Source organism: Scardinius erythrophthalmus (genome assembly GCF_964197995.2).
Source record: "Scardinius erythrophthalmus genome assembly, chromosome: 1".
Lineage (NCBI taxonomy): Eukaryota > Metazoa > Chordata > Actinopteri > Cypriniformes > Leuciscidae > Scardinius > Scardinius erythrophthalmus.
In genome coordinates, this window is record NC_138221.1 from 24,214,673 (window position 1) to 24,358,851 (window position 144,179).

At 39.6% G+C, this 144,179-nt stretch overlaps 4 protein-coding genes across 4 annotated transcripts; 2 read left to right on the forward strand and 2 right to left on the reverse strand.

The window, feature by feature from the left end:
* The first annotated feature begins 7,361 nt into the window (after window positions 1-7,361).
* On the forward strand, window positions 7,362-37,532 carry LOC308695387 (uncharacterized protein). Its single transcript, XM_081373507.1, has 68 exons — window positions 7,362-7,553; window positions 8,084-8,264; window positions 9,392-9,548; window positions 9,666-9,718; window positions 9,845-9,865; window positions 9,965-10,130; window positions 10,202-10,286; window positions 10,358-10,472; window positions 10,553-10,673; window positions 10,805-10,914; window positions 10,989-11,159; window positions 11,239-11,463; window positions 11,542-11,754; window positions 11,833-11,982; window positions 13,505-13,654; window positions 13,741-13,816; window positions 15,122-15,284; window positions 15,357-15,582; window positions 15,666-15,789; window positions 15,860-15,981; window positions 16,062-16,113; window positions 16,208-16,291; window positions 16,379-16,555; window positions 16,662-16,737; window positions 16,823-16,979; window positions 17,054-17,128; window positions 17,309-17,471; window positions 17,549-17,733; window positions 17,803-18,024; window positions 18,108-18,229; window positions 18,336-18,417; window positions 18,503-18,586; window positions 18,658-18,763; window positions 18,844-18,876; window positions 22,194-22,254; window positions 24,201-24,384; window positions 24,472-24,628; window positions 24,717-24,769; window positions 24,940-24,960; window positions 25,070-25,235; window positions 25,317-25,401; window positions 25,473-25,587; window positions 25,669-25,789; window positions 25,875-25,984; window positions 26,058-26,228; window positions 26,308-26,535; window positions 26,618-26,830; window positions 26,909-27,058; window positions 27,602-27,727; window positions 27,800-27,893; window positions 32,896-33,043; window positions 33,137-33,362; window positions 33,450-33,573; window positions 33,644-33,765; window positions 33,846-33,897; window positions 33,988-34,071; window positions 34,162-34,338; window positions 34,479-34,554; window positions 34,633-34,789; window positions 34,861-34,935; window positions 35,021-35,183; window positions 35,260-35,444; window positions 35,513-35,734; window positions 35,805-35,926; window positions 36,046-36,127; window positions 36,218-36,301; window positions 37,012-37,117; window positions 37,198-37,532. The coding sequence occupies exons 1-68, from the start codon at window positions 7,474-7,476 to the stop codon at window positions 37,236-37,238; spliced, it is 8,628 nt and encodes a 2,875-aa protein (XP_081229633.1). The 5' UTR covers window positions 7,362-7,473; the 3' UTR covers window positions 37,239-37,532.
* A 30,679-nt stretch (window positions 37,533-68,211) lies between these two features.
* LOC308695396 (alpha-2-macroglobulin-like protein 1) lies at window positions 68,212-83,075 on the reverse strand (the record flags this gene model as incomplete). Its single annotated transcript, XM_081373519.1, has 34 exons — window positions 68,212-68,279; window positions 68,366-68,471; window positions 68,549-68,632; window positions 68,724-68,805; window positions 68,917-69,038; window positions 69,118-69,339; window positions 69,409-69,599; window positions 70,559-70,721; window positions 70,803-70,877; window positions 70,951-71,107; window positions 71,196-71,271; window positions 71,410-71,586; window positions 71,670-71,753; window positions 71,849-71,900; window positions 71,978-72,099; window positions 72,176-72,299; window positions 72,376-72,601; window positions 73,460-73,637; window positions 74,405-74,495; window positions 74,568-74,693; window positions 79,388-79,537; window positions 79,616-79,828; window positions 80,615-80,842; window positions 80,928-81,098; window positions 81,174-81,283; window positions 81,350-81,479; window positions 81,559-81,673; window positions 81,745-81,829; window positions 81,895-82,060; window positions 82,165-82,185; window positions 82,344-82,396; window positions 82,516-82,672; window positions 82,746-82,929; window positions 83,023-83,075. 34 exons carry the CDS (start codon window positions 83,073-83,075, stop codon window positions 68,212-68,214), a joined length of 4,362 nt encoding a protein of 1,453 aa, XP_081229645.1.
* Window positions 83,076-87,945: 4,870 nt separating this feature from the next.
* LOC308697612 (caspase recruitment domain-containing protein 10) lies at window positions 87,946-118,228 on the reverse strand. Its single transcript, XM_081376966.1, has 24 exons — window positions 118,135-118,228; window positions 113,641-113,862; window positions 106,173-106,310; window positions 105,563-105,749; window positions 104,138-104,276; window positions 103,384-103,554; window positions 103,192-103,311; window positions 99,696-99,821; window positions 99,411-99,578; window positions 98,709-98,801; window positions 98,589-98,625; window positions 97,191-97,231; window positions 97,016-97,104; window positions 96,894-96,940; window positions 95,052-95,172; window positions 94,763-94,919; window positions 93,270-93,393; window positions 92,041-92,281; window positions 90,609-90,675; window positions 90,418-90,520; window positions 90,157-90,315; window positions 89,377-89,483; window positions 89,163-89,278; window positions 87,946-88,256 (listed from the first exon to the last, which is right to left on the reverse strand). Exons 1-24 carry the CDS (start codon window positions 118,139-118,141, stop codon window positions 88,052-88,054), a joined length of 2,985 nt encoding a protein of 994 aa, XP_081233092.1. The 5' UTR covers window positions 118,142-118,228; the 3' UTR covers window positions 87,946-88,051.
* A 7,629-nt stretch (window positions 118,229-125,857) lies between these two features.
* cdc42ep1b (CDC42 effector protein (Rho GTPase binding) 1b) lies at window positions 125,858-140,988 on the forward strand. Its single transcript, XM_081376857.1, has 3 exons — window positions 125,858-125,935; window positions 127,482-129,502; window positions 140,222-140,988. Exons 2-3 carry the CDS (start codon window positions 129,052-129,054, stop codon window positions 140,725-140,727), a joined length of 957 nt encoding a protein of 318 aa, XP_081232983.1. The 5' UTR covers window positions 125,858-125,935; window positions 127,482-129,051; the 3' UTR covers window positions 140,728-140,988.
* Window positions 140,989-144,179: the final 3,191 nt, after the last annotated feature.

Sequence of the window (144,179 nt, forward strand, 5' to 3'; positions counted from 1 at the left end):
ATCAGACAAACGGCAACATCTCTTACCTCTGCTCCATCTGTTTTCCTGAAGCCAAAATACTTCCACAATCCACACCCATGACTTGACGCCGACTGGAGTGTTTAACATTTCACTTTCATTGCCAGCTCGCTCTGACGGTTCCATCGCTCTTGAAAGTCAGACTCAACAATGTGTGTGAACATACACTGTGAAACGTAAGTAACGCGTGTGAAGCGGTGTGAAGTAGAAGACAATAATGAGGTTAGCAGCACCACCCGCAGCTTTGTACGCATATGTCGGAGCGGATGCTGAAAATGCCGACAGGCGGCAAAATAAACACATTAATCGATACTCTTGGGGACGATTAGCATTTCTTGGGGACCCTTGGCATTTCTGATGGTGAGATTTACCAGCCTCTTGATGTTGATTCATCAGGTTCTTTGGCATCAACTTTCTCTCCTCCATGTCATCCTAAGGCTCTAAGGTTCATTGGTCTCAGACGACATCTGGTGATATTCTGGCAGTGGAGATCAGCTCTTACGTGCTTCTAGCGGTTCTCGCTGTTCAGCCTCTCACAACAGCTAATCTGGGTTATGCTAACCGCATTGTCAACTGGCTCGTGGCCCTGCAGAATCTCTATGGAGTGTTGAAGGTGACTGAAGACTGCCAACCGCTTGGAGACAATCTTATGTTGAACTTCATGGTGAAGTACTAAAAACAGCTCAGTCCTAAAACAGCTCATTTTACATCTTCCAAAAGGAAGCTGCTCTTGATCCTTTTGACTAAACCTCCCTTATTCCCCCATCAACTCATTCAGATATGACGGAGTAAAAGCAAGCACTAACATGGTTCTAGTGGACATTAAGCTCCTGTCGGGCTTCACAGCAGATACGTCAATGGTTCGTTTATTTAATATTTAGAAAGTCCCAAAATGCTTGAAGCTCCTTCATATGTACTTGTCTGTAAACGATTGTCTTTTCCTCAGCTCGGTTCTTCACCCCAATCATTCGCCCCACTAGTGGAGAGGGTTGATGCTGAAGATGATCATGTCCTAGTGTATCTGAAAGAGGTGAGACTGGGTATATTATTAGCTGCCATCTTGAGTGCTGTGTATGTGCTGCTGTTCATCCTTTCTGTCTTGCAGGTTCCCAAAGGCGTCCCCATGAGTTACACTCTGCAGCTGAAACAGGTTCTTAAAGTGGAAAATCTCAAGCCAGCAGTCATAAATGTTTATGACTACTATCAGCCAAGTACGCTTTCATCCTAATCATGCTTTGCTCTGGCTGAATTCACTGTTAAACATGATCCAGCTCATTTTCTCTTCCTATTTCAGATGATTCGTTTGAAACCACCTACACGTCCCCCTGTCCATGATTTGATTCAGTACTGGCTGTAGGACACGTGATTTAAATAAAACTGCTTTTACACAATCAGTCCTTTTGTTGCCTGTTTTGTCATCTGACATTAGTTTGAAGCAGGAAGTTGCAGTGTTCTTCTATTTGTCCTTTTCAGTCATCTAACATCTAGTCAATGTAGTTCACTCAGGCAGTGGCAGTTAACTTGTTTGAGCTTGAACTTGACATTTTCTGGAAAGATTAGCCTGTGTAAAAGGTATGTTAAAATCAGAGTTGAAGTTTTTTGCATTTAAAACTGATGTATTTTGCTTGTAAGCTTCCATTCATCAAGGACGACCTATGGATGAAAAAAAAAAAAAAAACTTTTACAACCATGGCAATTAGTTTTGTTTTTAAATTTATGAAGGTATTCACTAATATCCAGTGTAGCCAGTATTACTATAACAAACCCAAAAGCAGTAAACAAACAATACTGGAATGTATAGAAGTCATTATTCAATGAGCCTCTCAGTAAAGCAGTTGTATATTCTTTTATATGAATATATAAATGTATTTAACAGTGGTGGATATGTGCAGCCCTTAACATGACAGTAGCCTAATAACTCTATACTCTAAGGATTAAGGATGAATCTATATTTAACTTGTACAGATACTACGCTGTTATTTTACATTTACTTTATCTGTGCCTGAAAATTGGGGTTGGGGGTTCACTGTTAGACACTTTTGCATTTGAAAAAAATATATATTAATGAACTAAATGTTTATAATAAACTCCTATAATGACATCGTTCCTAAGTAATATAATTTAAACTAATATTAAATGAGTTAATTAAAAGGGAGGGTTATATAAAAAGGTAGTTTTCATGGTGACCACATTTGTGGACAGTTAATTTAACTCCATTTAGGGTTCATTTATCAAGGTAATTTTCTCCAAACCACTTGAGGGCAGTGTCAGTAGATTGACAGCAATATTGTAACAGTGGCTGCTGTCTTGCATTCCAAATATTCATTGCCTGATGACAGCAATCCAAGATGCCTGACAGCGATAGCCATGTGCCAAATTCCCCAGGCATATCTGTGAAAAACTTTTATAAAAGGTCAATTGAGGTAAAAAAAAATAATATTAGTGTGTGCAGTAAATTATGATAAATATGTTACTATTTTAGAAACTAAAATTGAGTAAAATGTATTTTTTATACACCAAAAACCTAACTGTCCACGTATCTGGACGTCATGCAACAGTGGATTCAAATTGCATAAAGTCTGATTTCTATAACCTGCTAGTATATCTGTTCTATTTTTGCAAAGATGATATGGATTGTCTTAAACTGTGATAAAAAAGACATTTAACAAATATCAGCATAACCATTCAAAATGACATATTACGGCATTAAATGGCAACTTTACACATACATACTGAGACAAATTTGCATTTTGTCTTCCATACAGGGACTGCATGGGTCAAGCAGACAATAAGAATATAAGAATATAATCAGCAACAATTACAGTTACAATCAGTTACAATCAGCAGTGAATTTTTCCATGACTTGCCTATATTGCTACTAGGTTTCTGCATATAACTACTGTTAGTTCCTATAATATGTGTTCTATTGTTATTATATTGTAATATTGTTTATTCTTATTTAATTACTGAGCTGATATGCATATCATTACCATATTGTCATCTGTGGCTTTATGTCCCTTTTTACATCTTTGTTGCATGATGTCCATGTGGACAGTTAAATCATTTTTAAATAAAATTTATATTTTAGAAATGATAATGGATTTCAATTTTAGCATCATATTAAAGTAATAAAAATAATCTTTTAAAAATCTAGAAATCTAAAAATCTAAAATTTCCATAATTCATTCATGAAAGGGTTTATAATAATATGTATTCCTTTATTTTATAGAATAATCTATAAAAAAGATTTTTATTTTTAAGTATTTTTTTTTATTTATTTTTTAGGATACTATGCATCCTGATAAAGTTCCCTTGAGAGATTGGCATGGGGTACTTTCCATAACATCATCTCTCAATCCAAATCAAACTAGCTATTAGGCTAACTGAAATAAAACCATGCCAATCTCTAGGTATGGTGAAGGCTTTGTGATGATGTGGAGCTATTTTAATTCCAAAGGCCAAGGGAACTTTATCAGGATGCATAGTATCCTAAAAAAAAAAAAAAAAAAAAAAAAAAATACTTAAAAATAAAAATCTGCCTGCCTCTATGTGAATTTAACATAGGGGTGTCCAAACTTATGCACCCTGTATTTTAAGGAAGAACATTTATTTATTTACGATACATTATTCATTCACAAAGAAAATTGGTGTCCTTAAAGGTTGGATTTTTCCTAATTTTTTAAATTAAGGCATTAAGTTCAATTTCCAAAAGATGATTTTTTTATTCCTCTTTTTAGTCAACTTTTAGTATGGGTGTCTAAACTTATGCATAGCACTGTATAACATGCTTTCATGTCTGAAAACATTATTTTTGTCTTACATTTCACAATTAACTCACACAAGCTCTGAGTTTTTTTCATCCTCTCTAATTTAATTTCATCCGTTTATTTTGGTGAATTGGAATGTGTGCAAAGGATTGTGGGTGATTTAAGGTGACATCCGATGCATCCTTCAAAACAGGCAGAATGAAGGACGTGGAGAAAAAAGGCTGACTTCCAAGTATCCTTCAAATTGAGATGGCCTTCAGCATCGCTTGATGACGTGGCAGCTGATGCCACCTTCTGTTTGAGAAACACCCTAACAGCTAATATTGACCACAACCCATTGCACTTTGGAGGAGCATCCTGTTCAGAACTACAAACTAATTTAATAAAAACTTAAAAGAATTCAGAAAACTACAAAACATGGCGGATGTCCGTGGCCGACGGTTAAGTAGAGAGGTTATATAAAGGGAGGAGTGTTAAGCTTGCTGCATATCTCCACACATAGTGAGGGCAGTGAAACTGGACACGTGACAGGATGCGTGTAACTAAGCGAAAGAGAGCAACGCTATTTTATGATGTGATAGTATGTCCCAAAGCTTGTCTACTATTCTGCTACACACTCAAAAGTACGTACTTTTCTTCATAAAAAGAGTACATACTTTTAGGGCGTAGTATTAGGCTAGTAGGTGAATTGAGATGCAGCACTAGACTACACAAACCTGGATCAAATTAGTGGGATTGCGTGAACTTCAATGACCTTTTATGAAACCACTACAGTCCTAACTTTATTTGTTAGGTTCATTAAAGTCTGGTGTTGGAGTTTAATTCCTGCTCTTCTTAGCATCTTTAATGAAACATTTAATGCCCCTGGGTCCTGTTTCAGAAAGGAGTTTAAGTGAAAACTCTGAGTATGTTAACACTGAAATAAGGAGGGAATCTCTGGGTTTTCCGTTTCAGAATGGGAGGGTTTGTTAAACCCGAGAAAGCAGGGTTTCATATCATCAGATTAGCCTCAGTTAAACCGATTTCTACACCTTTGACCTGCAACTGTGTAAAACTCCTCTTTGATGGCTCTCACGGGTTTGTGTCCAGAAAACGACACAAAAACTCTCAGAACGAGTGCGAGAGCGAGGCACATTTTCCTTCCCGCTCTGCATACAGTGGCCTTAGTGATGTGCTCTGCATCCCTGATATTATGTAGAAAAATGTGCAATGAATGAATGAACTGCACTGCAAAAAAAAATTGTTTCCAGTCAAAATATCTAAAGATAGATGCATTTTTTTTTTTTTCATTAGAAAAATGGCATGAGGTATTTAGTCTTTCCCGGGGGAAATTTAGCTTTTTTTTTAATTATCTGCCAGTGGGGTAATGCATCCCTTTGTATTAAAGGAATAGTTTACCCAAAAATGAAAATTAGCCCATGATTTACTCATCCTTAAGCTATCCTAAGTGTATAGACATGACATTCTTCTTTCAGGCGAATACAGTAGAGTTATATAAAAAAAAGTCTTAACTCTTCCAAGCTTTATAATGGCAGTGAATGGCCGTATATGTTTTGAAGTCCCTAAAAGCACATCCATCATGATAAAAGTGCATCTATCTATCCATTATAAAATTGCATCTATTCATCATAAAAGGGCTTCACATGGCTCATGGGGGGCTAATAAAGGCCTTCTGAAGAGAAGCGATGTACTCGTGTAAGAAAAATATCCACATATAAAACTTTATCGTCTTGTGGTTAAAAACTGAAAAAAGTAACAGTGCTTCAATTTGACGCCCAAAGGAATGAATGGAATGTGAAGAATGCTTCAATACAAATAGAAAAACCTAATAAAAAAAATAAAGAGCGACAAATTTAAACTAAAAATGCTAAAAATTTACCAAAAAATAATGAATGTCTATATGTGTAACTGAATGCTTACTGAAGAAAAACTGACTTTAGGGCCCAACGGAAACTGTTCATTTGTTCCATATAGACCTATAAAGCCATCTAGTGGCAAGAGTCATGAAATGCTATGTTATATAATTTTTTCCCCCACATGAGTTCGGCAAAGACACACAATCTGTGATTTTTTGAGCTGAATTAAAAGGTTTATGCATTAAATTGTGAGTTATTTTGAATTTAAGTTGAAATAATGTGATGAATGTGCAATTACTATTTATTTATTATTTATTGATAAAATCTAGTAATTTAAAGGTAAATAAAAAATAAATAAAATGAAATAAACGTGCTCAGATGGCTGTTAAAATATGGCAAAATGGCTGTTAAAAATAAATCTGCATCGTTTATCCTTTTGATCTTTCAATTATTCATACCCTTTTATTAAATACCTTTTTGCAATCTCCTTTTGCCAAGATAACAGATAACAAGATAATCTCCCTTCAGATTCCCAGATCCATGATCCATGCGCTTCTTCTGTTCAGTTCACTTCACTCATCAGCTCAGGGAACTGGGACGCTCATGGCAGAAGCTTCATTTTGTGCTCCCTATAGCACATTTTTGTGTTGATTGTTATGTTTGTTTTGGATCGTTGTCCTGATGGAAGACCCAACCACGGCCCGTTATAAGATTTCTAGCAGAAGGCGTCAGGTTTTGATTTTTTATCTGTTGATATTTGATAGAATCCACGATGCCATGTATCTGAATTAGAAGTCCAGGACCTCCAGCAGAAAAAATAGGCCCATAACATTAAAGTCCAATGGTAAATTAAATTGTACACACGGGGTACTTTTCATACTTGTGTGCACCAAACCCATCTAGTGTGTTTGCTGCCAAAAAGCTATTTTTTTGGGAGAAAGCTGCCCCCCAAGACTCAACTAATCTCTGCAATTCTCCATCTATGATTCTTGAAGAGTCTTTGGCCACTCAAACGTTCATCCTCACCGTCCATTAAGACAATATAGACACACATCCTCTTCCTGGCAGATTCGTAACATCTTTACTTGATTATAACTTCTTAATTATTGCCCTGATGGTCAAAATGGGGATTTTCAATTGTTTAGCTATTTTCTTACAGCCACTCTCTATTTTGTGATGCTCAACAATCTTTTGCTGCACATCAGAACTGTATTATTTGGTTTTACTCATTGTGATGGATGATTAAGGGAATTTGGCCTTTGTGTTTCCTCATATTTAAACTAATGGGAATATACTTCAGAGATATTTTATTCATAAAAAATTCTAGGGGTACCAATGATTGTGTCTAACGTGTTTTGGAGAAACACTATTTTAAATAATTTTACTTCAATGACAGGTTAGATTTTTTTGAATTGAAGTTCAAAAGGATACACGATGCAGATTTATTTTTTACAGCCATTTTTGATCATATTTACCAGGGTATGATTAATTCTGAGCATATATATTATATAAATATTAGGGTTTTGGTCATTTTGACCCACGAGGGAAAGATTTGTTACCAAACGCAAGGGAGAAAACGAACCTGACTGTAAAGCGTGTTTCAGAGTTGGCAACCCTGTGATTAATTACCGGGGCTCCGCCCTAAAGATGTCCAGATTGCCTGTGAGTGCTAAATCAAGCTGTTCTGAATTATTAAGAGCGTTTAAATAACGCCGGCATCAGTGCAGCTGATATAGAGTTAAGCTGTAGAGCAGTGTGGATCTTAACAGCAGTGCTGCAGGGTTTCTGAAAGAGACTCTTGATTTCTGTCTAGTCTTGGATGATTGCTCTTCATGGCTGTGAGGGAGATTTGTGTTTGGAAAGGGCTCATTTTAGCCCTTTTCCTCTTTGCTGTTAATGGACAGAAAAGGCCGTAAGTACATGGGCTTTGAAGAGAAAAGTGGCCTAATGTCTAATCTGTGCTGAATGATGCAGTTGTAAAGATGGCAAAATGAAGCACCAAAGCATTAACTGTTAAGTTCACTAATCATGTTGCACTTTTTCCCATCTAGTGGTCAAAGGATGAATGGGACCCACCAAACTTTATTCATTAACACTTGTTTTTTTTATTTATTATTATTTCTTATGAGTCACTGTTGGACCGAGTTTGTGCTATTGGAGTTCTTGTTCCTCAAATATATTTCTGAACAAAAATGGCTGTCTGTCTTTTTTGACCATGGCACAGTTTTGCTAAATCAGCCTTTCCACTTTATTTATTTACTTTTTTCTTCACATAGGCTACTTCAACCCACTAGCTGATGGAGATCACCACTTTGGCTTATTTTGATGCACAGACTTGGCAACCCTGTGGCATCCACTTTCTGTGAATGTTCAGCCAACATGTAAATGTTCTGACCTGATTCCCTTTGGTTCCTGAACCTAAACTTAATGCTGTTTACACAGGTTATTCATGGTGACGTTCCCTGCAGTGATTGAAACTGGATCTAATGCCAAATTGTGTGCAAGTCTTCTGAAACCCCAAGAGAGACTCACAATGACAGTTTCTCTGCTTGATGACAAAAGGATGACTCAACTTGTGCAGCAAGTTTCTTCAAAGCCATTTCACCGATGCTTTAGTTTCCAGGTCTGTTGTCATGAGACATGATTTTTATTTATTTTTGTCTGGTTTGAGTTAAAGGCACAATATGTATTTTTTTTTGCTTTAAAAATATAAAAAAAATCACTATATCTATGTTATATATTTTTTAAAGTTGTGTATTTACATTATCCTGACAGTTCCAATTAACTTCTAAATCCAGAGAAATTAATATTTTAATTCGAAGACACGGACCGTGTCTTTATTTCCGTTATGTCGCAGTCAATGGCGTCATATCCGTGTTGTCCCTGGTTTCTGCCTATGATTTCCGCTCGTACTGCCATGGTAACCAGAGCTATGAGCAGAGCCCTCTGATTAACCAAAACGACAGACGCAGACAACTGTGGAGTTCGCAATGTCTATCTGCACGCTGTTGTCGTTTCGTTCAAACATTATGGACCATGAAAAGCAGACTTTGGATAAAAAAGAACTAAAACGAGAATCAATATCAGCGCGGTGTTTTCGAGATGCCTAGAGCTCCCATAGACCGTATATAAACGAGAGCTCCACGTCCGAGACTTCGACCGCTTCTACATGTACTTTATTAAACAGGTGAGCACATTTACATAAAACTAATCAATTTTATATAGTTCAACAATGATTAAATGTTAGAATATTATCTGTATGTTATTCTAATGCTGATCTAGCTTAGGCCTACTGCTAGTCTCAAACAGACAAACTAACACATAATTTCAACACATTCAAATGCAGTTTAGTGTGCTAAATGTAATGTTAGACCAAGTGAAACAGCACTGCGTTACCTCACAAGTTTAATTTGTCTAATAAACTGACCTGTGAGTTGTAATTCTGCGTGTAGTTCGGTAGAATGAAATGCCCATATTCCTTTTATATCCGCGGGACTCGCGTCGCGTGTGGAGCTGATAGCTGTCTCTTAGCAATCCCGAACTGCTTCATATCACAGTCATGATAAAAACATCGATGTATTCAGTCATCCATAACCATTATTAGATCGCTCGGCTTGGCGTTGACGACAAGTTCCATAATTCTTAGCAAATGGTGCGTCATCAAACTACGCCTTTGTTATTGTAAATAGGTTAGCGACCCCTAGAGGAGAAAAAATCCCATATTGTGCCTTTAACTGAGCTTCTTTACAGGCTCCTCGAGTAGATGGAGAATCTGTGCAGACGCTGAAGGTAGAAGTCCAAGGGAAGGTCTTCAGAGCGACTGAAGAGAGGAAAGTCATGTTCAGACGTTACCAGCCTTTGACCTTCATCCAGACAGACAAACCCATCTACAATCCTGGACAAACCGGTGAGCTGTGAATGTCCCTTGGTTTAATATTAGAGGTGTAGATGATCCAATATGCTACAAGTTCTGATGGTCTTCAAGTGCATTGTGCAATTAATGTGAGTTTATCTGTCTTTGCAGTGAATTTCAGAGTTGTCACCATGGATGCCAAATTTGTGGCACTTGATCAGATGGTAAGGTCTGGCCATGAACATATTGCAAATTTATTGCAGGTTATTTTTACTTGCAGTTTTGCAGGTCTCTTCAATAACTGCTGCAATAGTGCCTATTTTAAATGCTTAATATTCTTTGTCTTTCAGTACAATCTGGTGGTGGTGGAGGTGAGAATTTGTTCTGGTCCAAGTCTTTGAATGGAGCCACTGCCACTTTTTCTGTACATTTTGTTTGCTGTTTTTATGAGCTGTTCATTGTTTTAATAGGACAATAACGATAACCGCATTGGTCAGTGGACAAACGTTTCCTCAACGGGGTGGATATTGCAGCTTTCTCACCAGCTAAACCCAGAGGCTCAGATAGGGATGTACACACTAAAGGCTTTTATTGGTGACCAAATGATCTCCCACGTTTTTGAAGTGAGAAAATACGGTAAGTTATTGTGACTGTGCAACAATTCAACGACAGATCTGCGGTCTTAGTGTTTTTTATTTCTGGCTTAGTTTTGCCCAAGTTTGACGTGACTGTAAACACACCACAGACGTACAGTGTTGCAGATGTGGGACTGAAAGTTGAGGCTTGTGCCAAGTGAGTGAAACGTACAGATCTTGTCTTGTGGTTGGTCAGTTCTTGATCTTGTTCCTTGTGATGTTTCTCAGATACACATATGGCCAAACTGTACCCGGTCTAGCCTTGGTGGAAGTGTGCCGTGAGCCATTTCCATATGCTGTGGTTCCTGATGTGACCCGTCGTTGCCTGACTAAAACTGCAAAGGTTTGACTCCTGTCTTACAGTGGAGGGTTTTTTCTTCTGCTCATTCTTGACTTTAATGTGACTCTTTGTTCTGCTACCAGATGAATGCCACAGGCTGTGCCTCCCTTATTGTCGATACATCAGTGTTTTTCAACCCCAAATTTGAAAATAATATGCAAGACACTTTTCTTGTAAATGTGAATGTCACTGAGGAGGGAACAGGTGAGCTATTGGCTGATTCAGACCAATGGTACTTGCTTTAAAGTTTGTTCACTGTTCACTTTTTAATTTTTTTTTTTTTTTTTTTTTTTTTTTTTTTTTTTTTTTTTTGCATCTCTCCACCCTGCCCCCAGATGTATTGATGTCAAAGTCTGCAACCGTGTCCATTACATTTGAAGTCGGCAAAGTCACGTTTTTGGACATCCCGGAATATTTTGAACCTGGATCAACGATTAATGGGAAGGCAAGTAAAATGAATTCCTTGTTGCAGAAGCCTTCACATTGGTTCCCTTTCCTAACCTTGATCATTCCCAACAGATCTCAGTGTCTCGTTTTGATGATACTCCAATCGCAAACAAAGTGGTTTATCTCCTGGATCGTAACAGCTGGCCCAACAAACTGCTACAGAAACTGACCACAAACCAGAAAGGATTGGCAGTGTTCTCCCTCAGCACTGCTAGTCTTCCTAAAGCTGCTCTCAATCTCGCGGTATGATTTGTTCTGTTTTGTGACATGTTGACTTCTCCCAATCTCTCAGATGAAACCAATGCCATTCGTTGTTCCCCAGGCAAGTGCGACTCCAGAGATTGTTTATGGTTACAAATCACCACACTTCACTACAGATACAAGAGTTGTTCAGCTTCTCCAACCTGATTCTCCTGACAATCCATCTAGTGAACTGACTATAGTGAAGCTCGAGCAGCCGCTCAAATGTGGTGCTGCGTTTCCAGTGACGGTCAAGTATTCTTTTGTTGGAGAGACTGGCGACTACAGTGTTGACATAATCTATATGGTGAGTGGATATCAGGGTTTTTTTTAATAAACATTGCTCTTGCCTGTTTTATGCACCCACTTGTTTTGTTTTTGTCAGGTCTTGTCCAGAGGATTGATCGTCCTCCATGGATTTCAGACGGTCAAAGCGAGGGCTTCTAATATCGCCACGAGCGGCTCTGTGTCATTCCAGCTGTCTGTCCGTGTCAATATGGCTCCAGTAGTGCAGATTCTGGTCTACTGTGTTCTGCCCAGTGAGAATGTTGTTGTTGGTAGTGCATCGTTTGACACAGAAACATGTTTCCAAAACCAGGTATGATGCGCACTAGAATCTTTTGGCTTCAAGTGGGGTATAATGACATGTCCTACAGTATGTGGGTCCTTGTTCCAGGTGTCTCTACAGTTCTCTCCTGCTACGGCCGTTCCTGCTGAGGAAAATGTTCTGACTGTCTCTGCTCAAGCAGGATCTCTGTGTGGCATCAGTGCTGTAGATCAGAGCGTCTGGATCTTGGAGCCAGGAAGACGTCTGAGTGCTAAAATGGTATCCATGAGAAGATTTAAAATTCTTGTTGGTCTTGAATAGGGTTGGGTACCGAAACTCGGTTCCAATAGGGAACCGGTTCCGACGTAAACGGTAGTAACCAGACCGAATAAGAACGAAACTTTCGGTGCCTGATTTCGGTGCCTGACGTTTTTTACCGCCCCCTATAAAACATCTCGCGGCACGAATGATCCAATAATAAAACATCTCCAGTTAACCAGCAGAGCATTCATTTAGTTCGTTTGTTAATAAGAGATCTAGCGCTGAAATGTGTTTTTTAAATCAAGTGATCAAAGTGCTCGTTGCAGCTGCGATCAGTGGCGCGGATACAGTGTTTTCTCTTGGCTCGCGCACACACTTGGCTTCACTCGGACGCGCGCTTCAATACGTTGCGGAGATCGATCTATTTATGAGGCGCCGTCTATATGATTATGTGCGCGGAGAGTTTGTGTGTGTGTGTGTGTGTGTGTGCTCGCGTCTCAGATGAGTATGTGCGCGGAGACTTCCGCGCGTCTCGTGTGTGTAGTTTGCGTGTGTGTGCGTGAGCGACTTTAGAAGTTGTGCATTTCATATGTATTAGTTTGAGCATTCAGTAGCTATGTATGTGTGACTACCTAGTACATGTGTATGCAAGGGTTTCATATGTGCGTGAATGAAGTTTGATTTAAGCCCTAGACGGCGCCTCATATCTATTCGTTCTGGTGAAATCTCAAAATATGGACAAAGTGTCCCTGCTTGATATACAACCACTGATGAGCATAATCGGTTTAAATAAATAAATAAATAAACTATGAATGCGGATTAGAACCCAAAACCTCTGACACGCTTGAGTAAAGTTCAAGTTCAGCTGCCACCAGTGTTCCTCTTCGGGTAAGTCTAGTATTTTAATGCCAATTGCAAATCTTGAATATCAAGTATGAAGTATATCAATATCAAGTATATTTATATGGCTATACTGTGTGTTAAATATTTCTGCTCAGTGTCAGATATTTCTCTGTTTTGTAAAAGTCATAATATGAGGACAAAATTTTGATCTTAACTCGAGTGTTTTGTGCTACATCAGTAGCCTTTTAAAGGGCACAATTTTTCATTTAATCAGATCACACACACACACACACACACACACACACACACACACACACACACACACACACACACACACACACACACACACACACACACACACACACACGTATTATTTTTTGATAAAGTGTGTGCGGTTTAGTTTAAGTACCGTTTCAAGAACCGTTTAAGCACCGGAACCGTTTGAAAAATACCGAGTATGTACTGGTATCGGATAAAACCTACCCAACCCTAGTCTTGACTGATATTCAGGTTCGGCTTTAGAATTTGAGTAATGCTGAGAGAAATTGAACAAACCCATTGTTATGATTATAGCAGTTTTAGTGTACATCTTAACATACACTTATGTACTCTTTGACCTAACATTCCAAACAGTAATGAATTTTGTTCAACATTTTTCAAGTGACTTACCAAATGTTACCTTTTTTCATGGTTTTAGGTGTTTGACTTGCTCCCGGTGCGATCGCTATCAGGTTACCCAGACAGCGTTCAGGATGAACCAGAGTGTCTAGGTTTTCGGCCCTTTCTAGCTTTTGATCTAGATCGTGCCTACCCTGCTCCTACAAATCAAGCCTACACAACCTTCAAGGTAGAAAACTGTATTTTGTGACTACATGTTCACAAACTGAGTCATTGACTTAATCTGTCTTGTGTTTTAACTTGTCTCTCTGACAGAGTCTGGGAATGAAGACCGTAACAAATCTTGCTGTACAAGCCCCTCCGTGCCCGCTGTATCCTAGTTTCCCAGATAGTAGGTCTATGCAGAGGCCATTCTTTCAGTGAAAAATTCTGCATGACTTTGTGAACTTGCATTCAGTTATGTGAAGTTACCCTTATGAAAAAGTATACTTGAGTGATGTTCAATTGTATTTAAGTATACATTATTTAGTACATATACTGTCAATATGTACTAGTAGTAAACTTGTAAGTGTACTTTTTTTTTTATTTATTTTTTTTTAATTCCACTTGGGACTAAATTGGCCCACTTTTAGTAGAAATATGTTTAAGTGTAACAGTAGTAAACTAAGTGCACAACTATAATTGCGTTTCATTTGCACTGCAAGTGAACTTATGGGTATACTAGTAGTTTACTATTTTAATACATGTAGCAATTTTTTAGTTTAGCAAAGTACACTTTGAAGTATACTCGGTAAACTAGTTTTATACAAGTTCTTTAAGTGAACTTAACAACATGCTTGTAGTTTAGTAATTTTATATCTTTGCTCTCTAGTGTACTCTCAGTAACTAGATTATTAGTTTTATACTGCAAATTTTCTCTAAGTGAACTTAAAATTATACTTGTAGTTTACTATTTATATATTATCTTTGCACTTGCAGTAGGCTTAAACCACTTCAAATATTTTTTTATACTTGAAAAATACCTTTAAAGGGATGTTCACCCCAAAATGAAAATTCTATCATTTACTCGCCCTCAAGTTGTTCCAAACCTGTATGAGATTCTTTGTTCTGTAGAACATTTTATTTTGTAATATTAAGCAGTTTTGATTTGCATGCTGTTTAATGTTTGATCACATTATCTTCCATTTGCGTGAGCAATCTTCTATCACTTGTTTCAGCTTCTATGTTTTGATCTGGAGATTCTGTATTGGTGTCATAGCGTCCCCTACTGTAAGTGGAAACATGGATAGCTGGAGTTCAGTCAATGGTGGGGAAAGAGTAAAGTAGAAGTTAATTCCTATACACTACCAGTGGACTAAAAAAAATCAGATGCACAGAATTGGAAACGTGTGATTTCAGATGCAAAAGCCTATGAAATTCTTTATATATATATATATATATATATATATATATATATATATATATATATATATATATATATATATATATATATATATATATATATATATATATATATATATATATAAAAATATATAATATTTTTTTTTTGTAAGGGTACTCCTTGTGGATCAACAAATTGTGTGGTGTTGGGTGTTTTAATAATTTCCATAAATGCAATAAGAGGGGCCGTAACAGTATGAACCTGTTTATTCTGCAGATACTAAGACAGTTTGGTGTAAAATTGCTTGTCTTTCAGTGAATCTTGAGGAACTGGCTCTTCCAGCAGAGGGAGTGCCTCGTCCATCAGCAGAAGTGGCTCTTTCAGCAGCAGAAAGTACTGGACGTGACACTTCCTCTTTTGAAGTGACTGTCAGGACTTACTTTCCAGAAACATGGCTCTGGCAGCTTGTTCAAGTGGGGTTAGTAATTCCTTCTAAAGCTACTTACCCAGTTTTTCTCCTGGATCCGCTTATTTTTCTCCTGTCTTTCAGAAACACTGGATCCACACGAGTTCCCCTCACTGTTCCTGACACCATCACCACATGGGAGACTGAGGCGTTCTGTCTGTCCTCAAAAGGTTTCGGTCTGGCTCCTCCTGCTCTGCTGACGGTCTTCCAGCCCTTCTTCCTGGAGCTCTCCCTGCCGTACTCCATCGTCCGTGGGGAGTCTTTTGAGCTGAAGGCCACAGTCTTCAGCTATCTGTCCAATTGCATCATGGTCTGTCATGGTTTTTCTTTTATAATTCATCTGTATATAGAAGGTCATGTGTCTTTGCTCCATGTTTTCCGTTTCATTGGCAGGTTAAAGTAACTCCAGCTTCATCCACGGCCTTCACTCTTAAAACATTTACTGAACCGTATTCATCCTGTCTTTGTGCCAATGGGAGAAAGACCTTCAAATGGGTTCTCTCAGCTTCAGTTCTCGGTCAGTTTTGCATCATCTCTAAATTAAGTGTATATTAAGGGTGTTGCTCACTTCCGGTCTTGCACTGCAGGAACTGTCAATGTGACTGTCAGTGCTTCAGCTGAAGCATCCCGGTCTCGATGTGGCACTGAAGTTGTGACTGTGCCTACGAGAGGACGCATCGACGTAGTCACACGAAGTCTACTTGTCCTGGTGAGTGTTAACCAGCCTTCTGGAGTCTGGTCATGGAGATCATGCTGCTTTACTGATGTGGTGTTGTATTGCTTTTATAGCCTGAAGGGGTTGAAAGGACAAACACCCAGAGTTGGTTACTGTGTCCAAAGGGTTTGTTTGCACTCAATGAGTCTCAAATACATTCTCCCTGTATAGCCAAACATTAGCTTAGCACTAAAATGCTGATCCCTTCTCTTGTCTGCAGGAAAAGATCTTTCTGAAGATGTGACTCTGACATTTCCAAAAAATGTGGTTCAAGGATCAGCCAGATGCTCAGTTTCAGTCCTTGGTAAAGCATTTAATTGAGTAGAAACTGACATGTGAAGTTTGGTAGAATACTGTTTCTGATGTGGGTTTTATGTTTGACCTCTAATAGGGGACATAATGGGTCGTGCGCTGAAGAATCTGGATCGGTTATTGCAGATGCCGTATGGCTGTGGAGAACAGAATATGATTGTTCTTGCTCCCAATATTTACATCCTACTGTACCTGGAAGTCACAGGGCAACTCACCGCAGCCATCCGGGAGACCGCCACAGGCTTCCTTCAGAGTGGTATGGATGACCAAATCCACTTTATATAGGAGACTCAATTTCAAGGACGCTTTGTCCTGCTCTTCCCATTGGACTGTCACTTACATGTGCTTTATGATCCAATCAGGATACCAAAGACAACTGAACTATAGACATGGTGATGGTTCATACAGCACATTTGGTTATGATGAATCGAATACATGGTGAGTTTCACGCTGTTCTACTGCTTTGTGTAATCTGTCGTGGCACAAACAGTTTGTTTAGTTTGTCAACCTTTTTCACGACCAGGTTGACCGCCTTTGTCATGAGGTCTTTTGGTCTAGCGAGACAGTTCGTCTTCATTGATCCACATGTCCTGCAGAGTGCAAAGGATTGGTTGATCAGCAAACAGGGTTCAGACGGCTGTTTCATGCAGCAGGGAACTCTGCACCACATCGACATGAAGGTGCAATACATGTTTCTCAATGCACTGGAACAATGGATTGTTCTTCTAAATCAGGTTTTTTGTTTTTTTTTTAGGGTGGAGTTGGTGACAGTGTGACCATGACTGCCTACATTGTTGCATCACTGCTTGAACTTGGTGTCCCCACCATGGTAAAACCAATCCAGTAGTTGTATTGAGCTCCTTGCATATAGCCTTGTTCTGGTTGTTATATATATATATATATATATATATATATATATATATATATATATATATATATATATATATATATATATATATATATATATATATATATATATATATATATAAATAAAAAATTTTTTTTTTAGGATCCTGTCATTACCAACGCTCTGTCATGCTTGAGGCCTGTCGTTGGGAACCTTGGAAACACTTACGCCACGGCTCTGCTGACCTACACCTTCAGTCTGGCCGGAGATATCACCACTCGATCACAGCTTTTAACTGCCTTGGACAACCTTGCTATTTCTGAAGGTAAGATTTACCAGCCTCTTGATGTTGATTTATCAGGGTCTTTGTCATCAACTTTCTCTCCTCCATGTCATCCTAAGGCACTAAGGTCCATTGGTCTCAGACGACATCTGGTGATATTCTGGCAGTGGAGATCAGCTCTTACGTGCTGCTAGCGGTTCTCGCTGTTCAGCCTCTCACAACAGCTAATCTGGACTATGCTAACCGCATTGTCAACTGGCTTGTGCCCCAGCAGAATCCCTACGGAGGCTTCTCCTCCACCCAGGTGCCTCTGACTACCAAACATGAGTGCAATCATTTATGAAGAGGTTTTTAATCTGGTACTTGTTTTTAGGACACAGTGGTGGCTCTTCATGCCCTGTCGGTGTACGCTGCTCAAGTGTTCAGTTTGGATGGCACCAGCACTGTTACCGTACAGTCCTCAGTAGTAGGAGGAGACTCTTATAGCTTCAAGGTGAATCGGGACAACAGGCTGCTGTATCAGGAGAAGCCGCTGAAGAACGTTCCCGGCAAATATAGTGTTAAAGCATCAGGATCCTCTTGTGTGTCTGTGCAGGTCTGTATCTTTATCTTCTATCTATATTTGTTGTGCACAGCCAAATCTAAATGTGTTTTTGTTTTTTTCTACTCGTACTTTAGGTTGCATGTTTCTACAACATCCCAACACCCGTTAAAGTCTCCATGACGCTGAGTGTTGAAGCGAAGGTTACTGGAGACTGCCAACCACTTGGAGCCAATCTCATGTTGAAGTTCACTGTGAAGTAAGAACAGCTTTGTGTCCTGAAACCAACTGATGTTTGACTCTTACAAAAGGGGAAGCTGTATTCTTGATCTTGTTGACTAAACCTCTTTTTCACCCTCATTTAGATACAATGGTGTGAAAGCAAGCACTAACATGGTTCTAGTGGACATTAAGCTCCTGTCAGGCTTCACGGCAGATACATCACTGGTTTGTATAAGATAATTTAGAAAGTCCTAAGATGCTTGAAGCTCCTTCAATTGTAATTGTGTAAATGATGGTCTCTTCCCCTCAGCTTGGTTCTTCATCCCAATCATTCGCCCCGCTAGTGGAGAGGGTTGATGCTGAAGATGATCATGTCATAGTGTATCTGAAAGAGGTGAGACTGGGTATATTATTAGCTGCCATCTTGAGTTCTATGTGCTGCTGTTCATCCTTTCTGTCTTGTAGGTTCCCAAAGGTGTCCCCATGAGTTACACTCTGCAGCTGAAACAGGTTCTTAAAGTGGAAAATCTCAAGCTAGCAGTCATCAATGTTTATGACTACTATCAGCCAAGTACGCTTTCATCCTAATCATGATTTGCTCTGGCTGAATTCACTGTTAAATGATCAGGTCGTTTTCCGTTCCTATTTCAGGTGATTCATTTGAGACCACCTACACGTCCCCCTGTCCATGATTTGATTCAGTACTGGCTGTAGGACATGTGACTTGAATAAAACCACTATACAACCAGTTCTGTTGCCTCTTGTTCCTAACTGCACTTTTGCACTGCACTCTCCTTGATCTTTTGACAGTTAAGAGTTCACTACACTATAAAATTACCATGCAAGTTTTTAATACTTCCTTATTCCAAAAACTGCCTTTATTGAAACTAAGGCCAGAAAATGACAGGATCTTAAGTGGAGACTTGTGACCTCACAGGGCAGTTGTAGACTGCCTTTGCTTAAGAATATCAACATCTAGGTCTACATCACCACATCTTTGGCCATGCACACTGGAGTGTCACATGATCAGAACCATTACCTTCCAAATTATCCTTTTTTTTAACATTGAGAACGTCTCAGCAGTACATTGGTATTTGGTACATTTCACTGGATTATTTGGTAATTCAGTCAAGTTTCTACACAGGCTTTGCAAACAGACTTTTACGATATGGATCTGTCAGCAAATCCACAAACATGGGAAGTAATCATTTATTCCAATCTATAGTATAGTGGTTTATTTCTGATGTGTAATCAAGTTCAGACAATCTTTTCTCAATGTTCAATACTGTTTATGCATCTGTGTATCAAGCCAGTGACTTAAAATATCAACTTCACATTGTTTTTCTTAGGATGAGTATAATCTTATTTAAACTGATTAAAATGTATAAAGAAAGTATCAAAGAATGCTCCCTTTCCATTTGCTCAAGCTGTCAATCACAGTTTTTCTGGACACTTACCAACACTTGTTATCAATGATGCGTTACGCTGCACCATGAAGCTCTTACTGTATTTATATCGTGTTTGCGTTGTTATTTGGTGAAAACATTTGTGAGTGCAGAAATTGCATTCCAATAAGATCATGCAATCAAGACTGTCATCTGCTCAAACCCTTGAAACAGTGTTCAAATCAGGATGGGAAAAATGCCTTTTATTTCAAAATTATGATGTTTTTTGATAAAATAATAAAATAGTCCATTTCATGCCCCCTTTAACACAGCTTTTAAGCCTGGGTAAAGAAGCATTTCACACTTGTAATTTAAAAACGGGGTTCAATCACACCGCTTTTTACCCGGGGTTATGAATCCCTTCTCTGGAGCAGGATTAGCTCTGATTTTATTGTGTTATCTCCACATTGCGGTGCCAAACTTGTCCAGTGTGAAGTGATGCGGTGTTAGAATGTTACAACTAGATGCTTAGTGTAACAGAGTAAAGAAAGGAAAAACAGAAACTAAGTGTAAATAGTGTCAAAATGCTTGTTTTCATTATAAAATATTTGTTCTTGTTAAATTAACCATTCATTGGTTATTTATATAATGCATCTTGGAAAAAGGGAGAGACCTACAGGCAAGAAGAGTGTACAATGAGTTGAATCAGTCATCTTCTCAGTTCACACGAGCTGTTGAGAAGGATGTTTTATGGCCATACCAGCAGTATTTATTGTCTGTTTGGTGCTCTTCGTGTCTTTTCCAGATTTCTTCAGTTGCAGTAAACACTAAAGTGAATGGGCTCAGCAAAATTGCTTTTGCGTGGTCATTATTGAAATGAAAGAACACACGAACCAAGAGGGGTTACATTAGTAAGTGACAACTAATCGTGAGCCTTCTATTCACACACTTTGGGCAGTCACTGAAACACTGAGTTTTGTGGGCCTATATAAACAGTCATTTCAGCATATGATAGGAAAAATGTCAAACGGTGATGAAAAATGTCATTCATTCCGTCATTCTTGCTTTCAAAAAGTTCAGTCAGCAATGTGTAATGAGGACACGCAATGTTAGAGCCTTTATGTAAACAGGTCACGTGCGGTGTTTGTGCAGGCAATAACATTGACACCGCAAATAAAGACTTTAGCCAGGGATGTAGGAATGTGCAGTGTGAAACGGCAGCTTATGAATAACCAGAATGGGTTTGTACAGAAGTGATGCTTTAGCTTTTGACATCGTATAAATCCAAATGCCCCATTCATCCATTTCTAAGATACATATTAAATTGTGCAGGAATGAAAGAGACATATTTGGTTGTCATAGAATACAGTTGCAGTTCAATCTTATCTTCGTGAAAATCTATTCTTATGGGATGACTTTTAAAAACATTTAGGCTAATCCAAGAGCAAAGAGAATTCAATTTCAGCGCAAGAGCACAGAGATATTTGCGAGTGTGAACGGAGGTCGTTTTTCTAATGTTATCATCTATACAAAGAAAAAAAAAACTTCTCAGTTTTAAGGATTCAAGGATTGAATAAGTGCATTCAATAACATCCACTATGGTTTCTAACACTACAAATGGCTGTCGACCGAAATACTGCCCTATTTGAGGGTATAGGGGGTGATTTTGGATTCAGCCGTTGTCGTGTAAACATACCTTTAGTAATCCTGAAGATATTGATTAGCTTATTCAGATGTGTTTTATTAGGGATGGAGCTAAACTCCAGTAGGTCAGTGAATAAGTATATGTATGAATCCTTACCCCTCATTTACACTGCAAACGTCTGCGGTGCATTACGTCTGCGACAAGGTTTTATTCCGTCCTCCACGCGGTGCCAACTCACACCAGGAGCATTACAGAAGCGGAGCGACTGGATGCGCGAGACCACGTGATTTGCCTGTCCGACGTGTTTTTTCTTGATGTTGGGGTTTCTATCATTTAGTCTATGGTTTCTACCAAGGATATTGGTGTGTAATACGTTTGGGAGTTTGCACAGGGTGTTTATTTTGAATTTGACAATGTTTTTTTTACTTTTATTTTGTATTCCCGGTGCGACTTGGACGCGCGTCCGTCAAAAATAGACTAGGCGCCTATATTTAGCGAAGCGGCGCGAAGAGCCGCTTCTGGGAAGCTTCTGAAACGCGCCGCGTCGCGGCCGGTGTAAACACAAGCATTGACTAGAATGGGCGCGATCAGCTCCGGTAGCCGTGTCGCAGCCGTAATGCGCCGCAGACGTGTGCGGTGTAAATGAGGGGTTACGGTGCGTTCACACGGGGCGTCCGCGTCAACGCTTCCCATTGACTTTGAATGGGTGACGTCAAGCGTTGCCGAAAAGAATTGTGGATCCGTCGGCGGTGCTTCACTGGCGTTGCTCGCGGCAAAAGTTGAGAATTTTTCAACTTCTGCCGCGAGCAACGCCAGTGAAGCGCCGCAGACGGAAGCGTCAGCCAATAGGATCGCTCTATGCAAATACAGTAGCCAGGCGGCAGCTAATCACGTTCATCCTGTTCAAGAGCAGCAAACTGAGGATACATTTTAAATTTCATTGGCTGACGCTGCTATGACCATGGCGTCAGTGCCAAACTTCAGCCACGCCTTCCGTCAAGCGTTGACGCGGACGCCCCGTGTGAACGCACCGTCAGTATTCATAAAAGAGTAAGCGAGAAGTTCCCGGATGGCCTAATGTTTCTGCCCAGATTCTGAAGCGCTCAGTGATGGATACTTTTCTATCCCAGGAGGCCACGGGAGAGGATACATCATAATCGAACATCGCGTAGATCAGCGACAAGTATACCAGTTTGAGTGAGTATACTCAGAGCCCGTCTACGGAGAGCATTGGCACTTCCTATTAGCCCCATTGTATCAATCAGTTCCATTAGAATTCCACTGGGGGTGATCGCGGGCGAGTGCAGAATGAATGGGAGTCTATGGGGCTAGACGGCTAAATGTGTCTCTTTCACCCGATTGCCGTTGAGAAATCTCAGATTTTATTGTAGGTTTTGCAAGTTCAACATGGGTTATAGGTCGAAAGTTGAATGAACGAGTACTTATTTCTTTTCGATTTCTTACAGGTTGAGTTGTTTTTGCCCATAACACGCTAGCATTCTGCTAATGACGTCAGCATTCTGACGTCATTGACATTTTAAAAGACTTTTTAAACCAAATAAGTGACTCTAAAAAATCTAACACCCAGCAATGTGTAATTTCTTTGCATCTCCTTTCGAATACAACATTCAAATTACTAGACAAAAAATTATATCCTGAGAAAAGTGGATTTTGAGGGTTTTTCGCCATAGACCTCCATTCATTCTGCACTCGACTGTGAGCGCCCCCACATGGACAGAGACGTGTTACTGCAGCCAGTCCAGAAACCGGAAGTAAGCAGAGAGTGACATTCTCTGGTATACTACAGAAATTAATTAAAAAAAAAATAATTTAAATCTTAAGTTGTAGTTTATTTTAATTATTGTAATTTCACACAGAGTTATTACACCACTTTTCTGATTCTTGATTTCTGTGCATTTGTGATATTTTGTGGTGGAGCAGGACCTCCAAGGCAGGGTGATGGCGGCGTTTGTGGGGGGGGAAGGAAAACCTGAAACAAAAATAAAAAGTAAGATCTTTTTTTTTTTTTTTTTTTGCTTCTAATACAGAAATCAAATGACATTGTGCTGTTAAAATAAGCTGTATTATGTTTTGTGCATTTTTGTAGGATCTGAAATGTCTTTAGACTGATGTGAGCAGTGAGGATGAGGAGCCCAGAGCTGAATACTGGAAACGATGCTATGGATGAAATCATCCATCACTCCACCTGGCCTTATTGACTCAGATTGTGAAGCACAGCACGGCACAGCAACAACCTCAGGCACAATGGCATGGCTATGAAGAATATAGAGCATCAGTGTGTTTTCAACACGTCAAAGGCTTGCTCTACTATGCTTCGCTCACAGGAGTGTTTACTGTTGAAATGAGTCTCACAGGTCCAGTACAGGCTCTCTGTGAAACCGGGCCTACATGTGTCACTGGCAGTATTTAGATGTGTTTTAAATCAATACCAGATAGAAATCCTAATTAACAGACTAAATTAATTCCAGGAGGTGGTTAATCAATTAAATTAACAAAATTAGTGTGTTCCCTGACAATTAAGAGTGTTTAAATATCCCTGCCTTCAGTACGAATGATTGAGAGAAGCAGCGGTAGAGTATCTTAAGACCTCTGAGAACTTTTTAAAAAGATTCTTGATCTTGGGTTGGTTTTGGATGATTTTCCCTCATGGCTGTGAGGGAGACTAGTTTTTGGAAAGGGCTCATTTTAGCCTTTTTTCTCATTGCTGTTGATGGACAGAAACCAGGGCCGTAAGTACTGTTAAATGTGCTTTGAAGTGAACATGCATTCTGTTGTCTGATTTATTTTGGGATTAACTAAACTTTTTATAGATGGTGAAAATGAGTTTTGTGAACCAATTGAAGCTTTTTTTTTTTTCAATCCCATTGTTAAAGATCACCACTCTTCATTTATTGCAATCCAGTAATACAATAGATGTCATGTGGCTTCTAAAACTAAACCTCTGTATTTTTCCACAGGTTATTCATGGTGACGTTCCCTGCGGTGATTGAGTCTGGATCTGATGCCAAAATATGTATAACTCTTCTGAAACCCCAAGAGAGCCTCACAATGACAGTTTCTCTGCTTGATGAGAAAAACAGGTCAACTCAACTTGTGCAGCAGGTTTCTTCAACATCGTTTCATCGCTCTTTCAGTTTCCAGGTCTGTCATAAGATGCATGTGCTTTTTTTTTTTTTTTTTTTTTTCTTCTTTTTTTCTGGTTTGTATGTTAACGGAGTTCCTCCACAGGCTCCTCGAGTAGATGGAGATTTGGTGCAGAAGCTGAAGGTGGACGTTCAAGGGAGGGTCTTCAGAGCGACTGAAGAGAGGAAAGTCATGTTCAGACCTTACCTGCCTCTGACCTTCATCCAGACAGACAAACCCATCTACAATCCAGGACAAACAGGTGAGCTGTGGATGTCCCTTGGTTTAACATTAAAAGTGTAGAAAGTTCAATGCGCTACAAGTATTGATAATCTTCAGCGTCTTTGCAGTGAATTTCAGAGTCGTCACTATGGATACCAGATTTGTTCCTTTTGATCAAATGGTAAGATCAGATGTTTCACCATATTGATTGTTCTAGCCACAAAAGACTGCAAAATAGTGCACGTAAAAATAACCTGCATTAAATGTGTACTTTTATTTTTCAATGATTTTTGCAGCATCAGCGTGTTTGTGCTTTTTAAATGTTTAATTTTCCTGTCTTTTGTCTTGCAGTACAATCTGGTGGTGGTAGAGGTGAGAATTTGCTCTGGTGCAAGTCTTTGAATGGAGCAAACACCGCTTTTTGTACATTTTCTTTGTTTGCTGTTTTTCCTCTGAGCTGTTAATTGTTTTTGTATTTTAGGACAATAATAATAACCGAATTGGTCAGTGGACAAACGTTTCCTCAACGGGGTGGATATTGCAGCTTTCTCATGAGCTAAACCCAGAGGCTCAGATAGGGATGTACACACTAAAGGCTTTTATTGGTGATCGAACAATCTTCCAGGTTTTTGAAGTGAAAAAATATGGTAAGTTGTTGTGTATAAATTGTGCAGCAGTTCAATGACCGATCTGAGGTCTTGATCCAAGTCCTCTGGTTTCTGGTTAAGTTTTGCCCAAGTTTGACGTGACTGTAAACACACCACAGACGTACAGCGTTGCAGATGTGGGATTGAAAGTTGAGGCTTGTGCCAAGTGAGTGAAACGTACAGATCTTGTCTTGTGGTTGGTCAGTTCTTGATCTTGTTCCTTGTGATGTTTCTCAGATACACATATGGCCAACCTGTACCCAGTCTAGCCTTGGTGGAAGTGTGCCGTGAGCCATTTCCATTTGTTGTGGTTCCTGAGTTGACCCGTCGTTGCCTGAATAAAACTGCAAAGGTTTGACTCCTGTCTTACAGGGGAGGGTTTTTCTTGACTTTCTGTTCTTGACTTAAATATGACTCTTTGTTCTGCTACCAGATGAATGACACTGGCTGTGCCTCCCTTACCGTCGATACATCAGTGTTTTTCAACACCAAATTTGAAAATAATATGCAAGACACTTTTCTTGTAAATGTGAATGTCACTGAGGTGGGAACAGGTGAGCTATTGGATGATCTGAAACAATGGTACTTGCTTAAAGCTTGTTTGCTGTTCAATTTTCTTCTATTACATCCCCCCCCCAGATGTAGTCATGTCAAAAGCTGCAACACTGTCCATTACATTTGAAGTCGGCAAAGTCACGTTTGTGGACCTCCCAGATTATTTTGAAACTGGATCAATGTTTAATGGAAAGGTGAGTAAGCTTAATCATTGTCACAGAAGCCTTCACATTGGTTCCCTTTCCTAACCTTGATCATTCCCAACAGATCTCAGTGTCTCGCTTTGATGGGACTCCAATCGCAAACAAAGCGGTTTATCTCCTGGATGGTAACAGCTGGCCTAACAAACTGCTGCAGAATCTGACCACAAACCAGAAAGGACTGGCCACGTTCTCTCTCAGCACTGCTAGTCTTCCTAAAGCTGCTCTCAATCTCGCGGTATGATTTGCTCTGTTTTGTGACATGTAGACTTCTCCCAATCTCTCAGATGAAACCAATTCCATTCATTGTTCCCCAGGCAAGTGTGACTCCAGAGATTGTTTATGGTTACAAATCACCATACTTCACTGCAGATACAAGGGTTGTTCAGCTTCTCCAACCTGCTTCTCCTGACAACCCATCATCTAGTGAACTGACTATAGAGAAGCTCGAGCAGCCGCTCAAATGTGGTGCTGCGTTTCCAGTGACGGTCAAGTATTCTTTTGTTGGAGAGACTGGTGGCTACAGCACTGACATCATCTATATGGTGAGTGAACAGTTTTGTAGCTCTTTTTTTCTGCACTGGTCAGTTTGTTTAGCACCTTTTATGCACCCATTTGCCTTGTCAGGTCTTGTCCAGAGGATTGATCATCCTGCATGGATTTCAGACGGTCAAAGCGAGGGCTTCTAATACAGTCACGAGCGGCTCTGTGTCGTTCCAACTGTCTGTCAGTGTCGATATGGCTCCAGTAGTGCAGATTCTGGTCTACTGTGTTCTGCCCAGTGAGAATGTTGTTGTTGGTAGTGCATCGTTTGACACAGAAACATGTTTCCAAAACCAGGTATGATGTGCACTGGCATCTTTTGTCTTTAAGTGGGGTATGATGACGTGTCCTACAGTGTGTTGGTCCTTGTTCCAGGTGTCTGTACAATTTTCTCCTGCTACGGCTGTTCCTGCTGAGGAAAATGTTCTGACTGTCTCTGCTGAAGCAGGATCTCTGTGTGGCATCAGTGCTGTAGATCAGAGCATCCGTATCATGGAGCCAGGAAGACGTCTGAGTGCTGAAATGGTATCACGTGAATCAGATTTCCATTGTAGCAAATTAGCTTAAAATTAATCTTAACTTGTTATAAAATTATAAATATTTGGATCAGTTGATAGAACTAACTTAATGTTGTAATATTATGATCAATTATGACCCCTCTGCAAATTCCTTCTGGGTCCCAAAAGTCTTATCAGTCTGAATGTGGACTGTAACAGTGTTAGATTAATTTGGGATGTTAGTTTTGGTGGAAGTTTCATAGACTTTTGTTGGGAGAGTGGGTTTGCTGGATTATTCATTAAATATAATTGTCTAATTGGTCCAGATGATGCACCTTTTAGACCTAAACTTTAGTGGCATTCTAATCAGATGTGTGCCACACTAAAATATTCAGTTTACTGCAGATCAGAGATGGGGAAAACTCTAACATGCCATCACTGAACTATGTTAATGAAGTTTAATCAAATCAATGACCTTTGTCCTTTTTAAAATGTGTTATCACTATGACTTTGCTTTTTGAAGACCTATGTATGACTTACTACTAGAAGACAACTTTCTCTATGTTCTCAGGTGTTCAACATGCTCCCAGTGCGATCACTATCTGATTATCCATATGAAGTTGAGGATGAACAGGAGTGCTTAAATGTTCGACCCCGTCGGGCTGTTCCTACAGACCAAGCCTCTGAAACCTTCAAGGTATAAAACTGTTCATTATCCTGTTTACTAAACTCGGCTTAATCTTCAAATGTTTTTCTCTTGCTCTGACAGAGCATGGGGATGAAGGTTGCCACAAATTTGCCTATCAGAGTACCTCAGTGTGTGATATACAGAGGCCTGAATTATTATCGCAACTTCCGTGATGGTATGTCAGTTTGTTTCTTGCTCTCATATTGATACATGACTTGATGGATTTCTTAAAGGAACACTCCACCATTTTTTGAAATGGGGCTTTTTCACATTCTTTCATACATTTAGATAGGTGGGTAAATGCATTTTTGTCTCAGTGCATGCATTGTTTTAGTTTGACGGTCAGCGCTAGCTTAGCACAATGAATGGAATCCTTTGTTGCCAGCTAGCATGGCCTGAGTAAAAGTGATCAAAAAAAAAAAAACCCACGTAATTACTAGTGGCCTGCGTATTCACAACGAGTACAAATAGCGATGCAGATTAACACTAGGCGATTTCCTAGGCAGATATTGACTTGGGACTATATTAGGGGGAAGCACAGGCGAAGCACTGCTGCTTGGGCGAAGCACTGCTGCTTGGGCGAAGCACTGCTGCTTGGGCGAAGCACTGCTGCTTGGGCGAAGCACTGCTGCTTGGGCGAAGCACTGCTGCTTGGGCGAAGCACTGCTGCTTGGGCGAAGCACTGCTGCTTGGGCGAAGCACTGCTGCTTGGGCGAAGCACTGCTGCTTGGGCGAAGCACTGCTGCTTGGGCGAAGCACTGCTGCTTGGGCGAAGCACTGCTGCTTGGGCGAAGCACTGCTGCTTGGGCGAAGCACTGCTGCTTGGGCGAAGCACTGCTGCTTGGGCGAAGCACTGCTGCTTGGGCGAAGCACTGCTGCTTGGGCGAAGCACTGCTGCTTGGGCGAAGCACTGCTGCTTGGGCGAAGCACTGCTGCTTGGGCGAAGCACTGCTGCTTGGGCGAAGCACTGCTGCTTGGGCGAAGCACTGCTGCTTGGGCGAAGCACTGCTGCTTGGGCGAAGCACTGCTGCTTGGGCGAAGCACTGCTGCTTGGGCGCAGAGATCACGCAACACATGAAATCCCACGACTTCTGTCAACATACCGGTGTGCATTGCAACGAGTCAAAACACAGAAGAACACCACGCGTGACCTGCACCGAGTGTCTTCGCTTTTGGATTGTTTATTTTGAGAAGTTAGTTACAGCAAACATGGTAATTACCTGCGTAGCAAAAGGTTGTGAGAACAAGCGAAGGACATACACAAATGTAATGTTTCACAGAATTCCATCGAATGTGGAACTGAGAAATAAATGGCTAAGTTAGCTACTCTGGATATCTGTACTTCAACGCCTCTACAAAGTTAAACAGTATCGTGTTTGCGAAGAGCATTTTGCACTGGAGGACTAAGTTACTTTGAAAAAATGGAATATGGGCCCAGAAAGACAGTACTACGTCTGAAACATACGGCCGTCCCATCCCATCTATTTTCAAAGCACAGGCAGAACAAAGTGCACATGTAAGTTGTCTTTTATTACTCTTCCTTATGTTAATCTGTGTCTTATTCTGTTGTAAGATAGATGCTGAGAAGCTGTATATAGACTACAGTTCAAATAACGTTAGCCTCTAGTATAACCTCATGTTGAATTCAACCTGTTTAGCATGAACAACCAAACTAAAATAAAAACCGCTGTTATCGTTACTTGTAAAATGAAATGACTGAGGGCTAAGTTAGCTATATTTCTCTCACCGAGTTAGCCTGGTTCTTTTGACTCAGGAGTTTTAGTACAACTACTATGAGGAGAAGGCTACAAGCAGTTTACTATACATGTGTCATGTTTAAAATAATCACTTACTCTGTGGACAGCTGTCCATTTGGTCTATTCGGCGTGGGGCGTTTTTTCCAAAAATCGAGTACTGCCGGATGGATCAGTGCCGTGAAATCCTCGGTAGCTGTGACACAACTGCGGGCAGTAACTTGTCGCACTCGCCACAGCACAGACACTATTTCAGTCGGCATAGATTGGCATATTTCCCCCCGCTGGGTGGGGCTGACCATAACTGCGTCCAGCTCATCCCGTCATATCGCACGGCCTTAAGGAGGGGAAAACTCTCATTAAACACGTTAAGAACTGGACTGAGGAAGCAATCCTGAGTTTACAGGGTTGTTTTGATTGCACCGACTGGGGCATGTTTAAGGAGTCCTGTACCAACATAAATGATCTTACAGATGTTGTTAGTTGTTATGCTTCCTACTGTGTTGATAATGTAATCCCTGATAAAATTGTACAGGTATACCCAAACAATAAGCCATGGGTAAGGAAATCACTAAAGCTGTTACTAAACAAAAAGAGGCAGGCATTTAGGGAAGGAAATTTTTTAGAATTGAATAAATTGAAAAAGGAAATAAGTGAAATAAGGAGGGCAAAGCAGGGTTACAAAGAAAAAATAGAGAAAGACTTTGGTGGTAGGAATTTACGTTTAGCCTGGGATGGTATGAGAACTGTTATCGGCACCAGGAGAGAAAAGAATGTCAAGGTTGCGTTAGAAGGTTTTAGTTGTGACAGTTTGCTTGCAACAGAGCTAAACAAATTTTATTTGAGGTTTGATACCACTAATTTTAGTAATGTTATTTTAGAACAGAAATCACATTTATCTGGAAATGGTGTTGTCCCCTTTTTTGACGAACAAGCTGTGGTCAATATGTTTAAGCACTCCAGATCAGGAAAAAGCCCTGGGCCTGACAATATAAGCAGTCGCCTGCTCATCTCTTGTGCAGAGCAGTTAGGTCCCATTTTTCATTATATTTTCCAGATGTCCCTAGAGCAACAGAGAGTGCCGAACATATGGAAACAGTCAACAGTTATTCCAGTGGCCAAACTAAATCATCCAAAATTATTAAATGACTTTAGGCCAGTAGCTCTGACCTCCTTAGTCATGAAGTGTTTTGAAAAACTGGTTAAAAAAGTCATACTTACAAAAACAGAGAATCTCCTAGATCCACTACAGTTCGCTTATAGGGCTAAGCGAGGGGTAGATGATGCCTACCTTGTTAAATTTACTATTCAAACATCTTGAAGGTAGTAAAACACACGCAAGGATTTTATTTGTTGATTTTTCATCGGCTTTTAATACAATCCAACCACATATTTTAGTTGATAAGCTCTTAAAGAACTTTGACCTTGATTTTAATATTGTGGGATGGATTCTTGATTTTTTTAACCGACAGAACTCAGAGAGTGAGGGTGAATGGTTGCTTGTCTGAGGAAATGTCATCATCCACTGGGTCTCCTCAGGGGTGTGTCCTCTCACCTCTCCTTTATATTCTTTATTGTGACGATTGCCGTAGCCAGCATGAAAATAGACATATTTTAAAATTTGCCGATGACTCTGCTATTGTCAGTCTCCTCTCCAATGAGGAAAGTGACCATGGTCCTGTTGTGGATGATTTTGCACTTTGGTGTGATAGGGCATTCCTTCAACTAAATGTTGAAAAGACAAAAGATATGCAGATTGATTTTAGGCGTAAGTCATCAACTCCACAGACCACTATTATAAATGGGAAGATGGTGGAATTCGTAGAAACATACAAGTATCTAGGCAGTTTGATCGACAATAAGTTAACTTTTACCTCTAACACTGAAATGCTTTGCAAAAGAGGCCAACAAAGACTGTTTTGTCTTCGCAAACTGTCAAAATTTCGTGTTGATAAGACTCTCATGACCCTTTTTTATAAATCATACATTGAGTCTGTTTTAACATTTTCATTAATTTGCTGGTATGGTAGTCTCACTGTCAAGGCCAAAACTGCCCTCTCTAATATAGTGAAGGTTAGTAGTAAAATTATAGGTGTTCAGCAGAGTAGCCTTTCTGTCCTGTATGATAGACGGGTAGTTAGGAAGGCCAACGCAGTTATCTCAGAATGAAGGGGATGGGAGCTATCAGAGTTCCAGATATTGCCTTCCGGGTCTCGGTACAGATTACCTCCAGTGAAGAATAACAGATATAAGCATTCATTCGTCCCGAGAGCCATCTTGTCTATGAATTCAGCCCAGAGGAGTAGACAGACTATAACTATTAAATAGTGATGGGGTTATTATTATTATAATATGTATAGTATTGCTTGTTTTTGATGATGTTGTCGCGGAAATATGGATGGTTATGGAAATGTTGCTATACTATGAATTGTCAGATGTTACTTTAACAAGGGCCTGTTACATTAAGTACTTCTGTGTTTTTTGTCTTGTATTTGTTCATCTGTGACTGTCCTGTGTTTATCTTGCTGCAAAACCAATTGCCCTATGGGGACAAATAAAAGTCTAAAGTAAAGTCTAAAGTCATATTCCCCCACATTCACACCACCAGTTCGTGTTGGCTCTCATCCTCACGTCCTCGGGCTGTTGAGCGATCGCAACCTCCGCCTGTTGTTCTATTTCCACTCATTTTCTGTAAACTCTTGTACATATAGGCATGGTTCTGGCTCACACAAAATCAGCCATGTTCATCGCCATTCATGTACTGTTGGGAAAATAGCCAGGCAGCTACTATTCACATCGGTATGTTGACGGAAGTCATGGGATTTCATGTGTTGCGTGATATCTCTGCGCCCAAGTAGCAGTGCTTCGCCTAAGCAGCAGTGCTTCGCCTGTGCTTCCCCCTAATATAGTCCCAAGTCAATATCTGCCTAGGAAATCGCCTAGTGTTAATCTGCATCGCTATTTGTACTCGTTGTGAATACGCAGGCCACAAGAAGTTTTTTTTTTTTTGATCCCTTTTACTCAGGCCTTGCTAGCTGGCAACAAAGGATTCCATTCATTGTGCTAAGCTAGCGCCAACACTGTCATACTAAAACAATGCATGCACTGAGACAAAGATGCATTTACCCACCTATCTAAATGTATGAAAGAATGTGAATAAGCCCCATTTCAAAAAACGGTGGAGTGTTCCTTTAAGTTTATAGTTGGTAGCTTCTATGACCTGAAACTGCAAGCCATTTGGAAAAACTTAAATCTCTTACATTGTAACAGTGTTTATTCATCTTTATTAATGTGCCATGTAAAGTCACAACTAATTTTTTTTTTTTTAAACAACTGCCCAAACATGCATATTTGAAGTTGTATGAACCCCGTTTTACCTGCAGACACTAGGACAGTTTGTAGAAATATTGCTGTCTCTTTCAGTAGTGTATTATCGTCAGCCTGTAGCCATGGCGATGGCAGCAATGGTTCCTCCAGAAGCCAAAAAGCCTGGAGGTGACACTTCCTCTTTTGACGTGACCGTCAGGACTTACTTTCCAGAAACCTGGATCTGGCAGCTTGCTCAAGTGGGGTTAGTAAAACCTTTTGTTCCATCTAAAGCTACTTTCCCACAGTTTTTATTTTCTGTCCCCCTCATTTATAGTTTTGTCCTTTTTTTCTTCAGAGCGACTGGATCCACACGAGTTCCCCTCACTGTTCCTGACACAATCACCACATGGGAGACTGAGGCGTTCTGTCTGTCCTCAAAAGGTTTCGGTCTTGCTCCTCCTGCTCTGCTGACGGTCTTCCAGCCCTTCTTCCTGGAGCTCTCCCTGCCGTACTCCATCGTCCGTGGGGAATCTTTTGATCTGAAGGCCACGGTCTTCAGCTATATGTCCAAGTGCATCATGGTCTGTCATGGTTTCTTTACATACTGTAATGGATCTGTATAGAGAAGGTCATGTGTCTTTGCTCCATGTGCTCTGTTTCATTGGCAGGTTAAAGTAACTCCAGTTTCATCCATGAACTTCACTCTTAAACCATATACTGATCCATATTCATCCTGTCTTTGTGCCAATGGGAGAAAGACCTTCAAATGGGTTCTCTCAGCTTCGGTTCTCGGTCAGTTTTGGACCATCTGTTTCCAAATTTAAAGATTGTGGTGTTGCTCACTTCCTGTCTTGCACTGCAGGAGCTGTCAATGTGACTGTCAGTGCTTCAGCTGAAGCATCCCGGTCTCGATGTGGCACTGAAGTCGTGACTGTGCCTACGAGAGGACGCATTGACGTAGTCACTCGAAGTCTTCTTGTCCTGGTGAGTGTTAACCAGCCTTCAGGAGTTTGATCATAAAGCTCATGCTGCTTTACTGATGTGGTGTTTTATTGCTTTTATAGCCTGAAGGAGTTGAAAGGACAAACACCCAGAGTTGGTTACTGTGTCCCAAGGGTTTGTTTGCACTCAGTGATTCCCAAACACCTTCTCCCTGTATAGCCAAACATTAGCTTAGCACTCAATGCTGATCTGTTCTGTCTGCAGGAAAAGATCTTTCTGAAGACGTGACATTGACGTTTCCAACAAATGTGGTTCAAGGATCAGCCAGATGCTCAGTTTCAGTCCTTGGTAAAGCATTTCATGGAGTAGAAACTGACAGGTAGTGTTTAGCAGAATAATTGTTTCTGATATGGGGTTTTATGCTTTACATCCTTGAAGGGGACATAATGGGTCGTGCACTGAAGAATCTAGATGGGTTATTACAGATGCCATCTGGCTGTGGAGAACAGAATATGATAATTCTTGCTCCGAATATTTACATCCTGCTGTACCTGGAAGTCACGGGGCAACTCACTGCAGCCATCCGAGAGACCGCCACAGGATACCTTCGGAGTGGTATGGGCGAGCAGATCCATTTTCAGTGTTGGGGAGACAATCTTAATAACTTTTAGTCTGTGATTCCCATCGCTGTCAAGACTCTCTAATAAGCTCTCATCTCATCCCCTGCCCCATATTTTTTTTCTTTCTTTGAACAGGATACCAAGGACAGCTAAACTACAGGCACAGTGATGGCTCATACAGCACATTTGGTTATGATGCATCCAATGCATGGTGAGTTTCATGCTGTTATTCTAGTTGTGTAACCTTTGTCACAAGCGGTTTCAATTCAACGACTTTCTCCACGGCCAGGTTGACCGCTTTTGTCATGAGGTCTTTTGGTCTAGCGAAGCGTTTCGTCTTCATTGATCCGAATGTCCTTCAGAGTGCAAAGGACTGGCTAATAAGCCAGCAGGGTTCAAATGGTTGTTTCATGCAACAGGGAACTCTGTACCACAATGACATGAAGGTACATTTATCAAATGGACCTTAAAAACAATTTTGGAAAGCTTATGGTTAATCTATGTGTTGGTGTTTTAGGGTGGAGTTGGTGATAACGTGACCATGACTGCCTACATTGTTGCATCGCTGCTTGAACTAGGCATCCCCGCCACAGTAAAAACATCTCCAGTAGTTGTATGAGCTCCTTGCAGATGGCCTTCCTTTTCTGGCTGTTGTCTGATATCAGTTTTACTTTCAGGATCCTGTCATTACCAACGCTCTGTCATGCTTGAGGCCTGTCATTGGGAACCTGGGAAACACTTACACCACGGCTCTGCTGACCTACACCTTCAGTCTGGCTGGAGAGACCACCACTCGATCACAGCTTCTAACAATCTTGAACAACGTTGCTGTTTCTGAAGGTAAGATTTACCAGCCTCTTGATGTTTGTTCATCAAGTTTCTGTCATCAACTTTCTCTCCTCGGTCTCATCCTAAGGCACTAAACTCCATTGGTCTCAGACGACATCTGGTGATATTCTGGCAGTGGAGATCAGCTCTTATGTGCTGCTAGCGGTTCTCGCTGTTCAGCCTCTCACAACAGCTAATCTGGGTTATGCTAACCGCATTGTCAACTGGCTTGTGACCCAGCAGAATCCCTATGGAGGGTTCTCCTCCACCCAGGTGCCTCTGACTACCAAACATGAGTGCAATCATTTATGAAGAGTTTTTAATCTGGTGCTTGTTTTTAGGACACAGTGGTGGCTCTTCATGCCCTGTCGGTGTACGCTGCTCAAGTGTTCAGTTTGGATGGCACCAGCACTGTTACCGTACAGTCCTCAGTAGTAGGAGGAGACTCTTATAGCTTCAACGTGAATCGGGACAACAGGCTGCTGTATCAGGAGAAGCCACTGAAGAATGTTCCTGGCAAATATAGTGTTAAAGCATCAGGATCCACTTGTGTGTCTGTGCAGGTCTGTATCTTCACTCTTTTTCTGTTGTGCACATCAAAATTTGATTGTTTGCTCTGTGCTCATACTGTAGGTTGCATGTTTCTACAACATCCCAACACCCATTAAAGTCTCCAGGACACTGAGTGTTGAAGCGAAGGTGACTGGAGACTGCCAACCGCTTGGGGCCAATCTCATGTTGAACTTCACTGTGAAGTAAGAACACCTTTGGCTTTGTGTCCTGAAACCAGCTCTTGTTTGACTCCTTCAAAAGGATACTGCATTCTTGATTCTGTTGACCTAAACCTCTTTATTCCCCCATCACCCTTATTCAGATACAATGGTGTAAAAGCAAGCACTAACATGGTTCTAGTGGACATTAAGCTCCTGTCGGGCTTCACAGCAGATACGTCACCGGTTCGTAGGTTTAAGATTTAGAAAGTCCCAAGATGATTGAAGCTCCTTCAGATATACCAGTGTCTGTAAATGATGGTCTCTTTCCCTCAGCTTGGATTTCCACCCCAATCGTTTGTTCCGCTAGTGGAGCGGGTTGATGCTGAAGATGATCATGTCCTAGTTTATCTGAAAGAGGTGAGACTGTACACTGGGTATATTACTAGCTGCCATCTCAAGTAGGGCTGTCACTTTTGTGAAAGCCCTGTTCGATTTGAGACAAAAGTGTTCATTGAATCGAGTGTAAAATCGATTTTCCATGTCTAAAGAAGTTTCCATTTTAAACGCCAAATATGGGCAAATCCACGGACAACTAACAGGCATAAGGACGAACTTAAAGAGGGCGCTTGAGACGCGCATAAGTCTGCAATATTTGATTTATTGGTGTGAAGTTTTGTGCACAATGACAAACAGGAGTGCAACATTTTTGAAAAGCAATAAGCAGAGTGGACTGCCATAGCATAAATGTAAACAGCCATGTTGAAGACTGAGGTGATGTTTTTCCAATTAGAAATGTCAAACAAATTTCGCCTACGTAGGCGATTGTAGCCCGAATCTGTATCTATGCATGAGACTGTCTGCATACCGGCAGAATTCACAGTTTTGTAGTGAAAAGACACATGCAGAAGGTTAATTTGCTGTTATGTGTTTGTCAGAGCCTGCAGTTGCTGTGTGGCGCGTGTTCGTATCGTGATGAGCTCCACGCGCTCTGAGAAAAGACTGTTAAAATCGATTCCCCATTTTCATTTTCGAAACTTGCGTTGGTTGTGCAATCGATTTTTGAACGTAAAGTGACCGCCCTCTCAAGTGCTGTGTATGTGCTGCTGTTCATCCATTCTTTCTTGCAGATTCCCAAAGGCATCCCCATGAGTTACACTCTGCTGCTGAAACGTGTTCTTGCAGTGGAAAATCTTAAGCCAGCAGTCATCAACATTTATGACTACTATCAGACAAGTACGCTTTTATCCTTTTATGCTTTGCTTTGGCTGATTTTACTGTTGAACATGATCTATCATTTTCTGTTCCACTTTCAGGTGACTCATTTGAGACCACCTACACATCCCCCTGTCCATGATGTTAAATATGTTCTGTCTGTAGGACATGACTGAAATAAAACTCTTATAACGAGAAACAAGAAGCAAAATAACTGATTGTATATGACGTTTGTTCCTTGTCTTTGCACTGTTTGTAAGCTATTTGCCCTGCATGGAATCCTTATAAAATGGATGAAATGCTACTTAAGGCAGTAGCTTTTCCTTACTTTGCTTTCCTTTCATAAAGGATTCTTTTGAGAACAGATCTCAACTTTATGTAATTGCTCTTGTAACCTTTTGATTGTAGTGTTATATCTTTTTGTGTGGCAGTTTTATTTAACTTATCAGAGGTGAGAGACTTAAGTCACATGACTCAAGTTGCAAATTTAAGGTCTTGAGACCTGCTTGACTAAATGAAGAAAGTTACTTTACTTTAACTTGAACTCCAATGACTTTGTTGGCGCACATTTAAGTCGTTTTTGCACGCGTGTTTACCGGCGTGCTGTTTCCTTGTAGCTTAAAATATAAATAATACACTTTCAAAACTGTGAACTTAAAGTTGGATATATCAATCCATTTAATAAAATAACAAAAAACAAACAATTCAGTCTACAATTCGCCGTGTCTCACGGCTCACGCATGGGTTTCACGGTCAAAAACCATATGCCTCGCTGTGCGCCACACCTGCACTAATTAACCCCAGCGTTAAATAGACCTGTGGCAAAAACAGCGCCACCCCATTCCATTACTCAGAATGGCTCCAACACAACCGGCCCCTAATTGTTCATGGCACTTCAGGACATAACAATTATAAACATATTCATGTATGGAGACATTCATGCAACAAAAAACATTTTGCAATAAAAATAATAAATCAAATAAACAAACAAATAAACCCCTCCTTTGGTGTATTCGTTCACTTTTATATTGACTGCTCTACCAATAGTCCTAGTTTTGTAACTGGTCTTTCAATTACATTTGTTTTGGTTTTGATTTGCACAGATCTAACTAGGCCTGATTTGTCTGGAAAGCATTTAATAATCCTTCCAATTATCCAAGAATTTCGGGGTGCTGTAGCATCTGCAATAAAAACAATATCTCCTGCAGTAAGATTACGTTTTGTTTTGTTCCACTTTTGTCTTTTCGGTAGAGTAACAAGATACTCCTTTGTCCACCTCTTCCAGAATAAATCTGAAAGATACTGAGCCTGGTTCCATATTCGTCTTACGTATTGGTCCTTTTCATCAAACAGACCTGGAGGCAAAACTGGCTTCCTTTTCAAAGTAAGAAGATGATTAGGTGTTAGTGGCTCTAAATCGTTAGGATCCTCAGAAACTCTCGTAAGTGGTCTATCATTTAAGATTGCTTCAGCTTCGCATAAGACTGTAACTAAGGTTTCATCGGTTAAAGTCTGTAGATGTAACACAGATACCAAGACCTTCCTGACCAGTCTGATCATGCTTTCCCAAGCACCGCCATGATGGGAAGCTGCAGGTGGGTTGAACGTCCACTTGATGTTATCATGAATTAGAGCTTTCTCAATTGATTTGTGGTTTAATTCTGCAATTGCTCTTTTTAGTTCCTTTTCTGCACCTGTGAAATTTGTGCCATTGTCGGAGCGAAAGTGTGCTACAGGTCCTCTTCTGCATATGAATCGACGAATAGCACTGATGCAGGAGTCTGTGTCTAAGGAGTGTGCTACTTCTAAATGAATAGCCCTGCTAGCCATGCATGTAAAGATAACCCCATAGCGTTTCACATAAGAACGTCCTTGTTTTACCTCAATGGGCCCGAAATAGTCCACTCCCACGTTAGTAAATGGAGGTAAGTCTGGAGTAATCCTTTCTTTGGGCAGATCAGCCATTTTTTGATCGCACAATTTTCCTTGGTGACGTCTGCAAAAAGCACAATTTGACAAGATTTTCCTTGCTGCTGCATTGGCATGAGTGACCCAGAACTTTTCTCTCAATTTGGAAAGGATGTAATTTCTCCCACCGTGCCTTGTCTGTTCATGAATATTTTTAAGAATTAACATGGAGATGTGCTGATCTTTACACAGGATGACTGGATGTTTGCTCTCTTCGGGCATTGCAGTCCTGGACAATCTTCCACCAACTCTTACCAGTCCATCCTCAAGAACAGGATTAAGCTTGTAGATAGGGCTACACCCTTTTACAGGTTTTCCTGTAGTTAGTGCACAAATCTCGGTGTCAAATCTTTCTCTCTGACAGAACTGAAGGATAGCCTTTTCTGCTGCTAATAGATCCTCAGTTGATACACGTTCACGTTTCAATGACTTTCTGACTTCCAATATTTTCTTGTTAACATCAAGATTAGGCATTCCATCTTTCACAAGTTGCTTCCTTCTTTGACTCAACTCTAATAGAGTCTTTTTTATCTCGAGTAACCATGCAACTGCGACCATCAACCTTTTCCAGTCAGAAAAATAGGTGATGAGTTGGCTGGTCGCATTATCCTCTTGAATGGTTATTGTGTTTGTAGAGATCTCCATTTTGACCTCTGGATCATCCTCCTCCAATGTGGGCTCTACTTCATACTGTAACCATGTTTCTCTTGCTCTCCACAGGAATTCTGGACCTGATAGCCACGTTTTGCTGTTCAGAAGCTTATGGACTGTCAGTCCTCTAGATGCGTCATCTGCAGGATTTTGTTTTGTGTGAACATACCGCCACTGTGCTGGGTCTGAATCTTCCCTAATGATGGCTATTCTGTTGGCCACAAATGTTCTAAACCTTTTGTTTTCATTGATGTACTTCAAGACTGTACTACTATCAGTCCAGAAACAGGATTCTGAGAAAGAAAGCTGTAATTCTGATTTTACCATCTTGTCCACCCGAACAGCCAAAACAGCAGCAGTGAGTTCCAAACGAGGAATGGTTACAGGTTTAAGAGGTGCTCTGGACTTTCCAAGAAGAAATGAAACATGAATTTGACCTGCTTTTTTCTGTAACCTTAGGTAAGATACCGTGCCATATCCCCTTTCGCTGGCATCAGCAAAGTGATGTAACTGGGCATGGACTGGTGTCCCAAAGTCGTGTGGTTTCAAGCACCTACTCACTTTGAAATCTGAGATCTCCTTCAGGTCAGTTAACCACTTTATCCATTGCTGTTTTAATGTTTGCGGAATTTCTTCATCCCAGCCATAATTCATTCTGCACAACTCTTGTAATATGTGCTTAGCTGGAAGAAGGACTGGCGCAATGTACCCTAAGGGATCGTACACTGAACTAGTGACCGATAGAATCCCTCGTCGTGTTTGCATCCGTTCTTTGCAGTTCACATGGAAGTTAAACTTGTCACTTTCCAGACACCAATGTAGCCCCAATGCTCTTTCAACTGGAAGTTGGTCTATGTCCAAATTGAGTTCACTCACACTTTTAGAATGTTCTTTCTCAGGAATTGTTTCAAGGACTTTGCGACTGTTACTTATCCACTGTGTAAGATGAAACCCTCCTTTCTGGCAAAGGTCAGCCAGGTCATGGATGATCTTTACTGCTTTCTGCACAGACGGTGAGCTTTTCAGACAATCGTCCACATAGAAATTTCTATGTACTGTGTCAATTACTTCATCTGAATAACTCTTCCGATTGTCGTCTGCAGTCTTCCTTAAAGCATAACATGCACAACTAGGCGACGACACTGCTCCAAAGAGATGTACAGTCATTCTGTATTCTTCTACTTGCTTGCACAGATCACCCTTAGGCCACCACAGGAACCGTAGAAAGTCTTTGTCTTCCTCAGCCACTCTAACTTGATAGAACATAGATTTCACATCAGACATAAAAGCAACTGGTTCTTGCCTGAATCGTAGAAACACTCCTATTAAGGAACTTGTGAGGTTCGGACCCTGCAGAAGTTGTTCATTCAGAGAAGTTCCTTTAAACTTAGCTCCACAATCGAAAACAACTCGCAACTTGCCCTTTTTTGAGTGATATACTCCATGATGAGGAATATAGAACAGGTTATCTTCTCCACAACGCAATTCATCCTGTGGTACTATTTCTGCATAGCCACTACTGATGACATTTTCAAGAAAGCTTGTGTATTCTTGATGGAACTTCTCATTTCTTTCCATTTTCCTTTTTAGTCCAATGAGGCGCTGTTGAGCAATACAACGATTGTTTGGCAGAGTAACCTCTTGGGCTTTGAATGGCAACTTTAAACTGTAATGTCCGTCCTTTAACTTTACAGATTGGTCCATTATTTCAATAAATCTTGCCTCTTGCCTTGACATTTCTTCTTTGTCGTCTGCGATTTTTTTTCATTGAAGTCACTTTGGTACTGCTTCTCCAATAGCAGCTGAAGTGATTCTACAGATAATCGGTTTACAGTAACAGTAGGATAACCAATGTCATTCATGTTGTCTTTGGAATCCTTTCCTAAGCCATTGATCACCCACCCTAATAGGGTTTTAACAGCAAAGGGACCCTCACCTTGGCTATTCACAATGTCCCATGGTTCTAGCAACTTTGAAGCATTAGTACCTATTAATAACTCCACGTTAGCATCAATTTCAGGGATTTCAATGTGATCAAGGTAAGGCCACTGAGTAATGTCCTCTTGTTTTATGAGTAATGTCCTCTTGTTTTATGATGTTTACTGTATCAACTGGCATCGTTTTCTGTGTGTAAACATCTGGAAGACTGTAGTACCTTGTTCCATTAAGGCTTGCTACTTCAAGTCCATTTACAATGTAGGTTGACACTGATGTTTTTGGGCTCATCGTTAACAAACATATTTTTGACTTTGTCCCAGTGAGATTAAGTCTACGCATAAGAGCTTCAGAGCAGAATGTGGATGTTGAGCCATTGTCCAGAAAAGCATAAGTCTGAATGACCTTGTTGCCTTTTTGTGCTTTTACCTGAACTGGGAGGATGGAGAGCATTCCACTACTACCGGCCCCGGTCTGGCTCCCAAATGTCTGAGCTGACACAAGTGTATGGTTTACAGCTGGTTTAGGTTCATAGATGTTGCCGCTGATGTTCATCGATTTGTCTTCTTGTTTGACGTAAATGTGTAAAGCTGTTGGATGGCTCTGTTTGCATTTTTTACAGGTTTTACGCTTATCGCAATTTTTGCTCAAATGCCCAATGTTGAGACACCCAAAACATACCCCTTTTTTCTTTAAGAAGTTGATCTTTTCACGATGTTTGTTCTTTGCAAATCGTTGACACTCATCCATACTGTGATCTTGTAAACAGAATAAACAATTGATGCTGATGTTGTGGTCTCTTGGTTTACCTTCTTGTGTGTCCTTGTGTTGCACTTTGCTAACAGCACAGACGTTTGTAGCAAAGTTATCTCGCTTCAACTTAGACTTGGCTGTATACACATCCCTTTTAACCTGCTTTTCTCTTTCAGTAGTTTGAATATCACCAAAAATAGGATCAGACAAGATTTTGACTTGATATTCCACAAATTGTACAACGTCTTTAAAGTTAGGTCTGCGGAGGTGTCGCTCCCGAATATCACATGCAGAACATCTAAATTTTTCCCTCAATTTAAAAGGAAGTTTTGAAACAATAATTTTGAGGTTAGCCGGCATGTCCAGCTCTTTCATGTCCTCCAAATCTGACATTGCATTATAGCATCCACGTAAAAATAATGCATAATCCTGTAGTAATAAAACGCTTTCAGGCTTCACCACAGGCCAGTTGAGAACCTTTTCCATATATGCTGCTGTAATTTTGGTTTCATTACCGAAGTGTTCACGTAGGAGAGCTTTAGCTGTTTCAAAGCCTCTCTCCGCACTCATATGTAAACAGCTTTGCACAAGGTCGTGAGGGCGCCCCCTGGTGTACCTTTCTAAAAAGTACATGCAATCACCTTTAGATGCAGCTTTCTCCTCCACACAATGCTTAAAGGCTTGCATGAACATTTCGAACTTCAGTGGATCACCTTCAAAAACAGGTATTTGTCTTGGTGGCAGTTGGCTTGCTTTGTGTTGTTGTAAGAGCAGCTCGGATATTTCATTTTGCCTTTGCAAAATCTGTTGTGTAGAATTGTCATCAACTGCATGTGCAACATTAGCAGTGGATCTTGCAACTGCAACAGGTAAATTTTTACTACTCGTCAATCTGGTAGATTTCTCAAACTTTACATCAGAAATGTCAGATTTTTCTTTCAATTTTTGCTTCTCAAAGTAAGATTCCATACCATCCTGATCTGAAAATGTTTGCAGTACTGCCAACTCTGCATCTGAGGCTTCAATCTCAGCATCCATTTCCACTTGTTCCAGTTTTTTACGTATTGACTCCGCCTCCTCTTCCAATTCATGCTTCTTTTTTAACGCTGCTGCACGTGCTATGAGTGCAGCTTTCTTGGCCTTTGCTTGTGCATGTGCAACTTCCAATGCAGCTTTGCTTGATCGACTTGATCTTTCACTGGTGCGGCTTTTAGTGCATGATGATGTTTCAACATTTGATACACTGTCCGTTGGCTTTATATCATCCACAAGGGAAACAGTTTCAGTAGTACCATTTGTACTCTCAAAATGATTTTCTACACACTGGCAAAATTCATTCACACTTAAAAGCTTTGCTTTGAGCCAGGTTTCATGCTTTTCTTTTTCATCCGCAGGTAGCAACTCAAGCAGCTTGTTATGTGCATCTTTTGCTTCTTTAATCAAGGCTTGATATTTGCTGAAGCTACTTTTTATTTCAGTTTTATAACCAGACTGACATATTAAACCCTGAACAGTTTGTTTTATGTTGGCAGCTTTACTTAATTTAGATTTTCTTAACGTCTCTAGGTCACTTAGTTTAGAAAGCAGTGCTTTTGCTGTCAGTTTTATAGATCTTTTCCTCACAGAGGCTTCATCCTCATTAACTTTTTGTAAGTCAGCTGAAACCACATTTGTTACCTCAGTACTTTGACTATTTTCATCCATTTTACCTCGTTTTTAAATCAACAACCCAAAAACAACAGCAATATTTCAAAATATCATGGAAACGAGCATCAGAATCAGAAATAAAGCATAAACACTTTCATCATCTTTTTTTTTTAAACACAAATGTCTCTTATTTCAAGTCCTCGTTTGAAAATGTCAAGTTCAATAAATCAAATGTCAATGCATTGTGTTCTTGTCACTCTTGCCGTTTACACTTTAGTAACTGCAGGCAGTTCTGGTTCATGTGTCTTCTTACGTGTGTGTTATCTGCTCATACCTCATTTACTCGTGCAGGTCCAACAGAACTTTCCTTCACTTGGTGATGTGTCCAATCCTCACTGACCAATGCGAGAACGCTCACCAACCTCCGTCGTGACCGTGTCCGGACAGCCACACCATCCACTGTGAGGCTAAAAGCGTTTTAATCCGTCATCCGCTACCGATCACCGCTCATCCGTCACCGACCTCCGTCCATCATCACTGCGTGGCTGCCTCACTGTCCAGTGTGAGACCCGCTGCGCCAGTATAGGCCTACTATATCCAATGCACGCGCCAGCGTTTCCACACAGCCGATCGCCGTCAAAGACAAGGTGCTCACACCGCACAAGGATCGTGTCGTTAAAACTTGATCAGTCTTTTTCTCTTACAGAGCGGGTTTTTGACTAATTGTTGGCGCACATTTAAGTCGTTTTTGCACGCGTGTTTACCGGCGTGCTGTTTCCTTGTAGCTTAAAATATAAATAATACACTTTCAAAACTGTGAACTTAAAGTTGGATATATCAATCCATTTAATAAAATAACAAAAAAACAAACAATTCAGTCTACAATTCGCCGTGTCTCACGGCTCACACATGGGTTTCACGGTCAAAAACCATATGCCTCGCTGTGCGCCACACCTGCACTAATTAACCCCAGCGTTAAATAGACCTGTGGCAAAAACAGCGCCACCCCATTCCATTACTCAGAATGGCTCCAACAGACTTGCCTTGAACTGTACGACTCGTTATTTTAGCAAATTAAAAACAAAAGTAAATTATAACATCAGTTGAACAATGGAAACACCAGTGATCAGTCTGCACAATTGTGACTGCACATTAAGCACAGAAAAAAGGCATGGTCTTAATGCTAAATCTACAGAGGGTAGAAGAGAAATCCCAAGATTGTTTCTCTAGTGTATATAAACACTTTTGAATTGACTAAAAGGAGATTTGCTGTGTGCATAGTTGTGCTGTGTGCAATTTTCATTCACTTAAAGTAACCTTGTAGAAAAGGAACTGTATTGCACTAATTACTAATACGATGCCAACCGTTTCAGAGAGTCGATTACCACATTTTGATGTCCAATGACTACGAGAGTAATGAAGAGCAGACAGACTTACTATGTTGTTCTATTTTACTTTAAGAATGTTGGATAACAAATCAAATACAATGTGTAAATATTCAGTCAAAAAATCACATAAATGTAAAAGAAAATGTACATATGAAGTGCGTAGGCCTACGCACAATAATAAACAAATAAACAATGAATTATTTCAACAAAGTTGAATTTCAAGGATACAGCTGGTCTGTGATTCGGCAGTGAAACAATGATTAGCGCTATAAGAGTCCGTGTTAGTCTCTTCGAAATGTAACTTATCAGTGATGTGAAGCTGTCGTCTCAGACCTTCCGATTAATGGTGAATCCTCTGCGACAATAAATGCAAGTAGACCTAGGATGTGTATCACTCGATGTATGACTCTCAAATGTGGTTCTACAATAAAAAAATAATGTAATCAGTAACAGAAAACTGTATAGATATGCAATTAACACGGCAGAACTGCTGAGACGTTACAAGTATATAATGGCTGATCACGTATGCCGCTATTAACATAATATCTCACACGATCAGGTAACCACACTCTCATATAACAAAATATAATGTAGCAGCCGTACATCAAACTAAACAGTGAATAAGTGACACAATAATAATATAATGAATACTCAAAATGTAACTCACAATCTTCAATGACGCACATTCGAGAATCGTCACCATGGAAACTTCAGCACGAAGTTAATACCATCCGCTGCCAATGAAGACCACAAATATTCTTTCCTGCAGTTCACAAAGTGAAGGCGCTGCAGAAAGAGATTTTAATCGATCTTATTTACTGCCTTTCAGGGAAGATTGCAGGACTTCAACTTTCCCTCAGGATCCAAACCGAAACAATGATCCGCTCTCGCGCGCGCGCTCAGCTTAAGCCACGCCTCCTCACATTCAAATCAATGACCAACATAATAGCTGCACAGCCCTTGTAATAAATGAACATAAACTGAACATGGGCTTTTTTTACAGCCGCCCCCAAATTTGGTAGACAAATTTGCCCGTAGTAAATCTACTACTGTGTATAATCTGAGCCCTGCGGTAAACCAGGTAATCTAATCAATCGGGCAACTGGTCGAGTGTAAGTATGATCTTTCACTTTAACAACAGCAGTTCTAACTCTACCCCCAGAGCTAGGAATGATGGATGAAACAGTACCCAGTCGCCAGAGCGCTCTCGGTAACTGCTCGTCAGCTATAAGGACTACAGTTCCAACTGTAATGTTCTCCCTCTCTCGATTCCATTTCTGACGTGACTGTAAAGTAGGCAGAAAGTCATGCACGAAATGCTTCCAGAAGTGATCACTGAGAATCTGGCTGTGTCTCCACCTCTTCCGGCTGAGCAGATCAGACTCAGGATAGACCACCTGAGGTAATGAGGAGTCAGGCCGCCCCATCAGCAATGAATTCGGAGTCACAGGATCTGGATCGGCCACATCACTGGAGACATACCCCAAAGGTCTTGAATTTAAGATACCTTCAACCTCTACTAATACTGTCCTCAAAACCTCTTCAGTGACAATCTGAGCGCCCAGTGTGGTCCGTAGGGCTGTTTTCACAGACCTCACTTCTCTTTCCCAGGAGCCCCCAAAGTGAGGAGCACTGGGAGGATTAAAGCGAAACCTGATCTGTTCTTTGGCTAGTTGTTCTCTGAGAGTGGGTTGTATCTGACTGAAAACTTCTTCCAATTCACGACTCCCACCTTTGAAATTGGTTCCCTGGTCAGATAAAAGTTCGTAGGGCTTCCCCCTACGTGAAATAAAGCGTCTGAGGGACAACAAGAATGAATCAGTGTCCATATGATCAAGTAGATCAAGGTGAACCGCTCGAGTGGTGAGACATTTATAGAGAATACCCCACCTTTTCTCTGTCTTTTCTCAAGTCCTATCAGCCGACTGCTGGTTGGGAGTTTCTTTTCTTCCTTGAGCAAGGCAAAATCTTCAGGGAAGTCTTGCATTTGACAATGCCTAAGAAGAGTCAATTCTGCATCATGGAATTCATCTGCATCTGGTGGTTCTCTACTGCCAGCCGCCCCATGCAGGGACTGCACTGTGGCTTCTAATAGCTCTTGATAGCTATTGAATTGATGGTAGTCTGGAAGGTCAGGTGTTGCAGACTCGTTTAGCAATCCACTGAATACAGGTCTCTTAAGCTCCTGACTATCATCAAGGGTTTGACCTTCAGGTGCCTTTGGCCAATTGCGGCTAGATTGCATCAAGAAGGCTGGACCCTTCCTCCAGCGAGTGTCTTGAGCCAGTTGAGTCAATGCCAAACCACGTGTGATGTCATCAGCAGGATTAGTTGACGAATCAACGTAGCGCCAGGATTTTGGATCAGACAACTCTTGTATTTCACAGACTCTGACTCCAACAAATACTTTGTACCTGCAAGAATCAGATTGCAGCCACGTGAGGACTGTGGTAGAATCAGACCAATACACAACGTTGTGGATGTCTAAAGTCAGCTCTTTCTTCAATACAGCACCCAGCTGTGCTCCTGTCATTGCAGCACAAAGTTCTAAGCGTGCGATGGAGAGCTGCTTCTTTGGAGCGACTCTGGATCTTGCGGCCAAAAAGGCTACCTCAATATTGTTCTGATCGTCCTCGGTACTTAAGTACACAACAGAGCCATAAGCTCTCTCAGAAGCATCGCAGAATACATGAATACTGCGGCTCTTGACTGCATTCTGTGTGCTGGAGCTGTAGCATCTGGGCTGAGAGATCTCTGATAGCTGAGGGAGCTCATTCTCCCATTGCTGCCAAGCAGTCAGTAATTCAGCAGGGAGGCAAGGGTCATCCCAGCCTCGTTTCTTGCCCCAGAGCAATTGCACAATGATCTTAGCCCTTGTAGTGAAAGGAATCAGATACCCAAGGGGATCATACTGCTTTGCGAGTGTGCGGTAAATCTTACGCATGGTGGTTTCACCTTCTTCTTTCTGGTATGGTTTGTAGCCCAAAGTATCAGATTTGCAGTGCCATATCAGTCCGAGGGTACGCTCTTGAGGATTGGCTGTTTCTTGGTTAATCCAGATCTCACTGCTCTTTGATTGTAGCTCAGACGGAAAGTGGTTAATGACCGTAGGAACATTACTGGCCCATTGTCGCAACTCAAATCCACCCTCCATTAGTTGGTGCTGTAATCTGTGTACTAGTTTCTTGGCCTGTTCTTCATTTGGTACACTTTTTAGACAGTTGTCTACATAAAAACTGTGTTCAACAGTTTGACGCACCTCATCTGTTGGTTCAAGGTAGTTCCCTACTTGCGACTGAAAGGCAAATGTAGCACAACAGGGGCTACAGGTGGTTCCAAAGGGCAAAACTTCCCACTGATAGATTGTTGGAGTCTCAGCAGTATTGCCATTACGCCACAGAAATTGGAGGAAAGGCTTGTCTTCATCAAGGAGACGGACTTGATGAAACATGCCTCGCACATCGCTACAAACAGCTACAGGGTGCTCCCTGAAGCGGAGGAGAACTCCCAACAAGCTTGCCCCGAGAGTAGGCCCAGGTAAGAGATACTCATTCAGAGACTGGCCTTGGAACTCAAAGGAGCAATTGAATACAATACGGTCCTTACCATTATGATGGACCATATGGTGTGGTATGTACCACGAATGAGGACTCAATTCACACTCCTTGGATGATAGTGGGGAGACGTAGCCTGCCTGCAGCAACTTCTGAATTTCAGCATTATAAGTGGCGGCCCTTTGTGGCTCTCTGGATAACCTACTCTCCGTGCTACATAGGAGAGCCAGGACAGCTTCCTTTGGAGCATTCAACGGGGGAAGTGACTCTTTCCAGAGTAATGGGGTAGCGTATCGATTGACTCCATCCACACTAACTCTAATGGTCTTTTCTTCCAGAATACGGATGGCTTCTGAATCTTGACGCGAGCGTGTGACCACCTTATCGGATCGATAAGGCAAAACGTCCAGTTTCCACAGCTTTTCAACCTGGTTAAAGAGGTCAGCATCTGGTGTCACACAAGAAACAAAGAGACATTCCTGTGGCTGAAGACGAGGGCGAAGAAACCTTGATGGACCTTGCAATGTCCACCCAAGTCTCGTATGCACAGCTGCTGGTCCACCTTTGGGCCCCAATATCACTGGCTCCACCGGCGTGATCAAATGTGGATAGTCTGAACCTATAAGCACTAATGGTTGTGCTTGATTGATATCGTCCAAGGGCAGGTCTCTAAGATAGCGATACTTTTGCTGCAAGTCAGTGATGGGATAAGTATGCTGGACAAGACCTAGGTCCTTGGCTGTAAAGGCTCCATGAATTTGGAATGATCTGTCAGGTTGTGAAGCTGGAGCTATAGAGAAGGACACCGAACTTCCCCGTATGGTGTGAACCTCATGCCTCACAGTACGAAGAGCTAGATCTTCAACTGTACCTTGAAGGCCTAAACGTTGAGCGGCCTCATGCAGCAGAATCGTTCACTCTGAACCGTCGTCCAGTACAGCGTAGGTCTCTAGCGACTTGTCTCCATTCTGAATCACAACTCGACTCAATTTAAGTAACACCTGCTTTCCGCTTGTAGAACGGTCAAGATACAAGGTCTGAGAAGTGGAACTCACGGGACCTGTGCCCTCTGACTCTCTGATGTTGCCTTTCCCACTTGAATCTGAGCTGGCATTAACATCATGAAGAACCTCAAGATGTTTTCTATCGCATTTCTTGCACTTTGCTTTCAATGTACACTTTGAGGTCTGATGACTTAGGCCGCATCTCCAGCATCTACGGCCCATTTTAATCCAATTCTCAACCTGCTCCTTGTTCAAAAGCTTAAAGTTTGAACACTGATTCATGTAATGCTGGATGGTATCGCAGAACGGACAATATCTTTTGGGCTTCTCCTGCATCCTATCTGAGGACACTGACCCTGTCTTTGAGTTCTCTACTGACTCTCCCTTATGCTCGCCTCCATGCAGAACAGTAGTCAGCTTTCGAGGTGGGAAACCATACTTCTTGTCTTTGCGGGGGGCATGTTTCTCATAATCAGGGTATGAGCTGTACTGGGTTCTAGTGGTGGGAGAAAAAATCGATCCATCGATGCATCGCGATTCTCTCTCCAACGATTCTGGATCGATTCTGAGAATTTCAGAATCGATTCTGAGCTTAGTTTATAACCAGATGTGCGATGACGCAGAGTTTGCTTTAGAAACACCCGTCTTCTGCTTGCTAACAATTCCCCACACACGTACCTTCAGTAAAATAATATTTAATAAAGTTCGGAAAGGTTGAAACGAATTATAAGGACATTCACAGGCTTCATTGTACAGGATGCGCTGTGAGAGACGCGCATGTTTGATGTTACACTTGAAGTGTGCTGTCTCGCGCGTCGATATTCTCCTTAAAAATGCTCTACGAAGTCATCGTTTATGTGGTTTGGAATGCAGTGGACTTACATATTTAAAATATGAACCTCGCTAACAGAAGGCTGCTTTCAGTTTCAAATGCTGATGCGCGCTTTGTGTTGACTGCTCGCGCATGCGGCTGTGCGACTCCGTGTAAGTGGTTTAATATACTTGTGCAAAATGAACGTAAACACAGCAAGTTATGTCTTAAGGGATTAAACGGTGAGGACAAACCACATTACTACTTGTATTTAAAAAGAGATCCGAGCGTGAATGCAGCTAAATAGATAGCCTATCTAAGATATCACAGTCTAATAAGATGTCAAAGTAAAAAACAAAAGTATGATGAAAATAAATCACTCACAGTTCTTGAATGGAAAATGTTCAGATAATCTTAAATACTGAAAGCACTCTTCTGTTTCTTTGTCATTTGTTTCTATGCTTCTCTTTATTAGGCTATTTGCTATTTATATGGTTTGAAGTTATATTAGTTTAAAATTCTTAAAATAAAACTGTTTTAATGTTTTATTTATTTTATTTGTAATTATAAAAAAAGACTACTTAATTACTTATGTAAACTAATGAATTAATGGGGGGGGGGGTAGATAAAGAATCGTTCTGGAATCGGATCGTGACTCCCAGAATCGGAATCGGATCGGATCGTGAGGTGACTGAAGATTCCCACCTCTACTGGGTTCCCTCCACCTGCACGCGAACCTCATATTCAAGCCAATCTGCCAAGTCAAGCAAAGTAGGAATTGGAGTCTGAAGAGGGTTAACAAATCTCTTAAAGTTGGCTCTTAGGTCATAAGGTAACTTAGCTAAGAGGCGAGATACATGAGAACCGCACTTCAACTCAGTCCAACCTGAGCTACCCAACTGATTCAACATTCCAACTAATGCCCGCACACGAAGAGCGAATCCCTTGAATGCCTTTACATCACCATTCTTAATTGTGGGTCCATCCATTAAACTGGTGATCCGCTGCAATGCCAGCTGATGTGGTTGCCCATACATGTTGGTAAGAGCTCGCATAGTGTCACTAAAGGGAAAACGACTGTGACTATAAGAATCTGCAACAAGTAAAGCATCTTCCAATTTCAAATGATCCATTAATATTTGAAACTTAAAAGATTCAGAAGCGTCGTCAGGCAGTACGTTGCCTAAAGCGAGCTTAAGTCTGGCGAACTCTCGTGGATCATCATGAATGAAATTTGGGATTGTTGGTGTAGGCCCACGATATTGCACTGGCAGCGTGTGCAAAGAACGGTTAAGATCTTGATCCAAAATTGGATATGAATGATCAGACGGATATAACCGTCCGTTGCCAGGATAGTTCTCAGTTTTAAGATCACGTTGAAATAGAGAAGAACGGTCAGCTAAGGCAGTTCCTTGCAAAGTGTGCACTCGGCCCCCATAGTATGGATCATGAAGATTTCTAATGGGCCGATACTCTGAATGCGAATGACAAGTATGTGCATCGGCAGGAGCATGACCGAAAACGCGAGGGGGGTAAGATGAAGGATGGGGCTGCAACAACATGTCATCATCATACTGACAACAAGGAGGATTCGACTGACTCTGATGCAAACCACGGACTTTAGCAACTCGGCCAGGAACGTGTTGCGGTGAGTCATTCGCCCAATGAGGAGGTTCAGTATACTGAGGTGTGGACTGACCTGAATGTAATTGGCTACCACTGAGTTCACCTACTCTCTTTAGACGATTAGTAAGATCTTCAATAAGATCTTGATAACCATCACGACGTGCGTGCAGAGAATCATCCCTAGGAGGCACCAATGGCACATACTCAGATTGACCTGGATTTCGATCATCCTGATGTGAGGCCAACATACTTGTAGCCATCGGTGTAGAAGATACCTCATTTCCCGCACTAGGTGATTGCCGTGAGGGTGATGAAACCTGTAGTGGAGCTGACACAGGGGAACTAGCGATTATATCTGAAATACGTTTCACATCTTGCCGCAGCTGCTTACTCTCCTCTCTCATTTCACGAATACATGAGAGAGTATCAGCATTCCCGTATTGACCTGCTCGTCTGCAAATGTGAGTTGCCTCTGAGGATGACTAACCTCATAGTCCTGAAGATACAACGGCTGTCGAGTAATTCTGCGTGGCCTTACCACCTCATCCTCTATCATTCCCTCTCTAAGTCTGGACATCATCGCTGAAACGGTTAAAGCATCCGGCTCGAAGGACCATTAAATGTAGAAAAGGAACTGTATTGCACTAATTACTAATACGATGCCAACCGTTTCAGAGAGTCGATTACCACATTTTGATGTCCAATGACTACGAGAGTAATGAAGAGCAGACAGACTTACTATGTTGTTCTATTTTACTTTAAGAATGTTGGATAACAAATCAAATACAATGTGTAAATATTCACAGTCAAAAAATCACATAAATGTAAAAGAAAATGTACATATGAAGAGCGTAGGCCTACGCACAATAATAAACAAATAAACAATGAATTATTTCAACAAAGTTGAATTTCAAGGATACAGCTGGTCTGTGAATCGGCAGTGAAACAATGATTAGCGCTATAAGAGTCCGTGTTAGTCTCTTCGAAATGTAACTTATCAGTGATGTGAAGCTGTCGTCTCAGACCTTCCGATTAATGGTGAATCCTCTGCGACAATAAATGCAAGTAGACCTAGGATGTGTATCACTCGATGTATGACTCTCAAATGTGGTTCTACAATAAACAAATAATGTAATCAGTAACAGAAAACTGTATAGATATGCAATTAACACGGCAGAACTGCTGAGACGTTACAAGTATATAATGGCTGATCACGTATGCCGCTATTAACATAATATCTCACACGATCAGGTAACCACACTCTCATATAACAAAATATAATGTAGCAGCCGTACATCAAACTAAACAGTGAATAAGTGACACAATAATAATATAATGAATACTCAAAATGTAACTCACAATCTTCAATGACGCACATTCGAGAATCGTCACCATGGAAACTTCAGCACGAAGTTAATACCATCCGCTGCCAATGAAGACCACAAATATTCTTTCCTGCAGTTCACAAAGTGAAGGCGCTGCAGAAAGAGATTTTAATCGATCTTATTTACTGCCTTTCAGGGAAGATTGCAGGACTTCAACTTTCCCTCAGGATCCAAACCGAAACAATGATCCGCTCTCGCGCGCGCGCTCAGCTTAAGCCACGCCTCCTCACATTCAAATCAATGACCAACATAATAGCTGCACAGCCCTTGTAATAAATGAACATAAACTGAACATGGGCTTTTTTACAAACCTGTTTGTTATAGTTAATTTGACTAAATTGGGAGAGAATAGTGTTCAAAACATACCTTATATAAAATGGTTTTCAAATGTAGCTTCAGGCTGCCATTATATTAAAATGATTTATAATGGCATGTTTTGTTATTAACCTTAAATCATAGCTTTAATGCACATGCCGTTCTTTGTAATGATCGAAACAATATACCAATTTTTTTTGTTTCTTAAAGCAGCGTCAGACATTATCAGGGGGTTGGGGCAAAATGACACAAATGAATAAAATGTTCCAAAAACGTAAGATGGTGGCAAATGTCCCTACACATTCCAATGTCCCTTCCAAGGGCTGGATAAATGGCTACAGAACACATGTTGGGTTAATTTTACCCAACATAATTAAACCATACTAGCTCCTTTTTTAAAGCTCTTTTAAGTATTTTTTTTATTTCATACATTAATGTTTACAGAAACTTAAATCTTAACTTTTTTTAAATGCTCCCAGTTTGCATGATTGTTCCTGTATTTATATTTTACAGCATAGCATTTTTATATTGTTTTTAGTATATTGCCTAAATTTAAGCTATTAGCTTATGTGCGGCAGGGGAACTTCTAACATCAGAACATATGTTAACATCCTAAGTACATTCTGTATCTTTTTTCTAATAAAATAAATATTGCAATGTTATGAAAGGTATCAGGTGTTTTCATCACACAAGCAGGGCCGGCGCGTCCATATAGGCGAACTAGGCAATTGCCTAGAGCGGCACTTTTGTAAGGGCGGCGAAATGTGTGCCAATCGGGAATGAACATTCACAAATTAGGCTATATGATTTGCTGAGCTGCCGCTGCGCCGCGCCGCCCCGCCCCGCCCCCTGCTCTCACGAGTCATGAGTCATGACTGTGTGATGGGAAGTTCGGATCATTTTACTGACTCTCTTGTTCGATCTCGTTCATCAAAACGAATCTTTATTTGAGTCATTTCGTTAATTTAAGTGGCTTTAAATGTTACATTTTTAACAGCCAAATTCCCCGATCACATCCACCTACGCATATAGTAGGCTATATGTATATATTTGCTTCCTCTTGGCCTACTAAAGTGTTCCTGCAACGGGAGTGTGACCTGGCTGGTCACCGTGATTTTGCCAAGTAAGATGTGTTCCTGGATCAACAAATTTTGTTGATCCTGGATCATCATTTAATCAGCCAATCACAAGCCTCTGATGTCATCAGTGTGTGCCGACCAAATCCAATCGGTCCATTTTGAACCTTCCCTCCTCTCTTGCCTCGGGCTGACTGACAAAAGGTAAGTTATTTTGTCTGTCCTCTTTCTTTGACCCTCTCTGCAACTAAAAATCTGACTTTGTAAATGTATTTTTTCACTAAAAAATCCTGAAATAGAACACTTAAATGGCATAATGTAATGCAACCCTGAACATAAATGCAACAGCCATGAGCCTTTTAGCTAATAGCTAAGCTTACTTCACTCCACAACCCTAAAAGTCTTCTTTCTCTCATACCTTTACACACAAATAGACATTTAATATTTAATAAAATGTTATAATAATGTTTAAAAATTTCAATAAATTCCAGGTCTTTAAAACAGATTACTATGATTTTAGTCTGAATGAAGTGTGCAAAAAGTATATGACATTTAAAAAAACAGTAGAATAATTGCTTTTTGAATCTGATTGTAAACAATATTTTGATAATTGCTATCGTCATCATTTCAATACAGGGTAGATTCGCTAATGTTGATCCAGGACCATCATGACCATTTCAATACGGGGTAGATTCTCTAATGTTGATCCAGGACCATCATGATCATTTCAATACGGGGTAGATTCACTAATGCTAATCCAGGACCATCATGACCATTTCAATACGGGGTAGATTCGCTAATGTTGATCCAGGACCATCATGACAATTTCAATATGGGGTAGATTCGCTAATGTTGATCCAGGACCATCATGACCATTTCAATACGGGGTAGATTCACTAATGTTGATCCAGGACCATCATGACCATTTCAATACGGGGTAGATTCGCTTATGTTGATCCAGGACCATCATGACCATTTCAATACGGGGTAGATTCGCTAATGTTGATCCAGGACCATCATGACCATTTCAATACGGGGTAGATTCGCTAATGTTGATCCAGGACCATCATGACCATTTCAATACGGGGTAGATTCGCTAATGTTGATCCAGGACCATCATGACCATTTCAATACGGGGTAGATTCGCTAATGTTGATCCAGGACCATCATGACCATTTCAATACGGGGTAGATTCGCTTATGTTGATCCAGGACCATCATGACCATTTCAATACGGGGTAGATTCGCTAATGTTGATCCAGGACCATCATGACCATTTCAATACGGGGTAGATTCGCTAATGTTGATCCAGGACCATCATGACCATTTCAATACGGGGTTTATTCACTAATGTGGATCCAGGACCATCATGACCATTTCAATACGGGGTAGATTCGCTAATGTTGATCCAGGACCATCATGACCATTTCAATACGGGGTAGATTTGCTAATGTTGATCCAGGAGCATCATTATCATTTCAATATGGGGTAGATTCGCAAATGTTGATTGAGGACAATCATGACCATTTCAATACGGGGTAGATTCGCTAATGTTGATCCAGGACTATCATGACCATTTCAATACGGGGTAGATTTGCTAATGTTGATCCAGGAGCATCATTATCATTTCAATATGGGGTAGATTCGCTAATGTTGATCAAGAATCATCATGACCATTTCAATATGGGGTAGATTCGCTAATGTTGATCCAGGACCATCATGATCATTTCAATACGGGGTAGATTTGCTAATGTTGATCCAGGAGCATCATTATCATTTCAATATGGGGTAGATTCGCAAATGTTGATTGAGGACCATCATGACCATTTCAATACGGGGTAGATTCGCTAATGTTGATCAAGAATCATCATGACCATTTCAATATGGGGTAGATTCGCTAATGTTGATCTAGGACCATCATGACCATTTCAATACGGGGTAGATTCGCTAATTATGATCCGGGACCATCATGACCATTTCAATATGGGGTAGAGTCACTAATGTTGATCCAGGACCATCATGACCTTTTCAATACGGGGTAGATTCACTAATGTTGATCCAGGACCATCATGACCATTTCAATACGGGGTAGATTCACTAATGTTGATCGAGGACCATCATGATCATTTCAATATGGGGTAGATTCACTAATGTTGATTCAGGACCATCATGACCATTTCAATACAGGGTAGATTCGCTAATGTTGATCCAGGACTATCATGACCATTTCAATACGGGGTAGATTCACTAATGTGGATCCAGGACCATCATGACCATTTCAATATGGGGTTGATTCACTAATGTGGATCCAGGACCATCATGACCATTTCAATACGGGGTAGATTCGTTTATGTTGATCCAGGACCATCATGACCATTTCAATACGGGGTAGATTCACTAATGTTGATCCAGGACCATCATGACCATTTCAATACGGGGTAGATTCGCTAATGTTGATCCAGGACCATCATGACCATTTCAATACGGGGTAGATTCACTAATGTGGATCCAGGACCATCATGACCATTTTAATATGGGGTAGATTCGCTAATGTTGATCCAGGACCATCATGACCATTTCAATATGGGGTAGATTCGCTAATGTTGATCCAGGACCATCATGATCATTTCAATATGGGGTAGATTCGCTAATGTTGATCAAGAATCATCATGACCATTTCAATATGGGGTAGATTCGCTAATGTTGATCCAGGACCATCATGACCAATCCAATACGGGGTAGATTCGCTAATGTTGATCCAGGACCATCATGATAATTTCAGTATGGGGTAGATTCGCTAATATTGATCCAGGACCATCATGACCATTTCAATACGGGGTAGATTCACTAATGTTGATCCAGGACCATCATGACCATTTCAATACGGGGTAGATTCGCTAATGTTAATCCAGGAACATCATGACCATTTCAATACGGGGTAGATTCACTAATGTGGATCCAGGACCATCATGACCATTTTAATATGGGGTAGATTCGCTAATGTTGATCCAGGACCATCATGACCATTTCAATATCCAGGACCATCATGATCATTTCAATATGGGGTAGATTCGCTAATGTTGATCAAGAATCATCATGACCATTTCAATATGGGGTAGATTCGCTAATGTTGATCCAGGACCATCATGACCAATCCAATACGGGGTAGATTCGCTAATGTTGATCCAGGACCATCATGATAATTTCAGTATGGGGTAGATTTGCTAATATTGATCCAGGACCATCATGACCATTTCAATACGGGGTAGATTCGCTAATGTTGATCCAGGACCATTATGATCATTTCAATATGGGATAGATTCGCTAATGTTGATCCAGGACCATCATGATCATTTCAATATGGGGTAGATTCGCTAATGTTGATCCAGGACCATCATGATCAGTTCAATATGGGGTAGATTCACTAATGTTGATCCAGGACTATCATGATCATTTCAATACGGGGTAGATTCACTAATGTTGATCCAGGACCATCATGACCATTTCAATACGGGGTAGATTCGCTAATGTTGATCCAGGACCATTATGATAATTTCAATATGGGATAGATTCGCTAATGTTGATCCAGGACCATCATGATCATTTCAATATGGGGTAGATTCGCTAATGTTGATCCAGGACCATCATGATCAGTTCAATATGGGGTAGATTCACTAATGTTTATCCAGGACTATCATGATCATTTCAATACGGGGTAGATTTGCTAATGTTGATCCAGGACCATCATGATCATTTTATTTTGGCATAATAATTAAATAATAAATTGTATTAAAGAACCCAAATCTGCCATGATTCCCATAAATTAGCATGGTAAGCAAATTTTCCAACATTTCTACTGTAGTTATGGTCAAATTATAAGTTAATTGAAATCTTTGCGTTTTATTACTTATTACAGTGTTGGATTAAATCTAGATCTACTATTTTGTATTGTAGGAAGTGCTACTGTAATTGTAACTGTAAATCTTAATACTCAGTTTAAGAAAAAAATAACTTAGTTATGCACTGTAGTCACATTTTACAGTGTCTAGTAAAACTTTTTTGGATACTTTTGCCTTCATTTATATAATTAATTAGCTTAACCCACATTTCTATTTTATCCTTGAAGGGGCTATATTTGGAATTCACTAACCCTTGTTATGCTTACACAGACAACCTAGGAAGTCATTGAAGGTCTCGTTTTTTAAGCATCATAGTAAACACTGGCAATAAAAAGTGATTAATATATGAAAATTCTATATAGCCCCTTTAAATTGTTTACAGAAATGCTTCCTAATGAACTGTGACATTCTTGTTTTCCAGCTTTCAACGTATGATTCAACATGACTAGTAAGGGTGCACATTGCGTATCACATATACATATATACCCTTTTAAATTTATGCTAATGACTTTTATACACATACCCTATATACAGATATACAGCCTTGGGAGTCCTTAGTGGGCTGTGTTGGGCCAAATAGCATTTCAGCTTCCCATTTAAAAGCACTGTATGAGCCAGGCTACATACCAGATGTGGTGAGCTAAAAGTGTATTTATTAATTGCAGGTGTATTTCAGAATTTTATGATTTTTTTCAGGTTCTAACTAAAGTTATCAATAGGTAATGGATGCTCTCATGAGTATCACCTGCAAGGTAAGCAATATATAATATATGTCTGTATATATATATATATATATATATATATATATATATATATATATATATATATATATATATATATATGTAAGAATTGATAAATTAGGAAATTCCAAACAGTCTGTTTTGGGGGTGACCAGGCCCTGAGAGGACAAAAGGACCTCTCTGGAGATTAGCATTTGAACTGGTTCTCATGCACCATCGAGACGAAAGTCTCACCTCCGAGTCATCCTAATCTACATCTCTTTCCCTCTCCCCTCACCCCTCTCTCATGCTCAGATAATCAGCTGAAATCACCCAAGAAAATGTATAGTTTAATGTGAATGATTATCACAGAGTATGTTCATGTTTGGTATCATTTAAAATGTCACAGTGCGACTGGTACAGATATCTCATATCCAGATAGATAAAACAAAAGGTAATAAGGTTTTTAAGAGCTTATGGATAACTGATTTACAAAGGAAGGTGGTCTCTAAGCAAATGGTCCCACACCCCCATGAAGATGCAACCACTGCATGCAAATTTCTATTGTTACATGGTTCCAGGTGAAAAGGTTTGTCTATTTAAGGAAGTGCAGCAGGGAGATCGAGGCCCTTTTCTGTATTTCAGATGGGTCCGTAAAGCTGGGAGATGTAGATCTCTCAGCCTAACGTATTTCTTCAATGTTGGGTTTGCATCTTATCTCTATTCCAGAGCATTTGATGTTTTGTATTGATTATCTTTGAATTGATTATGGAATTGGCATGATACATTTACCTGACATAATAAATTGTTACATTGTTGATTATTCTAACTGACTTTGATATTATTTTCATTGAAGAGTTAAACGGAATAGTCCAACGTTCACTCACTTTTAGTGAGGCACAGATATTATTAAAACCTTTCATTTATGGAGTCAGATGAATTAACAAGAGAATACATAACTAAATGTATTGTAAATTTAACCAACCAATATTTTGCACGAGTAAGGACAGAACACGTGATACCTTCCCCGTGTATTGGCGAACCGACAGATTGGACCAATTTCACGGGCCTTACATATATATATATATATATATATATATATATATATATATATATATATATATATATATATATATATATATATATATATATATTACAGTGCTATGCATAAGTTTAGACACCCATGCTAAAGTTGACTAAAGAGAGGAATAAAAAATCATCTTTTGGAAATTGAACTTAATGCCTTAATTAAAAAAAATTGGGAAAAATCCAACCTTTAAGGACACCAATTTTCTTTGTGAATGAATAATGTATCGTAAATAAATAAATGTTCTTCCTTAAAATACAGGGTGCATAAGTCTGGACACCCCTACGTTATATTCCCATAGAGGCAGGCATATTTTTATTTTTAAAGTTAAAAAAGTTTTTAAGTTACAAAGTTCCCTTGGCCTTTGGAATTAAAATTGCCCCACATCATCACATACCAATACGTGGCCTTCACCATACCAAGAGATTGGCATGGTTTTATTTCAGTTACCTAATTGCTGGTTTGATTTGCATTGAGAGATGATCTTATGGAAAGTACCACATGCCAATCTCTAGGTATGGTTCCGTACATACATTTTCAATGGAGGGACAGAAAGCGCTCGAACCAAATCTAAAATATCTTAAACTGTGTTCCGAAGATGAACGGAGGTCTTACTGGCTTGGAACGACATGAGGGTGAGTCATTAATGACATAATTTTCATTTTTGGGTGAACTAACCCTTTAAGGTTGTTAAATCTGACAATAAGCTTTTATGTTTGACATTTTGTTTATACAGATGGTTCATCTCTTCAAAATGTTCCCAAATGATCAAGAACTAATTTAATCAGGGGCCTTTTATTTCTGTAAAATACCCTTATATTTGTGTTATATTAATAATTTTTATAATCAATTTTTATTCAAAATAAGATTCTTGCATCTTCAATATGTGGAATAATTAAAAATGTTTTATTTGATGAAGGGTGTATGATTCCTTCTTATGAACACAAACAGAAACATACCACATGTCATCTAGCCACATTGCAATGGTACTGTAACGGTAATAATTAATAATAGATCTAAAATATCAAATTTACATTGACAGAATCTCTTTTTTAGCACACAAAATACATTACATTGAAAACAGCTTTGCAGATTCTTCCGAAAACAGTATTGTTTTGAAATTAACATCAAGTTAAACAAAACATTTGGCCACACTAAAATAGCTCTTAATTTGATCCCAAAATTCATACAAGATATTCGGCACTCAATCCTGTATTCACGTTTTCTTTAATTTTCTTACTTTTTTTGGGTTGTCTTTCTTATTTTAAACCCTCCTGAATTTGTGCCAGAAATGCAGGTTTTCTTGGAAACCTTGGAAGACTTTTTAATTTTTTTTTAATTTTTTTTTTTTTATGCATTGCATGGGAAGAGTGGCTGTATCTTCCCAGCAGGCACCGGACGTCAATATGACGTTAGATTGACGTTGGACCCAAACGTTGGAAGTTGACCTCATTCTGACGTTGAGTTATGACGTTAACCCGATTTTCATTTTCAACCAAAATGCAATGTCTGTCCAACATTGAAGGTAAAGGTCAGTCTGACGTTGGGTTATGATGTCAACTCGATGTTGGGTAAACCTCCCATGTTGGACGTTGCATTTTGGTTGAAAATGGAAATCAGTTTGACGTCAGAAACCAATGTTAAGCTAGACATCAAACTCACATGTTGGGCCAGATATCAGTCAAAACACAACATCAGCTGTCAAATTCCAACTTAAAGAAATATGGTTATTTTGTTGGCATGACATCGAACTTTTAGCAAAGCCAGGTTTTCGTTGTAAAATAAAAATCAACATACAAAGAAACTTCATGTAACAACAAGATCGAACAGAGGTCAAGATTCAATGCGAGACAACCCAAAAGTATTTATCTTAAGACAAGAGCAATCAGAAAAGTAACTTAAAAATCTTAGTGAAACTGGAATCCACAAATGTTGTTTATTAGATAAATGACCCAGAAATTAAATGGATTATAAAATAACCTTTTATTTTATTTTATTTTTTACATTATTTTAACAGAAGGATTACAACAATAACCATTTATATTTAACATTATCCTTATTTTAAAATCGTACAAATGTTTTTCCTGCCGCCTCCGCCCACCCTGTCTGGGGCATATTTTAAACATAAGGCGACAACCGCTCCAATGTTTGCCTCCGTCTCCTTTGAAGTCCTCTGGACACTCTCTGTAAGAAATATTAGAAAATTAAAATGTATGGGGAAACTAGGATATGATGCACTACAGTAAGCATTAAAACAATAAATATTGTTGGTCCAGCGTTAATGCTAGGGTAGGAAATTTAACAGAGGCTAGCAATAGCAAGCTAGCTTTGAAAGCATACGATCCCACCCTCCCTTCAGAGTGTCTCTTCAAAGCCATGCCTCCACTGCAAAGAGCCAAGAGGAGAGACAGAGTTGGTGGAGGAAAGTGCAACGCTTTTAGATTACCTCATGTCTTATTCACTGGTGAGACATAACAATACTAATGAATGTGAATAATGACAAAAATTTTATTTATTTTTTTAAACATATTGCAATAATATAATGTCATAAGTTTTTTTTTTTTTTTTTTAATAAAACCTTTTTCACTTGTTGGTTCAAGAGGAACTGCTAATGTTTGGCATCTATTCTCACTTTCTCTGCACAATTAACACGCTAATGTGATCCACTTCTTGATCTCATCCACCAGCTGATGGGTGAATCTGCTGAAAATGACCATCTTCTACAGAAACATCATGTCCATTGTGCTGGTCAAATATTCTCTGCACAAAAACTTTGTGTCCTTTTTTTTTACTTTAAAAGAGTAAACATGCTTTACACCCAACAGCTCTGTGACTTCTTTCATATACATTTCCAGATCGTCTGCAATGGAAAATATAATATCCTCTTCTTTTATCTTTTAAACTGGGGCAATTTGTGGTCCTGAATGATTTTGTGTGCCCTTTGTTAATTATTTCTGTGATAAAGTTATCTTCTTGATCATCTGGTTTAAGAACATGCACCTTGAGTTTAATGTTTTTCTGTCTTATTTTTCTCCTTTCTTAATTTTCCACAGACTTTTTGATAAACTCCTCCTTCATAGAACTTTTCTGAAATGTATACACACAAAAAATTATAATTTATTTTCAATCAGCGTCACCAAACACATTTACTAACTTTAAATGAGGAAACACTAACAAAGAGCTGATAAGTTGAAATATTACATTTAAAAAAAAAATTAAAGTTCTCCACATGAATGTAAAGGGATTGGTGATTCATTGATTCTAAATAAATGATGGTCCTGAATCAACATGAGTCCATCTACCGCATATTGAACTGATTGTGAATTTACCCCATATTGAATTTGTCATTATGGACCTCGATCAACATTAGTTAATCTACCCCATATTCAAATGGTCATGATAGTCCTGGATCAACATTAGTGAATCTACCCCATATTGAAATGGTCATGATGGTCCTGGATCAACATTAGTGAATCTACCCCATATTGAAATGGTCATGATGGTCCTGGATCAACATTAGTGAATCTACCCCATATTGAAATGGTCATGATGGTCCTGGATCAACATTAGCGAATCTACCCCATATTGAAATGATCATGATGGTCCTGGATCAACATTAGCGAATCTACCCCGTATTGAAATGGTCATGATGGTCCTGGATCAACATTAGTGAATCTACCCCATATTGAAATCGTCATGATGGTCCTGGATCAACATTAGCGAATCTACCCTGTATTGAAATGGTCATGATGGTCCTGGATCAACATTAGTGAATCTACCCAATATTGAAATGGTCATGATAGTCCTGGATCAACATTAGTTAATCTACCCTGTGATGAAATGGTCATGATGGTCCTGGATCAACATTAGCAAATCTACCCTGTATTGAAATGGTCATGATGTTCCTGGATCAACATTAGTGAATCTACCCCATATTCAAGTGGTCATGATAGTCCTGGATCAACATTAGTGAATCTACCCCATATTGAAATCGTCATGATGGTCCTGGATCAACATTAGCGAATCTACCCCATATTGAAATGATCATGATGGTCCTGGATCAACATTAGCGAATCTACCCTGTATTGAAATGGTCATGATGGTCCTGGATCAACATTAGCGAATCTATCCCATATTGAAATGGTCATGATGGTCCTCGATCAACATTAGCGAATCTATCCCATATTGAAATGATCATGATGGTCCTGGATCAACATTAGCGAATCTACCCTGTATTGAAATGGTCATGATGTTCCTGGATCAACATTAGCGAATCTACCCCATATTGATGTGGTCATGATAGTCCTGGATCAACATTAGCGAATATACCCCATATTGAAATGATCATGATGGTCCTGGATCAACATTAGCGAATCTACCCTGTATTGAAATGGTCATGATGGTCCTGGTTCAACATTAGTGAATCTACCCCATATTAAAATGATCATGATGTTCCTGGATCAACATTAGCGAATCTACCCCGTATTGAAATGGTCATGATGTTCCTGGATCAACATTAGCGAATCTAATATTGAAGTGGTCATGATAGTCCTGGATAAACATTAGTGAATCTACCCCATTTTAAAATGATCATGATGGTCCTGGATCAACATTAGCGAATCTACCCCATATTGAAGTGGTCATGATAGTCCTGGATCAACATTAGCGAATATACCCCATTTTAAAATGATCATGATGGTCCTGGATCAACATTAGCGAATCTACCCCGTATTGAAATGGTCATGATGGTCCTGGATCAACATTAGTGAATCTACCCCGTATTGAAATGATCATGATGGTCCTGGATCAACATTAGTGAATCTACCCCGTATTGAAATGATGACGATAGCAATTATCAAAATATTGTTTACAATCAGATTCAAAAAGCAATTATTCTACTGTTTTTTTTAAATGTCATATACTTTTTGCACACTTCATTCAGACTAAAATCATAGTAATCTGTTTTAAAGACCTGGAATTTATTGAAATTTTTAAACATTATTATAACATTTGATTAAATATTAAATATGTTTTTGTCTGTAAAGGTATGAGAGAAAGAAGACTTTTAGGGTTGTGGAGTGAAGTAAGCTTAGCTATTAGCTAAACGGCTCATGGCTGTTGCATTTATGTTCAGGGTTGCATTACATTATGCCATTTAAGTGTTCTATTAAAGAATTTTTTTAGTGAAAAACATACATTTACAAAGTCAGATTTTTAGTTGCAGAGAGGGTCAAAGAAAGAGGACAGACAAAATAACTTACCTTTTGTCAGTCAGCCCGAGGCAAGAGAGGAGGGAAGGTTCAAAATGGACCGATTGGATTTGGTCGGCACACACTGATGACATCAGAGGCTTGTGATTGGCTGATTAAATGATGATCCAGGATCAACAAAATTTGTTGATCCAGGAACACATCTTACTTGGCAAAATCACGGTGACCGTTCTCTGGCTAGAGCGCAGAACAGCGGAGTTTGTATGGACAGAAGTGCCTGAGCTTGTGTTTTGGGTTAAGCTGCGTTGCTTTGACATTGTGGAAAATATAACAATAGAAACAAAATGTATTAGCCTTTTTACCCGTTATTATCAATCTAAATTAATCTCGTTTTTAATTTAACTTAATTGCGTTTTTCTTTATTTAAATTTCGTTTTTTCTTTATTTAATTTTTAAATTTTGTTTTTTCTTTATTTAAATTTCGTTTTACTTTATTTAAATTTCGTTTTTCTTTATTTAATTTTTAAATTTTGTTTTTTCTTTATTTAAATTTCGTTTTTTCTTTATTTAAATTTTAAATTTAGTTTTTTCTTTATTTAAATTTTGTTTTTCTTTATTTAAATTTTGTTTTTTCTTTATTGAAATTTTAAATTGTTTTTTTTCTTTATTTAAATTTTGTTTTTCTTTATTTAAATTTAGTTTTTCTTAATTTAAATCTACCCTTTACTGTGTCAGTAATTTGTTAGTCAGAAACATATAGACTACCTTAAAGTATTGCTTAATTTAACAGACCTGTGTGTGCGTTTTATATCACTGGTGCAGCGTGAGTTAAGTATATAAGCCCTGCCCGCGTGAGGTGCGCCGCTTCCCGCTCGCGTTGTTCTGTAGTTTACTAAAAGTTTATTAATTCTGAACGTGTCGCGTCTCGCGTGTCCATCTATATTGCACCACCAAATGCGACACTGCACTCCCTTGCGAAGTCGATTGGATGAACGGTTCTCGAAATAATCAAAATGCAAACGGACATACAGACACATAGAGATTCCTGCCTTTATTAGAGAGAAGAATATGTTCAGCACCCTCTCGAAGCTTTGAATATTTGATATTTGTTCATTACTACCGAAGCTTCGAAGCTCAAAAAATGGTATTCGGACCAGCCCTAGGGGCGGCACAAATGTTTTTCGCCTAGAGCGGCAGAAGTGCACGCGCCGGCCCTGCACACAATACTTTTTTAGGTGACGTATCACACCCCTGTATGTTGCTTTGCATCAAATTAAACGATATACAGCACAATAACGAATTTATATATAACACAAAATGTACACAAACCTGTATTTTACCGAAGACATGCACCAATTTCACACAGCTGCACTGCTCTGTCCTGAAGAGGTTGCAAAAAGTGATGAATAACTCAATCCCTGGGTTATGTCATGTCTGACCTAGGATCTGGGTATCACAAAAACTACCCAAACACTGTGTTTTTGTGTCTGACCCACGAGCTGTGTAACATAAAACTATCTAAAAACTGAAAAAATAACCCCAAATAAATGACCCATGAGGTTTTTTTAGATTTATAACATGCGATAAGCAATTTTCCAGTTCCATCTGGTTGGAAGTCGGAGTCATCACGCCGGTATGGAGAAGGGTTTGTTGAGGATCAGTGCTGATGGCTGTCGTGTCGATGAGGCCTTCCCAGGGCTGATGAGGCTGGCACTTCAGGGATGCGTCATGGATGGGTCCAGGCGCAGGTCCACCATCTGATCTGGATCCGGCTGACTTCAGTAAATCTCGGAATAAACAGAAAGACTAACATTAGCGTAGATGCCATTCTTTTTATGATGTAACAAGTATATCAGATGTTATAGGAAGTGTCCCCGGTTCCGGCTCACCTAATCAATGCAGCCTAATAACCATTTAACATTTGAATAATAGAAAATGTAATGTTCTATATGAATGCCAGGTAAAAGAGATGCGTTTTTTTCTAGATTTAAACTGACAGTGTGTCTGCTTCCCGGACAATGTTAGGAAGACTATTCAAATGTTCAGCAAAGAGGCAAACAAGTGATTGCATAAAAGGGTCTTTTTATTTTATTCTGAGTCACATGTTCCATTGCACAATGGACAGGTAGATGTGTAGGTGGTCTCAAACGAATCACCTGAAAGAAGAACAGGAAATGAGATGGATCATGTTGACCCGTGAATTCAGCCAGAGCAAAGCATAATTACGATGATGAAAGTATACTTGTCTGATAGTAGTCATAAACATTTATGACTGCTGGCTTGAGATTTTCCACTTTAAGAACCTGTTTCAGCTGCAGAGTGTAACTCAGGGGGACACCTTTGGGAACCTGCGAGACAAAGGATGAACAGCAGCACATACGCAGCACTTGATTAGATGGCAGCTAGTAATATACCCAAGTCTCACCTCTTTCAGATACACTAGGACATGATCATCTTCAGCATCAACCCGCTCCACTAGCGGGGCAAACGATCGGGGTGAAGAACCAAGCTGAGAGGAAGAGACCATCATTTACAGACACAATTACATCTAAAGGAGCTTCAAGCATTTTGGGACTTTCTAAATCATCTTAAATACAAACCAATGACGTGTCAGCTGTGAAGCCCGACAGGAGCTTAATATCCACTAGAACCATGTTGGTAGTTGCTTTTGCTCCATTGTATCTGAATGAAGACAATAAGTTTAGTCAACAGGAACAAGAAAGCAGTTCTCCTTTGTACGAGTTATAAACAAGATCTGATTTCCACACACACGCACGAACGCGCAATTCTTACTTCACTGTAAAGTTCAACATGAGATTGGCCCCAAGCGGTCGGCAGTACTCGGTCACATTTGCTTCAAAATTCAGTGTTCTGGAGACTTTAACAGGTGTCAGGATGTTGTAGAAACACGCAACCTACAGTTTGAGTGCAGCGCAAACTCAAAAGAACAGTAAAATTCATATTAACAGAAATAGATGGGGTTAAGATGCATACCTGCACAGACACACAAGTGGATCCTGATGCTTCAACACTATATTTGCCGGGAATGTTCTTCAGCGGCTTCTCCTGATACAGCAGCCTGTTGTCCCGATTCACTTTGAAGCTATAAGAGTCTCCTCCTACTACTGAGGACTGTACGGTAACAGTGCTGGAGCCGTCCAAGCTGAACACTTGAGCAGAATACACCGACAGGGCATGAAGAGCCACCACAGTGTCCTAAAAACAAGCACCAGATTAAAATAAATCCTCAAATGACTGCACTCATGTTTGGTAGTCAAGAGGCACCTGGGTGGAGGAGAACCCTCCATAGGGAACCCTCTGCTGGGTCACGAGCCAGTTGACAATGCGGTTAGCATAGCCCAGATTAGCAGTCGTGAGAGGCTGAACAGCGAGAACCGCTAGCATCACATAAGAGCTGATCTCCACCGCCAGAGTATCATCAGATGTCGTCTGAGACCAATGGACCAAATTAGCGCCTTAGGACAAGATGGAGGGGAGAAAATTTATGCCAAACAACCAGAAGTATAAACCCGTATTTAAGAGTAAGACTTCAGTGTTAAGGTTTTATAGTTCAGTTTTATTTGAGGACACTGGAGTTTGGGTCAATTTGCAAACAGAAGAATCTTTCAAAAGCAAGATACTTACCCCAAACTTTTGAACGATAGTTTATATTTTCATAGACTGCATTTTCGATTTCAATGGTGTTCAAATGTAATTTGTGATGCAAAGCTCCATTTTCATTGGCCATTACTCCAGTCTTTAGCATACTTCAGAAATCACTTTAATATGCCAATTTGGTGCTATAAAAAAAATGCTTTTGCTGCTTGATAATGTGGAAACTTCCATAGTGCGTTTTTTCCCCCATTTATTTTAAATAGTTATTAAAAGTCTTGACTCATTTGATCATTTAAGATTTCTGTGGTAATAGAACCCTTAATCAAGTCATGCATAAGTATTCTATCATCAATCAGCCAATTTAAAGTAAACAAATTTAACAATACTGTATAGATTTAAACTGACTATCAAATTCTCATGACTATGAAGTTTTGCTATCTAACATCTACATCTGACATTTTTACATCTAACAATAAAGTTTACATGTAACCAAGTAGTGATTCAGAACATAGTTACTTTAGTCTTAGTAACTAAAGGAATTGAGTGTGAAATGTTTGTGTAGTAGACATTTGCATTTTAAACCTAGTGAAAAGTATAGAATAAGCTTACACTTTAACAGGCTTCGTAGATAAACATTGAGCAAGATGAAGTGCTTTAAAATAAACTGGCAATTATTTCTTTATTTGGATGAGAAACTTCCTGATTAGCCTCCATGATTAGCTCCCGCACTTACACAAGTCCCACTTTCTACCAAGAACTTTGACATTTAAGCTTAAGACAACTTATACAGAGGAGCAAACAAGAGACTGGTAAATTTCACCTTCAGAAATGGCAAGGTTTTTCAAGGTGGTTAGAAGCTGTGATTGAGTGGCGGTCTCTCCAGCCAGACTGAAGGTGTAGGCCAGCAGAGCCGTGGTGTAAGTGTTTCCCAGGTTCCCAGCGAAAGGCCTCAAGCATGACAGAGCGTTGGTAATGACTGGATCCTGAAGGGTCAAAACCAATCAGACAACAGCCAAAACAGAAAGGTCACCTGCAAGGAACTCAGAACTTTGAGATGTTTTTACCTTGATGGGGACGCCTAGTTCAAGCAGTGACGCAACCGTGTAGGCGGTCGTGGTCACGTTTTCACCAACTCCACCCTACAACACACCAGCATATGGATTAAACTCAGACAGAGCCTTTGAGTTAGTGTCCATTTGATAACACATGTACCTTCATGTCATTGTGGTACAAATTTCCCTGTTGCATGAAACAGCCATTTGAACCCTGTTGGCTTATTAGCCAGTCCTTTGCACTCTGAAGGACATCCGGATCAATGAAGACAAAGCGCTTGGCTAGACCAAAAGACCTCATGACAAAGGAGGTCAACCTGGCCATGGAGGAAGTTCAGTTAAAAACCGCTGAATTTAACCTGCTGTGACAAAGGTTACACAAGAATAGAACAGTGTGAAACTCACCATGTATTGGAAGCATCATCACCAAATGTGCTGTATGACCCGTCACTGTTCCTGTAGTTTAGTTGTCCTTGGTATCCTGTTGAAGTAAAAAAAAACTTGGGGGTGCATATTTGTGTTTTGACAGCTTCAATGGGAAGCGCAGGAGTTAACATTACATTTCGTACCAACTTAACATTTAGTTTCCCAAACATTCAATGGATCTGCTCGCACATACCGCTTTTAAGGAAGCCTGTGGCGGTCTCTCGGATGGCTGCGGTGAGTTGCCCCGTGACTTCCAAGTACTGCAGGATATAAATATTGGGAGCAAGAACAACCATATTCTGTTCTCCACAGCCATACGGCATCTGTAATAACCTATCCAGATTCTTCAGCGCACGACCCATTATGTCCCCTATGAGAGGTCAAGCATAAAACCCACATCAGAAACAAAATTATTCTGACAAATCAAAATGTTTTTAACCCATTGAAATTTACCAAGGACTGAAACGGAGCATCTGGCTGATCCCTGAACCACATCTGTTGGAAACGTTAGAGTCACGTCTTCAGAAAGAACTTTTCCTAGGGACCGAACAGAATGGATTAGCATTGAACACTAGGTTAATGTTTGGTTGTACAGGGAGAATGTGTTTTGATTTAATCGAGTTCAAACAAACCCTTTGGACACAGTAACCAACTCTGGGTGTTTGTCTTTTCAACTCCTTCAGGCTATAGAAGCAATAAAACACCACATCAGTAGCAGCATGATCTCCATGATCAAACTCCAGAAGGCTGGTAACACTTACCAGGACAAGAAGACTTTGAGTGACTACATCAATGCGTCCTCTCATTGGCACAGTCACGACTTCAGTGCCACATGGAGTCTGGGATGGTTCAGCTGAAGCATTGACAGTCACATTGACCGCTCCTGTAGTGACAGACAGGAAGTGAGAAATACCACATACACTTCAAATTTAGAGAGAAACAGATGGTCCGAAACGGACCAAGAACCGAAGCTGAGAGAACCCATTTGAAGGTCTTTCTCCCATTGGCACAAAGACAGGATGAATACGGATCAGTATATGGTTTAAGAGTGAAGGCCGTGGATGAAGCTGGAGTTACATTAACCTGCCAACAAAACAGTGCACATGAAGGACACAAACTTCTATATACAGATCCATTATATGAAAAAACCATGACAGACCATGATGCACTTGGACAGATAGCTGAAGACTGTGGCCTTCAGCTCAAAAGACTCCCCACGGACGATGGAGTACGGCAGGGAGAGCTCCAGGAAGAAGGGCTGGAAGACCGTCAGCAGAGCAGGAGGAGCCAGACCAAAACCTTTGGAGGACAGGCAGAACGCCTCAGTCTCCCATGTGATGATAGTGTCAGGAACAGTGAGAGGAACTTGCGTTGATCCAGTGGCTCTGAAGGACAGAAGGGAGAAATAAGGGGTATAAGAAGTAGGGTTGCCAACTGTCCCGAATTAGCCGGGACGTCCCGAATTTTGGGTCTAATTTATTTGTCCCGCACGGGACCTCCCTTGTCCCGATTAAAGAGACTGCTACACACTGATCTAACCACTGACTGATACAACAGCAACACGACACTTGAGAATGATCACGAGACCACATCATCCAATCACAGTCCACACTCACGCGCATCAGACCATAACGAATATCAGATTATTGTTTGATTTGCGAACAGAATCCTCTACTGTCTGGTCGCTCCTGGTTCGATCCGGAGGTTCCGGACTCGCGCTAACGGCAAATCCCTTTCACTGTCCGGCTGGGTTTTGATTTCGGCAAATCAGTTTGGTGAATTCAAACATGATTATTGTTCATCATGAGTCCAACATCCAGCCACGCAAGAAAACATGAAATCTTCCTGAGGGAAAAGTATGCTATTACTTTCTTTAATTTCTTTAAAATGTAGTGTATAGGCCTACTGTTACAAAAGCTTTCTATTTCAGATAAATTCTATTTTGAGCTATGGTTTGTGTGTAATGTGACTTTGTGTGTGACCCTAAAATTCGTTTTAGAATTAAATTGTACATAAATAGGTTAAGCAAAACAAATGTGTTTTTATCTGAGAACATTTTAAATACATACGAACCTGAACTGACATATACTGTGTGATACCCTACAAATATTTTGAGTGTCCCGCATTTTCCTGTAAAGAACCACGATTGTCCCGCATTTTTCTTTTCTGAAGTTGGCAACCCTAATAAGAAGTAAAAACTATGAACAAGTAGCTTTATATGGAACAAAAGACTTCACACCAACCCCACTTCAGCAACCTGCCAGATCCAGGTTTCTGGAAAGTAAGACCTGACGATCACGTCAAAAAAAGAAGCGAAGAAGCTCTCACTTTCTTCTACTGAAGCAGCTGTTGCCATGGTTTCAGGAATATCTGTTGGCTCTGAGGTTTGACCGTTTTCATGAACAGTGTTATTAATCAAGTCTGAGTATGGAAACCCCACAATCACATTATATTATTTGCTTAATATAGGAATGTTTTCAGTGTAGATACTGCTGTATTCCTTTTAACTGTTATGGGTTAACAGCAGTCCAATCAAACGTCATTACCTTGTGCGTCAAGGGTTACTCTTTTTCCCGTAAATCGTTGCGTACGGCCGTCTGCCAGAAGCTAGATATTTTAGTCAAAGTTTTAAATACAGATATTTTTCTTGAACGCATCGCTTCACTTTAGAAGGACTTTATTAACCCCCTGGAGGCACGTGGAAAACTTTTATCATGAATACTGTAGATCCGCTTTGATGGACTTTCCAAAGGCATACAGCCATTCACTCCCATTATAAAGCTTGGAAGAGCCATGACATTTTAATATAACTCCAATTGTATTCGTCTGAAAGAAGAATGTCATATACAGCTAGGATGACTTTTTGGGTGAACTACCCCTTTAAATCAGGAACATCACAAAATTATAACAATAAAAAATAAAGTGTTGCTTTACTCCAAATCAACATGGTTAAGACAATCAGTATATGTACTGAAATGTCCACATGCATATGAAAGCAATTAAACTATTTGATTTGAAGTTACTCTCCAAAACACCCTATCTGTTCCAATCTCAAGTAAAAATTGGGTTATGGCCCATACAGGAACAAACAGCAAACCACTGAAAAAACCCAAGTACATTTTCTGCAACTAGAAATTGCTATGCGAGTTATTACACATTCAGAGCAAGAATCAAAATAACGGCCATACTGTGATGTAAGTTGCGATAATTCAGGCCTCCATACATCAGACACTGAGGGACTCTGATAGGCAAATTTGTGGCAACCTTCATCCCCACACTCTGTTAGAACAAGACAAACATAAGATTTGAAAATTAAGGATTTAGTAAACATGAGAATTATCGTTTTTATACCTTGAAGGTTTCGTAGGCTTGGCCTGTAGAAGCAGCTTGATGGGGGCGAACGTTCAGGCACTCCTGTGCATCCTCAACTTCATATGGATAATCAGATAGTGATCGCACTGGGAGCAAGTTGAACACCTGAGGAGAACGGAGAGAAAAAAAAAAAAAAAAACACACACATGGATCATTTAGCCACATAATCAGGGGTTTTCCACAGGTCTTAAAGTCTTATTTTGACCTTCTACAAACTATGGCCTTAATGTCTTAAAGGGGTGGTTGATTGATTGTTGAAACTTTGCAGTGAAATCATAAAGTTCAGGTAAATTTCATCACGATCGCTGAAATTTACATAAACCCGACCCCGGGAACATGCAACAAAGGGTGTGAGGCCATGTTGAGAAGAGGAAGATGTAACGAGTTAGCTCTAGCATAAAATAAACTTTGTTGCAAGCAGTGAATCAGAATCAAATTCGAATTGTGCACAAGTTTTATTAACTAAATCACAAACACAACTAAACGCATACATGCATGGCTAAAATAGTGAGTGACAGAATGGAATCGGAAGCAGGAAAATGGAACTATGGTAAAGATCCATTTAACTATGAAAAGAACCATCAGCTTATCATTTTCAGAGTACCTCATTATTTGTATACTTGCATGGCCTTTGCAGCAGAAACATTTTGATGGTTAATAAAGAAAAGTTTGTGAACTTGAGTGGTTTGTTTGACTTTGTTCTGGTTGAAGGTTTTCTCTCTCTCTATGAGTGATGTAAGTTTGCAGTTTTCTTCTGAGTTGGATTGAAGAAAATACTGTCTGACTCCTTTGGGAGAGTGAAGGCATAGGCTGTGGCCGATGCTGGTCGTGTGTGATGCTGGCCAGTGGTGAGCCTATGTTCTGACATACAACCCAAAAGCGCTGCGCTGTTACACTACGTGAACTCATTCAGACGCACACACATAAGAAAATGGAAGAGTTGTATAACATTGTTCTTTTTGTGCGCAAAAGGTATTCTCATCGTTTGATAAACTTAAGGTTGAGCCACTGTAGTCACTTGGACTATTTGACCAATGTCTTTTCACTAACTTTTCTGGGCTTGCAGATGCAATTACCTATCAGCCTATGAAGGAGTGAGCCAGCTCTCAGATTTCATCAAAAATATCTTAATTTGTGTTCCAAAGATGAAAGAAAGTCTTATGTGGTTGGAACAACATGAGGGTGAGTAATTACTGACAGAATTTTCATTTTTGGGTGAACTATCCCTTTAATGCCCTAAAATAGCTTGAATGCAACTCTACACCCTTGCTTCATTTAGAATATGTGGATCCATGAATATGCAATTAGCCCTGCCTCCAGTCACTCATACCAGCAAAGAGATCCACTCAGTTTGTCAACTTTACTGACGTAAACGCTGCACAATGGTATCACTCTACAACATTGGACACATAACTGTAATTATAATTAGGCTTTTGCTTGACTGAATTAGCAAACCACTAATAATGGTGTTGCTAATGTTATACAAACCATGTTCCAGATCATCATAACATACATCATTATACATAATTCACCTGCTATATTGCTAATGTACACGATTTTTCAGCTCAACAGAAAAATATACTGGTATGGCTTCTCTTGAGACTTCCCTGCTTCATAGTAATGATGATATGCTAAAGCCTGCCTGCATGTTGACATGATTGCTTACAAGGTAGTTTGTGATGTCAGAAACAATTTCAAACCATATTTAGAACACTGCAGTTTTAAAGAGAAAATACTCAGCAATGACATGGACTTATGAATTTGCACATGGTTTGTCTGAAAGTATATTAAAAACACCAGACATATAAATATTAAAAACTTGGTTTTTCACCACAGGGGGTCTTAAAAAAAAAAAAAAAAAAAGCTCCATTCATTTAAATTGACTTTCATCTTAATTGATCCGTTCAATTTGTCTTTAAAGGTGCATTGCGCAACTTTTCATGTTAAAAATACCCGTTTTCTAACCCATACATGCTTAAACAATTGCCTGATGGGCTGAATGAGCCCTTCTCTGATCACTGCGATTGCGTCTATAATCCTGTACAGTAAAATAAATAAGAGGGATTCGGGTCGGAATCTGAGACTGGGCGTGACGTCATGCGCGTTCACGGCACGCTCATATGTCTGGCAGGTTTGTGTATGCGCCGACGCCGCCATTCTCCGTAGAAAATGGATTCTAAGAGAAGTTCATTAGAAGTTCAGAGAAGAGAAGTTTGTAGTTCATTTCAAACACCAACGCAAACTCCACGTAAGATAAAAAAAAGAGAACTTTTGTCTAGTGCAACCAAAAGGTCCAAATTGGAGTCAGACAGGCGTCGGGGTAAGACGAGAGTAAACATAGGGAAGGCTTTCAACAAATGGAGAGATCTCCGGTCTGCTCTAGGGCTCAAACGGGATCCTCAGTTGGCTTTTTTCTTGATAAAAAGGTAAGATATATCCCATTCTCTAATGTCTGATACGGCCAATAATGACAATAAATGACGATCCATAAAATGTGTAATGCTTTAGCGTAAGCTAGATAAATGTACAATCGGAATAGGTTTTACTAACTTACCATTGTCAGTGATCAGGTTCAGAATGATTGTGATATAAAATGCTGATATATAAGTTAGATACTTAGACACAAATTTTTAGCAAATTACTGCTTAATTGGGTGATTCTCCAACTATGGTACTTTTTATGTCCTTGACAGATATTAAAAAAACTAAAAAAACATTTCCACTTTTTTTTTTTTTCACACTTACTACATGTGTAGGGGAACCCATATATAAAAAAATCATTGTTCAATTCTGTTGTTTTATATAAAATAGGAGGCATTTTATATGCGTTTTTTACTATTTTGCCTCTGTCCCTAGGCCAGACTTTGGGTCTTCAACCTTATCTCACTTAAAATCTAATACAGATAGAATTTTAAATTCAAACAGAAAGTATGCATTATAACCCAATTCATTCAAATCTAATATTATTTTTTATATTTCTTTTCAATTTGACATATTTTAAACATGTTGAACACTTGTCCCTTGGGTTCACTGTCATTTCCACACCTCTGCATTAAATGCAATCCCAGGCTCAGTGTTCTAGATTTGTATACTCAGTAACCATAGTAACTGACACTCCAGAGGAAACCACATGGCTGAATGAAAGAATGGTCCTAGCAGAGGTTAATAAATTGGAGATATATCAAGGTAAATATGAGAAAAACTGCGAGTATGTTTATTGTATGTCATTTCTGAATCGCTCATAATTCATTCCGACAGAAACATTTCTGGATGTTTACAATTTCATCAGGTGATATTTGAGATTATTTAATGCTAACTCTAAAGCTAACACTAACAGGCTAGTCAAACATGAGATATTAGAGGGAAAGCAGGAAAATGTCATTTCCACAACCGTCTTTTCCACATCTGTCTCCATGGAAGTGATAAAGACAGGTTGGCTTGGCAAGGACGTTGTCTGTGCTTAAAAGCAAAGTAGTTTGCCTATAGTACTAAAAATATAGTGTAAACACATAAACTTTACATATAATGTCATAGAGAATGTTTTAAATTGAGATATTTTATTGTTTACAACTAAATCTGACATAGTCTCTCTGTTGTTCTTTAAGATAGCACCCAAAACATCAGCAGAGAAGTCCAGACTATTCAGGGAAAGACTAAAATCTGATCCAATTAAATATGCTGAGTTCCTAAGGAAAGACAGAAAGATATGAAAAGAAAAAACAGCAAGGACAGGTCTGAATGTTATTTTCACCATAACCCGCCTTTCCCTTGTCATTTCCACAACCACAAATATTTTTTGGTAAAACATTCAAAAAAAATAAAGTTAAGGTAATGATGGTGGTGGTGTTGATTATTTAGCATGTATATGAGTTGATATATTTTATAACTACAAATATTTCAACATTTTTGTTTGAAAACACGTTTTTGTTCGGTTGTGGAAATGACAATTTATTTTGCGATGTCTGGAAAAAATGTTAAAAAAATACATATTATTTCATAAAAATCAGCACAGCCAACTTCAGGGCGGGTATCTAGGCATACCGGGGAAACAAATTATGCCAGTAATATTGTAATTAAAAATGTTTCATTTTCTGAAAATGTCCAGGTCCAAAAAGTACCATAGTTGGAGAATCACCCAATTACGATGTATTGCTATTGGAATATGCTACTTAGCTTATCAATAAAACAGGCTAAACCCCTGCAAATCTTCGGCGGATTAGCCTGTTTGGCTTTTATGGTAACGTCATAGTGCCACTTGATTGTTTATTACCTTGAGACATTTGGGTGTACTTTGTTGACCGACTGTGTGGTATGGTATCATGATTACTATTTTGAGTTTTTACAAAGTAATAACTTATATTGTTCATGAACGTGTTTCCATAATAATAGTCATAAGTGGATACAGTAAACACATAACACAGTTCAACATGGAGATAGATGGGAATAAAAAACGAAGTTTTCTACTATCCCCATTTTTTTCCCTCACACATAAGTGTGTTATTTACTCAATTGCCTTTCCTTTCACATATTTTAAATTACTTGCAGATTTAAAACTTTATTACCTCTGAAGACATTATGATTGTAAACAAAAGATTTGTGCGGCTGATGCTCCTTGGGTTATGACCAGCTCGTGCTCGTGCAAGCGTGCGTGTGCGTGTGGTCCGTGAGCGTGCACACCTCTGGTTGCAGTTTCGCTTGCCGCCAGAGGGGGCGTAGTTCTGCGAAAACTCAGACTCTTGCGCAATGCACCTTTAAGTCTTAACAGAAAACATGATAAAAAATAAAATGGCACATGGATACCATTTCCGCACTCAGATGTCTTCTTGGCTCCATCATCCGGATGCTCTGATCTACAGCACTGATGCCACACAGAGATCCTGCTTGAGCAGAGACAGTCAGAACATTTTCCTCAGCAGGAACAGCCGTAGCAGGAGAGAACTGTAGAGACACCTGGAACAAGAACCAACACGCTGTAGGACACGTCACCATTCCCCACTTGAAGACAAAAGATGCTAGTGCACATCATACCTGGTTTTGGAAACATGTTTCTGTGTCAAATGATGCACTACCAACAACAACATTCTCACTGGGCAGAACACAGTAGACCAGAATCTGCACAACTGGAGCCATATCGACACTGACAGACAGCTGGAAAGACACAGAGCCGCTGGTGACTGTATTAGAAGCCCTTGCTGTGACTGTCTGAAACCCATGGAAGACGATCACTCCTCTGGACAAGACCTGACAAAAGGGTGCAAAAGGTGCTGAACAATGCCACCAGGGGTGCGTTTCCTGTACAATGATGTAACTCGCTGCTTCACTACCAAAGTATGATGCATCACTGAAGAAATCAACTATCTTGTCACGACTGTTTCCCAAAACCGTATCGTTGCAACGTTCAACCACGTTGGTTAATATCACACAGGTTGTGGAGTAAAAACTAATGAATTCATTTGAGATCAAATTAATGCTAGATGTTTTGCTATAAGTTACAGACATGGCATCAGAGGACTATTTCTCTTTTTCTTAGTTAATTTGCTTGATTTCCAGATTCAATTATAGGCTTATTTCGTTCTACAGCACAAACGCACATGAGCACTCTTTTAAAAAAAAAAAAAAAAAAAAAAAAAAAAAAAAAAAAAACTTAAACTGACAGACTAAAAGACGTAAATCACATTTGTATATATTCAAAATGAAAGAGTTTGTACTGAATGTCAGCTTGCTTATTTTGCTCAAGGTAAGGATTTAAGTCATACAAACAAGAAACTCTGCTTCTAACCACAGGTCGAGAGCTGTCGATCCAACCACAAAACTTTGCGATGCTGGTTGCAAATGTTCGTTGGAGCTGTGGTTTCAGGAAACAGACTCGTTGAACTATGCAGATAGCGGAGGCTAACAATGCTTTTGGGAAACGCACCCCAGTACAGTTTAAAGAAAGGAAAATATATAATATAATATAATATAATATAATATAATATAATATAATATAATATAATATAATATAATATAATATAATATAATACCCACCATATAAATTATGTCAACAGTGTAGTCACCGGCCTCTCCAACAAAAGAATACTTCACAGTCACTGGAAACGCAGCACCACATTTGAGTGGCTGCTCGAGCTTCACTATAGTCAGTTCACTCGATGATGGGTTGTCAGGAGAATCAGGTTGGAGAAGCTGAACAACCCTTGTATCTGTAGTGAAGTGTGGTGATTTGTAACCATAAACAACCTCTGGAGTCGCACTTGCCTGGGGAACAACGAATGGAATTGGTTTCATGCAAAAGGGAGTGAGAGAAGTCAACATGTCACAAAATATAAAGAGTGAATCATACCACGAGATTGAGAGCAGCTTTAGGAAGATTAGCAGTGCTGAGGGAGAACGTGGCCAGTCCTTTCTGGTTTGTGGTCAGATTCTGCAGCAGTTTGTTGGGCCAGCTGTTACGATCCAGGAGATAAACCACTTTGTTTGCGATTGGAGTATCATCAAAACGAGACACTGATATCTGTTGGAAATGATCAAGGTTAGGAAAGGGAGCCACTGTGAAGGCTTGTGTGACAAGGAATGAACTTGTACTTGCCTTTCCATTAATCATTGATCCAGGTTCAAAATAATCAGGGAGGTCCACAAATGAGACCTTGCCCACTTCAAATGTAATGGACACTTTTGTATATTTCGACATCACTACATCTGGGGGATGAAAGTGAACATCAATTTTAAGCATGTGCTGTTGGTTCAGATCAGCAAATGGCTTACCTGTTCCCTCCTCAAGGACATAAACAGCATTTATAAGAAAATCTTCCATATTATCTTGCATATTTTCAAAGCTGGTGTTGAAAAACGCTGATATATCGACAGTAAGGGATGCACAGCCAGTGTCGTTCATCTGGTAGCAGAACAAAGAGACACATTTAAGTCAACCACAAGCAGAAGAAAAACCCTCCACTGCAAGTCAGGAGTCACACCTCTGCGGTTTGAGTCAGGCAATGACGGGTCAACTCAGGAACCACAACGTTTGGAAGTGGATTACGACACACTTCCACCAAGGCTAGACCAAGCACAGGTTGGCCATGTGTGTATCTGGGAAACATCACAAGGAACAAGATCAAGAACTGACCAACCACAAGACAAGAAAATAAAGCTTTACTCACTTGGCACAAGCCTCAACTTTCAGTCCCACATCTGCAACGCTGTACGTCTGTGGTGCGTTTACGGTCACGTCAAACTTGGGCAGAACTAAAACATATGCTTTTAGATTAAGACCTCAGATCTGTCACTGTACTGTGGCACATTATACTTACCGTACTTTTTCACCTCAAAAGCCTGGGAGATCATTTGGTCACCAATAAAAGCCTTTAGTGTGTACATCCCTATCAGAGCCTCTGGGTTTAGCTTGTGAGAAAGCTGCAATATCCACCCCGTTGAGGAAACATTTGTCCACTGACCAATCTGGTTAATATTATTGTCCTATTAAAACAATTAACAGCTCAGAGAAAAACTGCCAAAAAAAAAAAAAAAGTGCAAAAAGCTACGTAGACTTCAGTCAGACTTGCACTGGAGCAAATTCTCACCTCCACCACCAGCAGATTGTACTGAAAGACAAAGAGGAATATTAAACATTTAAAAGCACATATTTATGCAGCAGAAAGTCTTTGAAGAAAAGAGCAAAACTATGCATGTAAAAACCTACATTAAATTTGTAGTTTGTTTAAGGTCAGAACATACAATATGGTGAAACATCTCATCTTACCGTCTGATCAAGAGGCACAAATCTGGTATCCATAGTGACAACTCTGAAATTCACTGCAAAGGCACAGATAAACTCACATTTATTGCATAATGCACTTGAAGATTATCAAAACGTATAGCATAATGGACTTTCTACACCTCTAATATTAAACCAAGGGGCATTTACAGCTCACCGGTTTGTCCTGGATTGTAGATGGGTTTGTCTGTCTGGATGAAGGTCAAAGGCTGGTAACGTCTGAACATGACTTTCCTCTCTTCAGTCGCTCTGAAGACCTTCCCTTGGACTTCTACCTGCAGCGTCTGCACAGATTCCCCATCTACTCGAGGAGCCTGTGGAGGAACTCGGTTAACATACAAAAAAAAAAAAGCCAAAAAAAAAAGTCACATGCATCTTATGACAGACCTGGAAACTGAAAGAGCGGTGAAACGACGTTGAAGAAACCTGCTGCACAAGTTGAGTTGTCCTGTTTTTCTCATCAAGCAGAGAAACTGTCATTGTGAGGCTCTCTTGGGGTTTCAGAAGAGTTATGCATAATTTGGCATCAGATCCAGACTCAATCACTGCAGGGAACGTCACCATGAATAACCTGTGAAATAAATAGCTTTTAGCTCCAGAAACTAATGTCCCACTTAATGGTGTAAATCCTTGGAAAGTCTTAAAATCTTTAGGTGATTGGAACCTCTTAATTATTGCTCTGATGGTGGAAATGGGGATTTTCAATGCTTTAGCCATTTTCTTACATCCACTCTCTATTTTTTTTAAGCTCAACAATATTTTGCTGCACATCAGAACTATATTCTGTGGTTTTACTCATTGTGATGGATGATTAAGGGAATTTCGACCTTTGTGTTTCCTTCTCTATGTCACTGTTAAACCAAAAGTCATGGCTGGACAAGTTCATGTTCTTAGTCACCCTGGTGTGCTTTTAAAAATAAAAAAATAAAAAAAAAATAATAATTGTAAATATCATTGGAAACATACTTCAGAGATATATATATAAAAAAATATAAAAAACATTCCTAGGGGTGCCAATAATTGTGGTCAACATGTTTTGGAGAAAAACCACTTCATATCGTGAGTGTCACCCCACTTGCAATTATTGTACAATAAAAGGTTAGATTTGATTTTTTTTTTTTTTAATAAAAGATCAAAAGGTTAAACAAGCAGATTTATTTTTTACAGCCACGTGCACGTGATGGGGCTGAAAAGAGCTTGCGTTGATTGCCGATGAGACGCACCAGCTCAGAACGCGGAGAGAAACAGCACACATTTCATTAAAAAGTCTACACAAGCATATTGATCAATGTGTTTTAAACCTGCAAATACAGTTCACATTTCCTAATTCTGCATGCACAACATGAGACAGTTCAAATGCTTAAAAATATAACATATTTCAAAGTTGCTGCTCTTGGACATGGATTAATCATTGGTTTTGTAGGCTAAATCAATCGGAATAATGTCATTTAAAAATAAAAACAAATACAAATACATAAAATGTGGAAATAAATAATTGTATTAATGTGGAAAAAAATACGAGTCTATAAATAAGGATATATATATATATACACATTTTTTTTTTTACATTTGGATTACAATATATCATATACAATTCCCAAGTTTTTCCAATTAGATTTGTTCTTAGACATTATAACAAATTAGCTTTTAAAATATTTTTTATATATTATTATTATTATTATTATTATTATAGCAGTTATGTACCATTATAGTTAAATCCCTGAACCTAGTGGAAAAACTAATGATAACATTCAGAGCTATTTACGGTCCTGATGGCTGTCCCTTAACAGCAAAGAAGAAAACGGCTAAAATGAGCCCTTTCCAAACACAAATCTCCCTCACAGCCATGGAGAACAATCATCCAACGCGAAACAAGCGTCTCTTTCAGAAATCCCACAGTACTTCTGTTAAAATCTAGGCTACCACTGTTTACTGCTCGACAGCTTCTCTCAATCATCTGCATTCAACGCTATCGGACGGGAACGGATTGATTGATTGATTGATTGATTGATTGAACACTTAATAAATCCTCAGGCAATGGCAACATCTCAAAGGGCAGATCAAATTAATTCCAGGTGGTGGTTAATCAGTTAAATGAACGAGATTAATTCCCCAAGTGTTTAAAGACTCATTTTGGTGAAAATCAAGTTTGTAATGTTGTTTATCTGTCATGCAGTGTTTTAAATATATGCTTCTAGATATGGTCACCATGTGTAAATTAATCTGTGAACAGTATTGCAAAGCATTTTCTCCTTAAAACTTAAGTGTAAAAAAAAAAAAAAGACAATCTCAATTCAGTAGGCCTACTTTCACGAGATCTTCGGTTTCTGAGATTTTATTGGTTCCATTGGTGGTTTATTCATGAATATTCATGAGTTTCTCAGGCATAGCTAGGACCCTTTTCACTGGGGCATGTTGGTTGAACATGATGATTAGACAGTGTTTTGTTATTGCCTTTGCCAAATGGGCTATTGCAAAATAAAGGTGTAACTGTTTTTTCAGTTTGCCTATTCTGTTTTTCTACTCTCTAAGGTTTAATTATTATTTAAGTCATTTTTTTCTAGGAAAAACTATAGGCCCACTCACTTTTTCACTGGCCCACCCAAAATACAATTTCTGCCTACGCCACTTCACTTTGCATGAATAATCGTCCTGACAGTCTGCGTTAAACTTATAGACTTTACCGAATGAGTGCCAGCGTGCATGAATGCGCCTCAAACAGACAGAGAAAGACGATTAATATTCAGCGCAAAAATATACATTTTGCTGAAATATCTGTTGTTAGACGTTAAATGTAGGTTTAAAAGTCAAAAAGTGTTTTATGAAAGTGGCAACTGTAAAGAGATAACTGTGTGTAATATAAATGCAAGACATTTCTAACATTTACAGGATAAAGAACTTTATTACTTTTGTAACCTTTTGTTTGCTGTCCATTATGTCAAGGCATTGCAGAGATAAAGCTTAAATAGTAATTTTTGCATCATACTTCAACTTTGCTGCTGCGGTATATGAAAACAGTTTATTCTATCAATACAAAATCCATAACTTTTAGTCGTCACGGTCAGGAGATGATACGATTCGATTTCGGTGAAAATCGGACAAACAGTCTAGAGGAGTTTGAATAAGTAGGTTTTGAATAAAAATCAAGATGGCGGACATGGAGTTTGGCCAAATAAGGTAAACTTGGTATCTATGTTTTCGGCCTGACCCAAGAGATCTATTAAGACCAGTTTCATTGCAATAGGCTAATTTATTTAAAATTTATTAGCATTTTTTGGAAATTTAATTATAACTTTTGCCCAAAAATGTCGCAGTCTCAAAATCTTTCGAGTAACTTCAGGGCAGGGCTCATGGCACATACTGAGTTTCGTGATGTTACACCGATGCATTTGTTAAGTATGGCATTTTATATCACAATACTGTATTGGAGTCAATGGCAATTTCATGTTTTGTTCTATTATAGAGCCAACAAGTGGCACAATCCCACCATTGTGTATGTATCCTTAGAATGAACCCATACATGAGTCAAATATGTCAAATTTGGTGAAAATATTACATTTCGTTTTGGAGTTATAGAGATTTATATGTATAAACGCATAAAAAAATGAGCCACACCGGACTTTTTTTGCCACTTACTATTCATATTTTGTCATTTGGGCATTAACGTGTAACCAATGACCTATGTTTTCAAACTTCCTATGGTGGTTTTGTCTTGATTAGTCCAACGGTTTCAAAGATATTGGAAAATGTTTTTTAAGCACTAAATCACAACGCTACACAAACAGTAAGGCGAAACCTAGCATGTTTGGTATCGTGGACTAGGCAAGGATTCAGGAACCTAAGGAGAGGACTCGCATAAAAACGAGTCAACCACACACAAAGTTATAAGCATTTGAAAAAAAATATTTGACCACTAGGTGGCGCTGGTTCAAAACTTTGCAGGCTCCTTCAGGGCATCGTATTGATGACACATGCCAAGTTTTGTAATGATACATTTATGCATTCATAAAATACAGAATTTTAGTACAAAATTCAAAATGGCCGATATGGGAAACTTGAATATCATAAGATTTGGCATGATGCCCCAAATCAAGCAAGATGACTTATATGAATTTTGGACAAACTGTTCAGAAGTTATTCGCAAAAAAAAACAACATTTTTCATATCTCCGGACCAGTAGGTGGCGCTGCACCGAAAAGTAGGTTTTTAAAACAATTCAAAATGGCATAAAGATTGACATGACGGAAGATGACGTCATAGGGTGTAATTGAATTTGGTACTAGTCCATACAGAAAAAAAGTAATTAGCATAAACACAAGTGCAACTTCGGACAGTTGGTGGTGCTAGAGGGATTGAGTTAGAGGCTCCAAATTTGCTATGGTGAGTGTTCACACTGTCCTCTATCAGTGAGCCAAATTTCATAACTTTCCCGCAAGCGAACCAATAAAGGCCGGTTTAAAGTACTTCTTCCTGCCTCTATGTATTTATGCTCATGGGTAGCCTAAATGGGTTCCATTCAGACCTTAACATTAAGTATTAAGTATTATGTGTCAACAAGATTCAACAAGACATTTTCACCTGGCTATACCCATTGTTTAGATCTGTTGTGGTAATTATGCAAATTAGCACATACGTAATTAGATTATGCACCGTTTGTCCATGTTAACAAACAATTTAAAAAAACTTGTAATACATTTTTTTTTCTTGATGTAAGTAATCAGCTCATGGTGACATCTAAAGGTTAACATTTTTACCCAATTCACGTAAGAAAAAGAATGAATAGGCTATATTTGGGTCTTTTTCGAAACTTCCCCTAATGCAGTGGTTCTCAACCTCTCCTGCAGGGACCCCCTGACAGGCCATGTTTCTGTTTTAACCCTGAAATGGCACACCTGATTCAAATAATTAAAGGCTTAATGAGTAGTTGACTAATTGATTAAGTGACTAATTCCTACTCTTCCTATACTCATTAATTGAATCAGGTGTGCCATTTCAGGGTTAAAACAGAAACATGGCCTGTCAGGGGGTCCCTGCAGGAGAGGTTGAGAACCACTGCCCTAATGGGATTCTTCTGGACTTTTTTTTTTCCTTACTCAGGACATATTGAGGATACAAAATCAGTTGAGTTTTCTTCTGTCGCAATTTGTTCAAGGTTGACCCCCATTTTGGCTTAAAATGACTGGACTACTGAGACGATAAAGATGTTGTTTTGAAAAAAGTTTGCGTTTTCGGGCCCCCAAACTGCAGCTGTCGTGTAAATGAGTGGCCGAAACGACAGTGTTGCTAAAAATGTGTAAACGGCCCCTAAATATCTGTAAACATTTGTGGCCATGTTTTCTGAATCTTTTCTTATAGACGTTTACTACTATAACTTAATTACTACAACAAAGCTCGAAGTGAAATTATGATATAAAACATGAACACAAAAACAATCCAGAAAAATCCAAAATCAGTTTGTTATAAATATTCATAATAAATTATTCACATTATGGAGTATTTGAGTATACATATATAATCAAGTATGTTCATTAACCATCTGTCCCCTAAAATAATAGTTAGTGTAAAGCATGTCTGGTTGCATCATAATTACTTCCAGATTGAAACCATGCATTTTCTGAAAAGCTGCTTTGGAACAATATGTATTGTGAAAAGTTGTAGACTAATGAATGTTGAATGGAGTTGCACGATGATGTCTACAGGACGCGCTCCTGCTCCAGCCACACCACGGCCCTCTGCTGGATCAGGATGGTGCTGCGTATGACGGCGAGCAGCTCGTCTGTGGAGCTCCACGTGTTCGGCTCCAGCGTACTGAACATCAGAGGAAGAGTCTCCAGCTGCAGCTCCTCCATCTGACACGCCTCCATCAGATCCTCCTCTCTGTGCCCTGATAACAGCTTCCTGACACACACACACACACAGGTTTCATTGGGCTCTTGAAGGGATACTCCACTTTTTTTGGAAATAGGCTCATTTTACAACTCCCCCAGAATTAAACAGTTGAGTTTTACCGTTTTCGAATCCATTCAGCCGATCTCCGGGTCTGGCGGTACCACTTTTAGCATAGCTTAACATAGATCATTGAATCGGACAAGACCATTAGCATCTCTCTCAAAAAAATGACCAAAGAGTTTCGACATTTTTCCTATTTAAAACTTGACTCTTCTGTAGTTACATCGTGTATTAAGACCGACGGAAAATGTAAAGTTGCGATTTTCTAGGCTGATATGGCTAGGAACTATACTCTCATTCCTGCGTAATAATCAAGAAACTTTGCTGCCGTACCATGAGTGCAGCAGGTGTAATGATATGGTCATTTTTTTTGAGAGAGATGCTAACGGTCTTGTCCGATTCAATGATCTATGCTAAGCTATGCTAAAAGTGGTACTGCCAGACCCGGAGATCGGCTGAATGGATTCGAAAATGGTAAAACTCAACTGTTTAACTCTGGGGGAGTTGTAAAATTTCCAAAAAAAGTGGAGTATCCCTTTAATGTTTGCGTGATATCAAAAGCTCAAGGTTGGGCTGATGTTGTAACTACATCATCTTTATCCACTAACCATTTTCATCTATAAGGCCTTCAAACTTTTTTCAAAACTTAATTTTTTTTTTTTGACAATTTCTGTATTTGAAATATTACAGTTATATAAATGATCAGCTTATTGTAATTCTACTTTCTTACATTCCAAATTCAATTGCAATTCTACATCACATTTGCTACATTACTTCAGATTCAGGGATTGAACTTTAAAAGGCGCTTTCAGTTTAATTCCCGATGCCAAGAGACAGACAGATCCAGATGCGCACCTGAACTTGCGGCCCTTCTTGTCTCTGGGTTTGATGTAGATGATGATGGGATAGATGCTCTGCTTCAGGAGATTCTCCACATGATTCAAGCCTAGCTGAAGCAGACAGTGTTTGTCCTGAACACACACACACACACACACACACACACACACAGACAGAGTTTAACACAGTGGTGGCTCTCAGTGTGTTTTCTTGTGTGTGAGTGTGTGTTTACCTGGTTAATAACCTCTTGAATACTCTGTAGTTTGATTCCCAGTGGTTGATCTGAAGAGTCTAAGAGGAACACACTTTTATCCTGACGCACACAACCCTCCAGCGGCTCTGCACACAATGATAAGAGTAATAATAATTGAACAAAATCCATAAAATGTATAATAAATTCCTGACATTATGAACAAAAAGGTGAACACAAAGTTTTTATTTTATATTTTCAGTTTTCATTTTAAGATTAGTTTAATTTTAGTAATATTAAAGTATTTTTAATAGTATTTAATATTTTGATTTTTTTTTTTAATTTTTCCCAATTTCCCAATTTTCCATTTATATTTTTTTCTTGTGTTTTGTCATTTTTAGTTTTTTTTTTTTTTTGTCATTTTTAGTAATAGTATACATAAAGATATTAAACTAGTTTTAATACTTTCCATTATATTCATTTTAGTTTAAGTTGTAGTAATTGTGTTGTTTTTGTCATTTTTAGTAGTTTTTGCCATTTAAGCAGTAGTATTATAGTTGTCACGACCCCTGTATCATTGTTTTGTAAAAGTTTGTCATTTTAGTCGTTTTTTTTTTTTTTTTTTTTTTTTTAAATATGTGTATGTGGTATTTATTTCAGATCTAATTAAAATTATATGACGTCAGCAAAGCAACATTTTCATTTATATTTATATATTTTGTATTATTATATCAGTTAACATTTATTTCATTACAAGTAACATGGTTTTAGTTTTAGTTAACAATAATATTTCTTAGTTTAGTTGACGCTGAGATTGCGTACCTGGATGGCAGGTGTTGAAGTCCAGACCGGATTCGGCCGGTTGCAGAAGCCGCTCGATGATCCCGCGCGACAGCAGAGACGGACAGAAAACCACCGGCCGTCTGCTGTAGACCCGAACCATCTGAACCAGACTGAACGGGATCAGCTGCTCCTCATGACCTACACACACACAAATACATGTACAAACACACACTCACTGCTAATGTTGGCTTTTAGTGTTATTTTTATTCTGTCTGACATGTAGAAGTGGGCGGGGCTTACGGTTGCTGAGTGTGTAGAGCACCTGATTGGATGAGCCGATCGCACGATAGTTTGAAGCGACCGCTTTAATGAGCCGAATGTGCTCGGGGGTTTTCTTACAGAACTGAAGACAGACACACAGCAAACAGCTCAATATCTGTGATAGAGAGACAGACATGCAGACAGACAGGTATCTAAAGACAGAACATCACCTTCTTCCTGCATTGATTCTGCTCAATCGCCATCGTACGAAGTCTCACCAACAGCAGCTGCTGAGCTCTGAATGAGAAAAACACCCATTCAGACTCCTGAAATGCTCTATATGCCATCAGACGGACATTTAACAAAGAAATTCTTTATATTACCAAAAATATCTTTCTCTTTTTCTCACAACACAAATATCGAAACTTTCCTAAATGGAGATGTATTTACTGGAGAGGCAAAATGACAAGTTGATGAAAATGAAGTGAATTAATGATTAAAATGAAATCAATATCTGCCAATGGGCTCAGATAAAATAAAGTTGTTTCCCATTTGAATTAAGTTCATTTTTGGCAGATGTTTGTTTGCGTTTAAATCATAAACTCCACAACACGATAAGAATATGAAAGGAAGTCTAAAATGCAAAACCTGACACAGTGACTTGTAACAGACAAAAAATATCATGTGGTCTGAACTCGGCATTACACAGACCGATCGTTTTGCCTCATATGACCTCAATATATCGTCAGGAGCTGCGGGGAATCTTTTTGTGTCTTTGTATCTGCTTTTTGTTCTCGGGACGGCACCCTTAACTTGCATGTTATGAATCACCAAAGACCATAAGTTTAGCTAAAAATCTTCTTTACTGTTCTAATGACGAAAGACAGTCACCAATATCTTGGATGGCCTGACGGTGTGTAAATTACCAGCTAATTTTCATTGCTGAACTATCCCTTTAATATCTTGTCATTTTGCATGTCCAGTAAATGTATCATGATTTAATAATGCATTTGTAAAGGAAAACAAGACAAAAATACATTTGACAAAAATACAAAAAAAATTTTGCAGCGCTGTCCACAGCAATGACATCATCAGCATATTTACATACTGAATTGTGATTGGCTATATAACAAACACTATCTTTTTCAATGTTTTGAGAATTTGTTGCTTTATTAGAGATGTTTATGTGATGTCATCAACCATCAAATAAACATCTCTAATAAAGAAACAAATACAACACTGAAAAATATAGTGTCTCTTCCCAGCCCTGGACCACCAGTTACGTTTTACTTGATTAAAGGCCTGTTGACACCAAGGACGATAACTATAACTATAATGATAAAGATATAGTTCTGAAAATCGTTCTAAATATAAAAGAATAGTAGAATACAAACTATAAATATAATGAGAACGGCACAGAGAAATGGTATAGTTGGAATCATTATCAGAACGATTTTTTTCCAGCCAATCAGAATCCATCCTGCTTTAACAAGCTCGAGCATTTAAAGCGGTAGACGACAAAATGGAAGCACTCACTTATAAACAGAATTTATTAAGTTATCTTTATAATTATCATTCTTGGTGTGAACATGTTCAGAAGAGTTAAAGGTATTTTATTTGAATTCTTTATAATATTTCAATGTTTAGTGTGTTTGTGTGTACCGGTTGTAGTTGGGCACGGCTCCGGCCTGCAGCGGCGCCCCCGTGTGTTTGTCCACGCGAACGCAGCGCCACTGATATTTGCCGTTATAACGTGTGTCGGTGACGTGCAGCACATCGTCACAGCGAACCCTGAGACACGGTGGGTCGCCGTGGGAACTGAGGTCAAGGTTCACGCGCACATAGAACGAGTCGGCGCCGGTGAAGGATGGAGACGAGAGTTCAGCCATTAAACGAGAGTAACCTGAAAGAAAATGAATGTATTAGATAAAAATGATTAAGACATTTCTGATATATAAATTCTGATCTCTCTCTCTCTTTTTTGTTTTAATTAATTACTTTATGTATATACTACATGGAAAAAATGCATTACACCGCAAAATAATTACTTGTTTCACAATCAAATTATATTTTTAAAGCAGCTGAAAATAATCTGTCAGAAAAAAAAAGACAAAATCATGAGATACATTTTTTTGCAAACACATTAATATCTCACATAGTTTTGCTTGTGTATTGTTTTAAGGAAGTCTAAGGCCCAGTTCCACAGACAGGGCTTTGATTAAGCCAGGATTAAGCTTAGTTCAATTAGGGCATTTAAGTAGCTTTTATAAACGTGCCTTTAAAAAAACATTACTGGTGTGCATCTTGAGACAAAACAATGACAATGGCATATTTTAAGATATGTCAGAGCAAGTTGCCCTAAGTTAAAACTGCTTAAACATGCATTTAGTCTGGGACTAGTCTTAAGCCTTGTCTGTGAAACCAGGGGTAAGAGTTTTAACCAGACAACACAACAAATACAAAAAGTATCTTTTTCTTAGATTTTCTTCTGCAGTGTCTTGTTTTCCAGCACAAACATGTAAACCTTCTCAAATCAAGATACATTTACTAGTGATGCAAAATGATGTAATATATTAAGTGTTGAAATTGACCAAAATTAAGTGAGTTTATGCTTAAAACAAGAACTTCCAATGCGGTCAGAAAAATAATCTTATTTGCCCTTTGAATCAAGTTTATTTTTCTGACCCCATTTGGTAGATATTTGTTCTTGTTTTAAGCATAAACTCACTTCATTACGATCAATTTCAACACTTAATATATTACATCATTTTGCGTATCTAGTAAACGTATCTTGATTTGAGAAGGTTAACAAGAAAAACTGCTGGAAAACAAGACACAAATACTGAGTGAAAACGTCACATTGTGTAGTGAACTGGATGTTTGTCTCTCACCCTCCTGGTTGTGTGTGTATTTTAGTGCGTTAGGTTCGGTCCACCACTGTAGTGAGAAATGAGCCACTTCAGACGTACACTGACTGAGGCGAACACGACCCTCGCCCAACAACACCTGATCCAACTAACACACACAACAAAACAAGCATTCAAATGATTATTGATATGAAACAAGGGGTTCTGGAAAGGGGCGGGGCTTACACATCATCTCTGATTGGTCAATTACAATGAATCTAATAAATAAACCTCCTATTTGAGCTATTCACTGTGCATTTTTAAGTTTGTCTCTTGTCATTATTCAGTTTTAAATTATTCTCCAAACCAGAATTATTGCCACATGATACCTGTAAGCTTTTCAGCCTTGGTCAGGATGGACCAATCACAGTTGTTCACTGGATATTGATTATTTTCACTGTGATACAGGCCCTGTGTTACAGTGGTTCGCTTGTTACCTCGAGAATAGGACGTTTTCTGTAAATTTAGGACATTTTTCCTCATCATCTGCACCTGTCTGGTGTGGTGTGCCACAGGGATCCGTTTTGGGACCTTTATCGTTTTCCCTTTATATGCTTCCCTTGGCCCACATTTTTCAGAAATACAACATTTCATATCACTGTCATGCAGATGATTCTCGGTTTTTCCTTCCGGTAAGGCTTGACACCACTGTTTCATTTGATGTGTTATTGAAATGTGTAAATTATATAAAGAGTTGGATAACAAATAATTGTCTGAAGCTAAATGAGGATAAAACAGAGGTTTTAATTATAGGTTGTCCTGTAAAATTCCTCCTCTGCTCTGGAAGCCTGATTTGGTCCTCTCTCATCCAGTGTATGTAAACGAATCAAAAACCTTGGAGTTATCTTTGACTCTTCACTATTTTTTGAAAGTTGAAAGTCTATCCATCTTCTTTCAAGTAAAGATTTAAGAGAAGCTGTGATTCATGCAATTGTAACATCACAATTATATTATTGAAACTCTCTTAAAGGTGCAGTGTGTGATTTCTAGCGGTATCTAGTGGTGAGGTTGCGAATTGCAACCAACAGAAGTTGTGGTGGTTTCTTTACAAAGATAAATTAAGAAATTAGGTTTACTTAATTATTCAGTTAAACAATGTTATTGCGAATATTATTGTTACTTGTTCATCATTGTGTCAGTGTTTTATTCACTGACTTTAGCTAGATCTGTGCAAGAAGAACATCATGTCAATGTAAGCGGACCCGCAGTGTGTGTACACAGAAATGGCTCATTCTTATCTAAGGTAATAAAAAACAACGGTTCATTAAGTAAGGCCTTTATACACCACTGAAAACAGTTATATATATATATATGATATTGCATTTATGTCAACAGATCCTCCACAATATTATGCAATGCACCTTTAATTCTGGTCTCCCTCAATATTTATTATCACGACTGCAAGTATATGCAGTGAAAATGTGTTTCAGTGAAGTAGGAACTTCCTGTCTAACAGGAAACAGTTTCCAGTCTCTCACCTCCAGCAGTTCACTACCCTCCTTCAGACCGCATCGCTCCGCGGGCGACCCCCTCCTCACCGTCTGCACGAACACGCCCATCCGGTTGCCCCCGATGATGGTGATGTCACCCGCCAGACTGATGCTTTTGGGCGAAGAGGAGAGCGCTGGAGCCAAGCTGAGAAACGAACGAGACAGAAATGAGACGAGAGGAAAGTTTAGTGTCTACTGGTGGAATCGAACCCTGATTCAGATCAGCTGAATCTAGTGTGAAAGCAGCCTGTTTCCAGTGATGATAAAGAGCTCGTACCGCGGTGAGGATGAAGATGAGGATGATGATGATGAAGGTTCGATCATGTTGATCACGTCAGGAGGAAAGTGTTGAGACGGCAGGGAACTCCACGAACTCAACCGACATGAGTCTAAATCCTCTACAACAGACACAAACAGTTTATGTGAATCTTCACACTGGCCACACGAATCAAATTGATTCCCAAGGTAAAGATTTGATTGCAAAATAATTCTCAAAGTATCGTCATGCAACTTTTTCTCAATTATGTTACAAATTAATATACAACAGGGGTTAGTTTTGTCAAAATACCAAAATTTCAGTAGCCGGAAAATACTAGTGAAATGCAATGATTCTCAAACCAAATATTATCAATACCAAAAATGCCAAAAACAGCTATTGAACACTTATTTTTTAACTGTTTTACTAAGTTAAATATATATATTTTTTATTCAATTTAATTATAAAGTACTTTTAAAATAACAATATTAATATTTAATTAAAACAATTGTTAAGTAAATTTTATTTCTAAGGTACATTTAAACTTTTACACTGGCCAAAGTGCTGCACGAAAGACACTTTATAATCATCAAATACATTTTTTAACACAAAATCAACTAAAAATTACAACAGACAAGCAATTAATAGGCCAGTGAATACAAATCTGATTAAAAATTCATTAATCGTATGTGGTCATGTCATAGTCGACTTTCTGAGTAGCTTCGAAACATACAATAGTCAGTATAAAATATATAGTATAAGCCCACTCCAGCCACATAAAAGAGAAAAAATCATGCTTTGGTAAATCATAATCATGACTTAAAAAGTCTAGATTATGAGATAAAAAGTAATCAAATTATGAAATAAAAAGTCATAAAAAGCTATAAGGAAAAAATCCTGCTTTGGTAAATCACAATTATAACATAAGAAAAAAAATGACATCAAGACAAAATTATGAAATAAGTCATAATTATGAGATAAAAAGTCATAATTATGAAAAAAGTCAAAATTCTGACAAACTAAATCATAATTAATACATAAAAGGTAAAAATTATTACATATAAAGTTAAAATTGTGACATAACAATTGTGACATTTTAAAGTCATAATTATGAGATAAAAAGTAATAAAAAAATAATAATTTTGAATAAAAACTGAAATAAAATAAAAATAAAAAGCTTTGGTCAATCTTATAACATAAAAAAAATTTAATCACAATTATGACTTGGTATGTCAATTTAAACTTTGAAGTCATAATTATGAGATAAAAAGTTTAAATTGACATACCAAGTCATAATTTTGAATAAAAACTAATAAAATAAAAAGCTTTGGTCAATCTTATAACATAAAAAAATGTAATCACAATTATGATATAAAGCCAAAAGCAAATCATAATTATGAGATAAAATTTTTGAAATTATGATACAATAAGTCATTATGACAGTCATAATTATGAGATAAAAAGTTGAAATTATGACATACTGTCATAATTATGACTAAATACTATGAGATTTCAAAAACAAAATCGAAATTATGAGATTAAAAAAATAAATGATGAGATTAAAAAAAATCGAAATAACTTTTTCAGGCATTATTGCCATTTGATTATTATATGCTGTGCAATGAAGCCAGTGATTGGCCTAGTAATTTGCTTCAACATTTCTGACATTTATAGGGGTTTACATACTAATTCAAGGTTTTTTTGTGTGAAATAAGCAGTAAGCAGAAGACATAAATAGCATCGCAAGCTAAGAATCGATTCTGCAGTTCATAAGAATTAATTCAAAATTGTTGAAGAAAGAATAATTTTTCTCCGCCATCATGGAGGAAGATACACAGACAGACAGACGGCTGTATCACACACCTGTAGGTGTCTCGTTCTCGTCGCTCCCCCAAGAGTTCAGATCAAACCTGCAAACACAGGCAGACAGTGAGGCGCCAGTGAATCACATATATTTACACTGTTTTCTCCACTGCGTGACTTACTCCATGTTTACTCTGCGGTGGATGGAGTTCATGCAGGGAGGAAATGGGAACGTCGAGAGTCTGTTGATGTCCTTCTCCGTGTTACACTCCTGCACAATCACAAAACATACTGTGAGATTTCAAACTTAGCTCATGATCATCACCACTCATATAGTAAAATGATCTTTTTATTCACCGGCGTCAGCAGATTCTCCTCTGAATTTGAGCAGTAAAAGTCTGTGACACAAACACACAACATCATCAATTCAAGTCACATGTATGTCTATAGTGCTTCATATCAGGCAGATTGTGTCAAAGCAGCTTCAAAGTAAATTAACAGGAAACCCCACTAACAAAAATATGTTCTGAGAACGTTTTGATTACGTTCCCATTAAGTTATGGAATCGTTGTTTCTGAATGTTCTCAGAATGTTCAAAATATCCTTATTTAAATATTTTAAATGTTATTTAAATGTTTTAAAAATGTTTTCTTGTTTATGTGAAGGTAAGCAAAAACATTAAGGGAATGTTGAACATTTTAAAACAAGTAGTAAGTTGTAATGTTTAAAAAAACATTAGAAGAACGTCCAACTAAAACGTTTCATAAGCAATGTATAAATTGTTTTTTTGTGCTAACCTTTTGACAACATTATTAAAATCAGAAAACGTAGAACGAAGGTTCTATTAACGGTACTTGAAGAACTTTTGTTTAACTTAACTTTGAGAGAACCTTGACAGAATGTTAGCCAAAGTTATGAGAATGTTCCCTATTAGCTGGGAAAGAAATGATAATGTTGCAATATTCATAAATTATGAAAAATAGAATTTTGGCTGTAAAACAGCTCTACTAATTCGGTTCGATGTTGATTCAGTTTAGTTCGATAACAGTGTCAATGTTGCAAAGTTCTTCAATTATGAACCCAGCCAAAAGAGAATGTTTTAATAATGTCCTGGAAAGGTTCTCTCAAATTTATGAATAGAACATTCGCTCTGGTCTTTAATAATGTTCTCAAAACATTAGCGCAAAACATTATTTGTACATAGCTCATGGAACTTTTTTATGTTTCGTTATTTGGACACTTACTTTGATATTCTGTTATTATTTCCTTTAGTTCCTGTTTCCCTGCTCTGTTTCATTTCAGTTTCCTTGGTTACTGATTATGTTACTGGTTTGTTTCTGTGGTTACTTAGTATCACCTGTGTATGGTTATGTTTGCCATGTGTACATACAATACTATATATGTGGTTTGCTAGTTCTCCTGAGTGTTAAGAATTCTGAATAAAGGCGGTTTTGCTTTGCCACTCCGTCTTGTCGAGCGCGCTGCAGGCGACTCGTGAAACGTTTTAGTTCAAAATTTGTTTCAGAACGTTCAGAGAATAAGTAACATTCCCAAAATGTTGGCAAAATAAAAAAATCGAATGTTTCCTTAATATTTTTAGAAAAGTAATGTATTTAGAACATATTTTTGTTAGCTGGGAAATTAATTAAATTCCACTATAAAGCTAAGTGACTAAGTTTGTTAAGGTTTTGTTCTCATCCGATGGTGTTAGTGCAGTCAAATTGATAATATTACTGAAACTGCACACACACTTACCTTCTGACAGCTCACAGATCTGAGCTTGAGAGGTTGACTGTAAAAACAAAATAACAACATGAGAGATCAAGTACACAACGTTGTTGTTGTTATTTTGTGTGAGTGTGTGTGAACTCCGACCTTTTGAGCTCTGAGTATGTGCGGACTGGGACTCAGATCGACTGAACAGCACGGCCCGAAACACTGATCCTCACTGAACAATGACAGATGAGACTACAAACACACACAGATCTGTTAGGATCTGTTGAGGTGACAGCATTCAATTTAACAGATAAATGTACACTAAACACAACTAAAACAAACCAAAACAGCTCAAATTCACTATGTAAACAGACATATATTGTATTTTTAATTAGTAATTCTGTTATTTTTATTGAAGAACCAGGATCCCATGTCATGGAAAACCAGGATATAGGAAAATGTATAAGATCTAAACAAGTCATGGAAATTAATTAAAACCCTAAAAAGTTATGAAAATGAATAAAATCTTAAAACATAATGTGAAATATTAAAAACATAAATAATCATGTATATTAATAAGTACATTTTATCATAATCGTAAATCGTAAATTTTCATGAAAATGATTAAGACCTTAAAAGGGCGTGTAAATTATTAAAACTTAAATATTCACGTAAATTAATAAAATCTGTAAAAGTAATGTCAAATATTGAAAAACAAATATTTATGTATATTAATAAGACATTAAAAGGGTAAAAATACGGGCATTATAAAAACGTAAATATTTGTAAAACTTTTTTTATGTTTCATTATTTGGACTATTCCTAAATATTCCTGAAAATGAGTGAGTGGTGCAGTCGTACGCAGTGCAGGCAGGTGGCGCTCTGCTCTTTCTGCTCTCGACTCTTCTCCGTCTCTCTCTGCTGCTGCTCCAGGCTGTTCTGAAGCTCCGCCATGCGTTTGCGCAGACGGTTCTTTTCCAGCAGGCAGTCGGTGAACTCCAGCTGCAGACCGTCACGACTGCGCAGCGCCTTCAACACACACAGTAACAGAAGAGTGGATGTTTATGTGTGTGTGTGTGTGTGTGTGTGTGTGTGTGTGTGTGTGTGTGTGTGTGTGTGTGTGTGTGTGTGTGTGTGTGTGTGTACCTGGTCTCTCTCTCTCTCCAGCTCCATGATCTGGGTGAAGTAGGACACACTCCTGCTCTGCTCCGTCTCCCAGTCCAGCTGCAGAGTCCTGAGCCGTAGCTGAAGCTGCTCACACTGAGACGCCAGCTACACACACACACACACACACACATGGATAAATATAATATATATAATATATATATCTTTTTTTAATAGGGCTGTCAAAATAACGCGTTAATGAATTAATCTGAGAGAAAATAAGCGTTAAAAAATAAATAACGCAAATTAATCCATTCCGTATTGTCCTTTGACCTGGAGCCATATTAGCCACATATTGGACTGTAAAATGAAGGAGGGAGACGAGAACGTGCTGCCTGGATCATTGATTGGAACATTTACTTATAAAAAAACGGCCTGATGGAAGTGTTGATAAAAATAAAGTCGTCTGCAATGTCTAAAGTACCTACATCATACCTAAAGTCAACTCAAAATACCACATCAATGCAAAGCACCCAGGAGTTAACGTTAATCCGGAGGTATGACCTAGCATGTCCCGTGATAGCAAATCTAGCAGTCAACGTCATCTTCAAACCACACTGGAGCAAACACTGAAACGCAAACTTAAAAAATCTATATGTGACCGACTGAGTCACATGCAATGTCCTGCGGACCAGTTTCGGTGATAGACAGGGGGTTAGCAGAGGTTTAGCAAATAGCCTCTTCAGACATAACATATAACCCCCCATCGCGAAACAACATAATGTTAAAAATCCAGCAGCTGTATGACACTGAAAAACAAAACAAAAGGAGTTGTATTGGTGGGAGTGGAATATATCGCGCTGACAGGGGATCACTGGACTTCAGTTAGCAGTCACAATTACCTCGGTGTTACGGCACACTAAAGCACTTTTGAATTTATTTCCTTAGCGTATTATGTCATATTGTTGATTTTTATGGCCATTGTTTGAACAGTGAAAATAATAATAAAAGAGTTTTTGAACTTTAATTTCACTAATGCTGATTATTCATTGATTCATTTTAACTGAAATATTTAAAATACTTTAACAGCAAAAATTATGTATGTGATTTTTCAATCACAGAGTATGTAATTAATTAGATTACAATTTTTTAATCGATTGACAGCCCTAATATATATATATTAGTATATACTGTATATGGAGGAGGGCCGGGTGGAGAATGGTGCCTTTTGTCCCCCTGGCTCAGTTTGTGGAAGCCTGAAAAGTGCTTCCCAACCTGTCCAGCTGGCTCCTCTGCACCATCAGACTCGGCTATAAGATTCAGTTCGACCCGCCCAAGTTCAGGGGTGTTCACTTCACTACGGTGTTGACCGAACGGGCCCAGTAGATTGCAGTCCTACTGGCGAAGGGCGCGATAGAGCCGGTCCCTCCAGACGATATGAAGACCAGCTTCAATCTTGGACCTGCGAGTCTTGAATCGGGCCCTTTACAAGCTTCCGTTCAAGATGCTCATGCAGAAACGCATTTTCGAATGCATCCGTCCCCAAAATTGGTTTGCAGCGATCGACCTGAAGGACGCGTACTTTCATGTCTCCATCCTCCCGTGACACAGGTCATTCCTGCGCTTTGCGTTCAAGGGTCAAGCGTATCAGTACAAAGTCCTACCCTTCGGGCTGGCCCTGTCGCCAACCGGCTTTACGAAGGTCACAGAGGCAGCCATTGCTCCCATGAGAGAGCATGGTATTCGTTTCCTCAACTATCTCGACGACTGGCTGATACTAGCGCAGTCCCGGGAGCAGTTGTGCGAGCACAGGGTCCTGGTGCTCTGGCATCTCAGCCAGTTGGGTCTTCGGGTCATCTGGGAAAAAGGCAAACTCTCTTTTCTTGGTATGGAGCTGGACTCGTTCCACCAGACGGCACGCCTCACAGATGAACGTGTCCGGTCAGTGCTGAACTCCTTGAATACTATAAAGAACAGAACAGTGGTCCCACTGAAACTTTTTCAGAGGCTCTTGGGGCATCCGCAGCCACAGTAACGCCGCTGGGTTTGCTTCATATGAGACCGCTTCAGCACTGGCTTCACGGCCGAGTCTCGAGATGGGAGTGACAGAGCGGCACGCTCCGTGTGACAATAACCCCGGCCTGCCGCCAAACCCTCAGCCCGTGGTCAGGACGGGCCCCCAACTGCATTGGCACATCAACTGCCTCGAGTTGCTAGTAGTACACCTTGCTCTGAGCTGCCTCAAGAAGCCTCAGCTTGGCTGGTCCGTATGGACAACACTGCGACTGTTGCGTACATCAACCATCAAGTTGGTCTATGCTCCCCTCGGATGTCTCAACTCACCCGCCATCTCCCCCTATCGGGTCTGAAGCATCTGAGGTCGCTTTGTGCCACTTATATGCCCAGCCTGCTCAATCGTGCCGTCGACGAGCTCTCTGGAGCTGTGGCCCCAGGAGAGTGGAGACTCCATCCCCAGGGGCCGCACAGATAGATCTGCTTACCTCTCCAGATCATTGCCAGCTGTTCTATTCCCTGACCGAGGAGACCCTCGGCACAAATGCACTGACATACAGCTGGCCCCGGGGCCTATGCAAGTATGCGTTTCCCCCAGTGAGCCAAGTCAGGGAGGAAGGTCTTGCTAGTTGCTCCTTATTGGCCCAGCCGGACCTCATTCCCTGAACTGATGCTCCTCTCAACATTCCTTCTGTTCCATTGGAACCAACTTTCCAACATTCCCTCCTCTCTCAGAGATGGGACACCGTATGGCACCCGCGTCCAGACCTCTGGAAACTCCATGTCTGGTCCATGGACGGGACGTGGAGGTTCATAGACGCACTGGAGAAAACAGTGATGTCATCGTCCAGCTCATTTCAGTTCTCATATAATGGTGTCAGTGCAGGCAGATCAATAATATTGTTGAATATTAAACAAACAACAAACAGTTTAGTGTTTATTTTATCCATCAATGGTTGGCTCTCATGACCAATATGCCTCTAAGAACTTTTTTTAAACTATATAGTCAACACTTCAATAAATGTTTCAACTGACGCCTCTACAAGGGGTGCTTACACTCTGAAGTGGAACCTGTTCATTGAGTGGTGTTCTTCACAGAGGAGACCCCCAAAGATGTTCGATCGGTACTGTGCTATCCTTTCTGCAAGTCGGGTGGGAGTAAAGGCTCCCTCCACTCTCAAAGTGCATGTTGCCTCTATTGCCGCACATCACGATGCAGTTGATGGAAAATCCGCAGGGAAGCACGACCTGATCGTCAGGTTCCTGAGGAGTGCGAGGAGACTGAATCTCTTCAGCAAAAAATAAATGGTGCGTGTATAAAAATAAAAAAAATAAATGGCGCGCTACGGGGCGGAGCGTGAGATACAAATCTCGCACGCCAATGTGCATTGACTCGTTTAATTAATACTCAAAGATGACAGGCTCCCCAAGCGTGATCCCAATCATTCGGCACGGTCGACTCATGTCTCTGTTCCCTCCTTCAGGGAACGAGGGTTACATTCGTAACCGAGATGTTTCCTCTTACTTTCTCTCTCTGCATCTCCGAGCTCTCCAGCTCTCCCTGCAGTCGGGTGATGGTGCCGCACAACTCCTGCCGCTGCTCCACCGCCTCCCGCCGGTCCTGCTGGAGGATGTCCAACAGAGCCTACACACACACACACACATTATTCACACTCCTGTAAGTGTAATGATGAGCTGAGAGAGTCTTGTGACTGACCTGATTTCCAGAGTTATGCTCTGTCTTTCTCACAGTGAGTGGCGGCGTCTCCTTCGGGACTGCAGACGCGCCGTCACACGCCTCACTTTTCGTATGATGCATCAGTGAGGGGGCGGAGCCATCGTCTGCTTTTTTCTCCACCTCCAGCAATCTCTTCCTGAGCTGATCCACCTGCACGGACACACCCTCTATAAGCCTGACATGAACTCTGTGCAGGTCAGAACTACATTATTCATAGTGTCTCAACAAGTCAAGTCACTTTTATTTATATAGTGCTTTTTTACAATACAGATTGTTTCAAAGTAGCTTTACAGTGATAACCGGAAAATAATGCAACGATGTTTGTTCCCAGAAGAAAATACCATCACAGTTCAGCTTAAGTAAGTTCAGTGATGGTTCATTTTTGTTGTAAAAAAAGTTAGTAATTTAGTTAATTTATATATATTTAGCCGCACTGGAGAAAACAGTGATGTCATCGTCCAGCTCATTTCAGTTCTCATATAATGGTGTCAGTGCAGGCAGATCAATAATATTGTTGAATATTAAACAAACAACAAACAGTTTAGGGTTTATCTTATCCATCAATGGTACATCAATGGTTGGCTCTCATGACCAATATGGTCATTATGGTCAATATGGTAATTCACACTGAAGAACTTTTTTTTAAACTATATAGTCAACACTTCAATAAATGGTTCAACTGATCAACAGGTGATTTTATGGGATACAAGTCTTAATTTTCCGTATATTGTACCTCTGTGAGTAGTTCTCTCTCGCGCACAGAAGCTTTGCGCTGTTCCTCTAGCGCTCGCGAGTATTTCACAGCCTGTTCCAAGTGTCTGTCCTTCAGCAAACCCAACTCACGAGTACAAGACTCCCAGTCATGCCTCAACCTTACCCAGAAACACACAGGTAGAAAAGTATTTACACTAAGGCATTTGACTTGCAATGTATTTAAGGTACACATTTTTATCATTTGATGCAATCCCAGGGAATAAACCCCATTACCTTCCCATCGCAACATATACATGCACATATACTACCTACCGTACAAAATTCTGGGGTCGTAATGATTTTTTTGGGGGGTTGAAAGTAATTAATACTTGTATTGAGCAAGGATGCATTAACATATATATATATACACACATATAGGTGCAACGGTTCAAATTACTCACGGTTAGGTTTATATCACAGTTTTAGGGTCACGGTTTTGGTACGATTCGGTATGTGCTATATTCAGGGCAAAAAAGGACTACTGTCAAATAAGAATATGAACAAATAATCAAACTACAAAAAACAGCACAAATAAATACAATGGAGCAAAGATACTAATAAAATAAACAGTGATTTTCATTTACAGCTATCTAATATTAGTTTTCAGGTACAGAAATTGAATAAAGTAATCAAATGTAAAATAACATTGCATATAATCATCACTGTAGAAATTAAATAAAGATTAATTGTTATTAAAGTTACATAAGCTATTCAGTCAAGAGCAGTGAGTGATTTCCTTGTCTTTTTTTAAAAACACACATAGCAGGAATATTAGGCTGCTGTCACTTTAAGACATAATGCACGGATCCAATACACTGATACTGAAACATGCGTTATCTTTCTCGATTGTTAGCGTTCAATTAAGACGTATGTTTGCTAGGATACTTGCCAAGATGAGCAAGTTGACAATTTAAAATTCAAAGACTAAAAGAGAGCTCAATATTTGCGGCTGTCTGAGACATGGCTTTCTGTGAGCGCGCTTCGGGTGAGCACACACAAATCTTCTTACAGTGCGCCAGAGTTCTGTTTCACATCTTCTTGCGCTCAAATGTTTAAATTGGCAAGGCTAAAATGACTTTACCCGAGTGATGACAGCGTAAATGACTGCTCATATTAGAGCATACGGCACTCACATTGAACAAAGCTTAGGGGAAGCCAGAAACATCCATTAGCCAAACTCTGTCTGTCTGGTTTACATGTTGTCATTTTCAACAAACCAAATTATAGATGTGTATGTGTCGTCATAATTGAGATATATGCATCTCATATATATATATATATATATATATATATATATATATATATATATACAGTATATATATATACAGTATATATATATATACAGTATATATATATATATATATATATATATATATATATATATGTGTATCAATTATATGTGTACCTCTCCTGCTGTATCCGGTCCTGTCGCAGCTCTTGCGCTTTGCGTTCAGCTCTGCTGCGCTCCTCCTCGGCCACACGGCAGCGATGAGACAGACGCCGCTCACACAGACGACTGCCGCGCAATTGTTCTCGCAGCTTACGCACCTCCAGCAGCAGAAACTGAGTCAGACCCTCAGGACCCTCCTCATCTTCACACACATATTACAAAAATAACATTAAACAATAAACACTGAAGTCGTCTTTTCTTCCCTATAGTGACGCATATCCACATGAAACCACTTCTCAAACAAGAACAAATGTAGGGCAGGGCTTGATTATGTTTGTGGTTTTCTATTGGTGGATCTGGTTTTGATTGACTGGTTGCCCTGCCCTCACGCCAGTAAACACGTCATCAGAGAAGAGAGATGTAAGAGGGAGGGGAAGTTATTTTGATTTAAGATTGTGAAGCACATGTATTAAAAAAAATGTATGTGCAAAAATCCAGTCAATTCCTCATTGACAAAATCAAGTCCCGTTTCACTCTGGTATACGTCACAACAGGGGAGACAATACTAGAGCAACTTCAGTTTCGTGCCGACTTTAAACGGCAGAAATGTGACGCATTCACACACCCAGCATGATGGAGCAGCGTTGAGTCGGTTGTTGTCCGGTCAGCTGTGTGAACTGCTCCGGATGATAAAACTCCAGTGACTCCATGAAAGCCTGTAGACCGCGCTCGCCACGCCCCCTCAGGATGTCCAATAAACGGCCTGCACACAACAACCAATCAAATCACTGCACACTGATACTGACACACGTGCCAACCAATCACAGCACACTGTACATTCTCTCTCTGTAAATGTGAAGGTTAGCTTCTAAATTCACACACTATCCATCCTAAATAGTATGTGATGTGAGGATGAGTGCGTACTAAATCAAAGCACACTGAAAAACAGTATGTCAAAGAGGAGAGTGTGCTATTTAGAGTAAAATTTGCATTCGTAAATGAGTGTTGGGCTAATACACTCACCTAACGGATTATTAGGAACACCATACTAATACTGTGTTTGACCCCCTTTCGCCTTCAGAACTGCCTTAATTCAATGTGGCATTGATTCAACAAGGTGCTGAAAGCATTCTTTAGAAATGTTGTCCCATATTGATGGGATAGCATCTTGCAGTTGATGGAGATTTGTGGGATGCACATCCAGGGCACGAAGCTCCCGTTCCACCACATCCCAAAGATGCTCTATTGGGTTGAGATCTGGTGACTGTGGGGGCCATTTTAGTACAGTGAACTCACTGTCATGTTCAAGAAACCAATTTGAAATGATTCAAGCTTTGTGACATTGTGCATTATCCTGCTGGAAGTAGCCATCAGAGGATGGGTACATGGTGGTCATAAAGGGATGGACATGGTCAGAAACAATGCTCAGGTAGGCCGTGGCATTTAAACGATGCCCAATTGGCACTAAGGGGCCTAAAGTGTGCCAAGAAAACATCCCCCACACCATTACACCACCACCACCAGCCTGCACAGTGGTAACAAGGCATGATGGATCCATGTTCTCATTCTGTTTACGCCAAATTCTGACTCTACCATCTGAATGTCTCAACAGAAATCGAGACTCATCAGACCAGGCAACATTTTTCCAGTCTTCAACTGTCCAATTTTGGTGAGCTCGTGCAAATTGTAGCCTCTTTTTCCTATTTGTAGTGGAGATGAGTGGTACCCGGTGGGGTCTTCTGCTGTTGTAGCCCATCCGCCTCAAGGTTGTGCATGTTGTGGCTTCACAAATGCTTTGCTGCATACCTCGGTTGTAACGAGTGGTTATTTCAGTCAAAGTTGCTCTTCTATCAGCTTGAATCAGTCGGCCCATTCTCCTCTGACCTCTAGCATCAACAAGGCATTTTCGCCCACAGGACTGCCGCATACTGGATGTTTTTCCCTTTTCACACCATTCTTTGTAAACCCTAGAAATGGTTGTGCGTGAAAATCCCAGTAACTGAGCAGATTGTGAAATACTCAGACCGGCCCGTCTGGCACCAACAACCATGCCACTCTCAAAATTGCTTAAATCATCTTTCTTTCCCATTCTGACATTCAGTTTGGAGTTCAGGACATTGTCTTGACCAGGACCACACCCCTAAATGCATTGAAGCAACTGCCATGTGACTGGTTGATTAGATAATTGCATTAATGAGAAATTGAACAGGTGTTCCTAATAATCCTTTAGGTGAGTGTATAAGGCCAAGTCATGTTTATTTTTAGTGCTTTATAGAATACAGATTGCTTCACAGAAATAAACAGGAAAATATTAGTGTTGTAAAACTCACCAATTATGAAACAACTCGAAATTATGAAATCTCGGCTGTAAAGCAGCTCTAGAATATAATAGTCAACAGTCAGCTTAATTCAGTTAAAGTTATGTTCTCATTCGATTGTGTCAAGTGCAGTCAAATCGATAACATTTCTAATTGTTAACTGTCTTTAAGCCCATATTGTACCCACAACCCTTTTCTTTACACAAGCGGAAAAGATTTTTTTTTTGTTTCCCTATTGACTTTTCCAGATGTGCGTGTGACGAAAAGTGAGGCTGAAGATTTTCAATGAATGAACCTGATTGCAAACAGTAAGTACAAACGCGTCTTGTGGTACCATGACTCAATCTTATGACGTTGTAGAATTTCCGAAACGGATGTACTGTCTTACTACACACACCGAAGTATGAACTTTACACTAGAGAAGGGACAAATAGAGCAGAGGGCTGAATCAATTGAACCAACTGATTCACTCTTTTGAAACGAACATCTTACTAACCTTTAAATGACGTTCTATTAACATTAAGGAAACTGGACATTTTTATGTTCTTAGAATGTTAATAGCATTATTATAATGTTGAGTTGTTAAAAATAAGTTGATAGAATGTTTCAGGAACACCATAAACGTTCCTCTAACATCAATAAAACATTGACATTTTAATACATCAATAAAACATTGACATTTTAATGTTTACATAACCAAAACAGAATGTTTGGAGAACGTTCTTAGAACAAAAAATTGCTAGCTGGGATGACAGGGCTCCAGAATTACTGTTTTTACTAGGAGCGCTGTAGCCCCTAACTGAACATTTTTAAGAGCACAGGCAGAACATTTAAGAGCACACAATAGGGCACCAATAGACTGAACTCGTAATACGCATGTGCACGCCATCAGCGTTCTCACAGGTTTTGCGTTTAAAGTCTATGTAGAGTTTCTTGTTAAAACGGTGTTGTCAGGGTTTTACAGAGGATGCAGACAAGATGGTAAGGTTAATAGTTTATTTTCAGGGAGTGTGGAGATGCAGACAGATGGTGAGTAACAGAAACACAGAATAACAGTGGATGCTTAGCTGGTTGGTAATGTCCTTGTCTTTCTTTCTCTTTGCAGATGATGTCGGGCTGAAGGCAGAACAGGATGGCAGGCAGGACGGATTGGAGAGGATGAAATGACAGGTAGGAATCCAGGTAAGTGTTCGGAAGTCTGTGGGTCATGTGAACATCGACGAGACCAGACAAGGAGTGAAGGGAGAGTGCTGAATATAAAGGGTGGTTAATGAGGGAGTGCAGGTGATGATGATTGGTGATTGGGTGAGTGAGTGCAGGTGTGCGCCATGGAGGATTCTGGGGAATGAAGTGCACACACAGATGAAGGCTGAAGAACGTGACCGTGACATTACTCCCCCCTCCCGTAAGGCGCGTCCCGCGCCGAAGAAGGCAGCATACGGGAGGGGGGGTGGGCACCCTGGAGTCCGTGACGGGAAGGTGGAGCAGGTTCAGGAGTACGGACTCCAGGATGGTGGCAGGACAGACAGAGGAGGTGATCAGGACGGTGCAGGCTGAGCAGGGAACCAAGGTGAAGCAGACTGATCAGGGGACCATGGTGATACAGGCTGAGCAGGGGACCATGGCGGTAAGGACCTTTCTGGTGGCCATGGCGGTGCGGACCCTTCGGGTGGCCATGGCGGAGAGGACTCTTCGGGTGGCCATGGCGGTGAGGACCCTTCGGGTGGCCATGGCGGAGAAGAACCTTCGGGTGGCCATGGCGGAGAAGACCCTTCGGGTGGCCACGGCGGTGAGGACCCTTCAGGTGGCCATGGCGGAGACGACTGATAGCCCCCCCCCCAAAATTCCTTTGGGGAAATATCAGGCTTTAACACTGGACTGGAAGAGGCAGGGGGCGAAAGCGGCTCTGGGCTGGACAGGACCAGTGATGAAGGCGGCTCTGGACTGGACAGGACCAGCGGCGAAGAGGACTCTGAGCTGGACAAGACCAGCGGCGAAGAGGGCTTGGAGCTGGACTGGTCCAGCGGCGAGGAGGGCTCTGAGCTGGACAGGACCAGCGGCGAGGAGGGCTCTGAGCTGGGCGGAACCAGCGGCGAAGAGGGCTGTGAGCTGGGCGGAACCAGCGGCGAAGAGGGCTCTGAGCTGGGCAGCGATGAGGGCTCTGAGCTGGGCAGCGATGAGGGCTCTGAGCTGGGCAGCGATGAGGGCTCTGTGCTGGGCAGCGATGAGGGCTCTGTGCTGGGCAGCGATGAGGGCTCTGTGCTGGGCAGCGATGAGGGCTCTGTGCTGGGCAGCGATGAGGGCTCTGTGCTGGGCAGCGATGAGGGCTCGGTGCTGGGCAGCGATGAGGGCTCGGTGCTGGGCAGCGATGAGGGCTCGGTGCTGGGCAGCGATGAGGGCTCGGTGCTGGGCAGCGATGAGGGCTCGGTGCTGGGCAGCGATGAGGGCTCGGTGCTGGGCAGCGATGAGGGCTCGGTGCTGGGCAGCGATGAGGGCTCGGTGCTGGGCAGCGATGAGGGCTCGGTGCTGGGCAGCGATGAGGGCTCGGTGCTGGGCAGCGATGAGGGCTCGGTGCTGGGCAGCGATGAGGGCTCGGTGCTGGGCAGCGATGAGGGCTCGGTGCTGGGCAGCGATGAGGGCTCGGTGCTGGGCAGCGATGAGGGCTCGGTGCTGGGCAGCGATGAGGGCTCGGTGCTGGGCAGCGATGAGGGCTCGGTGCTGGGCAGCGATGAGGGCTCGGTGCTGGGCAGCGATGAGGGCTCGGTGCTGGGCAGCGATGAGGGCTCGGTGCTGGGCAGCGATGAGGGCTCGGTGCTGGGCAGCGATGAGGGCTCGGTGCTGGGCAGCGATGAGGGCTCTGTGCTGGGCAGCGATGAGGGCTCTGTGCTGGGCAGCGATGAGGGCTCTGTGCTGGGCAGCGATGAGGGCTCTGTGCTGGGCAGCGATGAGGGCTCTGTGCTGGGCAGCGATGAGGGCTCTGTGCTGGGCAGCGATGAGGGCTCTGTGCTGGGCAGGACCAGCTGTGAGGAGGGCGTTGAGCTGGACTGGACCAGCTGTGAGGAGGGCGTTGAGCTGGACAGGACCAGCTGTGAGGAGGGCGTTGAGCTGGACAGGACCCGCTGTGAGGAGGGCGTTGAGCTGGACAGGACCCGCGGTGAAGAGGGCGTTGAGCTGGACAGGACCCGCGGTGAAGAGGGCGTTGAGCTGGACAGGACCAGCTGTGAAGAGGGTGTTGAGCTGAATGGGACCAACAGTGAAGGCCCTGTGCAGGGCAGGACCAGCGGTGAAGGCTCGGTGCTGGGCAGGACCAGCGGTGAAGAGGGCTCTGTACTGGACGGAACCAGCGGTGAAGGGGGCTCAGTGCTGGACGGGACCAGCGGTGAAGAGGGCTCTGTGCTGGACGGGACCAGCGGTGAAGAGGGCTCTGTGCTGGACGGGACCAGCGGTGAAGAGGGCTCTGTGCTGGACGGGACCAGCGGTGAAGGCTCTGTGCTAGGCTCTGTGCTGGACGGGACCAGCGGTGAAAAGGGCTCTGTGCTGGACGGGACCAGCGGTGAAGAGGGCTCTGTGCTGGACGGGACCAGCGGTGAAAAGGGCTCTGTGCTGGACGGGACCAGCGGTGAAGAGGGCTCTGTGCTGGACGGGACCAGCGGCGAAGAAGGCTCTGTGCTGGACGGGACCAGCGATGAGGGCTTTGAGCTGGACGGGACCAGCGATGAGGGCTTTGAGCTGGACGGGACCAGCGATGAGGGCTTTGAGCTGGACGGGACCAGCGATGAGGGCTTTGAGCTGGACGGGACCAGCGATGAGGGCTTTGAGCTGGACGGGACCAGCGATGAGGGCTTTGAGCTGGACGGGACCAGCGATGAGGGCTTTGAGCTGGACGGGACCAGCGATGAGGGCTTTGAGCTGGACGGGACCAGCGATGAAGAGGGATTTGAGCTGGACGGGACCAGCGATGAAGAGGGATTTGAGCTGGACGGAACCAGCGATGAGGGCTTTGTGCTGGACGGGACCAGCGATGAGGGCTTTGAAAACTCTGGCTCTGGCTCGGGGAGAACGACGCTCACTGGCTCTGGCGGGCAGGCGACTGGCTCTGGCTCTGGCGGGCAGGCGACTGGCTCTGGCGGGCAGGCGACTGGCTCTGGCTCTGGCGGGCAGGCGACTGGCTCTGGCTCTGGCGGGCAGGCGACTGGCTCTGGCTCTGGCTCTGGCGGGCAGGCGACTGGCTCTGGCTCTGGCGGGCAGGCGACTGGCTCTGGCGGGCAGGCGACTGGCTCTGGCTCTGGCGGGCAGGCGACGCTGACAGTCACAGGCGCGGCGGGCATGACGCTCATAGACTCAGGGGCGGCGGGCACGACGCCTACTGCCTTGGTCTCGGCAGCTCTGGCGTGAAGTGCGGGCTCGGCTGGACTGGCGTGAAGTGCAGGCTCGGCTGGACTGGCGTCAAATGCAGGCTCGCTAGTGCTGGTGACTGAATTCCGGATGATGATGGGTGGCGTGGTGAAGATGGCTGGAGATGGTGGTTGAGTGGCGATGTCCTCAACCTCACCTACGGTGAACCTTGAGCCACTCAACCACAACACATGATCTAGATACTGGGCAAATGAGCCTGGGATTGCCTCCGCTGGAGCTTGCTGGTACAGATGGTTATCCAGTCCGCCCCAAAATACTGTTTTTAGGACATCATCTGTCCAGCTTACCCCAACAGAAAGCTCCAGAAAGCCGGCGACATATTCCTCGATTGAGCAGCCATCTTGAAAACAATGAATCAGACGATCAGCTGGGGTTAGGGTGAAGTGAGCAACTTCCATGCTTCGTGTGGTCTGGTCTTCTGTCAGGGTTTTACAGAGGATGCAGACAAGATGGTAAGGTTAATAGTTTATTTTCAGGGAGTGTGGAGATGCAGACAGATGGTGAGTAACAGAAACACAGAATAACAGTGGATGCTTAGCTGGTTGGTAATGTCCTTGTCTTTCTTTCTCTTTGCAGATGATGTCGGGCTGAAGGCAGAACAGGATGGCAGGCAGGACGGATTGGAGAGGATGAAATGACAGGTAGGAATCCAGGTAAGTGTTCGGAAGTCTGTGGGTCATGTGAACATCGACGAGACCAGACAAGGAGTGAAGGGAGAGTGCTGAATATAAAGGGTGGTTAATGAGGGAGTGCAGGTGATGATGATTGGTGATTGGGTGAGTGAGTGCAGGTGTGCGCCATGGAGGATTCTGGGGAATGAAGTGCACACACAGATGAAGGCTGAAGAACGTGACCGTGACAGGTGTCATGTTAGTGGCCCCCAAGTTAATAACTAATGATCGTTGTGACAGAAGTGAATCAATCAAACTAACTTTAGCTGGAAAATAACTTCATTCAAGAACTGTTTTAAAGCCAAAACAATCTCTGTCTTTAAACTATCCTTGTATCTCTGTAAAGCCGCTTTGGAACAATCTACATTGTTAAAAGCGCTATATAAATGAAGATGACTTGACATGACTTACCTTAAATCAACCTGCAACACATTTATTCACATTCACATGACAATAAAGCACTGAGCTTAATTTGAGGTGTAGATCAAATAAATTTTATCAATCATAATGCCTTAAAATGAATTAAAAAGCAAAACGAGTGAAAAATAGATATTAGGGAGTGAAAATAGCTAGTTAGCCAATAAGCATCCTCTGTAGCCACCTACTGGTTACAATGGTAGAGCAGCGTTTCCATCACTACTTTATGAGCGCTGTGATGTGATTGATGTGTGGTGTTCTGCGTCCTCACCGGCTCTGCTGATTCTCATCGGATACTGACTGGAGTTGAGCACCTCGTCCTCGTCCTGCTCGTCGATCACCTTACACTGCCGCAGATACGGCGTCAGCTTCGCCGGGTTTAAAATGCGGGTCAGTTTGTGTCGAACTCCTTCCACTCGCTCCCAGAGCTCCTCGCACTTCTCCTCCTCTGACGGGGTCATGACCGAGCTCTCGTCTCCCTGCAGCCATTCACCTGTGGAAACACAAGATCTTCACAGGGGGCTCTTCTCAAGTGTAGGTGTGGGTGGCAAGAAAAGTGGCTAAATTGTGCCCGTTTCCTGTTTTTGTGGTAGTTGTAGTAGCTACATCAAGGATGGTAATATATACTGTAGGTCAAAAAAATAGCTTAAAGGTCACAAGGTTACGCAAGAATGAGAGTATAGTTCCTAGCCATATCAGCCTAGAAAATCGCAACTTTTCATTTTCCGTCGGTCTTAGTACACGATGTAACTACAGAAGAGTCAAGTTTTAAATAGGAAAAATATCGAAACTCTTTGGTAATTTTTTTTGAGAGAGATGCTAATGGTCTTGTCCGATTCAATGATCTATGCTAAGCTATGCTAAAAGTGGTACCGCCAGACCCGGAGATCGGCTGAATGGATTTGAAAACGGTAAACCTCAACTGTTTAACTCGTAATTTTACGTTTCAGCATCAATTCAAAACTATTTTAGCCTATGTTTTGCCGGCAATTCGTAGCTCCTTTCGAATTTTGACGACAACTCGTAGATTTTTTTTTTTTTTTTTTTTGCTGGCAATTCACTGATAATTCAAGTTTTGAGTTGAGTTGAGTTTATTTGACATAAAAAGTAGCAATACAGTAACCATAAAGTAGTAAAACTCCTTTGTCAAGGATAACACATTAAAGTTGCATTAACTTCTATTGTGGTCCTTGATATTTGTTTCACGGAAAAACCTATGTTTTTGAGCTAACGTTTTGAGAACTTTATTAAAGACCAGATAATGTTGAATGAACATTCTATTCATATACTGCCAGAACATTCGCCAAAGTTCATGCTAGTTTTTTTCTGAAAAGAAAAATTCCGTATCACATCGTACAAATTAATACAACATCTCTTAAAGGGGTCATATAATGCCATTTTTGCACAAGCTAATATGATTCTTTAGGGTCTAAATTAAAAGTTTGTAATATACTTTAATTAAAAATTCTCATTAGTATTGTAAGAAAACACTAATTTTACCTGGTCAAAAACAGCTCTGTTTTCAGCACGCCGTTTTTAGTGCATGTGTCTTTAAATGATAATGAGCTTTGCTCACCCCGCCCCTCTGTTCTGTACGTACACCGTTTGAAATAATAACACTAATAATAACACAATAACCATAACGCGGTGTTCCATTATAAACGTGGGATTATGAATTATATCGAGAACATCATACATAGAAAACATGCCGTAATGTACCCTGAGTGTAAACAGCCGCATTCATCGTGAAGCGTGCAGCAAGCGATTTGCAAAGATTAATCTAAATTAGGGCTGTCGCGATTAATCGCACATTTTTTATTTGTTCTAAATGTACCTTAAATTAATACTTTTCAAGTTTGTAATACTCTAATCAACATGGGCATGGATAAATATGGATGCTTTATGCAAATGCATGTTTATTATTGAAAACATAGTCAACATAGAGCATGAAGACGAGACGTTGAAGATGTTTCAAAGGTCATAGATCTTTTTCAAAGAACTTGTTCATGTTTATTAGACACATGTAGAAAGAACAAAGAAATACCAGGTTCCCATTACTTCTCTTTCTTTGCACTGAGCAATTTACTAACACAAACATGTTTAGATTTTTGCATGACAGGGCAGCTCTTCTGAAAATTCTAAATGTAGCCTACATATATTATTTATTATTACATTAGTTTGTCTCTCTCTGTGCCCATTTTAATTAAGCTAAATTCTAAATAAAACTGTTTTCGTTGGTATATTTTACTGTTTCTTTTGTCAAACAACGGAATGAATATGAAATGGTGACTGAAACGCGACCCATTAAGACATAACCAGCTCTCCTTCCAAGATGTTAATCTGCACAAAAATCCTGATAATCGAGCCGTCGTCTGATGAAATCAAATACACATAAAATATGTGATTTCGGCTACTTGCATGTAAAATTAGAGAAGCAACATAATATCTGTGTTTAACTGAATTAAAGCGCTGCTCCTCTAACGCGAGACGCAGAGAGTGAGAGAGAGAGGCGCGCGCGCGTGCGTGCTGGGAGAGCAGTACCGGTGTTGTGCTGAATTTCGACCCCCGCCAAATTATTACCCCCCTAGTATTGGTAGGTTTAGGGTTAGTTGTGGGGGAGGGGTTAGGATTAGGGGTGGGGTTAGGATTAGGCAATCAGGTACTGACTTCAACGAGGGGGGTAATAATATGGCAGGAGGTCGAAATTCGGCACAACACCTGTAAATTCTCGGAAACTAAATAAGGTTTGTGCGCTTTTTTGAAGGGAAAAAATCGCTAAAGGGTTCTGCAATGTCGCAAAGTTGTCAACACTGTGTATCTCCATTTCTCTAACTAGGGGTTGGGCCACGGGTCAAACAGAAAATACGCGCTGCGTTAATCGCGTGTTAAAAAAATGAGTGCCGTTAATATGATTTTGCGTTAACGCGTTATTAACGCGCTAACTTTGATAGCACTAATATAAATATTAATATAAAGGTTAATAAAACATTACACTCACTTCTTCTTCTGGAGGTGCAGCAGAAACACGAATAGTTGGTACCGATCCTTTTTCAGGAGAAGCTTCTTAGCAAAACCAGCTTTACTGACCCTCGAGCAGTCTGGTGTGTGAAATCATTCGCGCAAAAATGAAAGCATTGACGTTGATCGTGGGGAATATTCCCTTCAAAAACAAACTCAGCCACTGCGTCTGCAGCGGTTCGGATTTAGGAACATCAAAATGACTGCTGTGTTCGTTATTACGCCCAAGAACAGAACACCACAATCGCTTAGACGCCATTCTGCTCATAGACAGTGCTCCAGTCCAGCGTATCAACAATGACGCGCGGACTATGATGATTGACAGCTCGCTCACGAGCGGGCCGGGGCGGGTCTGTGTTGAAACGCTGCTGTCAATCAACAATCGTGGGATGGGCGTCCGACCGTGTGACGTCACTAGGTCGAACGGCTTGATTTGAGAGAGGGGAAAACATATAAGGAGATTAAAAAAAAAAAAACACTGGATGGATTTTTATCATTTTATGATGGTTGTGTACAGGCACTGCCAACACACATTTCAGTACAGTCAACTTGTAAAAGTGCATGTACCATTATATGACCCCTTTAAAATAGCTAGTTTTTCATGAGATTGAAGTGAACGCATATGATGAAGGTGAAATATCGTAGATCCACATGATCATAAAACACAGACGTAAACATGTTAATGCACTGCATGAGGGCCGAAAGAGGGACTGTAAGAGAGCAGTTTTCTCACAGCAGAAGAATGCAGGTGGTACCATCCTCTCACTGTACATGCGATATCATCAAACAGACAGTGCGATAACACTGCCAGAGGAACTATGGAAAACTAACTTCATTTTCACCCAAGCCTGCCGATACCTGCACACCCACAGAAGATATCAGTTACATTTCATGTAACTATCAACTTTGTCTCAAAGATTTTTGAAACATAGCTTTTTTCTTGCAAGCACACACACAAAAAATAATCTACCAGAGAGATGATGAAGAAAAGGGGTGTGTGAGGGGTTTGTATGTGAGGCAGGTCCAAACACATGCTGGAATCTCAATGAATGTCTCATAGTGAAGGAATCCACAGCTGGGAACTTTACCACTACACACTGCTAACACTACAGGCTACATTACAAACAAAACAAACAACAACACTACAGTAATATTAACACAATGCTAACATAAAACTACTACAGACACTATACTAACACTAACAACTCAGCGAACAGGGAATGTTCTCAGAACTTTGGCAAAGGTTTTCTCAAAAGTTATGAACAAACGTTCTACCAGTAATGTTTACAGAACCTTCGTTCAGAGTTATCTGTTTTTTAATAATGTAGTGCAAAACATAACACATTATTCAAGGTTTTTTTTTTATTTTTTATCTGACACATTTTAGATGGATGTTCATCTAAAAAAAATTAAATGTTACATTTTTCAGAACGTTCTGAAAACATTCCAAAATAACGTTCCCGTAATGTTTACAAAATTGGTTTTTCCCTTCATGTTCGCATGACCATGATAAAAAAAGAACATTCAGAAATGGAACGTTAGCAAAAACATATTTTTGTTAGCTGGGCTAGTACACAACAACAGAAGAAACTCATCAAGTTTGAAGGTTAAACGTGTTTTGGTCCATAATGTCACACAATTCCAAAGTATCGCTCTTTAAATCAAACATTTAATGAATTGATTCAAACTGATCTTATTCTGTATTATGAATCGATTCATCAAGTGGCTGATGAGATAAACATCTTACCGCTCATGATCCACAGCAGATGAGCAAACGAGACGAGAGAGGGAAAGAACAACAGCAACACTTCAGACACAAATCAAAGAAGACGAGAAGCCAAGTTTGATATGAGCAACCGGACTCACTCTCTCTCTCTCTCTCTCTCTCTCTCTCTCTTTAAGCTACCACTCCGTCTCCAAGGTAGGCTATAATAATCGTCAAAATGCCTGAGTCACTCAACATATGAGTGTGACTGATTGAAGGCACACTGTAAACTGTGTGTCACAATGTTCGTGTTAATATTTCACTAGTGTAATTAGTCACATTCCGGGCGGGTCAGAGTCAGAGAGTGCAGTGTCCTCCTGTTAGTTCATGCCGGTGAGGATGAGGATGATCCACTGGAGGGAGACATGATACTGTAACTGGACATAACACTGATCGCTTTTATACGACTGACCGATGATTGTCATTCTGTTTCAGTGTCCCCCAATTTCGCGTATTCTTTCTTTTTGTAGTATTAGTGCACTGAAAATAAAAACTGCATTTCAAATACCTGAATGATACACTTAACCGAAAATATGAAGATGAATGCTGGATCCACTCAGCTGTAGCAGCTCAGTTTCCTTACACAGTGTTGAATCCGACGTTGAATGTCAAAATAACCTTAGGGACGGTTAAGTGTGTGTTTATTTTGGGAATGTAGCCTACTCAGGTAAAAAATATTTGGTGAAAAAAAAAGAAAAAAAGAACCAAGATCGTTGTTAATCTTGTAAAAGCTGATTTTTCAAGGTGTTTCTCATTGATGGTGATAAGAATCCAGTAATTAGACTATAATTAGTCATTAGTGACTATAATAACGAGCAAATATAATAATTAAAATTATTGCAGGGCAACAATTAATCGCGATTATTACACCCGAAATAAACGTTTGTTTTGTGTAATGTTTATAATTATTTTATATGCACGTATATAGGCTATTTAAGATTTTTTATTTATTTATACATAACATATTTATATGTAATATATAGGCTATATACAGTAGGCATGCAAATATTTCTTAATAACAAATTCTTCTTTTTCTTCTATTTCTTACAAAACAAAAATACACAGTAGCCTACACACACATATATTATGTAATCACAAACTTTTATTTTGGATGTGATTAATCGTGATTAATCGTTGCCCAGCAATAATTTAAATTATTATATTTTAATCCCATGATTTGGAAAATAATGTTTGAACTATTTAAAACTGACATTAAAACTTTAAATAAATATCTTAAAAGTAAAAACTTGAAAGAAATTTAACTATGTAACTGTTTCAAATGTACAATGTTTTTCTGTTCTTTTTTCTATTAGGCATATACCCCTGATATGTTTAGATAGGCCTACATGTTCTCTTGTTTGTGCATAAGCTTGTTCCTCAATAAAATAAATAAATACATAAATAAACAACCTAGACAGTAAAGTGTAGTAGAAGTAGCCTACATACATTTGGGAAAAATCTTCTTATATTATTAAAATTTTGCATTTAGATAACATTCAGATTTAAATTGAGATAACTTAAAAATCCAAGTAGTCCCTTAATGCAACTTAACATTTCAAGTTGACTAAACTTAAAGTTTTACAGTGTAAGTAGCCTATTTGTATTTACACTTTTATGTAGATGCCATACTGATTTTTACATGCATGAAAACGAGGTTGTGAGAGATAGACATGTAGTCTTGCTACTATAGATCACGTGTTATTTTCATAACTTACTGCTTTCAAAATTGATATGTGTTCTGGAAGATTTGCGAAAGCCGTTTCATCAGCTAAACAATTGGCATGTTGTTAAACATCAGTGCAACCACTAAATGAGTCATATCACAGCCCCGTTTTCATTCCTGACAAGAATTAAATAGGTCTGTTGTGATGATGATGTGTTTCAGCTCAGAGTTTGACGGTGCTCATCACTGACAGAGTTCATGTTCTGTCTGTTCCTCTGTCTTGTGCTCAATCGTCTCTCTGTCCCACCAGCACAACACTGAACACTCGAGCAGAAGCTGCAGATCAAGAGACGTCCAGCGGTTCAGCGAGGGAGGAATGTGGCGGAGGGGCAGCCGAGCATCCAGTCCCATCCAAAACACATAATCAGAGCTTTGTCCCGCAGGAGAATGACTCTTTATGACTCCCTTCAGACACATTTAACTGCTGTTGTGCCATTAATAGACAGTGCAGAACGGGATCTGACTTCATCAGAGCCGATTAGCATTTCAATGCATGGATGAAAGAAAGGAGCATGATTTTCAAGTGCTTCTGCTAAAATGTTGTCGCACAGTAAGACTTTAAAGCTAAAAAATGAATGTGATGAGAATCATATATTCTCATATAGAGAGTTCATAGATCTCACTTTAATACCGGTCAAAGTATGGAATAATTACGTTTTTTTTTTTTTTTTTTTACAGTTTTCTCTTTATTCTAATCAAATAAATGCAGCTGTGGTTAGCATAATGTACTTCTTTATACTTAATTATTCCTAATTTTGGCCTATTTATTACCATATATAAGGATACGGCAGAAATAATAGCCTACAAGTATGCGACTACTATTCTGAAAGAAGCCTCTGATTCATATTCACCCCATTAATGAGTCGTTTCAATACAGTGAGTCATCATTGTTCACTCACCCTCTTTGAAGTATTTCTTGTACTAATTTAATGGTTTCTATTATGAGCTTGTACAGTTGCTTGGCAAACTTCAGGTTGAAATAGTTTCATCAACACATGATGATTTCCACATGTTCAACCAATCAGAAAGAGTTCGTCAGCGTCAGGTGATCAAGTCTGAACACGAGCAGTGAATATCACTGGAATCTGCATCATACAGCATTCAGACATCATCCTCATACCAGACACACAAACCATGAGAAACTACAGACAGGGAACAATCATGGTACTGTCTTATGTCCCAACTATATTACCGACCAGCGATATATTAAAAGTTAGTAGGCCTACACTTCAACTTTTGAAGACCTATTCGCATACATACAGTACTGACACATGAAGCAAATCTCACTGTGATTGCTTATAATCACAAAAATATAAACAAAGTTGAATATATTATATCCAAAATTATTCACATAGGCCTATTCTCACGTAAAGTGATGGATATAGCATACAATACAAACTGCCTGATCATTTTATTTCATCGCAAAATGTGATCTGTGTGAAAATGTGAAATGTATATCTTCAACCTGATCCACATTCATACACTCATATAAAGTGATTGGCCTATAGCAAATCTGGACTGCATGATTGTTATATTGTTGCAAAATGTAAATATATCATGACCCAGACTATAAGGTAGATTAGCATCATGATTTTCAGTAAAGCTACTGTGCGACTATCATTTTACTATCGTTCCCATTAATCCTCCCTGAACATTCAAAAACGTTGAGGGAACATTCGATCCGAAATAATTAGTAACATTCAAAAATGTAAGACAAACATCCAACTAAAATGTTTCAGAAAATAACTCTGAACGAAGAGTCTATTACAGTTTTTGTTTACAACTGCTTACACACTAAATCCGTACTTCTGAAACCTGACACTCAAACACCAGAACCACACACACCAAATTTGCAAAACCATACACTAATTCTCGACCTTCGACTCAGTTTTCAATTTCATAAAACACTTTTTGCAAACCACAACACACAATTCTCTATGTAACACAGCACAATCTAACAGGAAGTATCTTGATTTCCTTTTTCAAACACAACCTATCAAAATGCCACAGTAATTTATCAGAGCCTCTCACACACTCCTCACATGTGCGAACACTCATTGCTTTACTGAACACCAAACAATCATGACTTAAAAATAGGCCTATAAACAGGTCAAAGGTCAAGTTATTGGTTTGTCGGACTGTGTAATACTGTAATTCACAACCACAAATGCTTACAGTAAAAAAAAGGGAAAAAAAAGGGGGGGGGGGGTAAAAAAGGAAATAGTTTAGTTTTCAATCTTGCTTTCGTGTTTGCTGTGAATTTTTCAACATCTCTCTACCAATTACTTTCAATCTTGGACATGTACATGAGCTTATGAAAGGAGAGCTTTAGGTTTTGAATAACTGTGTGTATATATCCACAAATATAATATTATGGCAAAGGTGTTTGGACAAATGTTTGCTTTTTGTGATATTTTGAATGCAGTGCTTCATTTTTCAAGAGATTTGAGGCACTTTGCATTTAGTGTTTGCAATTTTTGGATTTGTGTGTAAAGTTTTGGACAAAAAAAAAAAGAGGCAAAGTTTTGGAAATGTGTGTAAGCAGTTGATAAAAACGTTTGTGCATAACTTTGAGAAAACCTTGACAGAACGTTAGCCAAAGTCAGGGACGATTCTAGGATTTTCATTTTAGGGGGGCTCAGCCCCCAATGAGCGTATGATGTAAAAAACAAAAAAAAAGTTAGTTTATGGTCTAATGCTCATTACTAAGTAGTTTCATTCATTCATCCAGTAACATGCATATGGCAGGGTTTTATAATCACTGAGGTACCGAATGTGAGGTATCTAGGGGGGTTGGGGGGCATGCTCCCCCGAGAAAATTTTGATTTCTCTGATCTACATATGTGCATTTTAAGATGTTTTGAAGGCCAAAAAAATTGGATGCCAATAGCTTTAAAACCATGTGCGGGCAGCTGTTTTTTCTCACCTCATCAGCATCACACTCTTTTTCTCTTCGTTTTTATCTTGCTCTGTCTTTTCCCCTCCTAAAGCTGAGCTTTGACTGATAGCTTTTTATTTTTGTCTGTCAGTGAAGAAAGTAAACATAGGGTCAACTGATAGGTTGATTTATGAATCATTTTCTCAGACAAAGCTACCAGGAAAGCTAGGTAACTAAGTCCATCTACAATAAAATATAAATTATTTTATTTTTTAAGCTTTTTAGCCTTTATAATCAACAATACGGTTGGTTATTCATCAAGTCACCCCATGAAAATCTATTTAATTTCAAATCATTTAACTAACCAGCTAAACGTGTATGTAACTGTCTATTGGCAATATGATTAATCTGTTCTATATTTATTTCTATTTATTAAAAATAACAACATGAATTATCAATTTGCCACTTCTATAAATCAAGTACTTAAAAGAAAATCACAAATCCCTTTACTCTACTCTTACTCTAATATATGTACACTCATACTGATTCATTATTACTTAATACAAAACTATATTTATTAATACAAAACAAAATAACTCCACATGATGTTTCTCTCTCTGGGCCATCTAGTGCTTTCAGACAATGATGTGTGTCTTTAATCATTTATGTGCATGGCATGTAATGCCGAAATACAAAATAATATGTTTTTAAGTTTAAAAAGTAAATTAAAATAAATCATGATCGTTTTCTAAAGTATGTTTTCATGGGTGTTAATCGCTTCATTTTTGTAGGAATAAAAAACAACTATCACACTGTGATAAGGGCTGAAAGGTGAACGCAGCGAAACGTATGTATTGGATGAGAAACCGAACCGTCCCGTGTTGCTCCCAATGCTCCAGTAACATTACATTATGTAAACTGCAATGCATTTATGACAAAGAACTGCACCGATGCAGATGTAATATCATAGCAATCTATCAATAAATGCACTCACGACACACCTATACTCTCTGATGTTCGCTCTGCTCGGCGCCCCTGCAGATTGAAAAATGCGCTAAATCCAAGCAGACACGCAGCTTGCCGCCGTTTCAAATGAGTTTTTTTAAAGAGGACTGAAGCGATCAAAAAGGGCTGAAGCCCCCCTAAAAAAGGCCTAGTGACGCCCCTGGCCAAAGTTATGAAACGTTTCCTGTTAGATGGGCCAGTAAAAAGCTGATATCTGTGCAGGAATGTGTGCAGCTTTACAGTGTACAGTAAGTGTTTGCTGTGTGTGGACTCTCTTCTGTGAATTGTTGGGAAAACGAAACCAGGGAGACGGCGTTCGGGAAGCTGTGGAATCCTGCTCTTAAACACAGCTCATTTGCATTGAAATCTGCTCAGACTGTGAACTTCCTTCAGCAGTGATTGATTCCTCGCGCTTCTGTCCCGAGCTGCTTTCCCGAGCGCTCCGGTTGTCCCGACACCAAACAATTCCTAAAAGTGTTTCCCGGAGACATTGAGGAGCATTTATCTAGTGTCTGCTTTGATTGGACACACTATTAAATAATCATAAACCTAATATCAACCACTTTAACTTGAAACCCACATCAGCCATAGAGATGTTGGAATATCAACTAAATGTCATACTATCATGATATTATTATTCATATAACTCGTTTAACAGACTTAGCCAAAGTGAAGTCATCCAAATGAGGAGTATGAGAGTAGCCTATCTGTTTGTTTCCCATGAGAAAGTGAAAATAAAAAACCCAAACCACATCATCAATCTCTGTCTGTCAGTGTGACGTCATGTTCACAGATGAGTGAGTGGGGGAAACCTGAAACCTGTGCAGACGAATGAAACACCTCAAATACACTCATACTGTGTAAGAATGATAAACAGTGAAAGCATGAATCAGATGTGGGGAAAATGGAAATTTATGTGATTTATCAGCAGTCAGTTCAAAACAATTTATTTGGCAGATTTCATCCATAGTGACTTCAGAATTTATATTTTATCAGTCTTTGGGAACGTGTGATCATGAAAACCATCAGCCCACACATGAAGACACCAGCAAAACCATTTCTAAGCATAACCGGGACCGTGATGGATCCTCATGTGACGTCTGGAGAGTCTGAGGGTTCATGAACCCCGCAGACGCTAGTAAAGGTTGTGCTGTGAGAAGGTAGTAAAGCGTTGTGGGAAGCCAGTGTGGGCAGCGAGAGCGCTTGGCTTGAGGTTCAGGGTGTGTCTGTCTGTGGTCACCGACACGAGAAGAGAAACAGGAGAGAGAGTCACGACCTATTTTTTGCAGCATTCTATGACGTTTAATGATTTCATTATATATATATATATATATATATATATATATATATATATATATAGGCCTATGTATATATATATATATATATATATATATATATATATATATATATATATATATATATATATATATATATATATATATATATATATATATATATATATATAATGCATCACATATTAATATATGTTAATATTAAATACATCATATTATATACTTTAAATATTAAATACATTAATTCCATAATATTAAATACATTAATATATGTGACATAAATGTGTGTGAGAGTGAGAGGAAGTAATGCAGACGAGAAGGTGAAAGTGTAATTTTGTCCTCGCTGTGGGAGCGTCTGTCCGGCGTCCAAGTCCAAAAAACATTTTCTCTTCATATGAATACATTTCTTCAGCCGGAGACTGTTTTACTTGGAGATGAATGGAATGAGAATCAGAGGGAAAAGAGGAAAAAGAAGCAGCAGAATAATATATATTCTTATTTTGCTTCTTGTTTTTCCTCTTTTCTGGGAGGAGACATGTTGTAGAGCGAGTGAGAAGGTAGGCCTATCTAACCCTTGTTATTGACATAAATAGCCTAAATAAATATAAGCTGTGGGTTGCGTTTTTTTTTTGTTTTTTTTTTGTAAAAGAAAAATGACTGTTAATGTCATGTAGCCTTTATATATTTCATGCATAACATCTGGTAAAAATAACAAAACTAAAATCTGTTTGTCAAAAGTGAACATGCTGCTGCAGGCGCTTGTCCGTCCCAATGCGCATGCGCGTCCTCCTCGGCTCGCGGCCGGCCAGTCGCGGGTGCGCGCTGAGCGATCTCTGGAGATTATTCATCAACGCTCTGAAACTTTGGCATTATTATGTGTTTTTGGTAAGTTGTTTAATGTTTATTACGTCAAAAGGAAAATTAACTGCTCGCGTGAATGCCGTTTTAAAGGTTTTAAAGGTGAATATGCATGTTTGGTTATTTTATTCGCTCATGACGTTTTATTATTGTAACAGACGAACTGTTATCTGTCACGATACCGAGACTGAAGGACAGCAATGATTCATGGTTCAGTCATATTGTGTTTGTGAACTGTTTTTTCCTACAACAGACAGACAATGTCATAAATTTCATCACAAAATAATTGTTCACCTTACAGTAATAAGAATGAGATTATTTTGCATTACAGTAATGAGATTTTGGACGTAAATTAACTTTATTGTTATTAAAATAATGTCTTTATACACATATCACACTAGTTATAATAATGGACTTCATTTTTATTATGCCAAATATAATTTTGTATTTCTTTCTATTGATTTTGGGGTGAAAACAGTTAAATTGAATTGTCATCTGTCAAACATCATTATATGAGCGTGCAGTGAGGATTTGTTATTCAGATCAAGACAAAAATAGTATAAAACAGCTATTATGTTAACTTCATCATAAGAAAAAAAAAAGAGATCATCACAAAAAGCATGCATAATAAATGCCTGTGAAAAAAATGCATGTTTGAAAGAAACGGACAAAAACACACAGATTGTTTCCATTAGTTCCCACTCACTTCCTCAGTCTGTCTGATGGTCTGAACGTGTGTGTGGGTGTGTGTGTTTGTTTGTGTAGAGAGAGACTCACACTGGTGTAATTAAACACAACAACAGTCTGGATGGATGGAGACACGTGTGTGTGTGTTTGTATGTTAAAGCATGTAAACAAGCGTGTCTGTGAGGACAAAATCGAGCCAGATGCTGCTGTTTCTCTACACTAACTGTAAATTAAAAGGGCGACAGGAAATAACTTGCTGACAACAAAGTTCAGGGCTCATTAGAGTCACTTTATCCTTTAACTGTAGTGTCACAGGAGTGCTTTTCCATTTAAACAACTTTTGTTTGAAGTGTTTGTCATTTTCAGTGAGCTTAATATAAAATACTGATCAATCCTCACTTCATCTAGTGATTTTATTTGATAATGAGCCCAAAAAATGGAAAATAATGAAGATAAAAAACAACTATTTATGAAGAAAATCAAGTTCTGCATTAAGAAATTATATTTGAGAATCATTGTGACCCATATTTTCATTAAGCATTTCTCTCTACATGTTTACTATTACTATGTTTATTTTATTTTTTTGTCTTATATTGTTTTATGAAAGTGCTGCATAAATGATGATCATCATTCACTGTAAAAAATTTCTAACCCTCCCAAATTTCAAGTGACCGATAACATCTAAATTTTTCAATTGGCCCAAGTAAAATTCTGTAAATTATAAAATTAAATGTACAGAATTTCACTTGGGCCAATTGAAAAATTTAGATGTTATCTGTCACTTGAAATTTTTGATTTGAATTTTTTACAGTGTTGCTGTACAGAATAAAGATGCTTGTTTAACAGAAGACACAATATCAGCTGACTCTCTCTTTCTCTTTCTCAGGACTCGTGTCACGGTGTGAAAAGAAAATACTGACTGACGGGCGGCTAAATGGATTGAGACGGTCCGGCGAAAGAAAGAATAAGAGAAGTGACAGAGAGAGAGAGAGTGAGGACCAATAATCCCGCTAATCCAGGCCAATCCCAGCCGCTCAAACTCCTCTGGAGCCACAGACAAAACACAGCGGATCACACGCACGCCTGATGCGCTTTAGACCGGGTGTTTTGGGGGATTCGGGGACACCAAAAGGCCTGCGGTGGGATTCATAAACACTAAAACATCGGATCAGGGCGACATGGGAAGACAGGTGTGCCGGGACTGAAGGAAAAGCACGGTGCTGGAAGTCACAAAGAAATCTTTGGAAAACAGCGATCAGTGCGAGTGTGGATGTTCAAAAAGAGATATACGAGGTGATGAAGGAGAGAAACGGATGTTTGGAAGAAGTGGTGAAATCTGAAGGCTGTTTGGTGTTTTTTTAAGACATTTTTGAAGACATTTTGTGCAAGAAAGGTCTTTTTTTGCCCCATTGTCAGAGAGAGTGCAGGGTTTTGTGCTCACTGGAAGGTGTTTAAACTCTTCGTAAATCCTATTAGGCTTCTTTACCAGGTTATTTTTAAACTCCGTGTCGGGATGGGCAGCGGCTCACGGACTGATGGCGCTCATACAGTTCAGGATGAACGCGTGTCTCTAAACTTATAAACACTAATGAATTTGGAGTTCGTATTTATTAGTAGATGTGATGTCATCTTGATGGCACTCGTATCAGAGCTGCTGAGAGTTTGTCAAAACTGACATTTTTGCAGAATATTATAATCAAACAGAGTTTTTGTATTTTTGTTGCACATCTTGAAGTTTGAATCTGAAAAAAAAAACCTCAATTAACCTAAACTGCTGTTTTGTTTAATTAATGCATGCATGTTTACATTTAAGCTTATAGCATTAGGACATTTATTTTAGCTTTTTTTTTTGGACAATTCTATTCTTCTTCTGGACCTCATTAATAATTATTTCACATTAATTTAGTGTTTATTCATCTGGATTTATTCAGGTATTTGATTGATTCCTTAATTGTATTTTTCTGATTTCTTTTTTTTTTTTTTTTGTAATTACTTTTATATTCATTTTAATTTAGTATTGTTTCAGTTGCATTTATCTGGATATTACATCTTCATAGAACTAGAATTAGGCATTTTTTTGTAGTATTTTTCTCTCTCTGGATCTTTTTTAAGGATCATTCAACATTATTTTAGCATTTATTGAGCTTCGTTTATCTTGGTATTTTATTGCTTTGTAAAACGATCTCTCTCTCCGGATCTGTTTTGGGGATTATTTGACATTAGTTTAGCCTCTATAATGCTTCATTTGTCTGTAAATGTTTAATTGGCCATTTTTTTAGACACTTTCCATCTTTCCACCTCTTTTTGGGGAAGTGATTTGCTACTTATGCTGCATTTACAGTACTTCCAACGTCTGTTAACATTTGAGGAGCACATCATCATCAACAGCTTGCTATATTTTTTGACAGACATTTTGGATCTTCTTTAAGGATCATATAAATCCCATATTTCTCATCATGAGTCTGGGAAAGCTGCCGGCGATCAAAGGCCTGGTGTCCACGTCTCACGCCAAACGGCGGTTTAAGAGCGACCTGTCGGTGGACATGATAAGCCCGCCGCTCTGTGACTTCCGCCACACGATGCACGTGGGCCGCGGTGGAGACGTCTTCGGTGACACTTCGTTCCTGAGCAACTACGGGGGATCGGCTAACAGCGATATTTCCCCGGATTCGCCCTCTGGCTCCAGAACGACACGGTTTTTGTCGCGAACTCTACAGCACGTACGGAAACCCCCCATGCCCCGACTGAGAGGAGGATCACGTGACTTCTCGTCCCCCCCGCCGTCCGTCTCGCCCATCATTAAAAACGCCATCTCGCTGCCTCAGCTGAACATGACCAACGATGGCCTGATGAGGGCGCTGTTGCCCACCTCCACCAGCTCGCCGGACGAGCCGCTCTGCTCATACGGTATGAACACCAAACATGTCAAACACCACTGTAGTTTTGTCCAGTGATGCGTCCGAATCATAGACTCTAAAAAAATATGGACGCAGTGTCCGTGACGTCACCCGTAGTGTTTCTGAAGAGCATTTTTGAAGCCTATAGTGGGCGGAGCCGGCGGAGCCATCTTGGCATCCCTCATAACCAAAAATGGGCAAAGAGGCGGATTAGCTGAGGTTACGTGACGCTAACAGACAGCAGACATTAGCGGCAATCCACCTGTCACTCAAGTGGCCACGCCCTTAATTATGCAGAACTTTAAGGCTTAATAAAATTTAAACGGATGAGTTATAAAAAATATTCAGCCCCCTCACAGTTGTCATGAAGGGCAAAATTAGCTATATAGACCATAACCACTTTTTGCACCAGGCTGTAAACACATTTTCTTCTGCTGTAAAGTTGGGCATTTTAACATGGGGGTCTATGGGATTGACTCTCTTCTGCAGCCTGTCTCTTGTGGCCAGTCGATGAATTGCAGTTTAAGTCACACTTCCGTGTTTGGTTTCAAGGGAGAGGAAGGCAGGTTGCTGCTTGGTCCGAATATGCCTTCTTCCCTACTAGGCTATATAGTATACAAAAACCAATATGTGAAATGAGTGTCCGAATTCGTAGTATTCATAAAACAGTAGACGAAAAGTACCAGTACTAAAGTGTCGTAGTGTTGTTTCAACCCACATTTGGGTCAATATGAACAAACCCAACCATTGGGTTACATTTTTAACCAAATGGTTGAGTTTCTACATATTTGACCCAAATTTGGGTTGGAAAAACACAGCATTTTTTAGTGTACTTTCACCAAGATTCAGAAAATTCGCATCTGATGGTCACTATCCCATGAGGCCACATGGCAAGAAGGGCAGTGGCTGCGTCCGAAAACTGACTTGTTGCCTCGCTGTCTTATCAGGCAATGACTTTGCAGGCAGCGGTTGCTCACAAAGGTTTCTCATGAAACTGCGAAAGGCTGCGTAACGGTTAAATGATCTACAGCAAAGTAAAGAGAGCTTTAGTGATAACTAAGCAAATATTTAAATAGCCTTCTACAATACTAATTTCTACTTAGAAATTACATCAAAAGTGGAAAAACATACATTTACACACAAACTGACCACCAACTGACCGCAGCTTTTAGCTATTCATCTACTCGTTTAGCTCAATTGTCAGGGAATGGAACACACAGGATTGTGGGATATTAAAGGCAACAAAGGATATGCTGTCTTCAAAAATCAATCCGATGACGGTATCTCAGTGTGTGACACGATCATTGGATTCAGACGTGACTTGTCCTACAGTATTATGGCAGATGTTCATCCAGGTCAGGCCCGGCGTCAAGGGGGGGCTTGGGGGGGCTTAGCCCCCCCTAAGATGATCTCAAGCCCCCCTTGCAGTGATCTGAATGATGATTATGTGACTGAGCGTTCGTGCAGGGTTCGCCTAAACACTTTATGAATAAGATAACAATAAACGAGAACTGCCTGAACTGTTCTTTACTTTAGGCTATTAAACGTCTTTTCACACACATGTGAGAGGAAAATCCGAAGACCGTGACACCCCAAGTATGCAATGCATGACCTTAATTGCATATCTACTAGCCCCGAGGTTAAAATGCATTGCACACATAGAACGAGCGCCAGCACATCCAGAATTAATGTGCATAATACACAATCAAACAAAAGGTCTGTTACAATTATTAGGCTACTTTTATTATCAAATCAATATTAGGCTACAATTAATTAGCCCCGCAATAATATCATAGCGCATCACTGCATAACCGACGCGCAGCGATGAAGATGTTATATTAGTCCTCATTTAAAAAACAACGTGTTTAACATGAAATAATTCTCATTTTTTTCACCATGGGCCACAAGAGAAATATTAAGAAAATAAATTAAGGTTAGGCCTATACGTTATCAGCACATGTTAAGTAGATTCAGCTCTCATTGGTCAGTTTTTAGTTTCACTGTCTATAGTGAAAAATTGAATGGGATTTGATAGTACTTCTCCACCGACATAACTCACCTTCGCTCAAAGTGCTCGCCTTCATAGTTTAAAATGCAAATATGTCAAATGTTGCGACGTGACGTTTTTCTTTTTCAACAATTGCGCAGAATGATGGACAACAATCACATTTCGCCGCAATATCCCCACGAAATATTTCCAATCACATTTCGCGCACGTCTTATTAACCCCACCCCCCCCGTCGTCGTCACGCAAGCCCACCTAAAAATTGTAAAAGCCCCCCCAAGTAGTTTGTCCTGGAGCCGGGACTGATCCAGGTCACATTCATACTATATAGGACATACTTTTTTTTTTGTTCCTTGTCAATGGCTACTCAGGCAGTATGTGATTTCGGGCACAGCTATAGACCATTTGGGTGTTTGCAGACATCAACAACGTGTTTTGTAGGCAGAGCCAAAATGGTGGCAAAAAAATGACTGTGGAAGTCTATGGAAGCCAATAAAAGAAAACTGCGTCACAGTTTTAGTGGAAATGAACAAAAACTGCATTTATAACTGCATTAAAGCCACACCGTGGACTTTGTGACCTAAAGAGTTGACGCATACGAGTTATTTTAAATGATTCCTCAGCCCAATATACAGCGTTTGACACTATTAATGCTCCGAGCGGGGCTGCCCTCTTGAAATACCGCCTATGTAAGTTTGGAGGAGACGGACCGTCGTTGAACAGGTCATGTTACCTGGAGAACGTATCGTTTTACGGCCGTCACGTGACCATAGGCTCTGATATACTGTCTTCTAGACTTTCGCGACAGTGCTGCGGCGCTTGTGGCCTCTAGGGGCGCTAGACGTGAAAGTTCCGCGGTGTGGCTTTAAATCCTGCACAGCAAAATCCCCAGTGTTAAATTAACACTCTCAGTGTTTATGTGAGTACACACTCAGAGTGTTATAAGTAACACTGAAGCAGTGTTAAAGATAATGAGATAATTAAGTGATTCATTGAGTGATGATTGAGCATTACTGAAGACACCTGATGTTAACAAGCAGAATCACTGAAGGAAAAAACCATAATTGGTATGTTACCATTATGGTGATCAGTGTTTGCTTTAGTTGGGCTCTTAACCCATACATTTTTAACTTTAGATTTAGTTTGAACTCACGTAGAGCATGATCTCTGAGTTAGATTTACTCTATTGATTAGAGCAGTGCTGGCCTTGTACAGTATAATAATTTTAGCATTTTCAATGTATTCCAAAGGATTTCTTAAGTTAGCAGTGTTAATTTAAGTTAGCTGTGTATACAATCTTGGAAGTAAGGTCAATCTTCTGCACTGCATGTCTACAGTTAAGCTATTTTTAACATGACATGGTATCTTAAAAGATGGCAGTTGAAAACATGAGATGTTGAGAAAACAGCAGTACGATCTGTAATTACCAAAGACAGGGACAGAGTGAATGACCTTTACCGGGAATGACTGTAGTTTGAGTACACACACTGCACACGCACACACGCACGCACACACACACCTGCGTGATGAAGCAGAAACTCACAATTGAGGGTGGGACTGAAGAAAACTGCAGTGCTGTTTTCAGTGGAGTGTGTTTCATGTCTCAGGAATTCTGGAATTTCCCTCATTCTGGGAAATCCAAAATCCTCAAAGACTGACATAAAGTCAACTAAATACAACACACACACACAGCACAAAGATCTCATGCTGCCACCCTCTGGACATATTACATATTGCGACAATATTACAAGAGTTGTTACTTAAATTTATTGTGATGGAATTAAACGAGTGTTATTGATCATGTGACGCATTGTACAGCTGGACAAATTTTCATTACGTTTTGTTAATTTAGCTCCAGTGCTGCTGTCATTAAAATAGACACTAAACAAATATGCAGACATATTATACATATACTTTTTTATCCAAAGTGACTTTAACTGCATTCAAGATGTAGATTTAAAGTTGCAGTCCGTAAGTTTTTTTTTGGTTAGAAATTATCCAAAATTAATGTTTGAGCAAGTACATAACCAGCCAGTGCTCAACACTATCTGCTTGCCGTAGCTCGATTCAAAACGGTAAGCTTGTAATAATGTTTTTAATTCCAGTGGTACTGGTGGATTTCTGTGGGAAATTCGAGCATGTATTTGCATCATTACGTCACATCTGAACACATACAGTAAAGAAGGAGTGTCGGCTAGTAGGCTATGAATGTGAAGATGCTGGAGGTGGAGATTTATAGCATTGTCTCGCAGCACTTGATATAATTAAACTTATCAATTTGATGGCGGATCCAGAAAGGTTCAAACGACAATCACCAGTGACAACTGGAGATTCACCCGTTGTAAAATTCAAAAGACTTTGACTTTGGATTTGCCCCAGAAAAAAAAAGAGACTGCAAACCGGACCCATGCGAAAACAAGGATACATATCGGAAGGTCTTTTGAAAGGTGGCATGAACTCCGAATGACAGTATCCACACCGGCATGGTGACTGACAGCTGCACATTCTCCTAAAAACATTGTATTAATCTGCGCTGTGCCATGCCGAGGAACCCACATATACATGAATATCAGTCACGTGACCTCTTAAGATCATCCGCTCTTTTTCCAGTTGACTGCCGCCATCTTGAGTACCTACCAAGTACTGTCTATGGTACTGACCAGAGCCATAGAGAGAAAGAGTTGCGACACTCTTTGATGTCGCCGCTATGGCTGTCACGTGGTTCATGTAAGCCCCAATAGTTCCAAAACATACGCTGGCATGTTATGTGTATGGTGATCCATGAAACAGACAGGACTGGTGATGGCCATAACAATCCTAGAGGTCCAGCATTGTTCTCACAAGCCGCTTCACTCAAGACAATAAAACATAATGAAAAGTTAGTATATCCCAAAAAATTAAATTAAATAAAAGTTGCTTTAAAGGTGGCACTCTTAACTCTTAACTGACGAAGTCGCGTTAGCTAACTAGCTATGTTAGCAGGCAGTGCTTGAAAATTGGTTGAAACAACTAACATAAAATATAAATAATTACGCTGTGCATGTACAAATGAAGACCAGTATAAGCATCGCAAAGGGCCTCTGATACAACATAGACAGTTGACAAATCAAAAGAGGTCGATATTTCAACAACTTAACTCTGGAACAACTCGACGCGCAGCAATGTAAGTGAATGGGGTCCAACGCCAAAATGACAGTGTTTGGAACTATTCCGCTCTTCAAATCCCGGAAGTAGGCGGTTAAAAGCGCCGCCATTATTTACAACGGAGGTCTATGGGAGTGTCGCAACTCTTTCTCTTTATGGCTCTGGTACTGACAATCATTAACTAGCTAGCTTGTTACTATTTACAGCTTCGTACGGATACAGTTTGTTATGTGGAGATCGTGACAAAAAGGTGGAAAAACATTATACAAAGCCTAGAAAAAATAATAATGCATGGCCTCTTAGAACTTCCTTAATATGAGCTGAATGCTGTTCACAACCCATTTGAAGAAAAAAAAAAATAGGACAGGGCTTGATTTTCTTGATTCCCACAAGAAATTGATTGGATGGACAACGTCTCTACACTCTAAAAAGTTTTACTATGATTTACTAAAAAACATTTGGTGAGTCAATTTTAAAGCTGTGAAATCAATGAAATATACTGTATGAATTGAGTAAATGCAAGTAAAAAATTAATTAAATCTGAGTAACTGCATCTGGTACATTAACAAATAAAATTGAGTAGAAATAATTTAACATTTAAAAACCAATATTTATGAGTAATATTAACTGTTTTTATTTACTAGTAATATCAACTTTTTTATTTCCTCTAAACCTTTGTAAAACAGTATTCCATACAACCACCAGTATACATGATATTAGCCTTTATTGTCGATGAGTACAGCAATACAGCACATTTTACACTGTTTTAACATATATACAATGTTGCCTACATTTAAACTCATTTAATAAACATTAAAATTAAACATTTAAACATTCAGGTAGCCTATTTCAAGTGTAATCAACCAATCTGTTATCCAATATCCACCGGATCAGCACTGGTTCTCGTGCCGGAGACGGACTCGCGCTCTGCGGGGGAACCTCTAACTTCAGACCGTCATCCTGCGTTTCACTCACTCACAGACTCCATAACCTTCCAATAAACAAACAGTGCACAGTTCTGGGGACATTTTATCATTCAAATGAATTATTCATTATCATTAGTAATAAAGTTGTGTGTTTATGCAAGGCGTTTCAATCACGCGAAAAGACAGGCGCGAGTCTCGTTTAGGTGTCACATTATGCCTCTGTATGTTGTTTTGCATTAAATAAAACGATTTAAAGCACAGTAATGATTTTATAGATAAAATAAAACATTCACAAACCTGAATTTCACAGAGGAAATGCACCAATTCTGCGACGCTGAGAAGAGAAGATCTGTTCTGGACTGGAGAGAGTTCAAACAGCCCGCGCTCACTCAACCGTTGAGTCGTCATCATGTCAGAGGGTGGGGGAGGGGTGCATTGTTTTAATTAAGTTAAATTACTCAATTTCTTAAGAGTGTGTTAAATATATTAATATCGATAAGTAATATATTTTTGTTTCTTGAAACAGATCAGTTTAATTCTGTTCTCAAATATTTTGATAGAAATTTCACAAATATATTAATATAAATAAATATATATATTATAAATAAATATAAATATTATAAATAAATATATTTATTATAAATAAATAATTGGTTAGTCAAATACTAAATTCTTTTAGTGAATAAATCTTAAATATTACTGTAAATTTTAGATAAAATTAACTGTTGGATTTTTAGTCAATTATTTTGGTATGTTTAACTCAAACAATCAAGCAACTGATATTCAGAGATTTTATTAAGTTATGATTTCACTTTTCTAACTAGTTAGAGTGTAATGTTGCTGGTTGAGCATAAACAACATCTGCAAAATTACAACGCTCAAAGTTCAAAGACAAACGGCTGGTAGGGACTACACAACATTCCTTCAGGGTTAGTGACATCAATAACCCAAAAATAGACATAATTTACATAAATCCCTCCCCCGGAAACGTGATTTATAGATTATCATGACAGAATATGCTAATCAACGACTAGAAGACAACTATACTGTACATAAGCTACTTGTATTCATCAACTAACCATTTAGAAATGTTGTTTACATGCAGTGTTGTGCAAGTTACTTCCAAACTGTAATACATTATACATTACTTGTTACTGTTATTTAAAAGTAATTCATTACCTTACAATATTACTGTCTCAGAATTGTAATGCGTTACATTACTCCTGTATTACTTTTGAGTTACTTTCACCAAAATAACTACAGAAGTAGAACTTAACATTCTAAAATGACTAGGGCTGTGAAGATATGCGATATGAAACTGCGACACTCAGATCCATGAACCATGACGGTGTGCGGTGTGAAGGCAGAACTTCCCCTTCCAACTCCCAGAGTTATCCTTCCCGTCCAGCTACCACATCTTTAAATTACTATTAGTATTATTTGAAATTAACATTATAAAATACGTACCTACACCACAAAACTAGTTGAGAATAAATTGTTTAAAATTGGGCAGTTCCAGCTTATGGATGTGACATTTGCAGTAAAAACTTGAAATATAAATTCTCAGAAAAGGCATTTAATACCAATATATTGAAATGTCTGTTTATATATCCATAGGCTACTCCCTTAATAAAGGAGTCCAGACATTATAAAAATATCAGTCTACACACATTTTTATATTTAATATGAGGGAAATAACACAAATCTTTACCTTTATAGGTAGCAAAATATTTTTTAGTAATTCTGTGAATTACACTAAGCAAAGCCAAAAGTAATACTAGGCCTACCTACCGAATGAAGAAGGGTTGGCTCTCCACAGAACATAATATATTCATTTTATTTTATTTTTCGAGTTCGCATTTATGAGGAAAAAACAATGTTACGGATGGGACAGTTCCCGGTTACGCACATGAGCTCTCTGAAAGCGGCACAGAGGCTTTAAAACTTTCACAGAGACCTCAAACAGAAAGCACAAAGCCTTTCTTTAAAGTGAATTTCGTTTTGTATTAATTGTATCTTAATTTTAATCAATGTTTCATCAACAAATTGCCTGGATTTAATACGAAGTAAATATAGTAGACAAGAGATAATCAGGACACGGAGGCGCGGGCGCGTGAACTGGAGCTGATCTCATAAATTAACCGAAACTCAGCGCCTACTTGCCTCACAGTCAGACATGTCTACTTTTAAACAGAACAATTCAAACAATTCAAAACGAAAGAAAACAGACTGCTCTCTGGTTAGAAAGAAAACACAGAACATATTCTCCCATTAGCGCTTTTCCACTGTCCAGCGCGAGCACAGAGACCGAATTCATGTCTCGCGGCACTGCCCTAAACCTGCCCTAAACACGCTTTTACTGGACTATGTCACACAATACAAAGGCACACCAGCAAGAGGGAGATGAATGAAATAAATCGCCAATACATATCAGAAGCTGTCATTTAGTCGTTATTTACAAACTTGGACACACCACGCGGTTATTGACTGTCCACGAACAGATAATAACTTACTTGCATTTTTCGATCGTTATTAATGTCTCACGGTCTGGTTGTTTTTTCCTCAGGGTTTTTTTTTTTTTTTTGAACAATTAAATTTTGGGCTAAAAGTGTGTTGTAATGCAAGCGTTACTGAACATGTACCGAGTAAAATATTACTGAAAATTGATTAGTAATGTACAGTGGCCGAGAGGTGCAAAACAAATCACAATTACAAAAACAAAATAACAATTCAGAAAACAAAATAACAATTCAGAAAAAAAAATAACAATTCAGAAAAAAAAATAACAATTCAGAAAACAAAATAACAATTCAGAAAACACAACGACAATTTAGAAAACAAAATAACAATTCAGAAAACACAACGACAATTCAGAAAACACAATAACAATTCAGAAAACACAACGACATTTCAGAAAACACAACGACAATTCAGAAAAAACGGAAAAGGTAGGTATATTTTGAGAATGACGTACTTATCACTGATTGGACGAGATACCTGTCAATCAAGAAATTTGTGATCAACTTTGTTTTGCTATGGGAAAATAGAACACATTAAACTTTACTTTGAAGAAGGACATTCATGTGCCGTGATTGTGGACATGCTGGCGACATACCACATAATATTTACTATATTAATAGTGTGTCATGAGTTTAGTATGCCTGAGCACATGGTTAGCATGAGTGTTTCGCGATTAGCGCGATAGCCCGCTATTCATTATAACTGGTCATTATGTCGATGTTATTTGAGTGTATGAGAGTACATGATGTTGTTTCAGTCTTATTTTGTTTGTAAAAAGCATGAGATTAGAGTGTTACTACAGCTGCCACACTTCATTTTGGGGCTAGCTAGAGCATGAGAACTGCACAGAGAGAGTGTTGAATAGCTTGTTGATCATATTTTTCCTTCTAGTGTGATGGAATGTTTAAAGTCACTAATGTGTACAATGGTCATTACTGTAAAAAAAAGTGATATACATGTTGAGAATGTATGTTTTGAGCTTTTGTTATGCATATTCTCTTATGCTTCATTCTGAGTAAATACACCAACAAAGAAGCCATCCCTGCAATGCTCTCTTTTATTTCATTTTTCGACATACCACGACATTAAAAGCTGCGTCGACCAGGACAGTTGTTCGGCTACCGGACAATGTGGTTAGTACTTCTGCAGAAGTTGCGTGTTAAACGTGATGACATATGCGGCGGCTGCAAGAACTCAACCCACCAGAACTGTACAGAACAAGGACACGTCGTAGTTTCGTTAGGCGTACATATCACTCCATGGGAACGAACTTTGCTCCATGGCACGTTGATGGGTACGATTTGTTTCTACCGGTACTTCCAGACAGTATCGCTTGATTCTGGTTCTGGCCTGATTGACAGGTATCTCGTTCATTCAACGATAAGTACGTCATTCTCAAAATATACCTACCTTTTCCGTTTTTTTCTGAATTGTCTTTGTGTTTTCTGAATTGTCGTTGTGTTTTCTGAATTGTCGTTGTGTTTTCTGAAATGTCATTGTGTTTTCTGAATTGTCGTTGTGTTTTCTGAATTGTCGCTGTGTTTTCTGAATTGTTATTTTGTTTTTGTAATTGTGATTTGTTTTGCACCTCTTGGCCACCGTAGTAATGCCTTACACTACTGCGTTACAACAAAAAGTAATAAGTTACTGTAATACATTACTTTTGTAACGCGTTACTCCCAGCACTGTTTACATGTTGTCACTTCTTCTTGAGTCTCTCCATTCTTCTGACTCCGGTTTGAACATAAAAGGCTAAACTTTTCTAAATGTTCTGTGCATGTCTGTGTGAAGTAATTGAAGCTGCTAAGAACAAGCTCTTGAAGCTCCGCCCCCTGTGCTGGGAGCAGCAGCTCATTTTCATTTAAAGAGACAGACACAAAAACGGTGTTTTACTGAACCCTCAAACAGTGACTATTTTAACATGCTATGCAAAAATATCTGTGGGGTATTTTGAGCTAAAACTTTATTTACTGAGCACATCAAAGACTTACTTTACATCTTTTAAAAAAGGGCATTATACTTTAAGAAAGTAAATAGAATACTTGATTATCTTAATGTATCTCTGCATATTGTCACGCTTAACTAATGTGAAAGATGTGCTGAAACATGTTGTTTCTTCTCTCCTCTCCTGCAGGTCTTCGTTCTGGTTTCGTCACATTGCCTCGTTTATCACGACTGGACCAAAGCTTTGCAGAAACGTCTGAACTTCTCAGTGAAGACAGTCGACGGAGTTCTCTACCGGAGAACAGTGACGTTTCAATGACACGATCTGATTCGCTCTCGTCCTTCACGGTGGACCTCGGCCCCTCCCTCATGAGCGAGGTTCTGGAGTTGATTGACAGCTCTTGCTGCCTCATTACAAGTCATCAGGAGGAAGAGGAGGAGCCAAGCTCTGTGTTTGAGATGGATCATAATGGGCCGAAGACTGAAGCTTTAGTCAGGCGTCCGATCACAGCAAACGACGGGATTGAGCCCATGAAGTTCCAGCAGGCTGCTAGCATGCTAACACGTCACTTTGGAGGAGGAAGATCGGAAGAGGAGCGTGCTTCATCTCGAGAGCTTCATCAGAGGTCTTCATCTTTTAGACACACAAGGACGCCGTACAGCTTCACTGAGGCGGATGAAGAAATCAAAGTATGAACATCAGATAATGCACAGTTAAGATTAAAAAAAAAAAGTTTGATTTCCAAGACAATTTCGTTTTTTTTTTTTTATAGGATCTCTATTTTTAAGTCCACACAAGTTTTGAAATTGAGAAATAAGAATCCATTCTAACTTTTTAAAGGACCTGAAAGAGACCTGCTATACAGTGTTTCTGTAAAGACGAGCATCATTCAGATGAACCAACATTCAGCTGTAAATGTCTTTATTTGTCATGTAATTAAACTTGGAATCAAGTGTATTTGATGAATCTCTCCTTACATATTTTCACAAGTACATTCTTCACTTTGAGCAGGTGAGTGAACATTATTTTGTAGGGAAGAAACTTTTCTAAAGGGCATCTTACATTTAAATGACCATATTTCATTTCAGTAGTTAGTCTAAGGATAATGATAAAGATATAATTAGTATAGAAGTAGCATTTGTGAATTAATCTTATAAGTGTGTGTGAACGACTCAGTTGAGTCAACTCAATGACTCGCTAATAACATAAAAGACATTAATTTATCCCCACCTACCGTTGAAAGCCTAAAGAAACAAGTCATTTACTGTCATTGTCGGCATTGCAGTATTTACACAACATATATAGCCTAGTACAAAGATAAATAGTACAGAAAATGAATGGGGTAAAAAAAAATAAAAAATTCACTGGGAAAAATGAATGGTATATTCTAGAATATTGAGTTAATTCTGGCATTACCTTAAATGAGTCGACAAAGATTACTGTTGTAAAAACGAGCCTTGTCTAAAAGGAATAGGGTGAGGTGTTGCTTTAATTTATGGCAAAATCTTCAGTATTACTCAGAGGGCTAGTTTTAAATATGACTATTTTGAAGTGATGGTGCTTTTTGTAAAGTTATAGCATAAGTGAAAAATAATTTGACATTTGTGCTACTGTATACAGGCCACGAGGGCACCATATAGACTTGCCATATCAATTATTTGGCTTAGAAAAATAACTCTTTAACTGAGAAGAGGCCTATGGAGCTATTCTTGTGCCAATAAAAATGAACGTAGCTTTTCAAGAAACTAATGAAAATATAAATTGAAACTAAATAAATTATCTCTAAAACTGAAAAAGAATAAATCGCAGGCAAATTTTTTGACTTCGTTTTTAACCCTCTGATGGTCCTCGGTCATTTCTGACCGAAAAATTTTCTGTTTTGAAATTTTAAAAATCACAGCTTCATCGGAAGGTTATGAAACTTGGTGACTTTTCTGGCATTAGGTATGTGAATACAAAAAAAAATTGAGGTCATGATCCGAGCATGCTAAGTGGTCGTAAACAAAAAGAGTCACACTCGTGGTCTTCGGTCAAAAATGACCGACCCATAGGAAATGAATGGGAAATTTACAAAAACACAAAAATTCTCTGAATTTTTGTCTGTACAATCTACAAATCGGACACGATTCTAAAAAAAAGTACACCGCAGTAAAGGGGTGACACTCTACAACATCAAGAGTGCAAAAAATTCACACCCACCCACACACACACACATACAAACACACGTTTATACACATACACACCAATAAATTCAGATTACAAAAATCTGTTTTGAATTATTAAAAATCACAGCTTCATCAGAATGTTACGAAACTTGGTGACTTTTCTGGCATTAGGTATGTGAACACACAAAAAAATTGAGTTCATGATCCGAGCATTTTATAAGTGGTCGTAAAAAAATTTGTTATGATTTTGGTCTTCGGTCAAAATTACCCCCATAGGAAATGAATGGGAAATTGACAAAAACACAAAAATTCTCTAAAAATCAGCCACGATGCAGAAAAAAAATGCTCAGCAATGAAGGGGTGAAGCTCTAAAACATCAAGAGTGAAAAACATAACATAATTAATAATTATAATTAATATATGTGTATATAATTAATATAATAATTATTAAAATTATTAAAATAATAATTAATAAAATGTTATAAACCTTGGCAAAAAGTATTATTTGAGAATTTCTAAAAAAATACATTCAATCCACATCTTATAAGTAAGTAATTTGGTCCAAAAACAACTAAAATTCACAAACATCTCCATTTAGAGCTATACAGGCATCTAGTGGTAAACCCATGCAATAACATGTTTTATTTAATTTTATGATTAATACATTGATGAATTTTTTTTTATTTTATTTTTTTCTGAAAGCCTAGTCTCTATTTTACCCGAAAATACTGCATAGAATTTTTTTTTTTTTCAAAAAAAAAAACAAAAAAAAAACATTATTTTCAATGGCAAAAAATGGACTATAAATATTGCATAAATATTAATAAGTTCAATCAAATTGTCTCAAAATTCTAAATTAAAAAGAATAAATATTATAGAACAAAAATAAATTGCATTGGTTTTTACTGGGATGGAGGAAGTTTCATTTTTAGGTGTCCGGTCATTTATGACCGGGAAGGCCCCCAGTGTGACTGCTAAACGAAGACCATCAGAGGGTTAATACACTGCATGTTTTGCTAACTATTTCTCATATTTCAATCGCTGATCTGAACTTACAAATGCGCTTCCAGAGTTTTCATTTACACTTCTGAAGTTTTTGTTTGCGCTCCCAGAGTTTTCGTTCGCCGTTCTGACACATTTCTCTCGTGGGGGCGGGGCTAGTAGCAGTGTGTTCTCATTGGTTACTGAGCTTTTGATTGATAGCTTCGTGACCTGGAAGTGAAGACGTCAGTGGTCTGTAATAGCAGCTTTCTATTTCATTTTAGTGATAAGTTATGTTTGTTTTTTAATTTTATCTGTATTTACCTGCTGCTACTACTTAGTTACTACTACTCACAAGAGATCTATTCAGTCTATTCAGGTGTAATTGCACATTAAAGTACTGTCTGTATATAATACTTAAAATATTGTACTGTCCAATGTTTTCGGAGAATATTTGTTTATTCCTGATGATTATTTTGCATGTTAGGCTCTGATTAGGTTCAGCTGTTACAATTTAAAGAGAATATTAGCAAACGTGTGTGATATATTCAGCCGTCAAGAAAGTCAAACTTCAACCAGGTAATCAAGGTTGGCAACCATGGCCATCACACTACTCATTGTTAGCATGATATACATTTACACCAACACACAGCTAGTGTCATACTTCAGGATGACATGGGCAAGGGGTTCTTCTCCACCACATTGTGTTTCTCTGTCGCATACATCCTTCACCTTTTCTCCTAATATGTAGGTGTGATCCATCAGTGCCTGGACCTCCCACTGAGTGTCAGCATCTTTATGCATAGGTGACTCTGATTGAGGGACGGTCTGGTCAGCCTCCTCATCACAGTGGCTGTCATCTGCCAAACACAAGACCACATAAGCGCACAACCAGTTTAGAAAACACCATAAATCATACCTAGACTACTTACAACTATGATAACACCAAGCTAAGAGCAACACCTGTATTAGTGCTCATTCAAATAATCATATTGCATACA

Excerpts from the sequence above, each read along its gene's own strand:
- cdc42ep1b (XM_081376857.1), top strand. The coding sequence starts at position 129,052 with ATGAGTCTGGGAAAGCTGCCGGCGATCAAAGGCCTGGTGTCCACGTCT. Across the intron at positions 129,503-140,221 it reads CGAGCCGCTCTGCTCATACG|GTCTTCGTTCTGGTTTCGTC; the intron begins GTATGAACACCA and ends CCTCTCCTGCAG.
- LOC308697612 (XM_081376966.1), bottom strand. Across the intron at positions 99,822-103,191 it reads CGGAGATGCAGAGAGAGAAA|CTGGCGTCTCAGTGTGAGCA; the intron begins GTAAGAGGAAAC and ends GTGTGTGTGTAG. Across the intron at positions 97,105-97,190 it reads AGGAGAATCTGCTGACGCCG|GAGTGTAACACGGAGAAGGA; the intron begins GTGAATAAAAAG and ends GTGATTGTGCAG.
- LOC308695387 (XM_081373507.1), top strand. The coding sequence starts at position 7,474 with ATGGCTGTGAGGGAGATTTGTGTTTGGAAAGGGCTCATTTTAGCCCTT. Across the intron at positions 27,894-32,895 it reads TTATCGCAACTTCCGTGATG|TAGTGTATTATCGTCAGCCT; the intron begins GTATGTCAGTTT and ends TGTCTCTTTCAG. Across the intron at positions 33,044-33,136 it reads TGGCAGCTTGCTCAAGTGGG|AGCGACTGGATCCACACGAG; the intron begins GTTAGTAAAACC and ends TTTTTTCTTCAG.